A 142,597-nucleotide genomic window follows, 5' to 3' on the forward strand; every position below is an offset into this window, starting at 1 on the left:
TACCGGTAGATGGCTCATAGTCCAGCAGGAGCGTCTAGCGACTCATACGCATACAAGACCAGCGCAGGTATATGGGAAAGACAGAGAGTCTTTTTTTTATAACATAAAAAAAAGTTTAAATTTTTATAACTTTTTGTATATTTGCTCGTCCGGACTGCAAGACGTGAGATGTACAAAAGGAGTTATAAAGGAGTTTCACTTTGACCGCTTTTTGTATTATTTTTATTTATGGGTTCTTCTCGGTCGGTTCCTCTCTTTCCCACCCGCTGATAGATACATAGTATGTACACGTAAGGAATGCATTTTGTATTTCGCGCCATGCGTTCGCCCGCGTGATGTCGTCCGTCATTTTGGCAGTTTCATTTGGAACCGGCCGAGAGAAAATTGGAGGTGGTGGGGGCGGGACATAGCAGCGGCAGCAGAAGCCAAAGTTTTTGTGCAGTCCAGAATTCCGTTGATGGCCGACCGAAAATATTTTTTTGCTGGGCCGAGAGAAGACGGACAACACTTTTTTTTGGTTTGGTGAAGCAACATCCGAAGACGCGAATGTTGCGGCCGATCGGATTGGATATGGCCACCGGTGGCCACAGTCTACTGTTTCCGGTTGATCAGCATTCGTTGTTTGGTCCGGCAAACTTGTTCTCGCCGGCAAACGCTCGCCCTTGATTGAATTAAATGAACGGTAATTAAAGTCTCTTAGACAGTTATTGCCCATCGTATCTAGGTATACTCGACTCCAATTTGAGACTTTTAAAGTTTAGACAGTAAATAATTATAAATTTGTTTTTTCCGACTTTTTTTCAGCACATAAACAGAGTCGGGGAGGGCGCTGACTTTTAACGAGATCAAAATTGATTGCAACTAGGTTGAATATTATAAATAAAGGCCCAAACTCTCTGCAGTCTGCTGAGCTGCTGGGTTTTTACTTTTTCTGCCCTTCCTCCTAGGGCTAACTCAGCAGCAACTCAATTGCGGTAAAGGTAAACCTGTTTGTTATAAGTGGAGGTGACTGACACTGACTGACTGGCCAGCCAAAAAGCCTTTCGAAAATTGAGTGAAGTTTATCCAGTCGAAAAAAAATTTTGATCCGTCGCAAAAGTTCCAACCCAATTATTGACCAGTCTACAGCGGGATTGATCGATGAATTTTTTTTTTTATATACATAAGATCTTTGCTAACGTGAGATTCCTCGATGGGCATGAGTCGTTTTTTTTATTGACGGCGGGAAATTCAAAAAATTCGCTGCTTTTAATTCCATCCAAAAACCCACCCAGACCGCCCAGATAAAGCGAGGCGCCATGCCTGAGGCTCTTCCAGTAGGCGAAAAGTTCCATCGAATGAGCCATGGTAGAAGAGGGGATGGTATGTTCACGTACTAGAATTTTCCCATAAGGCTTTAGGGATCACATAGGTTTAGATTACTATGTATGCTATGCGAATTATGTATGAATTATCGATGAATTCGAATCATATTTATCTCGGGTCTTCAAAGTATCTTGGAAGAACTAATGGAACGAAAAACATTCAGGCTTTTATTGATACAATCATCTTGTCATCTTGTCTTAAACAAATGAAAAGAAAATGTAGTTATATGGCTTTCTAAATATCAACAAGATTGTAAAGAATTAGCCATAAATCCCATAACCAGAGCCTGCATATCGCGCTAATACATGTAATGATAATGTTATTCAATACACTTTATCTAAAATATCAATGTTTGTTAAAAATATTCACGAGTTAATAACTACAATATATATTTATCCTGGGTGTCACGCGCGGCCACCTGGCCGTTATGTGGCGATCAGATATTAGATTGAGCGAGAGATTGAGATTTCTTTAAGCCGGGCGTATTATTATTATTAGAGGGTGTGTTACTCGTCTTAAGGCGAGTGTTACCCGTATATTACAGTCAAAAGCATAGAAATAACGAATACATCACTGGACTAGAGATGGGAAAGGGAGTATAAAATAAACGCACGATATGAACGGGTGGTAATGTATGGCGATTTATGAAGATATAGGAAGAGAGAGAAGATAGAATGCTATGAAGGGGGTAGAATGATGTAGAAAGGCCTCGAGCGACTAAAAAACATCTGACTGGTACAGCCGGGCGTATAGGCCAGCAGCAGCGCATTATCACTGTGTTTTTTTATAGACGCCGCTAGCCAACAAATATGATTAAATTGACAAATGAACACTGTTGCAGTATTAATTGCGCTACGTGTCATGTTAAAATAGCAAATATCGATTGCGTCACTTGGATGCACGTAAACGTCGACGTTGGGAATGTTCACACAGGAATTTATCTAGTATACTGCTTTTTAATTTCAGACATGAGTCTGTTACAGTAAGATCAACTGAATAACTTCCGATACGAAATTGTATTGCATTATCACTTAATGGCGTTAAAAATAAATGTTACTCAATCACGCAACTAAAAATTAACAAATTATATTAACAGGGATACATAGTTAGCTTTATATATAATTAAAAAACTGTTATCAGAGTGAAATGAAAAAATAAAATAAAATTTAAGTGATAAGTTGTTATAGAATTAATTAGTATACGCATGATCCTTTCGGAGAGCGAATTATTATTCGCTGCGAAGGAAAAGATAGTTTTTTTTTTGTTTTTTTTTCTATTTTTGTTCTGAAATCATAGCGTGTTTAAACAAGCTCACATTTTTTCAAATCGAAAATCTGAATGTGAATGTACAGTTACTTTAAAAGACGAATTGAAATCGTATTAATTGATCAAAACGGTATTTTTCTCTCTAACACTCACGACTCGTCCCTTCTAAATTGTAAACGGCTTTTTGGAAGGATGCAGATAAATAATATGAATGAATCTGAATATTTAAAAAAATTTAAAAAATTTAAAAAAATTTAAAAAATTTAAAAAAATTAAAAAAATTTAAAAAAATTTAAAAAATTTAAAAAAATTTAAAAAATTTAAAAAAATTTAAAAAATTTACAATATTGAAGTATTAATTGCGTATCGTGTCAATTTTGAATAACAAAAATCGAGTGTGTCGTTTAGATGAAAACAACGTCTGCAGTAAATATTACTGAGATTTATAATAATTTACGTTAGTATGACTATACAAACAATGAACAATATTAAAGATCCAATTGCGCGCGATGTATCATTTTCGATTCATTGACAGCGGCATGCGGACATGTCAATCATATCAGAATATTCAATTGTGTGAACTACATTGAGTTACGCCTGATGAGTCGATTAATGTGTATTGATAGTCAGTTAGTTCAAAAGCCAACTATATTTTTAAATGATAAAAATGAGAAGATACAAGATAGCCAGTGTAGCTATTCTTAAGTGTTACCTTTTAATAGAATTTATTTTTATACAAAACTGAGTTTCTGTTTACGGAAAATCTTTTCTACCGGATTACATTTTATTCTCTCTCCTTCAAATAATCTAGAGGAAAGATCTTAATCAAGACATCACAGAACTTCCGTATTGTTACATCAGGGTGTTTTCATAGCTCGTCTAAAAGCAAATTCCAGTTCATTGTTTCTCTTATAACTTCAGTAGTTTGAATTGACTGACATTGCTTTATTCTATTAAGATTTAATTATATCATTTCAAGAATGAAGTGACTCAGGACTAATTTGGTTTGACATATGATAACCATGCCTAAATTGAGATTTAGGAGTCAAAAGACAATAGGAAAGATGCATAGAAGTTTAAATGTATTTTGTAAGATGAAGCGATTTAACAAAAATTGCAATCTCATCGAAGTAAACGCAGAGCAGCCTGACGTATTGGAGTAAGAAGAGTATCTACGGACTCTTACGACTCTATGGCCAGACAATATCTTTGGCATTTGAAACAACGCCTCACTTCCCGATTAAGATTGACCTCTACGATGCGGTTGGAAGTGTCAAAAATAAAGGCTCTTCCCTTTCGCAACGCATTGTCTCTGATAAGTTTAGACTGGAAAAATATTTTTACTTGGCCGATATGGGAATTTGGTATAGTGTCAATAGCTTTCAGAATTTGGATTTTTTTTAAGGTGGGTTACGATATTCAAATTCGGCTTGGAGATCATTAAGGTTGGAGACATCGACAAAGAGGGCCACAGCTAGGTAAAAAATATCCAGTTGGATAACGGATTTGAAAAGACGAGAGCTTTCAGATTGCTTTTTGAGTACAGAGGTCACCATGCTCAAATCCGTGGGCTCGGGAAAAGTGATTTAGATGTTGATATCTCTTTCCCTTACCCGTTGAGGAATAAGGCAACTTGATTTTACGTCTTAAATTCTCACAATGGTGGCTACATTGAGAGGTTCAGTTGGCTTTTCTCCATCAGCGAAGCTTGCAACCAGAACCGAGCTGGCTCTCTCCTTTACTGTAGATGCATAAGACGGTTTAGTGTCATTTTGGCGGCTCAAGATAGTGTCAACATTTTTAGCAAATTTAACGTGTATATCATTAGTTTCTGTTTTCTTAGCTTCAACACCACATTCTAATAAATTGACAGATAAGGGAATGCTGCAGTTTGACAGTAGCTTCCAGGGCACTTATTAGGTAGGAGACACATCTTTTCAGTTTACAAGCAAGTTCGTCATTACCTAGGAAGTCTAAATTGTCCAAAGGTTGATCAGCAAGGAAGTTGGTGATGTGCTCCAGCTTCCCTTTTTTGACGACGGAGTTTGTTCTATGTTGGATGGTGTACCTGGAATTCTTGAGTCCTGATTCCTCTTAGTCCCATTTGTTGCTGGTGGAGGAAAGGGCAGGGTGGCTGGCCGCTGGGCTTGCTTTGGCTTGCGTCTGGCTTGCTTGCTTGGAACAGCCTTTATTATTTTCTGAGAATGTTGCTTGCGAAAGCAGGCTTTAGATCAGAATAGTTGGCCCGAGTCGTTCGGATTAGGTGAGAAATATATGGTGCATTCTTCACAGGATTTCGACGCTTGTTTTTCTTTTTCGGTGGCAACCGGCGAGGCGGCGCCACCTCCAAATCCACCCATGACTCTTCAGGAGGAGACTCACAAAGCTGTGAAGCATGCTGCCGAAACTTTTAGGAATAAGCATCAGAGAGCTTTACTTGGCAGTGCTTCAAACTCTAATTAATTTGACTAAGGTAAGGATTGGTTACACTTTAATAAATAAACAATAAAATAATGTGTTGCATTATTGTTTTTAATGGTCCATGGTGTGCAAGAGAATCAGCTTGTGCACCATTCCCAAATTTAATAACTGAAATAACTAACCAAGAAAATGTCGGTGTCCATTCTTCAAGGATCACTTCTTCCTCAAAAGGATCATTTTACGAAAAATGCTGAACTTCTGAAATTAAATTTCGTCGCCAGGTACAAAAAAGGTCTTGAATTCAAATTAGATTTATTGTGACTATATTTTTTCTTCGTATAGATTGTGGCCTGTGCTAACCATTGGAAAGAAGGACTAGAAGAAATGTCTGGTAAAGTTTTGAAAACTCCTAAGTTTTTACATCTTCGTATATGGAAGCTGCTATTTATGGAGGAACACGATATTTTCCGGGGAACCCATGAAAAAATGGACCTGCGATCTGTTGGAAATTGTCTAATCAAAACTATTTAGTCAGACCTTATCTTTTGTCGCTGATCTGCCAATCCTTATCTTTTGTGTCGTGTAGAACTGTTTGTCTTTCCCTGGTTAAATACAAAAGTAAAAGCAATTTGTTAAGTTTAGTCAATTTTCATGGAATGGGGGGACTAGTCAGATAAGGTCTAATTACGACGAGATAAGGATAGCAATTTGTGATCCAAATAACGTCGTTTTGGTGACGGCAATGAGCCGTCCGCGTTCGGATGTCGTATGGACAAATATTTGATGACGTCCAAAGGCTGTTCAAATTACGACGTCGTAAGGAGTGACATTAGGATGTGTGACGCGTCTGTGCTATTATCGTCGTATTGGACGTCCGACTCAGACGAGTCGTATCTGTTCCGTCCACCCTATGGATGGAGGTGTGCTACCAGGGTGCATTGCACACGTGAAAAAGAGTCAACACTTGAATATTACGAATACTTAAGTGTTTTTTTAACATAACCTCAAAGTTCGAGTCAATGTTCTGTTCGAGACGTGGTTTTTTGTTTTTGTGTATAGAAGATTCTTCAACCAGAGACACAGAGTACTAGAAAAAAAACAGTTAGTAATAATTAAAAAAAAACTATTATTTTTAATTACAACACACAACCCATCTCACCGATTGGCCAATTGGCACCAAGATGAATTTCCCCCTAATTTTGTTTCGGCAATTTGATCGCTATAATTTTGTCAGCAAAACCTCAATCAATTACCAGCCTTTGCATAAATCGCTTGGAATTTCGTCGTTAACAGTGCGATTCTTTTGACAGGAGTGAAGAAGAATTGCTAACTTCTAAAACATAATTACATAGATTTAATTGTGTTTAACATTACGAAATCAGTCAAGTTACCAATATTAAATGTCGTCCTCTTCTCATGTAAAGTAAAGATGTTTACAAATTTCGTAACGGTGAGGCAATAGTTTGGACAGGTACTGATGGTATCCCTGACCCATTCGACCAGTTAAAAAACCAACACTCTGATTGAAACTTTCTACATTACAATTGCATTTTAGAAATTGTAATGTAGCACAACACATTTTTAGTAACAGTAATACTTTTGGAAATGCAGTTGTCATAGAAAACGAGTCCATCTTCTTCACATATTTTTGTCCTCTCTCCAAGATAATGAGACAGCATTGAATTGCAACAAAAAGCAATTACTATGATTACTTGGAAACAATAACCATAGTAATTTAATACAACCATCACGTTGCAAAAACAGGTGATCGGAAAATTGATAGAATAGCACGCATGACGCCAGGGCACCATCCCGTCCGGCTCTTCCGCACTCCTGATAGTATTCACTGATTAAGCTTGGCATAGTAAAATGAAACACGAACCATACGCCTTGAAAACAGAAATTCTTTTTTTCAGAATTGATAATTAAATTTAAACGAGGATATGATTACTAGGTTTGTTCACACCAATTAAAAATGCGTCATCTGTGAATAAACAACCGGAAACGTAATTCACAACAAGCAAATTTACAAAATGTTTCAATTTTTAAAATTAGGGATTTAAATTTAAAAAAACAATACCTTGCATAGACCCGCCATTAAATTTCGCTGAGTAGAATTTCTCTCGCTATTGGGTTGACCAGCATGATATGGTGCCGGTGAGAAACCAAATTTTGGAGAAGGATTATAGCTTCAATTGCTACTTCATATTTTCCAAATTTCTTCTGATCAATTGGGAAAATAGATACGCTGACCAATGAAATGTAACGATCAAAGGTGCTGTTCAACACTTCGTATCCCTGTTTTTTCAATACGCGGAAATTATGGCAATTACTTAAAAAACAAAAAAAAACAAAAAAAACAATTATCACTTCTGCTGATGAACAATCACTCTCTTCCAAATTTTCCAACCATGAATATATTGACTCATGCAGATCCAAAGAGCAATGAACAGCACTAGGAGTATAAAAAACAATTGTTTGAGCCATCATCTTATTTCAATTAGACACCACAAATGGAAATAACCCTAAAATAACACTAACTGATATGTGTACTTGCGATAAAACACGATAATCGGTATGATTATCCATTCCTTGCACTTTTTTTAATACATGTAAAAAATATTTAATGAAAAGTAAATACGAAAAGAAATAATAGAAAAATAAAATTGTTGTCCAAGATGACTCCTATCCCCCAATCCATACAGTGAAAGCCTTCTTCCCATACTTATGCGAATCGCTATTCACCATCGGAACATACCACACCGCTCTTGAATACCTCGATAGTAAATGTGAATCGTCAAGCCGCCTAACAAGATGGGCTGTCTACTTTCAACAGTTCGACATTAAGGTCAAATACTGGCCCGGAAAACTGAATCTAATGTTGATGCGTTTAACTGCATTCCGGTCTACCTGATTGTGTCTAATAATCGCAATTTACGAATGGATAATCGCTAAAACCCAAGAAAGTTTCTGCCAAATATTAATGGTAGAACAAAATAAGCCAAAGAAATTCGACCAGGAAGACAAATTTCAAATCCTACCCAAAAGCCTTCTGTCCTCTTCAGGAGGAAGGATAGTAGTAGTTGCGAAACTACACAAGGTAATCCTGATAAGTTTTAACAGCCATGAATTAGCATCTCATCAAGGTATTGAAAAGATTGTAGCAAAGAAACGTGGCAAAGAATTTTGGCCAAAAATAGCAAAGGATGTTCGGATTCAAATAATAAATTGCCTGATATGTGCTAAAAAAAGTTTCCGGGACCTGAAAAACTCCTCTCCAACCATTCCTCATTGCAGAATACATCTGGCAATGAATGGCTCGAGATACTCAGGGCCCGTATGTTTCGGCAGTCAAAAGGGTAATACCCATATCTATTGGTCATAAAACGTAATCTTAACGCAAAACGTAACTCGCTAAGCGATCACATTACCGCTGAAAAGCACAAAAGCCCAATCATGGGAAAATTTACCAACCTGTGTTGAACGAATAAGGTATTCCTTCTGAAATCTTAACTGACGAAGGTTCCAACTTCATGTCAAACGCAAACAACTAAGAATCAAACAAGTCCGTACAACAATTTTCATCCACAATGTTAAGGAGCAGTTAAACGTGAAAATCAAACCATCATTGATATGGTTACTTCTCGTGTATTCAACAATCCCAGAAAACAAAGCCTGAAGAGAATTCCTTCAGCATTGGACCAAAAGCAAACCAAAATCTTCTGGATATCAAAACAGTGATTAATCACCTGTTAGTTCAACGTAAAGAAGTAACATTTCTTCTTGCAGCTCGCTTATTCGATGAATAAACCGTCAAAAAGTTTACCGTGGTTAAAGCGAATCACACAAAGCAAAGGAAATCTGGTAAGGCACTCTATAAAACCCGTTTCAGTAAAGAAATTTGCATTTACTATATTAAAATAGATACTAAAAACGCCGTTGTAGACGACTCTGCAATTGCTGCTTCCCTTCGCAATCTTCATATTAGTGAACTAGCAAGTTACCTCAAAGAAACTGATTTGGAGGTTTCACCATAAAGCCTTACAGTTCATCTCATATCGTATCAGGAGCATGCACTTAAATGGATGTTGTGGTGCGAATCGAGCGTTCACGCTGCTGGTAACCCGTTACCATTAATTGTTTTAATTACTTTAAATTAAACGTTCTTCACATTTTCTCTGATATGGGATACTGTCAGATGACGTGGGTTTGAGGAAAACTCGGTCTATGATAGCATTGATCGTACGTTAAAAATAAATGTCGAGTTGAATCAATTTTCTGGTGTAATAACTTTGGTTTTCTGTCCTAAAGTTGTCGTAGGTAAGCGAAAACGAGTCATCCGCTATACGATTTTCTTTCACCAGGGTTTAGCATGAATTATAAATATTAGCCTCCAATGATGTGCGTACCGTAACATCTCACTTCATTCATCACGTGGAATACCTTGTTTAAAATTTTAAATTCAATGGAAAACTGAAGAATGGCTGTCGGTATTACGTGTGTTGGTAATCCGCGACAGGAAAAGTGGACATAAACGAATTTTTGGAACTTAAGAAATGTTACATTCAATCTGATAGCCTCGCACAAGGTTAGAAATAATCGTTTAAGTTTCTCTGTGTTTAAATCAAATTGATTTTTATAAAATTTTTCTGTATTTATTCCTTCCGATAAACATCGTTCTATGTGAAATATTTTCGGATGCAAATTCTGAACAAGGTAAGGCTGTAACCAGTTCGTCAGTTTTTTTTGCAATTAAAATTTGATCGAATCGTTTTAGACGAGGGTCACAAGATCTGAAATCATAAAACAGAAACAGCGGAAGCTATTTTCAAGCTCGAGGCTTTCTGCCTATGGATTCTCAGTGGAACACCGATTCAGAATGCTGAGGAAATGGATCTATTTTCCCTGTTTCAATTTCTTGGACCGCTGTTGCAGTCACTCCCAACAGTATTTGTGAAAATCCAGAAGGGTCCAAGAATGGTGAAGAAAATGATCCGTTGAACACGGAGGAACTGGAGACAATTGAACAATTGAAACAGGTAAAAACGATTAATAATAATAATTCATCATGGTAATAAATTTAAACGTGTTATAGGAAATCGCCGAGCTCAAGGCCGTCATTGACCAACTTCAGCGATCCCAAACCGCATTGATGTATATTATATATTGTTATAAACGATTATATTATATTATGTTTTTTATATAGGGCCCTAAACAATTGGAGGACATTACTTTAGAAAATAATCGCCTGTAAGCGGTAATTATTTTTTAAATAAAATGTCGTTTTTAAGAAATGTTATATTTTTCTTGTTTAGTAAATTGTAAATCTGAAAGGAAAAATAGAAATTCTTGAGAAAGAGAAGCAAGATAGAGAACCCTCACCCCCTATTGATTTTTTTAACAACAAATAAAATTTTTAAACTTTTTCATTTAGGAAATCGTAAGCAAATACGAGAACAAAGTCGATTGGATTGAAGTCGCGCAAGAGATATATAACGGTCGCACAGCCTTTGACTGTTTCCTGAATTACCAAAAGAAACTGACATAAATTGATATAAATTGGAAAGAAATGCGAAAAACATTTCCATAGAAAACTGATGACCAGATTTACGCGTACGTGTGAATTTCCATTTATTCACGTTATGCCCATGATGATTAATCGTAAAAATTTCATTATTAGGCACTTTTGTTATTTGATGAACTCGTTGGATCGAAGCCCGTTTTTTGCTCATCAACCTGCTGCTTCTTTCTTGAACAAGCTTCCAAAGTCCAAAATGCTCTATGACCCTGAAGAATAGAACAAGAAAGAAAAATACTCCTTCAAGACTAAAAATCTACACTTGAGAGGCCAGCGAGTCCAACGGAACGAGAGTGGACTAGAGAAAATTCTGAGATCCTACATGGCTGGAATTGCGGCGGCTGAAGTTGATACTAAATCGACGCGTACGAAATCCCCACCGAGGTAAAAATAATGCTAATTTTTAATGTATTTTAATTGTCCAATTAATCATTTCCCTTACATAGAAAACGAAAATCGAAAGGGACGAGGAAAGCGTACACGCCACCGTTGAAACGTGCCAATGACTCCAGGAGTCCATTGAACTGATCAATCTTTTATTGTAAACCAACTTACAGGTGGCGCGTGGCGGTGCGAATCTCAACGAGAGAGAAAAGGCTTCTTTTTTTTCCCCTGTCTCTAAATTTTCCCTTCGTCTTTAGCATGGCCTACTCTATGGTTAAGGCCTGTAGACTTGTAGCCACTGCCATGAAGGCGAGAGGCGTGGCCAAATTCCCTAGCCCTGTCCCTGTGAGAGCCAATCAGGCGAAAAATGGAGGGTACAACTTCGCCATCTCTGGTTTTTATCAATCATCTCATAGATTTAGGCGTGGTGATCCTAAACGGGCGTTGGGTCACCACAGGCCCAAATTTGCAGCAGTACGTCAACAGCCTGGATATGGGGAGAAGGGGCTACTAAAACGTGCATAATGCACGTTGTGCAGTTGAAAAATATCTTGGCCGCAGACATTTTTATTCTTCTGAAACTGGAGATGCAGGCAGATACACCTGGAGCCTGCAGTATCCAACACACGGAAGAGGCAAAATGATTATAAAATTATAAAAAAAAATTTCTTAATTTTTTTAATTTTTTTAGAGAAAATGTGCGTCAGCGTTACGGCAATAACCAAAGATGAAGCTAAGAACTTGGCGTTCTACAAATTTGCCAAAAAGCTGTTCTTCGCTGGCAAAATACCATCAGCTCGCCGTTAAATTTGTTTTTCAAAAAATCTAAACTGTTTGAAAAACCAGAGCTATAGACTAATAATCTTTAGCAATTTTTATCTATACAACAATCTATACAACAATTTTTGCAGTCAACATATGGCGCCCACGAGTTTGCGCGCATATACCCATTGTTGTGTCCACAAAAGTTTTTAATGAGAAAATATAATTAGAATAACATGTACATTTTCAAATCAGTAAAATACGAGAAACCTGATTCAATTATGAGAAACCTATTTTTTATTTGAAGTTAAAAGTTTTGTGGAGATCGGAGAAAAACTTCGAGAGAAAATTGACAACTACACACCTCACGATAAAAGTAAAGGCCAGGCTCTGGTAGCTCCAGATAGTAGGAAACACCCCAGTCTTAGCAATTTAAAAAAAAAGTATTCAACTGAGGAAAACACTACAAAACAAACGTGTCGATAAATTTGACCCTTCATGAAATTCACGTCTGCTTTTGGCCTCGTTCTAATGACATGCTGCATTCATTAGGGGGCCCTAATCCACCTATTCTTCTTTATCGTCTTTTTCTTTTTCCTAGTGTGTTTCCCCCTTTCTTTTTGTACGTCAATATGGCCGAAGCTGTTGCTGAACGGCGGTTGATTGATGCCATCCTGAAAGATGAAATGGTAATTCAATTTTATCATTTTGCGTGCAGAAAAGAGTACGAAAGGAAAGGCAGAAGAGAAAGGGGAAGAAAGGGGTCGGTCTCTTTTTCTCACTCTCCCTTTGACTTATGGACAAAGTCAATGCTTTTTAGGTTAAGGTTACTCCAATCTTGAAATTTTGGAAAATTTAGCTATATCCAAGATAGACAACCTCGAACCATTCTTATTTTAAAATTCATTTTTAGGTACGTTGTGGCATCTTAAATAAGTCCGGTGAGGAATTTGATACTGTATTTCCATACGATATCGACGAAAAAAAAAATGGGGGAACACCAACTTCTCGAACATGAGTAAACGGTCCCTTAAGGTTAAATTTCAGCAAATACTAATGTATTTTATTTTTACTTTTCACCCCCAGATCCTATCAGTGCACCAATGCCGTTGTGTGGTGCTATGGACACGGTGATAGAAAAGATAATATGGGGCGCCATTCAAACAGTATAAAAAAACATCAGCAACCTTCTAATCCTACTCCTGATCCTACTGCTCGGGCTCTTCGCGACGTGAAAAAGGTAGTGATGTGACGTAAGTGGATTCTCGAAACGGTAAAGTTATCTGTTAAGTTAACGGAAAAAGAGCTGCAAAAAAAGCTAAATTGGAGCTCAACAATCAAACCGACTATGAGAAAACATCATTAAAGTATGTATGTGAACGCGGTGACCGTGTTTCTGGTAAAATTGTTGTTAATAGTGACGTAAAAAGTACTCATGAGAAAGTAAAACAGGATTTATCCTTAGTTGTAGGAAACGACAATTCATATAATGTTGGAAGAGAAGCTATTGCCCAGTGGGACCGGCATGGTAATAGGTCTGACCACGAAGACTGCCAGAACGGCTATGGCAATGCCATTACGACTATGGCTAATGTTACTATTGTACAGTAGTACTAATGCTTCAAAACAACAATGAGATTAAAATTTTTACTTACGCCACAGATACAGATAAAGACCACTGTTTATGTTAAGTTTTTTATTGAAATCGCCATCTAACGGAAGAAAAGAAAGTCCCAATGAAAACAACAACAACAAATTTAAAAAAGCGAGAGCCGTTCCTGCATTTTCAAAAGCCACCACTCAACTATCTAGAGTGAAATTAATAACAATTTTTGTGTCTATACAAATCTTAAGTTGAATCAATATATAAATATTATTTTTGGATCACTATATAGGCTATTTTAACACAAAGTATAGCTTAGTTGTAGAAAAGCGATCGTCTAAAGCTTAACAAGGCTATTAATTTTACACTATAGCAAGGCTGACTGAACTTAAGAAAACTCACCTTATTTATGTTAATAAAGCTAAAGGTCACTATCAAAAGCCATGCTAGAAACTCGGTAACGTTTCCTTTCATTGAATCAGAGCAAATTTAACTTGCCTCCTTGAAGCTTACACTATTATTTGAGCCTACCCTCTGAAGGTTGCGTTAAGCTTCGACCTAGCTCACCATAGGGAACGGGAAACCAGAAACTAATCGATTTTAGAATGGTGATTTATACAATAATACTGTCGGAAATTGAACAAAAGGATTCAAGAAAATGTTGGTGTTGGATTTTTACTGTTTCGGTTCTGGCTTGGGATAATGCTTTGTTTGCTTGTAATTTTTTTTCCTGGGTTGCGATTTGTTCTTCAAAACTGGCAATTTCTCTGATTTTACTATTCGGTGGTCTACAAATTGCTGGTTTTTGTCTTTTTGAGTTTTTATTGTCAGATTTCCAGATTGGCTACAATTGATTATGTAGATAGTGGGGACGGAAGAGGCAGAGATTTACTAAACGGGATGGGAAGATGTTGTTTTAGTTAGAGTGGAACTACTTATACGACATAGTGGATCAGAAAAAGTTGTGGGTGGACTACTATAGTCAAGGTCAGTTTCAGAGTATGAATCAGGGGTCTCGAATAGTTCGTCTCCAGGTTGGATGTCTATGAGGAATATGGATACATGTATCCATACATTCTGAATCTGGTATCTAGATTCAGAATTAAGAGGAAGAGTAGGTTCATCTATTTCCATCAGTTGGTTGTGAGTAATAACGGAGCACGAGCTAAAGGTATACTTGCAGATTTGAAGGATCTGTCGTAGTGTAACGATGGTTTGAGTCACTTTTGTCGACGGTCATTATGGGAAAATTTTAACTGTAACTGAAGGTGTAACTCAGGGGGGATTCGGTCCAATGGGCGCAAGTCAACTGCAATATATATGTCTGCCTATCTTTTTTCAACAAATAGCATCCCAGAAGTTCTATTTGATGAGCTGCTGATTACACAAATAAATGAAATAGAATTTGATGGCACTTCAACAATGGAAGGTTGTGAAATATGTGGAGTATTATTTATAATCCTTGTCCATTATTAGATGTCAAAGAAGAACAACTGGAATTACCGCTCTGTTGTATAACAAATGAGAGTCACCATAACCCACAACTTCTTATACGTTTATACATCATAATTTGAAAAAATTCTTGCAACTTTTGATTTATTAGCGCAATTGACAAAATTATAATAATGAAAATGTTTGGATGTGTATGATGATATGTTGTACAAATCTCAATTTCATAACTTGTGGGGAAATGTTGGTGAGGGCTGTTCAAGTTGCCAACCTTGCAAGTTATGTACTACTTTTTCCTGGCAATTACACCAAGTGTTTTGGAACAAAATTGTTCATTAAATGAAGATCTATCAGGATTAATTACTGCTTTGGGATTAAAAACCATTTGAACTGGAATGATTGATTGCAGGCGACACTAAACGTCATCAATACTGGCATGCGCATTGGATAATGACGTATTTTGAGATTGACTCGGGGCTACTATCGTGACTTCAACACGATAGTAATCCCCCCTCCAGATTTCATGGGGGGGACATCTAAGGGGGGCTGGAGGATACAATCAAGGGGGGACTCATATCTGGGGGGACATTATCTCGGGGTGGCTACTATCCGGGGTGAGATGGGGGATAGAGTAGGGAGGTCTCAGATCGACATGCCAGCTAACATTTAACGTCCTTTTAACCATACTAACCTATTAATACATAAAATGTTATACTGTGATGAAATCGAGGAATTGAATGGCCTAACATTAGATGTTAAGTATCAACTCTGCTGTGTGGAACAAATAAATAAAAAGTATTCGACTACATTTTAGATTTGTTACTACAGAGAAACTTCTAGAAATTTGAAGTCTGGTTTCTATTTGAAGCTTGTTCCCCCAGAAAAGCCTTATAACACCAAATAAAAGTTCAAATTTTTGGCTTTAAATTCTCTTATGTTTCAACAAAAGAATTGCAGGGAAGCACTTTTGCAATTGCTATGTGCTAATTTACCTTTTCTAGGAAATTGAAAATCAACCAATAACTTATACCTTTGCCGGAGTTTCTAAGATAACACTTTCTGAAACGATGTGAGACGATAGCACTAGAGCACGAACAAAACTGTGTCCCCTGTTTATTTGTTACTGTTATTGTTATTATTATTTGTTATTTGTTACGACCATGCCACAACGATTCAATTCGCCATGTGTAAATTGTCTGCTAGAAAGTGTTAATTAAATGGCGCCAATCTGGAATTTAGTTTTAAGTAAGTGGTTGTCACATCACTCAGAATTTTGTTTTATGCAAAGCCACTTTTTTTTAATTTTTAATCTAAGCAACATTATTTATAAGCTACAGAAAAAAAAATGATAAATTACTTTTACTTGCCAACCATTTACGAATGATGCAACAGGCCGAAGCAAATCAAATATCTGGCAATGCTGTTCAATTTCCGAAAACACTGATAGTGTAGTGCAACTTTTCAATGGCGGCATCACTTTTCATATTTTCTCAATCTCAAGCCACTCTGGAAATGTCGAAGGTAATAGACAAGACTAAATGTCATGAATGACATAACAAGTAAACAAATATTTTATCTTGTGAGTTCTGTAGGGATTTGAGTGAAAATCGAGTTTGATACGTTTTTTTTCACCAATTTCTGTCAATACTTTGAAACATCTATCACTCCAATGTCCTCGTTATTTTGATGAAATTGCAAGTATCAGTGGCTGTAAGTTTTATTTACTCATTAATTTTTTGTTTGTTCTAAATCATTACAACTTCCTATCTCCTATTAGTGCTACCTGAGATGCCATTGCTGGTGCCCCTGGCTTCCACACAAGCCAGTCGTTCATTACTTTTCCATCCAAGAGTCGCTGAGGAAGCTCACAGACTCCTGTCTACTCATGATGATGCCTTTGCAGCTCAACTTCAACATAAAATCGACACGAAGACTCCCAAGTCCATTCCTTGATAACTTCCTGAGCGTGGTCCCCTGCAAATGTAATTGTCCACACTTTGCCGTTGTATCACACACATGGAATCGTTAATGCTCTTCTATGCCCGTTATATGTCGGGGCCAGGTATCCAATGTTCGAAATATTTAATGTGGTAGTTATTTATTTAACACATTATTTATGTGGTTGTTCAGGTTCTGATACGCTACGGCGAACAACATCTTCAAAATGTTTATTGAAGAATGACAAACTCCTGGCGGAGCTGAAAAGCTGGTACGATACTCGCCATCAGTTTTATTTTCTCCTGATGCCCATCAAAATCGAACAACATTCATTCGAGCCTGCGATTATACGATGTGCTGAGTGACGAAGAAATCGAAACAATCAAGGAATTAGCCAAACCACTGGTAACTATAAATTTGAAAGAAAAAGTATTGCTTTGTTCTAAAAATGACGTCATGTGTGTAAATGCAGTTGGCTCGATCGATGGTGCAAGGGAAACTTGGCGTGGGGTACGAAGTTTCAAATGTTAGGACCTCGAAAACGGCTTGGCTTCCAGAGGGTTTACACCCCTTACCAAATCATCTTTCCCTTCTTTGCAAATTGGACTAATCACTGGCTTGAAAACCGATCCTATTCGCGACGAAGCAGAACTCCTTCAGGTTTGAATCGAAATCAAATTTTTATTGGTAGCCTACTGATAGTATATCTCACGCTCATTCCCTTTTTTATTATTTTGTTTTTAATTACTGACGACTAGGTTGCTAATTACGGGATTGGTGGACATTACTCACCTCATCATGACTATCTAATGAAAGACAAAGCGGATTTCGAGGTAATACAAATTTGTTTGATTTTATTTCGGTAGTGATGCGCCAGTAGCAAGTTTATTTTTTAAATTTAATTTTCTCCTCGATTATCCCCTCCAAGGATTAAAAATTACTAATATTTCTAATTAAGTAGCAAAACCAACCTCAGAGATGGGCCAATTTAAACTCAAATTTAGTGTACCATAACATTTCCTAACGATATTTTTAGTGACTGTGTCAATAAATTGATAAGTGACAATGTCTTCATCCAGAATGGCATCAATTATTAGACGTTGAATTAGTGACTTAACATTGCATTGTTTCCAATCTGTTGGGTGAAAAAATAACAATAAAAAAAACGAAATTAAATTATGCTCTGAAAGTTACCATTACAAAAGAGTTTCTTCTTTTTTTCCAAAGTGAACATTTCCAACAGTTTATTAATCGTGAATATTTCGTATGGGTTGTTTGAGATAACTTTCCTAATCCATTCAACCTCTTGTAGAACAAAAACCTTTGTTTCAACTTTCTATATTGCAAATGCATGAAATCAAATGTAATATAACGTAAACAAAACAAATTAGTGACTTACTTTAGCAGTATATTTATCGCATAAAACGAGACCATCTCTTTCGCATGAAATATGCTACTCGCCAAGGTGATTTGCAATCAACGCATTGCGGCAATCAAAACTGTTCTCGCAAAAGCTCAACATTTCCTTGAGTTCTCTCGCCTCGGCATCCCTAGTTTCTTGTATCTTTTTCCCCCCAAAAAAACTAATTATTCATTACTATGACAAGTTTAATATAATAATCACAGTAAACAACCATCAATTAAATGTTGTAAATAACAATGATCAGAAAATTGATACAAAAGGACAAAAGAAGCAATGGAACCGTCCCGACCAGCTCTGCCGCACTCCTGGTAGAATGAACTAATTGAGCTTGGCATTGTTAAATGAAAGATGAATTTGACATCTTGAAAACATAAAACAGATTAGTTAAGAGAAAATAATTACATTTAAAGTAAAATATAATTACTAGGTTTGTTTACGCCCATGCCAAAAGCGTTAGTAGCACAGATGATCTGTGAATAATAAAATAAGTAAAAGATGAATTATTAAAAAAGTAATGTTATAAATCAAAACTGATTTTTAACATTTAAAAAATAAAATTTTAAGAATCACCTGGCAAAGTCCCAAAATCCAATTTCCCTGAAAAGATTCTCTTTGCCCATCAGTCATACCAGTATGATATGAAGCGGCGGTAAATCCTGCATTGACAAGGTGACGGGCAAGTGATTCGCATTCAAATCGGGAAGAACAGTAAACAATTCCGCAATCAGACATGTGACTATCCGCAATCATTTCAGTATCAATTTGGAAGTTGTTGACTGAATTTGACTTTTTAATCAATTCTATTTTTAAGTTAATTCTAACACAACTAGTGGTGGACCTAGTTAAAAATAGCAATTTAAGATAAAAAATTACTATTTCAAAAATTAGTAATATTTACGTGTAAGGATCTTGTAGCGATAGGGATTTACAAATCTTTGTTTGTGTTTAAAGGTTGGCTGTGCCGGTTAGAGCCATTATGGGCACTTTTGGAAAACATTTTCTTAGCACCCCAAGCATTCCGTATTCCACACTAAAAAGAAATTTTAATTAACGATATCAATAATTAAAATTTTAATTCTCACCGAAATTCTGTCCCCCATAAAGAAATACAATTTGCTTCCTCTACCACTAACTGCAACAAATATCCTTTCCGGAAAAGAACAATAAAAAGTTTTCGAAGCTTATATCGGTCACCAACTTCATTTAATGCTTTGCCTAACTTTTCAGGAGTAAAAAAAAAATTTCATATCTTGAAAAAAATTATAATTTTTAATACTAAAATTATAATTTTAAAATAAACTTTACATAATACTATACCAGAAGGATGTTGTGTCAAAGACGTGAAAAATTCGGGAGCATTTGCATCGTTTTCAACGCAACAAAAACTGACATTAATCTAAAACAAGATTTCAGCAAATTAAACAAGTAATTAAAATGATGATTCATTTGAATTACCCATTTACTCTTTAAATGGTTGACTTGATCAAACATCACATATTTCAATGGAAAAACAACAACAGTTATTCCACGCTCAACCAATCCAGGAAGAAGAAAACAAGCTGATTTGCCAGAGCAAGTTGGCATAATGATCTCCAGAAAAGTCTATACGGCTTGAAACAAGCTTTTCGCAAATAAAATGAGAAATTGGACGCCTTCCTGACCAAATTTGGTCTTATCCCTTATAATGCAGATTCATGTGTAAATTATCTTCGACAGAGTGGCAAAATCACCTTGCCATCTAGTGTACCATGTTTTGGTGGCTAGCAGCAACAAACGTAACTTTGTTTTCAACCAAAAAAATTTCTGTGGTCTGTTAATAACAAGAGACCACAAAGAAACTATTTACACCTTTCTCAACCAAATTATATCATGGCGTATAATGGAGAATTCGTTCACTGTTTATTGCAGCTGGCGCCAAATCTTATAAAAACGCCAGAAATTATTGATAAAGGAAAAGTTTCAATTATCATCCTCTAATACCGGTTAGGTCTTCGCCATCCTTATCTTTAGAAATTTAAATAGTACTCTTATATACGTATATAAGTACTATAGTATCCACAACTACAGCTAAAAGATACAAGACTAGAACGGCAACAAATTGACAAACCAAGATGAGGCACTTCACTTTTCTGGAATTTCTTCAAAATCCTTCGTTGTTATCAATGAAAAATTTTGATTAAAAAAAGATTTTCTTTGTTAGAAGGGAGAGAATGAAAGAAAGATTTTTTTACTAACATTCGTAGTTTTCTCCCGAGGCTTCTTCTAACCGTTGGAAACAATAAATGAGTAAAGTCGTATATAATTATAATTAACTTTTTTAGTTTCCTCTAATCTACTATCTCCCTGTAGCATATTATGACAATATAAAATGTAACATTCTTTGTACTAAGAAAGTAAATTAAATAAGGCAGAAGAAGAGGCATTGCTGTAACAGCTGCCGCCCTTCAGTATCTGGAACCGATCGTCGAAGAAATTAAAAGTAAGTAAAAAATTGTTTGACGAAATCGTCACATTGAGAGTTATACTTTATAAACGTAAAATAGAAATGGATATGGGAAACCAAAAAATTTAAATTTCTGACGAAAACAAACTCTCCCTCATCAATTGGAATGTAATTGATCGAAAAGGGTTCGTTTAAAAAATACCATTTATGGGGGGTCCCTTCGCAACTGGTGAAAGTGCTGCATCGACCCAAGATTCGAAATGGAAGAAATGAAAAATTTTTTTTTATAAAATCACTGAGGAATCCAGCCACCTCAGGGAGGATGATGTTTTCCACTGTGTAACATCCCAAATGGTGGAAAGTATGAAGATGAACAAAAGTGAAACTAGGTTACTTACAATTTATTGTTTTGTTTTGGCATTGTGGGGCACATTCTTAAAATTGTCATAGGGAAAAAGTTAAAAATAAATTATTTATTCCGTTAACACACCGGTCGCAGTAGAGTAACGTTTTGCGAAGGCATTCCTGACGGATGGATTTGTAAACACCATAAAAGGAACCAGCAAGATTATCAGGGATATTACGTATGTAGAGCTGGTAATGCTGGAGAATTCAAAATAGTTCTAATTGGTGGTTAAAGGTATTACTTGAATTTTTGTTGAATGGCAAAATATTTTCTTAAACACACTTGTGTTGAAGATTGGAAAAAAAACTATCTGGTGGTTAAGATAGTGCTTAATCCTAACCTAATATGTCGATGCATTGCTTATATGTTTAGTCTTATTAATTTAATTTTAATTAGGTGAGCGAAGGTTTTAATGTGATCATTGTAACAACTCCACAATATTACTCAAAGCGGCCAGACACAATTTGATATACAATTCGGGTTACCAACTAGTGCTTGCTAACCGGCTACGATCAACTCGTGCTAACATTATGAATTACTCGGAAGAACTGGTCCTTGCTGCTTCAGATCTTTTAAGGCCTGTTATAAAAGGGGTCATCTGCCCTGGACTTATTTTACAGGAGATGGTTAATGTCCCAGATATATCCCTGGCATATCAATGTCTCCCATAGTGAAAGAGGCGTTGATATTAATTTTGAAACAATGCCACCAGGTCAAGATACAATGGTTGGATCATCAATAGTGAATATGTCATATCCAGTAATTGACTTGACCTGTATAAATTCACTCATGATTTTACATTTTACATCTTTGACCCAGATTTTGATCAGAGACTGGATAATGTTTTTCCTAGGGTGGGTGATGATTGTGACAATCTGACTCCTGACCTGGTATTTTAAAGAGATGATTTTTATCTTGTCGTTGAATTCACAACAACCAAGTCTGATGTAATGAGGTTAGAAGAACAAGTTTGTTTGATCAAACGAACTTTCAACCACTAGTGACAAGGATCAATCCAAACCCGATTATCTACATTGTTCTAGTCTGTGGACCTTCTGGGATTTATTCCTATGTTATTCTCAAGCAAGAACGAGTGGATGAACTTTGCTTCAGATTCAAGGTCTCAAGAGAAGTAATTGTTTACATCCAAACTAAACTAGGTCTTGGTGAGAGCCCTCTAACCTCTGAAGCCAACAGACTGCAAAAACAAACAAAATAAGTGCTGAAAAGCATTGGATTCACTTGGGAGAACACTTCTAGAAGATTCCCATATATGACCGAAGACATGTACAATTAATGGCGTGCTGCCCCCATTGATGAAGATTACATTCGCAAGTATATCGAGTTTGCAATGGCTAAGTCCAGAGAGAAATGATTGGAAATCATTTCACAACAGGCTCAAACATAACTATGAAGGAACGACATGACAAAAATCTTAATGAGTGCAAGAATCTCATTCATGAATTTGGAAAAGCAATTCTTCAATGAAGACCTCTATCAGAATCCCCATTCCACAAAATCAATCTGCTGCATTCCATTCTGGATTGTGAAACAAAGCACACCAACAACTGACTTGGCAAGTGAAGCTGGGATGTCAAAATTTGATCCAATTGGTGGTAATGATGCTACATTCCAAGCAATTTTCTCTGCAAACTATTCTGTGGAAATGAAACCAACCTTGTATCCACAATAAGATGATAAAACTCTGATAAATATTGCTTTCGGTCCAGACAACTGCAATAAAAATAAACCGCATAAAATGCCGTACCACAGAGTGTCAGTGATTTTACAACAGAGCCATTTGACTGAGCTGATGAAAATTGGAGTGTTAAAACCAGATGACAACAGCAAGAGAGAAGTTGATGCACACAGAAATGAAACCAAGAAATCATTGCCTCTCAATGTCTTCACCGACGACATTGATCAATCCTGTGAGCTTGTAGTAATATAACAGCCTTGTGGCAGCCTTCAGTAGTAACATCCACAGAGAAACCAGAAGTCATGAAGATGATAAGAAATTCCCTCTCAATTCACGGATCTTCTGTGGGAAATGAATGGATGACTCATGCGGAGGATGTTGGTGTCAAGTTCCTAAGGAGTGGGATCAGGATTTTTTACTGCAATTGCTACTGAGTTGTCCATCAGTCTAGGCAACATTGCAAACATGGAACCATGATCCTGAAAAAGTTGAGACACCATGATGCTTATATGTTTTCTACGATTCCACTAGATATCTGTTTTTCACACTGTTTGTTTATATCAAAGACCTGGTTACCTTTTGGAGTATCAACTGTTTTTAAAGAAACCAAGACCAATGACATCATCTCCTGGATTGCATTCACATCAGTGATGTCATCAAAGCTTGAAAACCTGATCGTGATGTATACCATGACTTCTTACTGGATGGAATTTTATCGAATTTCCTTTTCGACTTCAGTCATTAAAGGATCCAGATATGTACTCAATAATCGCATGAACACTCAAGTTGGACATGATGCCTCAAGGATGATATTCATTTCCATGTTGGTTTTCATGAATGATAAAACTCGGGTTGAAGAAGTGATAACCTTATCAAGATTTGAGTTCATGGAAGGATATTTGTGTCTTACCCATTACTCCCAAAGCCCCAAAAGATGCTTGAAAAGGCACCTTTAATTATCGGGAGCAGACTACAGTCTTGGGATACCAAAAAACTGTTTACTGCCATTGAAACAATTGTTGCGAACAGAGGGTTTGAGCTCATAATACATGGAACTGAAATGAAATGGGGAAATATGTTCAACATGTTCACAATAAGGCATTTGAAAAGTCCTTTTCAATTGACATATCTCTTTTATCTTTGATATCTTTAAGAACAAGAATGAAGCAACAGAGAAGAATGGGACATCTGAGCTATATAAAAAGATATTTGAAATGGAAGAATTAAAGCCCGATAGGAGAGATTATTTAGGAATGAATGATCCTCCAGCGGATGATGTCAGAACCCATGAGTTTTCTCCAAGTTGGATCAAGTATTTTTGCAGAAACTCAATAAAAACTCTGAAGAAGTTACATGGTGCATCAGTGATGTAGCAACTTGAAATTAGCATCTTAGACAACCTTGGCTCCTACACTTTGGAACAACTTAGCACTTTGAAAGCAAGTAGTGCCTTTGAAGAGAGCTGGTACTAGTACAATCCAGAACGGAATTATGGCAGAAAGAAAGCTGCAGAAGCAGTTAGACCTTTAATATAAGGTGATACTTGTACATCGATGTTGGTGGTGATCATTGTTAGCTTCTGAGTTTTATTAAAAGAAACAATAAAGTAAGGTAAGCTTAATCTTACATGGTAGCATCAAGCATGGTAAGCTACCCCCAGCATCTTTTCTACTCAATTTACTTGGCCCTCAGATCCGCAGTAAAGATCTGGCCATCCCTTTTCCCCATAGTGACTTACGCCTAAACAAAAGAACATCCCATGACCTGATCCTGCTCGGTCAAATGCTCCCTGATTACGTCAAAACTGGGGTTTTGATCTGTAAGTTCAGCAAGATCTTCCCTTGCTTATCAGGCATATATCATATAGTATATAGCAGGATTAACTGAAACTTCAAAATAAGTATATTGACACATTTTTAAAATGTTTTGTTTATTAACTTCTTTAATAAAAGAGACAAAGAGCCTTTGAAAGGAGCATATATTTATTCCTCATCAGAGCCCATATGGTGCTCCACTGACTGGATCACCGACGGATTTAGTAAATGCTCGATCAATTGGAGCTGTACCTTCTCTGACGATCCGTTTACCACATCCACGTCTTCATCTTTACGCAGTTCTAAGGGAGGAAGATTTTGAATAGCCGCATTAGGGCCCCATTCTATGTGTTTACCATGACTGAACGAAAAATCCCTGTTTCTGTTGGCAATGAATTTTTACGACCTCCCACATTCGACATCGTCGTGTGTCAACGACTTCTCTAACACAAATTTTACATGAAGATTTCCCTTTTGAATGGAGTTTAGTTGGAGAAGATAGTCCTTGACGAATCGTGGAAAGATATAGCTTACATAATTCCTCCTGTTATTGTCTCGATCAACTGTTGTGATACTGGTAGAATTCGAAGCCATAAAGTTGATTGTGGGCTTTGGAGTAGCACAATTTGATGGCCTGTTATTCAAGAATTGAAAAGGAGTTATTGTGAGTAGGCCTTCGATTCTTTTTCCAACATAATTAACTGGTCTTGCGTTAATGATAGTCTCGGTTTCGATGAGACTCACTTCCAGCTCATCACATTCTAGACAAGCATTACCTTTGGAGCATTAAAAAATATATTTTACGCTTCACATTAGCAATCTCTCCCAGAATCCGGCTCCCAGCAGGATACGAAGCTTGCAGTGAAGATCTAAATGGTTCCTCTTGCCGCAATAAAATCATGATTTGATAGATCTGCTCAAAAAACTTTGAAATGTCGTTTCAAACAACGAAAGGTTTGAGCGTTTTCAGAATACATCATGACGGACATAAATCGTTTAGTCTTAAAACAATAAAAATATATTTAAAAAAACGATTCCTTCGAAATTAACTGCTTGGCAATGGAACGCAACATATTTCTTACATCCCGCCCTCCAATCCAGTTAGATGACTATATAAATGTATCACTCTTCACTACTGTCATCGCCAACTGCAATGAATAAAAGAAAGGATAAAGTGTTTGTGAGACGTGAAGTGTGAGTGAAGACCATGAAAAACTATTGATGAACAATTAAATGAGAATGACAATTAGAGTGAAAATGAGGAACTAGTTAATTTTTAAATTGAAACTTCAGACAATTCAAATGGAAGTATGCATGTTAGTGGTAGTGATCTTGCGAGTCAAGATAAACTGTTTGAGGGAGCACCAGTTGGTTTGGATACTGATGCTAATATAATTCTAATGATTCTGAGCTTGAAGGTGATAATAGTTTTTTGTTTGATGATAACTCAAGCCTGTTTTATTTAGAGCCAGCGAAGAGGTTGCTGATAGTTTGAACGACTTAGACGGCGATTATGATCAGGATGATTGGAATGATTGGGATTTGTATCTTGAAGATGTAGACGAGGGTTTAAGTGTCATCGCTAGGCAGCAATTGTTCCGAAAACGTATTGCCCATTGTGCTGCGGACTCGAACGTCTCTAGGGACAGTGTAAACAAGCTTTCGGCCGTCTTTAGAACTGATCCCTCTCTGTTTTTGCTCTTAAAAAAATTACAAGACACTGTTAGGAACTCCACAGAAAGTGAACACCGTTGAAGTAAGCCCCGGGGGATACTTCAAGTTTAATGTTCTTGATGGTATCACTAGTTCTTCAGACTTGGTCAATGCGTCTTTTGAATCTCGCGACGTCGTTCTCAAAATCAAAATTGGATGTGAAGGAATGCCTTCAAGCAAAAGTACGAATTCCCAATTTTGGCCAATTCTCGGAGTTATTGTAATGGAAGGAGCTAAGCCCTTCAAGATCGGGTTTTATTACGGACCTTCCAAACCTGATGATCCAAATGATTATCTAAGACACTTTCACATCGAGATCACAAACTTAATTGAAAATGGTTTTCAATACAAAGAAAGTATCCTCAAAATCGAAATAGCAGGTTTATGTTGTGACGCGCCTGCCTTAAGTTTGATCAAATTGGTAAAATATGGTGGTGCTTACTACTGTTGCATGAAGTCAGAAACCGAAGGTAAGTATGTTTTTAATGACAGTGGGAGAGGTTGGAGGGTGACATTTCCAATAATTGACGCTTTGAATCGAACGGACGAGTCATTTCGTAATCGCGATCATATTTTTCATCATTTGGGATAATCAATTTTGGAAAGTCTTCTAATCGATATGATAGACTCTTTTTTTATCGATCCAATGCACCTTGTCTTTTTAGGATACGTACATGAAGAAGTTACTCAATATATGGGTAAACGAGAGAAAGGGAATGCGTAGCAAAATATCTTACCAGAAAATTGCTGAAATATCTGCCTTGCCATTGAAAAACTTATTCCCATTGAATTTAGTAGGAAAACCCGAACATTAGATGAACTCTCGCGTTTCAAAGCCACTAAATAACGTTTATTGCTTCTTTATGTTTTGCCTTTTTAGGGATAAAGAATAGGATACCTGAAGAAGTTTACCAACATTTTATGTTGCTTTTCGTTGCCATTCAAATTTTTTGGTATGATCAGAGTGTGCGTAATGAAGGACGGATTACGCCAACAGTCTTTAAACAACTTTTATAATTCAGAGTCCCGGAATCTTTGGGGATGCATTTATTACTTATAATATCCATAATTTGAGTCATTTTTCTGAAAAAATGTCGTCGTTTGGGTGGTCTGGAAACGTTTAGTTGTTTTGTTTTTGAATGCACCTTGGGACGTTAAAATATTTGGTAAAAAAAAGTGCCAAACCTTTAGAGTAGCTACCAGCTAGTAAATAGAATTATGGAAAACCGATCAAACCCACCAGTTGTAACCAATTTTTGCAAAAATAAAGATATGATTAAGCTGATTGGCGAGCACTCAAAAGTACAACCGAGTCCATAAATATCTACCCCCCCCCCCCAAAAAAAAAGGCGCGAAAAATAATAGTACTGCTACAAAATTGGTTGTGCGCTTACTGTCATTCACATGGTTGTAAGCTTAACAAGAAAACAAAGAGATAGAATTTTTTTCGTCACAAAAATAAGTGGTGGGGGTTAGAAAATTAAAAATGGTTGACAATGGTTATTTTGAGACTAAATCCAGTGCAATTGTTTCGAGAATGGCACGTTTCGTGGAGCGCTTTATTGGGCATTTGCCCGAGTTTCATCGAAATACTTATCGTTTAACTCCAGCCATTCGCATTGAAATTATTCGGCTTCATGGAAGTGGAGTCGGAAAGGACACAATTGCTCGACGTTTAAATATCAATCCATAATCGGTTCAACTTTGGATAAAACGATACAACGAAAAGAGAAATTTAGAACCCCAGGTGAATGCAGACGGAAGGCCAAGTTTGACAACAGAAGACGAAAACTTCTTACTTGCTTGTTCAGGTTATTACAACGCGTCATGATTCTTTTATCAAAATTTTAAAAATTGTTTCTTAATATAACAGCGACCATGAAACAATTTTAAAATTCTCTGGATATTGCTGGAAGAGTTGGTCTTGGCAACTTATCAAAAAAATCTATATCAAGACGTCTATCAAATGCAGGAATACACTCTCGTATTGCAGCAATAAAGGATATTCTTTCGGAAGAACATCGAGCTTGCCGACTTCACTTTGAGAGACGATATGTTAATTATCCATTGGAAATTTGGCGCTGGGTGGTTTTCACGGATGAGAAATCGTGATTGTCAGCATCGCACGGCCAAATACGAGTTCGTCGATTACGAAATGAAAGATTTGATAGGGAAAACATTTATTCAATCAAGCGAAGTGGGAGAACGACGGTTAGTGTTTGGGGTGGGATGTGGTTGGGTGGATTTACTCCATTGTATCGTGTTATGAACAACTTGACATCCGCACAATACGTGACAAACGTGTTGGAGGGAGTTTTACTTCCATATGTCGAAGAAGTTTTCCGAACCGGAGAGCCCGTCACGTTCGTGCAAGACAAGTAAAACTATAAAAATTTTACATAATTTATCTATTTATATGATATCTTTATTTCAGTTCGTCGATTCATAACGCAATTCACACTAGAAATTGGTTAGCTCAACACCCAAGGCTAGATGCTCTCGATTGGCCTACGAAAGGGGCAGATATGAACCCAATCGAAAACGTTTGGGGAAACCTTGTCTGCAAACTGACAAAATCGAGGACTCCTGAAGGAATGCCTTTTCACGCCCGGGACTCAAATAATGCAAATCAGTTATTTGATTAGGTTAGCTATGAATAGGGAAAATTGATGACTGATGAAGCGTATCGTCAAAATCTGATTGAAAGTATGCCTACTCGTCTTCAAATGGTTATCGATGCGCAAGGTGGATGAACTAAATTCTGATTAAAAGTTCCCCTTATTCATGTCTGCCAAATGCCATAATATTAAGTTATAATTTACTTGACTTCATTATTTTTTAGTTTTTTAAACCTTTTGTAAATAATATGCTTATCACCCATCCTTTCCACTTATTTTGCGCTGAAAGAAGGCATTTCTAGATGACAGTAAGTACTCTTGTTTCCTGGTATTCATAGGTTGCAATATGACAAAGCTTTTTTTTTTAAATTACAATTAAGTTTCAGAAGTTCGAATAACTGTGTTGTCATCAACGATGACACTGTTATATTGGTTCACCCATTACCACTTCCCTCATAATGCGTTTCGCAATGTCGGCTAGGTCACTTCCACCGAGCTTTGAAAAATCATTGACCTTCAGTTTGAGAGAGAAAAAAATATTTTAGCGCAAGCAGAAAATGAGAAATAAATAGTGGGACTTAATAATGGTGGGAATATTATATGGTAACTGATGCTGCTGTTTGAATTAAAATAAGAATTACCGAGATTTTATCAACGGTCCTATATATGTCGTCAATACGCTTCTTGGACGATCCTCTAGATTCTGAGCTATCTGCAAATATTTTCGCTGTAAAAGTCTTGACGGGTTACTGAGGCGTCATAACAGAGTCAGCTTTGAATATTTTTAGAGGGGGGGGGGCTGACGTCCCGCAATTACGAAAGATCCCTGTTGGAAGGCTGGTGAACGAATGTACAATAATTTTCATCTCTGTGATTACGCTATTAAGTTGTTTACTTTTGTTGAACTCGTAGATGGTTTAAATTTAGGGATGACTTTTTTATCACAAATGTGCTGTGTGGAAAATTCCTTTTTCGCTTGAGAATCAACCTCGCGTATGCTTTTACCTGTAAACACGTATTGTTTATAAAAATGCATGCCCCATAAATACGAGAAGACGCTTGTTTTTCTTTTTTCGGTGGCAACCGGCGAGGCGACGCCACCTCCAAATCCACCCATGATTCTTCAGGAGGAGACTCACAAAGCTGTGAAGCATGCTGCCGAAACTTTTAGGAATAAGCATCAGAGAGCTTTACTTGGCAGTGCTTCAAACTCTAATTAATTTGACTAAGGTAAGGATTGGTTACACTTTAATAACTAAAAAATAAAAAAATGTGTTGCATTATTGTTTTTAAAGGTCAATGGTGTACAAGAGAATCAGCTTGTGCACCATTCCAAAATTTAATAACTGAAATAACCAACCAAGAAAATGTCGATGTCCGTTCTTCTAGGATCACTACTTCCTCAAAAGGATCATTTTACGAAAAATGATGAACATGTGAAATTAAATTTCGTCGACAGGTACAAAAAAGGTCTTGAATTCAAATTAGATTTATTGTGACTATATTTTTTCTTCGTATAGATTTTGGTCTGTCCTAACCATTAGACAGAAGGACAAGAAGAAATTTCTGGTAAAGTTTTGAAAACTCCTAAGTGTTTACGTCTTCGTGTATGAAAGCTGTTATTTATAGAGAAACACGATTTTTTCCGGGGAACCCATGAAAAAATGGACCTGCAATCTGCTGGAAATTGTCTAATCAAAACTATTTAGTCAGACCTTATCTTTTGTCGCTGATCTGCCAATTCTTATCTTTTGTGTCGTGTAGATCTGTTTGTAATATGAATGTGTTGAAGAATTGCTAACTTCTAAAACACAATTACATAGATTTAGTTGTGTTTTACATTACGAAAATCAGTCAAGTTACCAATATTAAATGTCGCCCTCTTTTCATGTAAAGTAAAGATTTTTACAAATTTCGTAACGGTGAGGCAATAGTTTGGACACGTAAAAATGGTATCCCTGACCCATTCGACCAGTTCAAAAACCAACACTCTGATTGAAACTTTCTACATTACAATTGTATTTTAGAAATTGTAATGTAGCACAACACATTTTTAAGTAACAGTAATACTTTGGCAATGCAGTCGTCACAGCAAACGAGTCCATCTTCTTCTCATATTTTTGTCCTCTCTCCAAGATAATGAGGCAGCATTGAATTGCGACAAAAAGTAATTACTATGATTACTTTGAAACAATAATTACATTACGACGAGGATATGATTACTATGTTTGTTCACACCAATTCAAAATGCGTCATCTGTGAATAAACAACCGGAAACGTTACTCACAACAAAGCAAATTTACAAAATGTTTCAATTTTTAACATAAGGGATTTAAATTTAAAAAAACAATACCTTGCATAGACCCACCATTCGATTTGGCTGAGTAGAATTTCTCTCGCTATCGGGTAGACCAGCATGATATGGTGCCGGGGAGAAACCAAATTTGGAGAAGGATTATAGCTTCAATTGCTTCTTCATCTTTTCCAAATTTCTTCTGATCAATTGGGAAAATAGATACGCTGACCAATGAAATGTAACGATCAAGGGTGCTGTTCAACACTTCGTATTCCTGTTATTGCAATACGCGAAAATCATGGCAATAACTTTAAAAAACAAAAAAAGCAATTGTCACTTTTGCTGATGAACAATCACTCGCTTCCAAAGTTTCCAACCATGAATATATTGACTCATACAGATTAACAGAGCAATGAACAGCACTAAGAGTATAAAAAACAATTGTTTGAGCCATCATCTTATTTCAATTAGACACCACAAATGAAAATAACCCTAAAATAACATTTACTGATAGGTGTACTTGTGATGAAACATTAGAATCGGTATAATTATTCATTTCTTGCACTTCTTTTAATACATGTAAAAAATATTTGATGAAAAGTAAATACGAAAAGAAAAAATCGAAAAATAAAATTGTTTTCCAAGATTACTCCTATCCCCCAATATCCTTCTTCCCATACTTATGCGATTCGCTATTCACCATCGTAACAGACCACATCACTCTTGAATACCTCGTTAGTAAACATGAATCGACAAGCCGCCTAACAAGATGGGCTATCTACTTTCAACAGTTCGACATGGAGATCAAATACTGGCACAGAAAACTGAATCTAATGCTGATGCGTTTAACCGCATACCGGTATACCTGATTGTGTCTAATAATCGCAATTGACGAATGGATAATCGCTCAACACAAAGAAAGTTTCTGCCAAATATTAATGGTAGAACAAAATAAGCCAAAGAAATTCGACCAGGAAGACAAATTTCAAATCCTACCCAAAAGCCTTCTGGCCTCTCCAGGAGGAAGGATAGTAGTACTTGCGAAACTATGCAAGGTAATCCTGGTAACTTTTCACAGCCATGAATTAGCAGCTCATCAAGGTATTGAAAAGACTGTAGAAAACATGCGTGGTAAACATGCGTAATTTTGGCCAAAATTAGCAAAAGATGTTCGGATTCAAATAATAAATTGCCTGATATGTGCTAAAAGGAAAGTTTCCGGGACCTGAAAAACTCCTCTCCAACCATTCCTCATTGCAGAATACAACTGGCAATGAATGGCGCGAGATACTCAGGGCCCCGTATGTTTCAGCAGTCAAAAGGGTAATACCCATATCTATTGGTCATAAAACGTAATCTTAACGCAATACGTAACTCGCTAATCGATCGCATTCCCACTGAAAAGCACAACAGCCCAATCATGGGAAAATTTACCAACATGTGTTGAACAAATAAGGTATTCCTTCTGAAATCCTAACTGACGAAGGTTCCAACTTCATGTCAAACGCAAACAACTCGGAATCAAACAACTCCGTACAACAATTTTTTTCATCCACAATGGCAGGGTCGAACAGTGAACATCAAACCATCATTGATATGGTTACTTTACCCCAGAGAACAAAGCGTGAAGAGAATTCTTTCAGCATTGGACCAGAAGCAAACCAAAATCTTCTGGATTTCACAACATTGATTAATCGCCTGTAAGTTCAACGTAAAGAAGTAACATTTCTTCTTGAAGCTCGCGTATTCGTGGAATCAACCGTCAAAAATTTAACTGTGGTTACAGCGAATCACACAAAGCAAAAGAAACTCTGGTAAGGCACTCTATAAAACCCGTTTCAGTAAAGAAAATTTGCATTTTATTATATGAAAATAGATACTAAAAACGCCGTTGTAGACGACTCTGCAATTTCTGATTCCCTTTGCAACCTTCATATAGTGAACTAGCAAGTTGCCTCAAAGAAACTGATTTGGAGGTTTAACCATAAAGCCTTACAGTTCATATCATATCGCATCAGGAGCATGCATTCAATGGATGTTGTGGTGCGAATCGAGCGTTCACACTGCTGGTAACCCGTTACCATTTATTGTTTTAATTACATTAAATTAAACGTTAATCATATTTTCAGTCAGATGGGATACTGTCAGATGACGTGGGTTTGGGGAAAATGCGGTCAATGATAGCATTGATCGTACGTTAAAAATAAATGTCGAGTTGAATCAATTTTCTGGTGTAATAGCTTTAATTTTCTGTCCTAAAATTTTCGTAGCGAAAGCGAGTCATCCGCTATACGATTTTCTTTAAACATGGTTTAGCATGAATTGATTGATCATTTTTTTTCGAATATGTATTTTTATGAGTCAGGTGCCTTATTATGTTGTATTGATTTTGAATATGTATTTTCCCAAGCGATTGTATCCCATATTGTCTAGTGGTTCGGATACCTGGCTCTCACCCAGGAGGCCCGGGTTCAATTCCCGGTATGGGAAAAGAGGAATGTACAATTTTGCAAGTTTTGGCCATTTTTGTCAAATACATCTGGCAAACAGTTTCTGCGTTTCCAGAACTATTTCAATCGGCTTGACTTACATACATACGAGCCAAAATCTTTCTAGTACATTGGATATACTAAGTACATCAGCATGTTTCCATCGAGACTCCTTCAGAAAATGGTTTCTTTGCAAGAAATATCGCCAAGGAACAAGATTCCTTCGGTAATATCCTTCGGTAATTTTTTTAAACGTTAAAGAGACAGAAAATAAAGGTTATGGTAGATTAATACATACTATGACGTTTGAAAAATTCTGTTTCCCTTTATTCTCTTTCATAATTGATTCTTTATCTTTATAACTAATTGACTAATAATCTGTTAATATTATGAGTGGTGCGACTTAGGTGTGGCGGAGGCTTCGCCCCGCCACCCCACGTCGCACTTCATGTTTAGATTAAGTTTTAGCAACATTTATTACTATAGTAACATGGAATTGGAAAAATTATTAGTTACATATAAACTATAAAGAAATGGATGTGGTGTTATAGCAGTTAGATTAAACCACCGCTGAAAAAATCTTAATTCAGGCATATAACCTAAGTGATTTATGATCGGTTCCGAAATCGATACCGATGGTAGCGTCGCTAGCGATATTACCATAGCTTTACTTCGTCTTTCGTTACATTGTTTGGTGTACACACCAACCGGACCACGCTTTCCCTTAGACATTATGTCTATGTTAGTCTAATGGTTAGCAACCCGAGCCGCTACTCGTATGGTTCGGGGTTAGAATCTCGATCAAGTCATTTAGGAAATTCAAATTTGTAACTTTTGAAAAATTACACTTATAAAACTTTCGGAGGTAAATGGAAGTGGAAGATCGGTGGTAACTCTTCACGACCGCCAAAAGATCTTGATGACCGTAGAGAGGACAAGGGAAGAAGAGAGAGATGACCCAGAGCTTCAAAATGAGTATGATCAAAAATTTTTAAAATGTTCCTCAACTTCTTGGTTGATGACTAACTGTTAAAAAAAAAGGGGAATAGAAATTTTACTTGATCAAAAAATTTATTAAAATCAAGATCATCATTTATTAAAAACAGTAAACAAAAAGAGGAAATAATAAGAACAATAAAGACGAAATCGAACAAGAACAATAAAAATAAAATCAAATATCATCAAAATATCAATATCATATCATGAAAACTTGTCTTGCTAAGGAAGATTCAAACTTTTTTTCTTTTTGTTTACACTGCTGAGCACTCACTGCACTGACAGTTGGAAGGTTAAGCAAACAAAGCGAATTCACTAACTAGGATTCGGCAACCAGCTAGGTAACAAATACGCAAATTAAATTTTTAAAACAGTAATTAAAACAAATGAAAAAATCGTTCCGCAATGTATCAAATTTTGACAGAATTATGTACAAAATTTGGTGACGATTGGTCATTCAGGGAAGAAACGTATAAAGGAACACTAAATGGACATTAAACCTTCTGAATTTCACTACTAGCTACTACTACCCTACCCCCTATACCCCACACCCTATATTGTTAAGGACCTTCGTATATAAATATACATCAGGGATAAGAAATTACATCTATGTCAATTATTCATGTGTGAACGAAAAGAAATGAACAACTATATTTTACCTAAAGAGTAACATTTGTGTAGATTAGCTAAGAAATAGCTATAATAGCTAGACTGCGATGGCCGTGAATTGAACTCGGGTCAATTGCTTGGAAGTCAACTATGCTAACCACTATACTACAATGGCTTGACGATACATAGCGTCATCATTTTCGTATTGTCACATCTTTTTAAATTACAGAAAATCGACCAGTATTACCACTTGATGACCTTGTTTCGTGGTACATTAAGCATTCTCTATCACTATATCAAAGCAATCTCTCTAATTATGTTGCAACGCGATGATCATGTGTATTCAGATAACGATATGTTTGTCAGGAGTGGGATTTGAACCCACGCCTTCATTGAAGACCAGAATACTGCAACTTCTCTTATTGAAGCAAGGATTCCGTCCTTGAGTCTGGCGCCTTAGACCACTCGGCCATCCTGACCACATCAGATCTACCTAAATTCCTTTGCCCTACAAATGTGGCATTAAAATTCTTCTAACTCATTCAAGAGTTCCTTGCCCTAGGCGAATTATACCAGGACAACAATTGTATTACGTTTTATTGCGTTTGAATATGTATTTTTTTCGAATATGTATTTTCTTGAGTCAGGTGCCTTAGACCGCTCGGCCATCCTGACCTCATCAGATCTACCTAAATTCCTTTGCATTACAGATGTGGGATTAAAACTCTTCTAACTCATTCAAGAGTTCCTTGTCCTAGGCTGTTTATACCAGGACAACAATTGTATTATGTTGTATTGATTTGGAATATGTATTTTCCCAAGCGATTTCATTCCATATTGTCTAGTGGTTAGGTTACCTGGCTCTCACCCAGGTGGTCCGCGTTCAATTCCCGGTATGGGAAAAGAAGAACTGGACAATTTTGCAAGTTTTGGCCATTTTTGTCAAATACATCTGTCAAACAGTTTCTGCGTTTCCAGAACTATTGCAATCGGCTTGACTTACATACATACGATTCAAAATCTTTCTAGTACATTGGATATACTAAGTACATCAGCATGTTTCCATCGAGACCCCTTCAGAAAATGGTTTCTTTGCAAGAAATATCGCCAAGGAATAAGAAATTACATCTATGTCAATTATTCATATGTGAACGAAAAAGAGATGAACAACTATATTTTACCTAAAGAGTAACATTTGTGCAAATTGACTTCAATTCCGTAGGTTGACTAGTCTGCTAAGAATTAGCAATAATAGCTAAACTGCGATGGCCGAGAATCGAACTCGGGTCAATTGCTTGGAAGGCAACTATGCTAACCACTATACCACCATCGCTTGACGTAAGTTAGCGTCATCCTTTCCGTATTGTCACATCTTTTTAAATTACAGAAAATCGACCAGTATTACCACTTGATGACCTTGTATCGTGGTACATTAAGCATTCTCTATCACTATATCAAAGCAATCTCTCTAATTATGTTGCAACGCGATGATCACATGTATTCAGATAACGATATGTTTGTCAGGAGTGGGATATGAACCCACGCCTTCATTGAAGACCAGTATACTGCAACTTCTCTTATTGAAGCAAGGATTCCGTCCTTGAGTCTGGCGCCTTAGACCGCTCGGCCATCCTGACCACATCAGATCTACCTAAATTCCCTTGCTATACAGATGTGGCATTAAAATTCTTCTAACTCATTCAAGAGTTCCTTGCCCTAGGCGATTTATACCAGGACAACAATTGTATTACGTTCTATTGCCTTTGAATATGTATTTTTTTCGAATATGTATTTTCTTGAGTCAGGTGCCTTAGACCGCTCGGCCATCCTGACCTCATCAGATCTACCTAAATTCCTTTGCATTACAGATGTGGGATTAAAACTCTTCTAACTCATTCAAGAGTTCCTTGTCCTAGGATGTTTATACCAGGAAACAATTGTATTATGTTGTATTGATTTGGAATATGTATTTTCCCAAAGGATTTCATCTCATATTGTCTAGTGGTTAGGATACCTGGCTCTCACCCAGGAGGCCCGGGTTCATTTCCCGGTATGGGAAAAGAGGAACCGTACAATTTTGCAAGTTTTGGCCATTTTTGTCAAATACATCTGGCAAACAGTTTCTGCGATTCCAGAACTATTGCAATCGGCTTGACTTACATACATACGAGCCAAAATCTTTCTAGTACATTAGATATACTAAGTACATCAGCATGTTTCCATCGAGACCCCTTCAGAAAATGGTTTCTTTGCAAGAAATATCGCCAAGGAATAAGAAATTACATCTATGTCAATTATTCATATGTGAACGAAAAAGAGATGAACAACTATATTTTACCAAAAGAGTAACATTTGTGTAAATTGACTTCAATTCCGTAGGTTGACTAGTCTGCTAAGAATTAGCAATAATAGCTAAACTGCGATGGCCGAGAATCGAACTCGAGTCAATTGCTTGGAAGGCAACTATCCTAACCACTATACCACCATCGCTTGACGTAAGTTAGCGTCATCCTTTCCGTATTGTCACATCTTTTTAAATTACAGAAAATCGACCAGTATTACCACTTGATGACCTTGTATCGTGGTACATTAAGCATTCTCTATCACTATATCAAAGCAATCTCTCTAATTATGTTGCAACGCGATGATCATGTGTATTCAGATAACGATATGTTTGTCAGGAGTGGGATTTGAACCCACGCCTTCATTGAAGACCAGAATACTGCAACTTCTCTTATTGAAGCAAGGATTCCGTCCTTGAGTCTGGCGCCTTAGACCGCTCGGCCATCCTGACCACATCAGATCTACCTAAATTCCTTTGCCCTACAAATGTGGCATTAAAATTCTTCTAACTCATTCAAGAGTTCCTTGCCCTAGGCGAATTATACCAGGACAACAATTGTATTACGTTTTATTGCGTTTGAATATGTATTTTTTTCGAATATGTATTTTCTTGAGTCAGGTGCCTTAGACCGCTCGGCCATCCTGACCTCATCAGATCTACCTAAAATCCTTTGCATTACAGATGTGGGATTAAAACTCTTCTAACTCATTCAAGAGTTCCTTGTCCTAGGCTGTTTATACCAGGACAACAATTGTATTATGTTGTATTGATTTGGAATATGTATTTTCCCAAAGGATTTCATCTCATATTGTCTAGTGGTTAGGATACCTGGCTCTCACCCAGGAGGCCCGGGTTCATTTCCCGGTATGGGAAAAGAGGAACCGTACAATTTTGCAAGTTTTGGCCATTTTTGTCAAATACATCTGGCAAACAGTTTCTGCGATTCCAGAACTATTGCAATCGGCTTGACTTACATACATACGAGCCAAAATCTTTCTAGTACATTGGATATACTAAGTACATCAGCATGTTTCCATCGAGACCCCTTCAGAAAATGGTTTCTTTGCAAGAAATATCGCCAAGGAATAAGAAATTACATCTATGTCAATTATTCATATGTGAACGAAAAAGAGATGAACAACTATATTTTACCTAAAGAGTAACATTTGTGTAAATTGACTTCAATTCCGTAGGTTGACTAGTCTGCTAAGAATTAGCAATAATACCTAAACTGCGATGGCCGAGAATCGAACTCGGGTCAATTGCTTGGAAGGCAACTATGCTAACCACTATACCACCATCGCTTGACGTAAGTTAGCGTCATCCTTTCCGTATTGTCACATCTTTTTAAATTACAGAAAATCGACCAGTATTACCACTTGATGACCTTGTATCGTGGTACATTAAGCATTCTCTATCACTATATCAAAGCAATCTCTCTAATTATGTTGCAACGCGATGATCATGTGTATTCAAATAACGATATGTTTGTCAGGAGTGGGATTTGAACCCACGCCTTCATTGAAGACCAGAATACTGCAACTTCTCTTATTGAAGCAAGGATACCGTCCTTGAGTCTGGCGCCTTAGACCGCTCGGCCATCCTGACCACATCAGATCTACCTAAATTCCTTTGCCCTACAAATGTGGCATTAAAATTCTTCTAACTCATTCAAGAGTTCCTTGTCCTAGGCTGTTTATACCAGGACAACAATTGTATTATGTTGTATTGATTTGGAATATGTATTTTCCCAAGCGATTTCATTCCATATTGTCTAGTGGTTAGGTTACCTGGCTCTCACCCAGGTGGTCCGCGTTCAATTCCCGGTATGGGAAAAGAAGAACTGGACAATTTTGCAAGTTTTGGCCATTTTTGTCAAATACATCTGTCAAACAGTTTCTGCGTTTCCAGAACTATTGCAATCGGCTTGACTTACATACATACGATTCAAAATCTTTCTAGTACATTGGATATACTAAGTACATCAGCATGTTTCCATCGAGACTCCTTCAGAAAATGGTTTCTTTGCAAGAAATATCGCCAAGGAATAAGAAATTACATCTATGTCAATTATTCATATGTGAACGAAAAAGAAATGAACAACTATATTTTACCTAAAGAGTAACATTTGTGTAAATTGACTTCAATTCCGTTGGTTGACTAGTCTGCTAAGAAATAGCAATAATAGTTAAACTGCGATGGCCGAGAATCGAACTCGGGTCAATTGCTTGGAAGGCAACTATGCTAACCACTATACCACCATCGCTTGACGTAAGTTAGCGTCATCATTTTCGTATTGTCACATCTTTTTAAATTACAGAAAATCGACCAGTATTACCACTTGATGACCTTGTATCGTGGTACATTAAGCATTCTCTATCACTATATCAAAGGAATCTCTCTAATTATGTTGCAACGCGATGATCACATGTATTCAGATAACGATATGTTTGTCAGGAGTGGGATATGAACCCACGCCCTCAATGAAGACCAGAATACTGCCACTTCTCTTATTGAAGCAAGGATTCCGTCCTTGAGTCTGGCGCCTTAGACCGCTCGGCCATCCTGACCACATCAGATCTACCTAAATTCCCTTGCTCTACAGATGTGGCATTAAAATTCTTCTAACTCATTCAAGAGTTCCTTGCCCTAGGCGATTTATACCAGGACAACAATTGTATTACGTTCTATTGCCTTTGAATATGTATTTTTTTCGAATATGTATTTTCTTGAGTCAGGTGCCTTAGACCGCTCGGCCATCCTGACCTCATCAGATCTACCTAAATTCCTTTGCATTACAGATGTGGGATTAAAACTCTTCTAACTCATTCAAGAGTTCCTTGTCCTAGGATGTTTATACCAGGAAACAATTGTATTATGTTGTATTGATTTGGAATATGTATTTTCCCAAAGGATTTCATCTCATATTGTCTAGCGGTTAGGATACCTGGCTCTCACCCAGGAGGCCCGGGTTCATTTCCCGGTATGGGAAAAGAGGAACCGTACAATTTTGCAAGTTTTGGCCATTTTTGTCAAATACATCTGGCAAACAGTTTCTGCGATTCCAGAACTATTGCAATCGGCTTGACTTACATACATACGAGCCAAAATCTTTCTAGTACATTGGATATACTAAGTACATCAGCATGTTTCCATCGAGACCCCTTCAGAAAATGGTTTCTTTGCAAGAAATATCGCCAAGGAATAAGAAATTACATCTATGTCAATTATTCATATGTGAACGAAAAAGAGATGAACAACTATATTTTACCTAAAGAGTAACATTTGTGTAAATTGACTTCAATTCCGTAGGTTGACTAGTCTGCTAAGAATTAGCAATAATAGCTAAACTGCGATGGCCGAGAATCGAACTCGGGTCAATTGCTTGGAAGGCAACTATGCTAACCACTATACCACCATCGCTTGACGTAAGTTAGCGTCATCCTTTCCGTATTGTCACATCTTTTTAAATTACAGAAAACCGACCAGTATTACCACTTGATGACCTTGTATCGTGGTACATTAAGCATTCTCTATCACTATATCAAAGCAATCTCTCTAATTATGTTGCAACGCGATGATCATGTGTATTCAGATAACGATATGTTTGTCAGGAGTGGGATTTGAACCCACGCCTTCATTGAGGACCAGAATACTGTAACTTCTCTTATTGAAGCAAGGATTCCGTCCTTGAGTCTGGCGCCTTAGACCGCTCGGCCATCCTGACCACATCAGATCTACCTAAATTCCTTAGCCCTACAGATGTGGCATTAAAATTCTTCTAACTCATTCAAGAGTTCCTTGCCCTAGGCGATTTATACCAGGACAACAATTGTATTACGTTCTATTGCCTTTGAATATGTATTTTTTTCGAATATGTATTTTCTTGAGTCAGGTGCCTTAGACCGCTCGGCCATCCTGACCTCATCAGATCTACCTAAATTCCTTTGCATTACAGATGTGGGATTAAAACTCTTCTAACTCATTCAAGAGTTCCTTGTCCTAAGCTGTTTATACCAGGACAACAATTGTATTATGTTGTATTTATTTGGAATATGTATTTTCCAAAGGATTTCATCTCATATTGTCTAGTGGTTAGGATAACTGGCTCTCACCCAGGTGGTCCGCGGTCAATTCCCGGTATGGGAAAAGAAGAACTGGACAATTTTGCAAGTTTTGGCCATTTTTGTCAAATACATCTGGCAAACAGTTTCTGCGTTTCTAGAACTATTGCAATCGGCTTGACTTACATACATACGAGCCAAAATCTTTCTAGTACATTAGATATACTAAGTACATCAGCATGTTTCCATCGAGACTCCTTCAGAAAATGGTTTCTTTGCAAGATATATCGCCAAGGAATAAGAAATTTCATCTATGTCAATTATTCATGTGTGAACGAAAAAGAAATGAACAACTATATTTTACCTAAAGAGTAACAATTGTGTAAATTGACTTCAATTTCGTAGGTTGACTAGTCTGCTAAGAATTAGCAATAATAGCTAAACTGCGATGGCCGAGAATCGAACTCGGGTCAATTGCTTGGAAGGCAACTATGCTAACCACTATACCACCATCGCTTGACGTAAGTTAGCGTCATCCTTTCCGTATTGTCACATCTTTTTAAATTACAGAAAATCGACCAGTATTACCACTTGATGACCTTGTATCGTGGTACATTAAGCATTCTCTATCACTATATCAAAGCAATCTCTCTAATTATGTTGCAACGCGATGATCATGTGTATTCAGATAACGATATGTTTGTCAGGAGTGGGATTTGAACCCACGCCTTCATTGAAGACCAGAATACTGCAACTTCTCTTATTGAAGCAAGGATACCGTCCTTGAGTCTGGCGCCTTAGACCGCTCGGCCATCCTGACCACATCAGATCTACCTAAATTCCTTTGCCCTACAAATGTGGCATTAAAATTCTTCTAACTCATTCAAGAGTTCCTTGCCCTAGGCGAATTATACCAGGACAACAATTGTATTACGTTCTATTGCGTTTGAATATGTATTTTTTTCGAATATGTATTTTCTTGAGTCAGGTGCCTTAGACCGCTCGGCCATCCTGACCTCATCAGATCTACCTAAATTCCTTTGCATTACAGATGTGGGATTAAAACTCTTCTTACTCATTCAAGAGTTCCTTGTCCTAGGCTGTTTATACCAGGACAACAATTGTATTATGTTGTATTGATTTGGAATATGTATTTTCCCAAAGGATTTCATCTCATATTGTCTAGTGGTTAGGATACCTGGCTCTCACCCAGGAGGCCCGGGTTCATTTCCCGGTATGGGAAAAGAGGAACCGTACAATTTTGCAAGTTTTGGCCATTTTTGTCAAATACATCTGGCAAACAGTTTCTGCGATTCCAGAACTATTGCAATCGGCTTGACTTACATACATACGAGCCAAAATCTTTCTAGTACATTGGATATACTAAGTACATCAGCATGTTTCCATCGAGACTCCTTCAGAAAATGGTTTCTTTGCAAGAAATATCGCCAAGGAATAAGAAATTACATCTATGTCAATTATTCATATGTGAACGAAAAAGAGATGAACAACTATATTTTACCAAAAGAGCAACATTTGTGTAAATTGACTTCAATTCCGTTGGTTGACTAGTCTGCTAAGAAATAGCAATAATAGTTAAACTGCGATGGCCGAGAATCGAACTCGGGTCAATTGCTTGGAAGGCAATTATGCTAACCACTATACCACCATCGATTGACGTAAGTTAGCGTCATCATTTTCGTATTGTCACATCTTTTTAAATTACAGAAAATCGACCAGTATTACCACTTGATGACCTTGTATCGTGGTACATTAAGCATTCTCTATCACTATATCAAAGCAATCTCTCTAATTATGTTGCAACGCGATGATCATGTGTATTCAGATAACGATATGTTTGTCAGGAGTGGGATATGAACCCACGCCTTCATTGAAGACCAGTATACTGCAACTTCTCTTATTGAAGCAAGGATTCCGTCCTTGAGTCTGGCGCCTTAGACCGCTCGGCCATCCTGACCACATCAGATCTACCTAAATTCCCTTGCTCTACAGATGTGGCATTAAAATTCTTCTAACTCATTCAAGAGTTCCTTGCCCTAGGCGATTTATACCAGGACAACAATTGTATTACGTTCTATTGCCTTTGAATATGTATTTTTTTTCGAATATGTATTTTCTTGAGTCAGGTGCCTTAGACCGCTCGGCCATCCTGACCTCATCAGATCTACCTAAATTCCTTTGCATTACAGATGTGGGATTAAAACTCTTCTAACTCATTCAAGAGTTCCTTGTCCTAGGCTGTTTATACCAGGACAACATTTGTATTATGTTGTATTGATTTGGAATATGTATTTTCCCAAAGGATTTCATCTCATATTGTCTAGTGGTTAGGATACCTGGCTCTCACCCAGGAGGCCCGGGTTCATTTCCCGTTATGGGAAAAAAGGAACCGTACAATTTTGCAAGTTTTGGCCATTTTTGTCAAATACATCTGGCAAACAGTTTCTGCGATTCCAGAACTATTGCAATCGGCTTGACTTACATACATACGAGCCAAAATCTTTCTAGTACATTGGATATACTAAGTATATCAGCATGTTTCCATCAAGACCCATTCAGAAAATGGTTTCTTTGCAAGAAATATCGCCAAGGAATAAGAAATTACATCTATGTCAATTATTCATATGTGAACGAAAAAGAGATGAACAACTATATTTTACCTAAAGAGTAACATTTGTGTAAATTGACTTCAATTCCGTAGGTTGACTAGTCTGCTAAGAATTAGCAATAATAGCTAAACTGCGATGGCCGAGAATCGAACTCGGGTCAATTGCTTGGAAGGCAACTATGCTAACCACTATACCACCATCGCTTGACGTAAGTTAGCGTCATCCTTTCAGTATTGTCACATCTTTTTAAATTACAGAAAATCGACCAGTATTACCACTTGATGACCTTGTATCGTGGTACATTAAGCATTCTCTATCACTATATCAAAGCAATCTCTCTAATTATGTTGCAACGCGATGATCATGTGTATTCAGATAACGATATGTTTGTCAGGAGTGGGATTTGAACCCACGCCTTCATTGAAGACCAGAATACTGCAACTTCTCTTATTGAAGCAAGGATTCCGTCCTTGAGTCTGGCGCCTTAGACCGCTCGGCCATCCTGACCACATCAGATCTACCTAAATTCCTTAGCCCTACAGATGTGGCATTAAAATTCTTCTAACTCATTCAAGAGTTCCTTGCCCTAGGCGATTTATACCAGGACAACAATTGTATTACGTTCTATTGCCTTTGAATATGTATTTTTTTCGAATATGTATTTTCTTGAGTCAGGTGCCTTAGACCGCTCGGCCATCCTGACCTCATCAGATCTACCTAAATTCCTTTGCATTACAGATGTGGGATTAAAACTCTTCTAACTCATTCAAGAGTTCCTTGTCCTAGGCTGTTTATACCAGGACAACAATTGTATTATGTTGTATTGATTTGGAATATGTATTTTCCCAAAGGATTTCATCTCATATTGTCTAGTGGTTAGGATAACTGGCTCTCACCCAGGTGGTCCGCGGTCAATTCCCGGTATGGGAAAAGAAGAACTGGACAATTTTGCAAGTTTTGGCCATTTTTGTCAAATACATCTGTCAAACAGTTTCTGCGTTTCTAGAACTATTGCAATCGGCTTGACTTACATACATACGAGCCAAAATCTTTCTAGTACATTAGATATACTAAGTACATCAGCATGTTTCCATCGAGACTCCTTCAGAAAATGGTTTCTTTGCAAGAAATATCGCCAAGGAATAAGAAATTACATCTATGTCAATTATTCATATGTGAACGAAAAAGAGATGAACAACTATATTTTACCAAAAGAGTAACATTTGTGTAAATTGACTTCAATTCCGTTGGTTGACTAGTCTGCTAAGAAATAGCAATAATAGTTAAACTGCGATGGCCGAGAATCGAACTCGGGTCAATTGCTTGGAAGGCAACTATGCTAACCACTATACCACCATCGCTTGACGTAAGTTAGCGTCATCATTTTCGTATTGTCACATCTTTTTAAATTACAGAAAATCGACCAGTATTACCACTTGATGACCTTGTATCGTGGTACATTAAGCATTCTCTATCACTATATCAAAGCAATCTCTCTAATTATGTTGCAACGCGATGATCATGTGTATTCAGATAACGATATTTTTGTCAGGAGTGGGATATGAACCCACGCCTTCATTGAAGACCAGTATACTGCAACTTCTCTTATTGAAGCAAGGATTCCGTCCTTGAGTCAGGTGCCTTAGACCGCTCGGCCATCCTGACCTCATCAGATCTACCTAAATTCCTTTGCATTACAGATGTGGGATTAAAACTCTTCTAAATCATTCAAGAGTTCCTTGTCCTAGGCTGTTTATACCAGGACAACAATTGTATTATGTTGTATTGATTTGGAATATGTATTTTCCCAAGCGATTTCATTCCATATTGTCTAGTTGTTAGGTTACCTGGGTCTCACCCAGGTGGTCCGCGTTCAATTCCCGGTATGGGAAAAGAAGAACTGGACAATTTTGCAAGTTTTGGCCATTTTTGTCAAATACATCTGTCAAACAGTTTCTGCGTTTCCAGAACTATTGCAATCGGCTTGACTTACATACATACGATTCAAAATCTTTCTAGTACATTGGATATACTAAGTACATCAGCATGTTTCCATCGAGACTCCTTCAGAAAATGGTTTCTTTGCAAGAAATATCGCCAAGGAATAAGAAATTACATCTATGTCAATTATTCATATGTGAACGAAAAAGAAATGAACAACTATATTTTACCTAAAGAGTAACATTTGTGTAAATTGACTTCAATTCCGTTGGTTGACTAGTCTGCTAAGAAATAGCAATAATAGTTAAACTGCGATGGCCGAGAATCGAACTCGGGTCAATTGCTTGGAAGGCAACTATGCTAACCACTATACCACCATCGCTTGACGTAAGTTAGCGTCATCATTTTCGTATTGTCACATCTTTTTAAATTACAGAAAATCGACCAGTATTACCACTTGATGACCTTGTATCGTGGTACATTAAGCATTCTCTATCACTATATCAAAGCAATCTCTCTAATTATGTTGCAACGCGATGATCATGTGTATTCAGATAACGATATGTTTGTCAGGAGTGGGATATGAACCCACGCCTTCATTGAAGACCAGTATACTGCAACTTCTCTTATTGAAGCAAGGATTCCGTCCTTGAGTCTGGCGCCTTAGACCGCTCGGCCATCCTGACCACATCAGATCTACCTAAATTCCCTTGCTCTACAGATGTGGCATTAAAATTCTTCTAACTCATTCAAGAGTTCCTTGCCCTAGGCGATTTATACCAGGACAACAATTGTATTACGTTCTATTGCCTTTGAATATGTATTTTTTTCGAATATGTATTTTCTTGAGTCAGGTGCCTTAGACCGCTCGGCCATCCTGACCTCATCAGATCTACCTAAATTCCTTTGCATTACAGATGTGGGATTAAAACTCTTCTAACTCATTCAAGAGTTCCTTGTCCTAGGCTGTTTATACCAGGAAACAATTGTATTATGTTGTATTGATTTGGAATATGTATTTTCCCAAAGGATTTCATCTCATATTGTCTAGTGGTTAGGATACCTGGCTCTCACCCAGGAGGCCCTGGTTCATTCCCCGGTATGGGAAAAGAGGAACCGTACAATTTTGCAAGTTTTGGCCATTTTTGTCAAATACATCTGGCAAACAGTTTCTGCGATTCCAGAACTATTGCAATCGGCTTGACTTACATACATACGAGCCAAAATCTTTCTAGTACATTGGATATACTAAGTACATCAGCATGTTTCCATCGAGACCCCTTCAGAAAATGGTTTCTTTGCAAGAAATATCGCCAAGGAATAAGAAATTACATCTATGTCAATTATTCATATGTGAACGAAAAAGAGATGAACAACTATATTTTACCAAAAGAGTAACATTTGTGTAAATTGACTTCAATTCCGTAGGTTGACTAGTCTGCTAAGAATTAGCAATAATAGCTAAACTGCGATGGCCGAGAATCGAACTCGAGTCAATTGCTTGGAAGGCAACTATGCTAACCACTATACCACCATCGCTTGACGTAAGTTAGCGTCATCCTTTCCGTATTGTCACATCTTTTTAAATTACAGAAAATCGACCAGTATTACCACTTGATGACCTTGTATCGTGGTACATTAAGCATTCTCTATCACTATATCAAAGCAATCTCTCTAATTATGTTGCAACGCGATGATCATGTGTATTCAGATAACGATATGTTTGTCAGGAGTGGGATTTGAACCCACGCCTTCATTGAAGACCAGAATACTGCAACTTCTCTTATTGAAGCAAGGATTCCGTCCTTGAGTCTGGCGCCTTAGACCGCTCGGCCATCCTGACCACATCAGATCTACCTAAATTCCTTTGCCCTACAAATGTGGCATTAAAATTCTTCTAACTCATTCAAGAGTTCCTTGCCCTAGGCGAATTATACCAGGACAACAATTGTATTACGTTCTATTGCGTTTGAATATGTATTTTTTTCGAATATGTATTTTCTTGAGTCAGGTGCCTTAGACCGCTCGGCCATCCTGACCTCATCAGATCTACCTAAATTCCTTTGCATTACAGATGTGGGATTAAAACTCTTCTAACTCATTCAAGAGTTCCTTGTCCTAGGCTGTTTATACCAGGACAACATTTGTATTATGTTGTATTGATTTGGAATATGTATTTTCCCAAAGGATTTCATCTCATATTGTCTAGTGGTTAGGATACCTGGCTCTCACCCAGGAGGCCCGGGTTCATTTCCCGGTATGGGAAAAGAGGGACCGTACAATTTTGCAAGTTTTGGCCATTTTTGTCAAATACATCTGGCAAACAGTTTCTGCGATTCCAGAACTATTGCAATCGGCTTGACTTACATACATACGAGCCAAAATCTTTCTAGTACATTGGATATACTAAGTACATCAGCATGTTTCCATCAAGACCACTTCAGAAAATGGTTTCTTTGCAAGAAATATCGCCAAGGAATAAGAAATTACATCTATGTCAATTATTCATATGTGAACGAAAAAGAGATGAACAACTATATTTTACCTAAAGAGTAACATTTGTGTAAATTGACTTCAATTCCGTAGGTTGACTAATCTGCTAAGAATTAGCAATAATAGCTAAACTGCGATGGCCGAGAATCGAACTCGGGCCAATTGCTTGGAAGGCAACTATGCTAACCACTATACCACCATCGCTTGACGTAAGTTAGCGTCATCCTTTCCGTATTGTCACATCTTTTTAAATTACAGAAAATCGACCAGTATTACCACTTGATGACCTTGTATCGTGGTACATTAAGCATTCTCTATCACTATATCAAAGCAATCTCTCTAATTATGTTGCAACGCGATGATCATGTGTATTCAATAACGATATGTTTGTCAGGAGTGGGATTTGAACCCACGCCTTCATTGAAGACCAGAATACTGCAACTTCTCTTATTGAAGCAAGGATTCCGTCCTTGAGTCTGGCGCCTTAGACCGCTCGGCCATCCTGACCACATCAGATCTACCTAAATTCCTTTGACCTACAAATGTGGCATTAAAATTCTTCTAACTCATTCAAGAGTTCCTTGCCCTAGGCGAATTATACCAGGACAACAATTGTATTACGTTCTATTGCGTTTGAATATGTATTTTTTTCGAATATGTATTTTCTTGAGTCAGGTGCCTTAGACCGCTCGGCCATCCTGACCTCATCAGATCTACCTAAATTCCTTTGCATTACAGATGTGGGATTAAAACTCTTCTAACTCATTCAAGAGTTCCTTGTCCTAGGCTGTTTATACCAGGACAACAATTGTATTATGTTGTATTGGTTTGGAATATGTATTTTCCCAAGGGATTTCATTCCATATTGTCTAGTGGTTAGGATACCTGGCTCTCACCCAGGTGGTCCGCGTTCAATTCCCGGTATGGGAAAAGAGGAACCGTAAAATTTTGCAAGTTTTGGCCATTTTTGTCAAATACATCTGTTAAACAGTTTCTGCGTTTCTAGAACTATTGCAATCGGCTTGACTTACATACATACGAGCCAAAATCTTTCTAGTACATTGGATATACTAAGTACATCAGCATGTTTCCATCGAGACTCCTTCAGAAAATGGTTTCTTTGCAAGATATATCGCCAAGGAATAAGAAATTTCATCTATGTCAATTATTCATGTGTGAACGAAAAAGAAATGAACAACTATATTTTACCTAAAGAGTAACAATTATGTAAATTGACTTCAATTCCGTAGGTTGACTAGTCTGCTAAGAATAAGCAATAATAGCTAAACTGCGATGGCCGAGAATCGAACTCGGGTCAATTGCTTGGAAGGCAACTATGCTAACCACTATACCACCATCGCTTGACGTAAGTTAGCGTCATCATTATCGTATTGTCACATCTTTTTAAATTACAGAAAATCGACCAGTATTACCACTTGATGACCTTGTATCGTGGTACATTAAGCATTCTCTATCACTATATCAAAGCAATCTCTCTAATTATGTTGCAACGCGATGATCATGTGTATTCAGATAACGATATGTTTGTCAGGAGTGGGATTTGAACCCACGCCTTCATTGAAGACCAGAATACTGCAACTTCTCTTATTGAAGCAAGGATTCGAATCTTTGAGTCTGGCGCCTTAGACCGCTCGGCCATCCTGACCACATCAGATCTACCTAAATTCCTTTGCCCTACAGATGTGGCATTAAAATTCTTCTAACTCATTCAAGAGTTCCTTGCCCTAGGCGATTTATACCAGGACAACAATTGTATTACGTTCTATTGCGTTTGAATATGTATTTTTTTAATATGTATTTTCTTGAGTCAGGTGCCTTAGACCGCTCGGCCATCCTGACCTCATCAGATCTACCTAAATTCCTTTGCATTACAGATGTGGGATTAAAACTCTTCTAACTCATTCAAGAGTTCCTTGTCCTAGGCTGTTTACACCAGGACAACAATTGTAATATGTTGTATTGATTTGGAATATGTATTTTCCAAAGCGATTTCTCCCCATATTATCTAGTGGTTAAGATACCTGGCTCTCACCCAGGAGGCCCAGGTTTAATTCCCGGTATGGGAAAGGAGGAATGTAAAATTTTGCAAGTTTTGGCCATTTTTGTCAAATACATCTGGCAAACAGTTTCTGCGTTTCCAGAACTATTGCAATCGGCTTGACTTACATACATACGAGCCAAAATCTTTCTAGTACATTGGATATACTAATTACATCAGCATGTTTCCATCGAGAATCATTTAGAAAATGGTTTCTTTGCAAGAAATATCGCCAAGGAATAAGAAATTACATCTATGTCAATTATTCATATGTGAACGAAAAAGGGATGAACAACTATATTTTACCTAAAGAGTAACATTTGTGTAAATTGAATTCAATTCCGTAGGTTGACTAGTCTGCTAAGAATTAGCAATAATAGCTAAACTGCGATGGCCGAGAATCGAACTCGGGTCAATTGCTTGGAAGGCAACTATGCTAACCACTACACCACCATCGCTTGAAGTAAGTTAGCGTCATCATTTTCGTAATGTCACATCTTTTTAAATTACAGAAAATCGACCAGTATTACCACTTGATGACCTTGTATCGTGGTACATTAAGCATTCTCTATCACTATATCAAAGCAATCTCTCTAATTATGTTGCAACGCGATGATCATGTGTATTCAGATAACGATATGTTTGTCAGGAGTGGGATTTGAACCCACGCCTTCATTGAAGACCAGAATACTGCAACTTCTCTTATTGAAGCAAGGATTCGAATCTTTGAGTCTGGCGCCTTAGACCGCTCGGCCATCCTGACCACATCAGATCTACCTAAATTCCTTTGCCCTACAGATGTGGCATTAAAATTCTTCTAACTCATTCAAGAGTTCCTTGCCCTAGGCGATTTATACCAGGACAACAATTGTATTACGTTCTATTGCGTTTGAATATGTATTTTTTTAATATGTATTTTCTTGAGTCAGGTGCCTTAGACCGCTCGGCCATCCTGACCTCATCAGATCTACCTAAATTCCTTTGCATTACAGATGTGGGATTAAAACTCTTCTAACTCATTCAAGAGTTCCTTGTCCTAGGCTGTTTACACCAGGACAACAATTGTAATATGTTGTATTGATTTGGAATATGTATTTTCCAAAGCGATTTCTCCCCATATTATCTAGTGGTTAAGATACCTGGCTCTCACCCAGGAGGCCCAGGTTTAATTCCCGGTATGGGAAAGGAGGAATGTAAAATTTTGCAAGTTTTGGCCATTTTTGTCAAATACATCTGGCAAACAGTTTCTGCGTTTCCAGAACTATTGCAATCGGCTTGACTTACATACATACGAGCCAAAATCTTTCTAGTACATTGGATATACTAATTACATCAGCATGTTTCCATCGAGAATCATTTAGAAAATGGTTTCTTTGCAAGAAATATCGCCAAGGAATAAGAAATTACATCTATGTCAATTATTCATATGTGAACGAAAAAGGGATGAACAACTATATTTTACCTAAAGAGTAACATTTGTGTAAATTGAATTCAATTCCGTAGGTTGACTAGTCTGCTAAGAATTAGCAATAATAGCGATGGCCGAGAATCGAACTCGGGTCAATTGCTTGGAAGGCAACTATGCTAACCACTACACCACCATCGCTTGAAGTAAGTTAGCGTCATCATTTTCGTAATGTCACATCTTTTTAAATTACAGAAAATCGACCAGTATTACCACTTGATGACCTTGTATCGTGGTACATTAAGCATTCTCTATCACTATATCAAAGCAATCTCTCTAATTATGTTGCAACGCGATGATCATGTGTATTCAGATAACGATATGTTTGTCAGGAGTGGGATTTGAACCCACGCCTTCATTGGAGACCAGTATACTGCAACTTCTCTTATTGAAGCAAGGATTCCGTCCTTGAGTCTGGCGCCTTAGACCGCTCGGCCATCCTGACCACATCAGATCTACCTGAATTCCTTTGCCCTACAGATGTGGCATTAAAATTCTTCTAACTCATTCAAGATTTCCTTGCCCTAGGCGATTTATACCAGGACAACAATTGTATTACGTTCTATTGCGTTTGAATATGTATTTTTTTCGAATATGTATTATCTTGAGTCAGGTGCCTTAGACCGCTCGGCCATCCTGACCTCATCAGATCTACCTAAATTCCTTTGCATTACAGATGTGGGATTAAAACTCTTCTAACTCATTCAAGAGTTCCTTGTCCTAGGCTGTTTACACCAGGACAACAATTGTATTATGTTGTATTGATTTGGAATATGTATTTTCCCAAAGGATTTCATCTCATATTGTCTAGTGGTTAGGATACCTGGCTCTCACCAAGGAGGCCTGGGTTCAATTCCCGGTATTGGAAAAGAGGAACTGTACAATTTGGCAAGTTTTGGCCATTTTTGTCAAATACATCTGTCAAACAGTTTCTGCGTTTCTAGAACTATTGCAATCGGCTTGACTTACATACATACGAGCCAAAATCTTTCTAGTACATTGGATATACTAAGTACATCAGCATGTTTTCATCGAGACCCCTTCAGAAAATGGTTTCTTTGCAAGAAATATCGCCAAGGAATAAGAAATTACATCTATGTCAATTATTCATGTGTGAACGAAAAAGAAATGAACAACTATATTTTACCTAAAGAGTAACAATTATGTAAATTGACTTCAATTCCGTAGGTTGACTAGTCTGCTAAGAATAAGCAATAATAGCTAAACTGCGATGGCCGAGAATCGAACTCGGGTCAATTGCTTGGAAGGCAACTATGCTAACCACTATACCACCATCGCTTGACGTAAGTTAGCGTCATCATTATCGTATTGTCACATCTTTTTAAATTACAGAAAATCGACCAGTATTACCACTTGATGACCTTGTATCGTGGTACATTAAGCATTCTCTATCACTATATCAAAGCAATCTCTCTAATTATGTTGCAACGCGATGATCATGTGTATTCAGATAACGATATGTTTGTCAGGAGTGGGATTTGAACCCACGCCTTCATTGAAGACCAGAATACTGCAACTTCTCTTATTGAAGCAAGGATTCGAATCTTTGAGTCTGGCGCCTTAGACCGCTCGGCCATCCTGACCACATCAGATCTACCTAAATTCCTTTGCCCTACAGATGTGGCATTAAAATTCTTCTAACTCATTCAAGAGTTCCTTGCCCTAGGCGATTTATACCAGGACAACAATTGTATTACGTTCTATTGCGTTTGAATATGTATTTTTTTAATATGTATTTTCTTGAGTCAGGTGCCTTAGACCGCTCGGCCATCCTGACCTCATCAGATCTACCTAAATTCCTTTGCATTACAGATGTGGGATTAAAACTCTTCTAACTCATTCAAGAGTTCCTTGTCCTAGGCTGTTTACACCAGGACAACAATTGTAATATGTTGTATTGATTTGGAATATGTATTTTCCAAAGCGATTTCTCCCCATATTATCTAGTGGTTAAGATACCTGGCTCTCACCCAGGAGGCCCAGGTTTAATTCCCGGTATGGGAAAGGAGGAATGTAAAATTTTGCAAGTTTTGGCCATTTTTGTCAAATACATCTGGCAAACAGTTTCTGCGTTTCCAGAACTATTGCAATCGGCTTGACTTACATACATACGAGCCAAAATCTTTCTAGTACATTGGATATACTAATTACATCAGCATGTTTCCATCGAGAATCATTTAGAAAATGGTTTCTTTGCAAGAAATATCGCCAAGGAATAAGAAATTACATCTATGTCAATTATTCATATGTGAACGAAAAAGAGATGAACAACTATATTTTACCTAAATAGTAACATTTGTGTAAATTGAATTCAATTCCGTAGGTTGACTAGTCTGCTAAGAATTAGCAATAATAGCTAAACTGCGATGGCCGAGAATCGAACTCGGGTCAATTGCTTGGAAGGCAACTATGCTAACCACTATACCACCATCGCTTGAAGTAAGTTAGCGTCATCATTTTCGTAATGTCACATCTTTTTAAATTACAGAAAATCGACCAGTATTACCACTTGATGACCTTGTATCGTGGTACATTAAGCATTCTCTATCACTATATCAAAGCAATCTCTCTAATTATGTTGCAACGCGATGATCATGTGTATTCAGATAACGATATGTTTGTCAGGAGTGGGATTTGAACCCACGCCTTCATTGAAGACCAGTATACTGCAACTTCTCTTATTGAAGCAAGGATTCCGTCCTTGAGTCTGGCGCCTTAGACCGCTCGGCCATCCTGACCACATCAGATCTACCTGAATTCCTTTGCCCTACAGATGTGGCATTAAAATTCTTCTAACTCATTCAAGATTTCCTTGCCCTAGGCGATTTATACCAGGACAACAATTGTATTACGTTCTATTGCGTTTGAATATGTATTTTTTTCGAATATGTATTATCTTGAGTCAGGTGCCTTAGACCGCTCGGCCATCCTGACCTCATCAGATCTACCTAAATTCCTTTGCATTACAGATGTGGGATTAAAACTCTTCTAACTCATTCAAGAGTTCCTTGTCCTAGGCTGTTTACACCAGGACAACAATTGTATTATGTTGTATTGATTTGGAATATGTATTTTCCCAAAGGATTTCATCTCATATTGTCTAGTGGTTAGGATACCTGGCTCTCACCAAGGAGGCCTGGGTTCAATTCCCGGTATTGGAAAAGAGGAACTGTACAATTTGGCAAGTTTTGGCCATTTTTGTCAAATACATCTGTCAAACAGTTTCTGCGTTTCTAGAACTATTGCAATCGGCTTGACTTACATACATACGAGCCAAAATCTTTCTAGTACATTGGATATACTAAGTACATCAGCATGTTTTCATCGAGACTCCTTCAGAAAATGGTTTCTTTGCAAGAAATATCGCCAAGGAATAAGAAATTACATCTATGTCAATTATTCATGTGTGAACGAAAAAGAAATGAACAACTATATTTTACTTAAAGAGTAACATTTGTGTAAATTGACTTCAATTCCGTTGGTTGACTAGTCTGCTAAGAAATAGCAATAATAGTTAAACTGCAATGGCCGAAAATCGAACTCGGGTCAATTGCTTGGAAGGCAACTATGCTAACCACTATACCACCATCGCTTGACGTAAGTTAGCGACATCATTTCCGTATTGTCACATCTTTTAAAATTACAGAAAATCGACCAGTATTGCCACTTGATGACCTTGTATCGTGGTACATTAAGCATACTCTATCACCATATCAAAGCAATCTCTCTTATTATGTTGCAACGCGATGATCATGTGTATTCAGATAACGATATGTTTGTCAGGAGTGGGATTTGAACCCACGCCTTCATTGAAGACCAGAATACTGCAACTTCTCTTATTGAAGCAAGGATTCCGTCCTTGAGTCTAACGCCTTAGACCGCTCGGCCATCCTGACCACATCAGATCTACCTAAATTCCTTTGCCCTACATATGTGGCATTAAAATTCTTCTAACTCATTCAAGAGTTCCTTGCCCTAGGCGATTTATACCAGGACAACAATTGTATTACGTTCTATTGCGTTTGAATATGTATTTTTTTCGAATATGTATTTTCTTGAGTCAGGTGCCTTAGACCGCTCGGCCATCCTGACCTCATCAGATCTACCTAAATTCCTTTGCATTACAGATGTGGGATTAAAACTCTTCTAACTCATTCAAGAGTTCCTTGTCCTAGGCTGTTTATACCAGGAAACAATTGTATTATGTTGTATCGATTTGGAATATGTATTTTCCCAAAGGATTTCATCTCATATTGTCTAATGGTTAGGATACCTGGCTCTCACCCAGGAGGCCCGGGTTCATTCCCCGGTATGGGAAAAGAGGAACCGTACAATTTTGCAAGTTTTGGCCATTTTTGTCAAATACATCTGGCAAACAGTTTCTGCGTTTCCAGAACTATTGCAATCGGCTTGACTTACATACATACGAGCCAAAATCTTTCTAGTACATTGGATATACTAAGTACATCAGCATGTTTCCATCGAGAGCAAAATTGTCCAGTTTTTCTTTTCCCATACCGCGAATTGAACCCGCCCTCCTGGGTGAGAGCCAGGTATCCTAACCACTAGACAATATGGAATGAAATCGCTTGGGAAAATACATATTCCAAATCAATACAACATAATTTGGCCATTTTTGTCAAATACATCTGTCAAACAGTTTCTGCGTTTCTAGAACTATTGCAATCGGCTTGACTTACATACATACGAGCCAAAATCTTTCTAGTACATTGGATATACTAAGTACATCAGCATGTTTCCATCGAGACTCCTTCAGAAAATGGTTTCTTTGCAAGAAATATCGCCAAGGAATAAGAAATTTCATCTATGTCAATTATTCATGTGTGAACGAAAAAGAAATGAACAACTATATTTTACCTAAAGAGTTACATTTGTGTAAATTGACTTCAATTCCGTAGGTTGACTAGTCTGCTAAGAATTAGCAATAATAGCTAAACTGCGATGGCCGAGAATCGAACTCGGGTCAATTGCTTGGAAGGCAACTATGCTAACCACTATGCCACCATCGCTTGACGTAAGTTAGCGTCATCATTTCCCTATTGTCACGTCTTTTTAAATTACAGAAAATCGACCAGTATTACCATTTGATGACCTTGTATCGTGGTACATTAAGCATTCTCTATCACTATATCAAAGCAATCTCTCTAATTATGTTGCAACGCGATGATCATGTGTATTCAGATAACGATATGTTTGTCAGGAGTGGGATTTGAACCCACGCCTTCATTGAAGACCAGAATACTGCAACTTCTCTTATTGAAGCAAGGATTCCGTCCTTGAGTCTGGCGCCCTAGACCGCTCGGCCATCCTGACCACATCAGATCTACCTAAATTCCTTTGCCCTACAGATGTGGCATTAAAATTCTTCTAACTCATTCAAGAGTTCCTTGCCCTAGGCGAATTATACCAGGACAACAATTGTATTACGTTCTATTGCGTTTGAATATGTATTTTTTTCGAATATGTATTTTCTTGAGTCAGGTGCCTTAGACCGCTCGGCCATCCTGACCTCATCAGATCTACCTAAATTCCTTTGCATTACAGATGTGGGATTAAAACTCTTCTAACTCATTCAAGAGTTCCTTGTCCTAGGCTGTTTATACCAGGAAACAATTGTATTATGTTGTATTGATTTGGAATATGTATTTTCCCAAAGGATTTCATCTCATATTGTCTAGTGGTTAGGATACCTGGCTCTCACCAAGGAGGCCCGGGTTCAATTCCCGGTATTGGTAAAGAGGAACTGTACAACTTGGCAAGTTTTGGCCATTTTTGTCAAATACATCTGTCAAACAGTTTCTGCGTTTCTAGAACTATTGCAATCGGCTTGACTTACATACATACGAGCCAAAATCTTTCTAGTACATTGGATATACTAAGTACATCAGCATGTTTCCATCGAGACTCCTTCAGAAAATGGTTTCTTTGCAAGAAATATCGCCAAGGAATAAGAAATTTCATCTATGTCAATTATTCATGTGTGAATGAAAAAGAAATGAACAACTATATTTTACCTAAAGAGTAACATTTGTGTAAATTGACTTCAATTCCGTAGGTTGACTAGTCTGCTAAGAATTAGCAATAATAGCTAAACTGCGATGGCCGATAATCGAACTCGGGTCAATTGCTTGGAAGGCAACTATGCTAACCACTATACCACCATCGCTTGACGTAAGTTAGCGTCATCATTTCCGTATTGTCACGTCTTTTTAAATTACAAAAAATCGACCAGTATTACCACTTGATGACCTTGTATCGTGGTACATTAAGCATTCTCTATCACTATATCAAAGCAATCTCTCTAATTATGTTGCAACGCGATGATCATGTGTATTCAGATAACGATATGTTTGTCAGGAGTGGGATTTGAACCCACGCCTTCATTGAAGACCAGAATACTGCAACTTCTCTTATTGAAGCAAGGATTCCGTCCTTGAGTCTGGCGCCTTAGACCGCTCGGCCATCCTGACCACATCAGATCTACCTAAATTCCTTTGCCCTACAGATGTGGCATTAAAATTCTTCTAACTCATTCAAGAGTTCCTTGCCCTAGGCGAATTATACCAGGACAACAATTGTATTACGTTGTATTGCGTTTGAATATGTATTTTTTTCGAATATGTATTTTCTTGAGTCAGGTGCCTTAGACCGCTCGGCCATCCTGACCTCATCAGATCTACCTAAATTCCTTTGCATTACAGATGTGGGATTAAAACTCTTCTAACTCATTCAAGAGTTCCTTGTCCTAGGCTGTTTATACCAGGACAACAATTGTATTATGTTGTATTGATTTGGAATATGTATTTTCCCAAGCGATTTCATTCCATATTGTCTAGTGGTTAGGATACCTGGCTCTCACCCAGGAGGGCGGGTTCAATTCCCGGTATGGGAAAAGAAGAACTGGACAATTTTGCAAGTTTTGGCCATTTTTGTCAAATACATCTGTCAAACAGTTTCTGCGTTTCTAGAACTATTGCAATCGGCTTGACTTACATACATACGAGCCAAAATCTTTCTAGTACATTGGATATACTAAGTACATCAGCATGTTTCCATCGAGACTCCTTCAGAAAATGGTTTCTTTGCAAGAAATATCGCCAAGGAATAAGAAATTTCATCTATGTCAATTATTCATGTGTGAACGAAAAAGAAATGAACAACTATATTTTACCTAAAGAGTAACATTTGTGTAAATTGACTTCAATTCCGTAGGTTGACTAGTCTGCTAAGAATTAGCAATAATAGCTAAACTGCGATGGCCGAGAATCGAACTCGGGTCAATTGCTTGGATGGCAACTATGCTAACCACTATACCACCATCGCTTGACGTAAGTTAGCGACATCATTTCCGTATTGTCACATCTTTAAAAATTACAGAAAATCGACCAGTATTGCCACTTGATGACCTTGTATCGTGGTACATTAAGCATTCTCTATCACTATATCAAAGCAATCTCTCTAATTATGTTGCAACGCGATGATCATGTGTATTCAGATAACGATATGTTTGTCAGGAGTGGGATTTGAACCCACGCCTTCATTGAAGACCAGAATACTGCAACTTCTCTTATTGAAGCAAGGATTCCGTCCTTGAGTCTGGCGCCTTAGACCGCTCGGCCATCCTGACCATATCAGATCTACCTAAATTCCTTTGCCCTACAGATGTGGCATTAAAATTCTTCTAACTCATTCAAGAGTTCCTTGCCCTAGGCGAATTATACCAGGACAACAATTGTATTACGTTGTATTGCGTTTGAATATGTATTTTTTTCGAATATGTATTTTCTTGAGTCAGGTGCCTTAGACCGCTCGGCCAACCTGACCTCATCAGATCTACCTAAATTCCTTTGCATTACAGATGTGGGATTAAAACTCTTCTAACTCATTCAAGAGTTCCTTGTCCTAGGCTGTTTATACCAGGAAACAATTGTATTATGTTGTATTGATTTGGAATATGTATTTTCCCAATGGGTTTCATCTCATATTGTCTAGTGGTTAGGATACCTGGCTCTCACCAAGGAGGCCCGGGTTCAATTCCCGGTATTGGAAAAGAGGAACTGTACAATTTGGCAAGTTTTGGCCATTTTTGTCAAATACATCTGTCAAACAGTTTCTGCGTTTCTAGAACTATTGCAATCGGCTTGACTTACATACATACGAGCCAAAATCTTTCTAGTACATTGGATATACTAAGTACATCAGCATGTTTCCATCAAGACTCCTTCAGAAAATGGTTTCTTTGCAAGAAATATCGCCAAGGAATAAGAAATTACATCTATGTCAATTATTCATGTGTGAACGAAAAAGAAATGAACAACTATATTTTACCTAAAGAGTAACATTTGTGTAAATTGACTTCAATTCCGTTGGTTGACTAGTCTGCTAAGAAATAGCAATAATAGCTAAACTGCAATGGCCGAAAATCGAACTCGGGTCAATTGCTTGGAAGGCAACTATGCTAACCACTATACCACCATCGCTTGACGTAAGTTAGCGACATCATTTCCGTATTGTCACATCTTTAAAAATTACAGAAAATCGACCAGTATTGCCACTTGATGACCTTGTATCGTGGTACATTAAGCATTCTCTATCACTATATCAAAGCAATCTCTCTAATTATGTTGCAACGCGATGATCATGTGTATTCAGATAACGATATGTTTGTCAGGAGTGGGATTTGAACCCACGCCTTCATTGAAGACCAGAATACTGCAACTTCTCTTATTGAAGCAAGGATTCCGTCCTTGAGTCTGGCGCCTTAGACCGCTCGGCCATCCTGACCATATCAGATCTACCTAAATTCCTTTGCCCTACAGATGTGGCATTAAAATTCTTCTAACTCATTCAAGAGTTCCTTGCCCTAGGCGAATTATACCAGGACAACAATTGTATTACGTTGTATTGCGTTTGAATATGTATTTTTTTCGAATATGTATTTTCTTGAGTCAGGTGCCTTAGACCGCTCGGCCAACCTGACCTCATCAGATCTACCTAAATTCCTTTGCATTACAGATGTGGGATTAAAACTCTTCTAACTCATTCAAGAGTTCCTTGTCCTAGGCTGTTTATACCAGGAAACAATTGTATTATGTTGTATTGATTTGGAATATGTATTTTCCCAATGGATTTCATCTCATATTGTCTAGTGGTTAGGATACCTGGCTCTCACCAAGGAGGCCCGGGTTCAATTCCCGGTATTGGAAAAGAGGAACTGTACAATTTGGCAAGTTTTGGCCATTTTTGTCAAATACATCTGTCAAACAGTTTCTGCGTTTCTAGAACTATTGCAATCGGCTTGACTTACATACATACGAGCCAAAATCTTTCTAGTACATTGGATATACTAAGTACATCAGCATGTTTCCATCAAGACTCCTTCAGAAAATGGTTTCTTTGCAAGAAATATCGCCAAGGAATAAGAAATTACATCTATGTCAATTATTCATGTGTGAACGAAAAAGAAATGAACAACTATATTTTACCTAAAGAGTAACATTTGTGTAAATTGACTTCAATTCCGTTGGTTGACTAGTCTGCTAAGAAATAGCAATAATAGCTAAACTGCAATGGCCGAAAATCGAACTCGGGTCAATTGCTTGGAAGGCAACTATGCTAACCACTATACCACCATCGCTTGACGTAAGTTAGCGACATCATTTCCGTATTGTCACATCTTTTAAAATTACAGAAAATCGACCAGTATTGCCACTTGATGACCTTGTATCGTGGTACATTAAGCATTCTCTATCACTATATGAAAGCAATCTCTCTAATTATGTTGCAACGCGATGATCATGTGTATTCAGATAACGATATGTTTGTCAGAAGTTGGATTTGAACCCACGCCTTCACTGAAGACCAGCATACTGCAACTTCTCTTATTGAAGCAAGGATTCCGTCCTTGAGTCTGGCGCCTTAGACCGCTCGGCCATCCTGACCACATCAGATCTACCTAAATTCCTTTGCCCTACAGATGTGGCATTAAAATTCTTCTAACTCATTCAAGAGTTCCTTGCCCTAGGCGAATTATACCAGGACAACAATTGTATTACGTTGTATTGCGTTTGAATATGTATTTTTTTCGAATATGTATTTTCTTGAGTCAGGTGCCTTAGACCGCTCGGCCATCCTGACCTCATCAGATCTACCTAAATTCCTTTGCATTACAGATGTGGGATTAAAACTCTTCTAACTCATTCAAGAGTTCCTTGTCCTAGGCTGTTTATACCAGGACAACAATTGTATTATGTTGTATTGATTTGGAATATGTATTTTCCCAAGCGATTTCATTCCATATTGTCTAGTGGTTAGGATACCTGGCTCTCACCCAGGAGGGCGGGTTCAATTCCCGGTATGGGAAAAGAAGAACTGGACAATTTTGCAAGTTTTGGCCATTTTTGTCAAATACATCTGTCAAACAGTTTCTGCGTTTCTAGAACTATTGCAATCGGCTTGACTTACATACATACGAGCCAAAATCTTTCTAGTACATTGGATATACTAAGTACATCAGCATGTTTCCATCGAGACTCCTTCAGAAAATGGTTTCTTTGCAAGAAATATCGCCAAGGAATAAGAAATTTCATCTATGTCAATTATTCATGTGTGAACGAAAAAGAAATGAACAACTATATTTTACCTAAAGAGTAACATTTGTGTAAATTGACTTCAATTCCGTAGGTTGACTAGTCTGCTAAGAATTAGCAATAATAGCTAAACTGCGATGGCCGAGAATCGAACTCGGGTCAATTGCTTGGATGGCAACTATGCTAACCACTATACCACCATCGCTTGACGTAAGTTAGCGACATCATTTCCGTATTGTCACATCTTTAAAAATTACAGAAAATCGACCAGTATTGCCACTTGATGACCTTGTATCGTGGTACATTAAGCATTCTCTATCACTATATCAAAGCAATCTCTCTAATTATGTTGCAACGCGATGATCATGTGTATTCAGATAACGATATGTTTGTCAGGAGTGGGATTTGAACCCACGCCTTCATTGAAGACCAGAATACTGCAACTTCTCTTATTGAAGCAAGGATTCCGTCCTTGAGTCTGGCGCCTTAGACCGCTCGGCCATCCTGACCATATCAGATCTACCTAAATTCCTTTGCCCTACAGATGTGGCATTAAAATTCTTCTAACTCATTCAAGAGTTCCTTGCCCTAGGCGAATTATACCAGGACAACAATTGTATTACGTTCTATTGCGTTTGAATATGTATTTTTTTCGAATATGTATTTTCTTGAGTCAGGTGCCTTAGACCGCTCGGCCATCCTGACCTCATCAGATCTACCTAAATTCCTTTGCATTACAGATGTGGGATTAAAACTCTTCTAACTCATTCAAGAGTTCCTTGTCCTAGGCTGTTTATACCAGGAAACAATTGTATTATGTTGTATTGATTTGGAATATGTATTTTCCCAATGGATTTCATCTCATATTGTCTAGTGGTTAGGATACCTGGCTCTCACCAAGGAGGCCCGGGTTCAATTCCCGGTATTGTAAAAGAGGAACTGTACAATTTGGCAAGTTTTGGCCATTTTTGTCAAATACATCTGTCAAACAGTTTCTGCGTTTCTAGAACTATTGCAATCGGCTTGACTTACATACATACGAGCCAAAATCTTTCTAGTACATTGGATATACTAAGTACATCAGCATGTTTCCATCAAGACTCCTTCAGAAAATGGTTTCTTTGCAAGAAATATCGCCAAGGAATAAGAAATTACATCTATGTCAATTATTCATGTGTGAACGAAAAAGAAATGAACAACTATATTTTACCTAAAGAGTAACATTTGTGTAAATTGACTTCAATTCCGTTGGTTGACTAGTCTGCTAAGAAATAGCAATAATAGCTAAACTGCAATGGCCGAAAATCGAACTCGGGTCAATTGCTTGGAAGGCAACTATGCTAACCACTATACCACCATCGCTTGACGTAAGTTAGCGACATCATTTCCGTATTGTCACATCTTTTAAAATTACAGAAAATCGACCAGTATTGCCACTTGATGACCTTGTATCGTGGTACATTAAGCATTCTCTATCACTATATCAAAGCAATCTCTCTAATTATGTTGCAACGCGATGATCATGTGTATTCAGATAACGATATGTTTGTTAGGAGTGGGATTTGAACCCACGCCTTCACTGAAGACCAGCATACTGCAACTTCTCTTATTGAACCAAGGATTCCGTCCTTAAGTCTGGCGCCTTAGACCGCTCGGCCATCCTGACCACATCAGATCTACCTAAATTCCTTTGCCCTACAGATGTGGCATTAAAATTCTTCTAACTCATTCAAGAGTTCCTTGCCCTAGGCGAATTATACCAGGACAACAATTGTATTACGTTCTATTGCGTTTGAATATGTATTTTTTTCGAATATGTATTTTCTTGAGTCAGGTTCCTTAGACCGCTCGGCCATCCTGACCTCATCAGATCTACCTAAATTCCTTTGCATTACAGATGTGGGATTAAAACTCTTCTAACTCATTCAAGAGTTCCTTGTCCTAGGCATTTTATACCAGGACAACAATTGTATTATGTTGTATTGATTTGGAATATGTATTTTCCCAAGCGATTTCATTCCATATTGTCTAGTGGTTAGGATACCTGGCTCTCACCCAGGAGGGCGGGTTCAATTCCCGGTATGGGAAAAGAAGAACTGGACAATTTTGCAAGTTTTGGCCATTTTTGTCAAATACATCTGTCAAACAGTTTCTGCGTTTCTAGAACTATTGCAATCGGCTTGACTTACATACATACGAGCCAAAATCTTTCTAGTACATTGGATATACTAAGTACATCAGCATGTTTCCATCGAGACTCCTTCAGAAAATGGTTTCTTTGCAAGAAATATCGCCAAGGAATAAGAAATTTCATCTATGTCAATTATTCATGTGTGAACGAAAAAGAAATGAACAACTATATTTTACCTAAAGAGTTACATTTGTGTAAATTGACTTCAATTCCGTAGGTTGACTAGTCTGCTAAGAATTAGCAATAATAGCTAAACTGCGATGGCCGAGAATCGAACTCGGGTCAATTGCTTGGAAGGCAACTATGCTAACCACTATACCACCATCGCTTGACTTAAGTTAGCGACATCATTTCCGTATTGTCACATCTTTACAAATTACAGAAAATCGACCAGTATTGCCACTTGATGACCTTGTATCGTGGTACATTAAGCATTCTCTATCACTATATCAAAGCAATCTCTCTAATTATGTTGCAACGCGATGATCATGTGTATTCAGATAACGATATGTTTGTCAGGAGTGGGATTTGAACCCACGCCTTCATTGAAGACCAGAATACTGCAACTTCTCTTATTGAAGCAAGGATTCCGTCCTTGAGTCTGGCGCCTTAGACCGCTCGGCCATCCTGACCACATCAGATCTACCTAAATTCCTTTGCCCTACAGATGTGGCATTAAAATTCTTCTAACTCATTCAAGAGTTCCTTGCCCTAGGCGAATTATACCAGGACAACAATTGTATTACGTTCTATTGCGTTTGAATATGTATTTTTTTCGAATATGTATTTTCTTGAGTCAGGTGCCTTAGACCGCTCGGCCATCCTGACCTCATCAGATCTACCTAAATTCCTTTGCATTACAGATGTGGGATTAAAACTCTTCTAACTCATTCAAGAGTTCCTTGTCCTAGGCTGTTTATACCAGGACAACAATTGTATTATGTTGTATTGATTTGGAATATGTATTTTCCCAAAGGATTTCATCCCATATTGTCTAGTGGTTAGGATACCTGGCTCTCACCCAGGAGGCCCGGGTTCATTCCCCGGTATGGGAAAAGAGGAACCGTACAATTTTGCAAGTTTTGGCCATTTTTGTCAAATACATCTGGCAAACAGTTTCTGCGTTTCCAGAACTATTGCAATCGGCTTGACTTACATACATACGAGCCAAAATCTTTCTAGTACATTGGATATACTAAGTACATCAGCATGTTTCCATCGAGACCCCTTCAGAAAATGGTTTCTTTGCAAGAAATATCTTCAAGGAATAAGAAATTACATCTATGTCAATTATTCATATGTGAACGAAAAAGAAATGAACAACTATTTTTTACCTAAAGAGTAACATTTCTGTAAATTGACTTCAATTCCGTAGGTTGACTAGTCTGCTAAGAATTAGCAATAATAGCTAAACTGCGATGGCCGAGAAGCGAACTCGGGTCAATTGCTTGGAAGGCAACTATGCTAACCACTATACCACCATCGCTTGACGTAAATTAGCGTCATCCTTTCCGTATTGTCACGTCTTTTTAAATTACAAAAAATCGACCAGTATTACCACTTGATGACCTTGTATCGTGGTACATTAAGCATTCTCTATCACTATATCAAAGCAATCTCTCTAATTATGTTGCAACGCGATGATCATGTGTATTCAGATAACGATATGTTTGTCAGGAGTGGGATTTGAACCCACGCCTTCATTGAAGACCAGAATACTGCAACTTCTCTTATTGAAGCAAGGATTCCGTCCTTGAGTCTGGCGCCTTAGACCGCTCGGCCATCCTGACCATATCAGATCTACCTAAATTCCTTTGCCCTACAGATGTGGCATTAAAATTCTTCTAACTCATTCAAGAGTTCCTTGTCCTAGGCGAATTATACCAGGACAACAATTGTATTACGTTCTATTGCGTTTGAATATGTATTTTTTTCGAATATGTATTTTCTTGAGTCAGGTGCCTTAGACCGCTCGGCCATCCTGACCTCATCAGATCTACCTAAATTCCTTTGCATTACAGATGTGGGATTAAAACTCTTCTAACTCATTCAAGAGTTCCTTGTCCTAGGCTGTTTATACCAGGAAACAATTGTATTATGTTGTATTGATTTGGAATATGTATTTTCCCAATGGATTTCATCTCATATTGTCTAGTGGTTAGGATACCTGGCTCTCACCAAGGAGGCCCGGGTTCAATTCCCGGTATTGGAAAAGAGGAACTGTATAATTTGGCAAGTTTTGGCCATTTTTGTCAAATACATCTGTCAAACAGTTTCTGCGTTTCTAGAACTATTGCAATCGGCTTGACTTACATACATACGAGCCAAAATCTTTCTAGTACATTGGATATACTAAGTACATCAGCATGTTTCCATCAAGACTCCTTCAGAAAATGGTTTCTTTGCAAGAAATATCGCCAAGGAATAAGAAATTACATCTATGTCAATTATTCATGTGTGAACGAAAAAGAAATGAACAACTATATTTTACTTAAAGAGTAACATTTGTGTAAATTGACTTCAATTCCGTTGGTTGACTAGTCTGCTAAGAAATAGCAATAATAGCTAAACTGCAATGGCCGAAAATCGAACTCGGGTCAATTGCTTGGAAGGCAACTATGCTAACCACTATACCACCATCGCTTGACGTAAGTTAGCGACATTATTTCCGTATTGTCACATCTTTTAAAATTACAGAAAATCGACCAGTATTGCCACTTGATGACCTTGTATCGTGGTACATTAAGCATTCTCTATCACTATATCAAAGCAATCTCTCTAATTATGTTGCAACGCGATGATCATGTGTATTCAGATAACGATATGTTTGTCAGGAGTGGGATTTGAACCCACGCCTTCACTGAAGACCAGCATACTGCAACTTCTCTTATTGAAGCAAGGATTCCGTCCTTAAGTCTGGCGCCTTAGACCGCTCGGCCATCCTGACCACATCAGATCTACCTAAATTCCTTTGCCCTACAGATGTGGCATTAAAATTCTTCTAACTCATTCAAGAGTTCCTTGCCCTAGGCGAATTATACCAGGACAACAATTGTATTACGTTCTATTGCGTTTGAATATGTATTTTTTTCGAATATGTATTTTCTTGAGTCAGGTTCCTTAGACCGCTCGGCCATCCTGACCTCATCAGATCTACCTAAATTCCTTTGCATTACAGATGTGGGATTAAAACTCTTCTAACTCATTCAAGAGTTCCTTGTCCTAGGCTGTTTATACCAGGACAACAATTGTATTATGTTGTATTGATTTGGAATATGTATTTTCCCAAGCGATTTCATTCCATATTGTCTAGTGGTTAGGATACCTGGCTCTCACCCAGGAGGGCGGGTTCAATTCCCGGTATGGGAAAAGAAGAACTGGACAATTTTGCAAGTTTTGGCCATTTTTGTCAAATACATCTGTCAAACAGTTTCTGCGTTTCTAGAACTATTGCAATCGGCTTGACTTACATACATACGAGCCAAAATCTTTCTAGTACATTGGATATACTAAGTACATCAGCATGTTTCCATCGAGACTCCTTCAGAAAATGGTTTCTTTGCAAGAAATATCGCCAAGGAATAAGAAATTTCATCTATGTCAATTATTCATGTGTGAACGAAAAAGAAATGAACAACTATATTTTACCTAAAGAGTAACATTTGTGTAAATTGACTTCAATTCCGTAGGTTGACTAGTCTGCTAAGAATTAGCAATAATAGCTAAACTGCGATGGCCGAGAATCGAACTCGGGTCAATTGCTTGGAAGGCAACTATGCTAACCACTATACCACCATCGCTTGACATAGTTAGCGACATCATTTCCGTATTGTCACATCTTTAAAAATTACAGAAAATCGACCAGTATTGCCACTTGATGACCTTGTATCGTGGTACATTAAGCATTCTCTATCACTATATCAAAGCAATCTCTCTAATTATGTTGCAACGCGATGATCATGTGTATTCAGATAACGATATGTTTGTCAGGAGTGGGATTTGAACCCACGCCTTCATTGAAGACCAGAATACTGCATCTTCCCTTATTGAAGCAAGGATTCCGTCCTTGAGTCTGGCGCCTTAGACCGCTCGGCCATACTGACCACATCAGATCTACCTAAATTCCTTTGCCCTACAGATGTGGCATTAAAATTCTTCTAACTCATTCAAGAGTTCCTTGCCCTAGGCGAATTATACCAGGACAACAATTGTATTACGTTCTATTGCGTTTGAATATGTATTTTTTTCGAATATGTATTTTCTTGAGTCAGGTGCCTTAGACCGCTCGGCCATCCTGACCTCATCAGATCTACCTAAATTCCTTTGCATTACAGATGTGGCATTAAAACTCTTCTAACTCATTCAAGAGTTCCTTGTCCTAGGCTGTTTATACCAGGACAACAATTGTATTATGTTGTATTGATTTGGAATATGTATTTTCCCAAAGGATTTCATCCCATATTGTCTAGTGGTTAGGATACCTGGCTCTCACCCAGGAGGCCCGGGTTCAATTCCCGGTATTGGAAAAGAGGAATGTATAATTTTGCAAGTTTTGGCCATTTTTGTCAAAAACATCTGGCAAACAGTTTCTGCGTTTCCAGAACTATTGCAATCGGCTTGACTTACATACATACGAGCCAAAATCTTTCTAGTACATTGGATATACTAAGTACATCAGCATGTTTCCATCGAGACTCCTTCAGAAAATGGTTTCTTTGCAAGAAATATCACCAAGGAATAAGAAATTACATCTATGTCAATTATTCATATGTGAACGAAAAAGAAATGAACAACTATATTTTAACTAAAGAGTAACATTTGTGTAAATTGACTTCAATTCCGTAGGTTGACTAGTCGTCTAAGAAATAGCAATAATAGCTAAACTGCGATGGCCGAGAATCGAACTCGGGTCATTTGCTTAGAAGGAAACTATGCTAACCACTATACCACCATCGCTTGTCGTAAGTTAGCGTAATCATTTCCGTATTGTCACATCTTTTTAAATTACAGAAAATCGACCAGTATTACCACTTGATGACCTTGTATCGTGGTACATTAAGCATTCTCTATCACTATATCAAAGCAATCTCTCTAATTATGTTGCAACGCGATGATCATGTGTATTCAGATAACGATATGTTTGTCAGGAGTGGGATTTGAACCCACGCCTTCATTGAAGACCAGAATACTGCAACTTCTCTTATTGAAGCAAGGATTCCGTCCTTGAGTCTGGCGCCTTAGACCGCTCGGCCATCCTGACCACATCAGATCTACCTAAATTCCTTTGCCCTACAGATGTGGCATTAAAATTCTTCCAACTCATTCAAGAGTTCCTTGCCCTAGGCGAATTATACCAGGACAACAATTGTATTACGTTCTATTGCGTTTGAATATGTATTTTTTTCGAATATGTATTTTCTTGAGTCAGGTGCCTTAGACCGCTCGGCCATCCTGACCTCATCAGATCTACCTAAATTCCTTTGCATTACAGATGTGGGATTAAAACTCTTCTAACTCATTCAAGAGTTCCTTGTCCTAGGCTGTTTATACCAGGACAACAATTGTATTATGTTGTATTGATTTGGAATATGTATTTTCCCAAGCGATTTCATTCCATATTGTCTAGTGGTTAGGATACCTGGCTCTCACCCAGGAGGGCGGGTTCAATTCCCGGTATGGGAAAAGAAGAACTGGACAATTTTGCAAGTTTTGGCCATTTTTGTCAAATACATCTGTCAAACAGTTTCTGCGTTTCTAGAACTATTGCAATCGGCTTGACTTACATACATACGAGCCAAAATCTTTCTAGTACATTGGATATACTAAGTACATCAGCATGTTTCCATCGAGACTCCTTCAGAAAATGGTTTCTTTGCAAGAAATATCGCCAAGGAATAAGAAATTTCATCTATGTCAATTATTCATGTATGAACGAAAAAGAAATGAACAACTATATTTTACCTAAAGAGTAACATTTGTGTAAATTGACTTCAATTCCGTAGGTTGACTAGTCTGCTAAGAATTAGCAATAATAGCTAAACTGCGATGGCCGAGAATCGAACTCGGGTCAATTGCTTGGAAGGCAACTATGCTAACCCCTATACCAACATCGCTTGACGTTACTCAGCGACATCATTTCCGTATTGTCACATCTTTTTGAATTACAGAAAATTAACCAGTATTACCACTTGATGACATTGTATCGTGGTACATTAAGCATTCTATATCACTATATCAAAGCAATCTCTCTAATTATGTTGCAACGCGATGATCATGTGTATTCAGATAACGATATGTTTGTCAGGAGTGGGATTTGAACCCACGCCTTCATTGAAGACCAAAATACTACAACTTCTCTTATTGAAGCAAGGATTCCGTCCGTGAGACTGTCGCCTTAGACCACTCGGCCATCCTGACCACATCAGATCTACCTAAATACCTTTGCCCTACAGATGCTGCATTAAAATTATTCTAACTCATTCAAGAGTTCCTTGTCCTAGGCTGTTTATACCAGGACAACAATTGTATTATGTTGTATTGATTTGGAATATGTATTTTCCCAAGCGATTTCATCCCTTTTTGTCTAGTGGTTAGGATACCTGGCTCTCACCCAGGAGGCCCGGGTTCAATTCCCGGTATGGGAAAAGAGGAATGTAAAATTTTGCAAGTTTTTGCCATTTTTGTCAAATACGTCTGGAAAACAGTTTCTGCGTTTCCAGAACTATTGCAATCGGCTTGACTTACATACATACGAGCCAAAAACTTTCTAGTTCATTGGATAAACTAAGTACATCAGCATTTTTCCATGGAGACTCCTTCAGAAAATGGTTTCTTTGCAAGAAATATCGCCAAGGAATAAGAAATTACATCTATGTCAATCACAAATGTGCTGTGTGGAAAATTCCTTTTTCGCTTTAGAATCAACCTCGCGTATGCTTTTACCTGTAAACACGTATTGTTTATAAAAATGCATGCCCCATAAATACGAGAAGACGCTTGTTTTTCTTTTTTTGGTGGCAACCGGCGAGGCGGCGCCACCTCCAAATCCACCCATGACTCTTCAGGAGGAGACTCACAAAGCTGTGAAGCATGCTGCCGAAACTTTTAGGAATAAGCATCAGAGAGCTTTACTTGGCAGTTCTTCAAACTCTAATTAATTTGACTAAGGTAAGGATTGGTTACACTTTAATAACTAAAAAATAAAAAAATGTGTTGCATTATTGTTTTTAAATGTCAATGGTGTACAAGAGAATCAGCTTTTGCACCATTCCAAAATTTAATAACTGAAATAACCAACCAAGAAAATGTCGATGTCCGTTCTTCTAGGATCACTACTTCCTCAAAAGGATCATTTTACGAAAAATGCTGAACATGTGAAATTAAATTTCGTCGACAGGTACAAAAAAGGTCTTGAATTCAAATTAGATTTATTGTGACTATATTTTTTCTTCGTATAGATTTTGGTCTGTCCTAACCATTAGACAGAAGGACTAGAAGAAATTTCTGGTAAAGTTTTGAAAACTCCTAAGTGTTTACGTCTTCGTGTATGAAAGCTGTTATTTATAGAGAAACACGATTTTTTCCGGGGAACCCATGAAAAAATGGACCTGCAATCTGTTGGAAATTGTCTAATCAAAACTATTTAGTCAGACCTTATCTTTTGTCGCTGATCTGCCAATTCTTATCTTTTGTGTCGTGTAGATCTGTTTGTATGAATGTGTTGAAGAATTGCTAACTTCTAAAACACAATTACATAGATTTAGTTGTGTTTTACATTACGAAAATCAGTCAAGTTACCAATATTAAATGTCGCCCTCTTTTCATGTAAAGTAAAGATTTTTACAAATTTCGTAACGGTGAGGCAATAGTTTGGACACGTACAAATGGTATCCCTGACCCATTCGACCAGTTCAAAAACCAACACTCTGATTGAAACTTTCTACATTACAATTGTATTTTAGAAATTGTAATGTAGCACAACACATTTTTAAGTAACAGTAATACTTTGGCAATGCAGTCGTCACAGCAAACGAGTCCATCTTCTTCACATATTTTTGTCCTCTCTCCAAGATAATGAGACAGCATTGAATTGCGACAAAAAGTAATTACTATGATTACTTTGAAACAATAATTACATTACGACGAGGATATGATTACTATGTTTGTTCACACCAATTCAAAATGCGTCATCTGTGAATAAACAACCGGAAACGTTACTCACAACAAAGCAAATTTACAAAATGTTTCAATTTTTAACATAAGGGATTTAAATTTTAAAAAACAATACCTTGCATAGACCCACCATTCGATTTGGCTGAGTAGAATTTCTCTCGCTATCGGGTAGACCAGCATGATATGGTGCCGGGGAGAAACCAAATTTGGAGAAGGATTATAGCTTCAATTGCTTCTTCATCTTTTCCAAATTTCTTCTGATCAATTGGGAAAATAGATACGCTGACCAATGAAATGTAACGATCAAGGGTGCTGTTTAACACTTCGTATTCCTGTTATTGCAATACGCGAAAATCATGGCAATAACTTTAAAAAACAAAAAAAGCAATTGTCACTTTTGCTGATGAACAATCACTCGCTTCCAAAGTTTCCAACCATGAATATATTGACTCATACAGATTAAAAGAGCAATGAACAGCACTAAGAGTATAAAAAACAATTGTTTGAGCCATCATCTTATTTCAATTAGACACCACAAATGAAAATAACCCTAAAATAACATTTACTGATAGGTGTACTTGTGATGAAACATTAGAATCGGTATAATTATTCATTTCTTGCACTTCTTTTAATACATGTAAAAAATATTTGATGAAAAGTAAATACGAAAAGAAAAAATCAAAAAATAAAATTGTTTTCCAAGATTACTCCTATCCCCCAATATCCTTCTTCCCATACTTATGCGATTCGCTATTCACCATCGTAACAGACCCAATCACTCTTGAATACCTCGTTAGTAAACATGAATCGACAAGCCGCCTAACAAGATGGGCTATCTACTTTCAACAGTTCGACATGGAGATCAAATACTGGCCCGGAAAACTGAATCTAATGCTGATGCGTTTAACCGCATACCGGTATACCTGATTGTGTCTAATAATCGCAATTGACGAATGGATAATCGCTCAACACAAAGAAAGTTTCTGCCAAATATTAATGGTAGAAAAAAATAAGCCAAAGAAATTCGACCAGGAAGACAAATTTCAAATCCTACCCAAAAGCCTTCTGGCCTCTCCAGGAGGAAGGATAGTAGTACTTGCGAAACTATGCAAGGTAATCCTGGTAACTTTTCACAGCCATGAATTAGCAGCTCATCAAGGTATTGAAAAGACTGTAGAAAACATGCGTGGTAAATAATTTTGGCCAAAATTAGCAAAAGATGTTCGGATTCAAATAATAAATTGCCTGATATGTGCTAAAAGGAAAGTTTCCGGGACCTGAAAAACTCCTCTCCAACCATTCCTCATTGCAGAATACAACTGGCAATGAATGACGCGAGATACTCAGGGCCCCGTATGTTTCAGCAGTCAAAAGGGTAATACCCATATCTATTGGTCATAAAACGTAATCTTAACGCAATACGTAACTCGCTAATCGATCGCATTCCCACTGAAAAGCACAACAGCCCAATCATGGGAAAATTTACCAACATGTGTTGAACGAATAAGGTATTCCTTCTGAAATCCTAACTGACGAAGGTTCCAACTTCATGTCAAACGCAAAAAACTCGGAATCAAACAACTCCGTACAACAATTTTTTTCATCCACAATGGCAGGGTCGAACAGTGAACATCAAACAATCATTGATATGGTTACTTTACCCCAGAGAACAAAGCGTGAAGAGAATTCTTTCAGCATTGGACCAGAAGCAAACCAAAATCTTCTGGATTTCACAACATTGATTAATCGTCTGTAAGTTCAACGTAAAGAAGTAACATTTCTTCTTGAAGCTCGCGTATTCGTGGAATCAACCGTAAAAAATTTAACCGTGGTTACAGCGAATCACACAAAGCAAAAGAAACTCTGGTAAGGCACTCTATAAAACCCGTTTCAGTAAAGAAAATTTGCATTTTATTATATGAAAATAGATACTAAAAACGCCGTTGTAGACGACTCTGCAATTTCTGATTCCCTTTGCAACCTTCATATAGTGAACTAGCAAGTTGCCTCAAAGAAACTGATTCGGAGGTTTAACCATAAAGCCTTACAGTTCATATCATATCGCATCAGGAGCATGCATTCAATGGATGTTGTAGTAAAATCAAGCGTTCACACTGCTGGTAACCCGTTACCATTTATTGTTTTAATTACATTAAATTAAACGTTAATCATATTTTCTGTCAGATGGGATACTGTCAGATGACGTGGGTTTCGGGAAAATGCGGTCTATGATAGCATTGATCGTACGTTAAAAATAAATGCCGAGTTGAATCAATTTTCTGGTGTAATAGCTTTAATTTTCTGTCCTAAAATTGTCGTAGCGAAAGCGAGTCATCCGCTATACGATTTTCTTTAAACATGTTTTAGCATGAATTGATTGATCATTTTTTTTTTAAATATGTATTTTCTTGAGCCTGGTGCCTTAGACCGCTCGGCCATCCTCACCTCATCAGATCTACCTAAATTCCTTTGCATTACAGATGTGGGATTAAAACTCTTCTAACTCATTCAAGAGTTCCTTGTCCTAGAATGTTTATACCAGGACAACAATTGTATTATGTTGTATTGCTTACTAATATTTATTTTCCCAAGCGATTTCATCCCATATTGTCTAGTGGTTAGGATACCTGGCTCTCACCCAGGTGGTCCGCGTTCAATTCCCGGTATGGGAAAAGAAGAACTGGACAATTTTGCAAGTTTTGGCAATTTTTGTCAAATACATCTGGCAAACAGTTTCTGCGTTTCCAGAACTATTGCAATCGGCTTGACTTACATACATACGAGACAAAATCTTTCTAGTACATTGGATATACTAAGTACATCGACATGTTTCCATCGAGACTCCTTCAGAAAATGGTTTCTTTGCAAGAAGTATCGCCAAGGAATAAGAAATTACATCTATGTCAATTATTCATGTGTGAACGAAAAAGAAATGAACAACTATATTTTACCTAAAGAGTAACATTTGTGTAAATTGACTTCAATTCCGTAGGTTGACTAGTCTGCTAAGAAATAGCAATAAGAGCTAAACTGCGATGGCTGAGAATCGAACTCGGTTCATTTGTTTGGAAGGCAACTATGCTACCCACTATACCAAGATCGCCTGACGTAAGTTAGCGTCATCATTTCCGTATTGTCACATCTTTTTAAATTAAAGTAAATCGACCAGTATTACCACTTGATGACCTTGTATCTTGGTACATTAAGCATTCTCTATCACTATATCAAAGCAATCTCTCTAATTATGTTGCAACGCGATGATCATGTGTATTCAGATAACGATATGTTTGTCAGGAGTGGGATTTGAACAGACGCCTTCATTGAAGACCAGAATACTTCAACTTCTCTTATTGAAGCAAGGATTCTGTCCTTGAGTCTGGCGCCTTAGACCGCTCGGCCATCCTGACCTCATCAGATCTACCTAAATTCCTTTGCCCTACAGATGTAGCATTAAAATTCTTCTAACTCATTCAAGAGTTCCTCGCCCTAGTCGATTTATACCAGGACAACAATTGTATTACGTTCTATTGCGTTTGAATATGTATTTTTTTTAATATGTATTTTCTTTAGTCAGGTGCCTTAGACCGCTCGGCCTTCATCAGATCTACCTAAATTCCTTTGCATTACAGATGTGGGATTAAAACTCTTCTAACTCATTCAAGAGTTCCTTGTCCTAGGCTGTTTATACCAGGACAACAATTGTATTATGTTGTATTGCTTACTAATATTTATTTTCCCAAGCGATTTCATCCCATATTGTCTAGTGGTTAGGATACCTGGCTCTCACCCAGGTGGTCCGCGTTCAATTCCCGGTATGGGAAAAGAAGAACTGGACAATTTTGCAAGTTTTGGCAATTTTTGTCAAATACATCTGGCAAACAGTTTCTGCGTTTCCAGAACTATTGCAATCGGCTTGACTTACATACATACGAGACAAAATCTTTCTAGTACATTGGATATACTAAGTACATCGACATGTTTCCATCGAGACTCCTTCAGAAAATGGTTTCTTTGCAAGAAGTATCGCCAAGGAATAAGAAATTACATCTATGTCAATTATTCATGTGTGAACGAAAAAGAAATGAACAACTATATTTTACCTAAAGAGTAACATTTGTGTAAATTGACTTCAATTCCGTAGGTTGACTAGTCTGCTAAGAAATAGCAATAAGAGCTAAACTGCGATGGCTGAGAATCGAACTCGGTTCATTTGTTTGGAAGGCAACTATGCTACCCACTATACCAAGATCGCCTGACGTAAGTTAGCGTCATCATTTCCGTATTGTCACATCTTTTTAAATTAAAGTAAATCGACCAGTATTACCACTTGATGACCTTGTATCTTGGTACATTAAGCATTCTCTATCACTATATCAAAGCAATCTCTCTAATTATGTTGCAACGCGATGATCATGTGTATTCAGATAACGATATGTTTGTCAGGAGTGGGATTTGAACAGACGCCTTCATTGAAGACCAGAATACTTCAACTTCTCTTATTGAAGCAAGGATTCTGTCCTTGAGTCTGGCGCCTTAGACCGCTCGGCCATCCTGACCTCATCAGATCTACCTAAATTCCTTTGCCCTACAGATGTAGCATTAAAATTCTTCTAACTCATTCAAGAGTTCCTCGCCCTAGTCGATTTATACCAGGACAACAATTGTATTACGTTCTATTGCGTTTGAATATGTATTTTTTTTAATATGTATTTTCTTTAGTCAGGTGCCTTAGACCGCTCGGCCTTCATCAGATCTACCTAAATTCCTTTGCATTACAGATGTGGGATTAAAACTCTTCTAACTCATTCAAGAGTTCCTTGTCCTAGGCTGTTTATACCAGGACAACAATTGTATTATGTTGTATTGATTTGGAATATGTATTTTCCCAATGGATTTCATCCCATATTGTCTAGTGGTTAGGATACCTGGCTCTCACCCAGGAGGCCCGGGTTCAAATCCCGGTATGGGAAAAGAGGAATGTAAAATTTTTCAAGTTTTGGCCATTTTTGTCAAAAAAATCTGTCAAACAGTTTCTGCGTTTCCAGAACTATTGCAATCGGCTTGACTTACATACATACGAGCCAAAATCTTTCTAGTACAGTATCTTTCAAAAAAATCCGAAAACGATTTTTTTTCAAATAGCCTAATTTAATGTTAATTATTTTTTTTTAACTTCCAACATTTTACATAATGTGTAGAATTGATTACTTTACAAAGTTCATGTTTTAAAATTAAGCATAAAATACAAAAATATTTTTAAAAAATAAAAAAAGTGACGGAAGCATTCGGATTTATATGAAAGATACTGTACATTGGATATACTAAGTACATCAGCATGTTTCCATCGAGACCCCTTCAGAAAATGGTTTCTTTGCAAGAAATATCGCCAAGGAATAAGAAATTACATCTATGTCAATTATTCATATGTGAACGAAAAAGAAATGAACAACCATATTTTACCTAAAGAGTAACATTTGTGTAAATTGACTTCAATTCCGTAGGTTGACTAGTCTGCTAAGAATAAGCAATAATAGCTAAACTGCGATGGCCGAGTATCGAACTCGGGTCAATTGCTTGGAAGGCAACTATGCTAACCACTATACACCATCGCTTGACGTAAGTTAGCGTTATTATTTCCGTATTGTTACATCTTTTTAAATTACAGAAAATCGACCAGTATTACCACTTGATGACCTTGTATCGTGGTACATTAAGCATTCTCTATCACTATATCAAAGCAATCTCTCTAATTATGTTGCAACGCGATGATCATGTGTATTCAGATAACGATATGTTTGTCAGGAGAGGGATTTGAACCCACGCCTTCATTGAAGACCAGAATACTGCAACTTCTCTTATTGAAGCAAGGATTCCGTCCTTGAGTCTGGCGCCTTAGACCGCTCGGCCATCCTGACCACATCAGATCTACCTAAATTCCTTTGCCCTACAGATGTGGCATTAAAATTCTTCTAACTCATTCAAGAGTTCCTTGCCCTAGGCGAATTATACCAGGACAACAATTGTATTACGTTCTATTGCGTTTGAATATGTATTTTTTTCGAATATGTATTTTCTTGAGTCAGGTGCCTTAGACCGCTCGGCCATCCTGACCTCATCAGATCTACCTAAATTCCTTTGCATTACAGATGTGGGATTAAAACTCTTCTAACTCATTCAAGAGTTCCTTGTCCTAGGCTGTTAATACCAGGACAACAATTGTATTATGTTGTATTGATTTGGAATATGTATTTTCCCAAAGGATTTCATCCCATATTGTCTAGTGGTTAGGATACCTGGCTCTCACCCAGGAGGCCCGGGTTCAATTCCCGGTATGGGAAAAGAGGAATGTATAATTTTGCAAGTTTTGGCCATTTTTGTCAAATACATCTGGCAAACAGTTTCTGCGTTTCCAGAACTATTGCAATCGGCTTGACTTACATACATACGAGCCAAAATCTTTCTAGTACATTGGATATACTAAGTACATCAGCATGTTTCCATCGAGACTCCTTCAGAAAATGGTTTCTTTGCAAGAAATATCACCAAGGAATAAGAAATTACATCTATGTCAATTATTCATATGTGAACGAAAAAGAAATGAACAACTATATTTTAACTAAAGAGTAACATTTGTGTAAATTGACTTCAATTCCGTAGGTTGACTAGTCTGCTAAGAATAAGCAATAATAGCTAAACTGCGATGGCCGAGTATCGAACTCGGGTCAATTGCTTGGAAGGCAACTATGCTAACCACTATACCACCATCGCTTGTCGTAAGTTAGCGTCATCATTTCCGTATTGTCACATCTTTTTAAATTACAGAAAATCGACCAGTATTACCACTTGATGACCTTGTATCGTGGTACATTAAGCATTTCTCTATCACTATATAAAAGCAATCTCTCTAATTATGTTGCAACGCGATGATCATGTGTATTCAGATAACGATATGTTTGGCAGGAGTGGGATTTGAACCCACGCCTTCATTGAAGACCAGAATACTGCATCTTCTCTTATTGAAGCAAGGATTCCGTCCTTGAGTCTGGCGCCTTAGACCGCTCGGCCATCCTGACCACATCAGATCTACCTAAATTCCTTTGCCCTACAGATGTGGCATTAAAATTCTTCTAACTCATTCAAGAGTTCCTTGCCCTAGGCGAATTATACCAGGACAACAATTGTATTACGTTCTATTGCGTTTGAATATGTATTTTTTTCGAATATGTATTTTCTTGAGTCAGGTGCCTTAGACCACTCGGCCATCCTGACCACATCAAATCTACCTAAATACCTTTGCCCTACAGATGTGGCATTAAAATTATTCTAACTCATTCAAGAGTTCCTTGTCCTAGGCTGTTTATACCAGGACAACAATTGTATTATGTTGTATTGATTTGGAATATGTATTTTCCCAAGCGATTTCATCCATTTTTGTCTAGTGGTTAGGATACCTGGCTCTCACCCAGGAGGCCCGGGTTCAATTCCCAGTATGGGAAAAGAGGAAGGTAAAATTTTGCAAGTTTTTGCCATTTTTGTCAAATACGTCTGGAAAACAGTTTCTGCGTTTCCAGAACTATTGCAATCGGCTTGACTTACATACATACGAGCCAAAATCTTTCTAGTTCATTGGATAAACTAAGTACATCAGCATTTTTCCATGGAGACTCCTTCAGAAAATGGTTTCTTTGCAAGAAATATCGCCAAGGAATAAGAAATTACATCTATGTCAATCACAAATGTGCTGTGTGGAAAATTCCTTTTTCGCTTGAGAATCAACCTCGCGTATGCTTTTACCTGTAAACACGTATTGTTTATAAAAATGCATGCCCCATAAATACGAGAAGACGCTTGTTTTTCTTTTTTCGGTGGCAACCGGCGAGGCGGCGCCACCTCCAAATCCACCCATGACTGTTCAGGAGGAGACTCACAAAGCTGTGAAGCATGCTGCCGAAACTTTTAGGAATAAGCATCAGAGAGCTTTACTTGGCAGTGCTTCAAACTCTAATTAATTTGACTAAGGTAAGGATTGGTTACACTTTAATAACTAAAAAATAAAAAAATGTGTTGCATTATTGTTTTTAAATGTCAATGGTGTACAAGAGAATCAGCTTTTGCACCATTCCAAAATTTAATAACTGAAATAACCAACCAAGAAAATGTCGATGTCCGTTCTTCTAGGATCACTACTTCCTCAAAAGGATCATTTTACGAAAAATGCTGAACATGTGAAATTAAATTTCATCGACAGGTACAAAAAAGGTCTTGAATTCAAATTAGATTTATTGTGACTATATTTTTTCTTCGTATAGATTTTGGTCTGTCCTAACCATTAGACAGAAGGACTAGAAGAAATTTCTGGTAAAGTTTTGAAAACTCCTAAGTGTTTACGTCTTCGTGTATGAAAGCTGTTATTTATAGAGAAACACGATTTTTTCCGGGGAACCCATGAAAAAATGGACCTGCAATCTGCTGGAAATTGTCTAATCAAAATTATTTAGTCAGACCTTATCTTTTGTCGCTGATCTGCCAATTCTTATCTTTTGTGTCGTGTAGATCTGTTTGTATGAATGTGTTGAAGAATTGCTAACTTCTAAAACACAATTACATAGATTTAGTTGTGTTTTACATTACGAAAATCAGTCAAGTTACCAATATTAAATGTCGCCCTCTTTTCATGTAAAGTAAAGATTTTTACAAATTTCGTAACGGTGAGGCAATAGTTTGGACACGTACAAATGGTATCCCTGACCCATTCGACCAGTTCAAAAACCAACACTCTGATTGAAACTTTCTACATTACAATTGTATTTTAGAAATTTTAATGTAGCACAACACATTTTTAAGTAACAGTAATACTTTGGCAATGCAGTCGTCACAGCAAACGAGTCCATCTTCTTCACATATTTTTGTCCTCTCTCCAAGATAATGAGACAGCATTGAATTGCGACAAAAAGTAATTACTATGATTACTTTGAAACAATAATTACATTACGACGAGGATATGATTACTATGTTTGTTCACACCAATTCAAAATGCGTCATCTGTGAATAAACAACCGGAAACGTTACTCACAACAAAGCAAATTTACAAAATGTTTCAATTTTTAACATAAGGGATTTAAATTTAAAAAAAACAATACCTTGCATAGACCCACCATTCGATTTGGCTGAGTAGAATTTCTCTCGCTATCGGGTAGACCAGCATGATATGGTGCCGGGGAGAAACCAAATTTGGAGAAGGATTATAGCTTCAATTGCTTCTTCATCTTTTCCAAATTTCTTCTGATCAATTGGGAAAATAGATACGCTGACCAATGAAATGTAACGATCAAGGGTGCTGTTCAACACTTCGTATTCCTGTTATTGCAATACGCGAAAATCATGGCAATAACTTTAAAAAACAAAAAAAGCAATTGTCACTTTTGCTGATGAACAATCACTCGCTTCCAAAGTTTCCAACCATGAATATATTGACTCATACAGATTAAAAGAGCAATGAACAGCACTAAGAGTATAAAAAACAATTGTTTGAGCCATCATCTTATTTCAATTAGACACCAAATGAAAATAACCCTAAAATAACATTTACTGATAGGTGTACTTGTGATGAAACATTAGAATCGGTATAATTATTCATTTCTTGCACTTCTTTTAATACATGTAAAAAATATTTGATGAAAAGTAAAGACGAAAAGAAAAAATCAAAAAATAAAATTGTTTTCCAAGATTACTCCTATCCCCCAATATCCTTCTTCCCATACTTATGCGATTCGCTATTCACCATCGTAACAGACCCAATCACTCTTGAATACCTCGTTAGTAAACATGAATCGACAAGCCGCCTAACAAGATGGGCTATCTACTTTCAACAGTTCGACATGGAGATCAAATACTGGCCCGGAAAACTGAATCTAATGCTGATGCGTTTAACCGCATACCGGTATACCTGATTGTGTCTAATAATCGCAATTGACGAATGGATAATCGCTCAACACAAAGAAAGTTTCTGCCAAATATTAATGGTAGAAAAAAATAAGCCAAAGAAATTCGACCAGGAAGACAAATTTCAAATCCTACCCAAAAGCCTTCTGGCCTCTCCAGGAGGAAGGATAGTAGTACTTGCGAAACTATGCAAGGTAATCCTGGTAACTTTTCACAGCCATGAATTAGCAGCTCATCAAGGTATTGAAAAGACTGTAGAAAACATGCGTGGTAAATAATTTTGGCCAAAATTAGCAAAAGATGTTCGGATTCAAATAATAAATTGCCTGATATGTGCTAAAAGGAAAGTTTCCGGGACCTGAAAAACTCCTCTACAACCATTCCTCATTGCAGAATACAACTGGCAATGAATGACGCGAGATACTCAGGGCCCCGTATGTTTCAGCAGTCAAAAGGGTAATACCCATATCTATTGGTCATAAAACGTAATCTTAACGCAATACGTAACTCGCTAATCGATCGCATTCCCACTGAAAAGCACAACAGCCCAATCATGGGAAAATTTACCAACATGTGTTGAACGAATAAGGTATTCCTTCTGAAATCCTAACTGACGAAGGTTCCAACTTCATGTCAAACGCAAACAACTCGGAATCAAACAACTCCGTACAACAATTTTTTTCATCCACAATGGCAGGGTCGAACAGTGAACATCAAACAATCATTGATATGGTTACTTTACCCCAGAGAACAAAGCGTGAAGAGAATTCTTTCAGCATTGGACCAGAAGCAAACCAAAATCTTCTGGATTTCACAACATTGATTAATCGTCTGTAAGTTCAACGTAAAGAAGTAACATTTCTTCTTGAAGCTCGCGTATTCGTGGAATCAACCGTAAAAAATTTAACCGTGGTTACAGCGAATCACACAAAGCAAAAGAAACTCTGGTAAGGCACTCTATAAAACCCGTCTCAGTAAAGAAAATTTGCATTTTATTATATGAAAATAGATACTAAAAACGCCGTTGTAGACGACTCTGCAATTTCTGATTCCCTTTGCAACCTTCATATAGTGAACTAGCAAGTTGCCTCAAAGAAACTGATTTGGAGGTTTAACCATAAAGCCTTACAGTTCATATCATATCGCATCAGGAGCATGCATTCAATGGATGTTGTAGTAAAATCAAGCGTTCACACTGCTGGTAACCCGTTACCATTTATTGTTTTAATTACATTAAATTAAACGTTAATCATATTTTCTGTCAGATGGGATACTGTCAGATGACGTGGGTTTGGGGAAAATGCGGTCTATGATAGCACTGATCGTACGTTAAAAATAAATGCCGAGTTGAATCAATTTTCTGGTGTAATAGCTTTAATTTTCTGTCCTAAAATTGTCGTAGCGAAAGCGAGTCATCCGCTATACGATTTTCTTTAAACATGGTTTAGCATGAATTGATTGATCATTTTTTTTAAATATGTATTTTCTTGAGCCTGGTGCCTTAGACCGCTCGGCCATCCTGACCTCATCAGATCTACCTAAATTCCTTTGCATTACAGATGTGGGATTAAAACTCTTCTAACTCATTCAAGAGTTCCTTGTCCTAGAATGTTTATACCAGGACAACAATTGTATTATGTTGTATTGCTTACTAATATTTATTTTCCCAAGCGATTTCATCCCATATTGTCTAGTGGTTAGGATACCTGGCTCTCACCCAGGTGGTCCGCGTTCAATTCCCGGTATGGGAAAAGAAGAACTAGACAATTTTGCAAGTTTTGGCAATTTTTGTCAAATACATCTGGCAAACAGTTTCTGCGTTTCCAGAACTATTGCAATCGGCTTGACTTACATACATACGAGACAAAATCTTTCTAGTACATTGGATATACTAAGTACATCGACATGTTTCCATCGAGACTCCTTCAGAAAATGGTTTCTTTGCAAGAAATATCGCCAAGGAATAAGAAATTACATCTATGTCAATTATTCATGTGTGAACGAAAAAGAAATGAACAACTATATTTTACCTAAAGAGTAACATTTGTGTAAATTGACTTCAATTCCGTAGGTTGACTAGTCTGCTAAGAAATAGCAATAAGAGCTAAACTGCGATGGCTGAGAATTGAACTCGGGTCATTTGTTTGGAAGGCAACTATGCTAACCACTATACCACGATCGCCTGACGTAAGTTAGCGGCATCATTTCCGTATTGTCACATCTTTTTAAATTAAAGTAAATCGACCAGTATTACCACTTGATGACCTTGTATCTTGGTACATTAAGCATTCTCTATCACTATATCAAAGCAATCTCTCTAATTATGTTGCAACGCGATGATCATGTGTATTCAGATAATGAAATGTTTGTCAGGAGTGGGATTTGAACAGACGCCTTCATTGAAGACCAGAATACTTCAACTTTCTTATTGAAGCAAGGATTCTGTCTTTGAGTCTGGCGCCTTAGACCGCTCGGCCATCCTGAACTCATCAGATCTACCTAAATTCCTTTGCCCTACAGATGTAGCATTAAAATTCTTCTAACTCATTCAAGAGTTCCTCGCCCTAGGCGATTTATACCAGGACAACAATTTTATTACGTTCTATTGCGTTTGAATATGTATTTTTTTCGAATATGTATTTTCTTGAGTCAGGTGCCTTAGACCGCTCGGCCATCCTGACCTCATCAGATCTACCTAAATTCCTTTGCATTACAGATGTGGGATTAAAACTCTTCTAACTCATTCAAGAGTTCCTTGTCCTAGGCTGTTTATACCAGGACAACAATTGTATTATGTTGTATTGATTTGGAATATGTATTTTCCCAAAGGATTTCATCCCATATTGTCTAGTGGTTAGGATACCTGGCTCTCACCCAGGAGGCCCAGGTTCAATTCCCGGTATGGGAAAAGAAGAACTGTACAATTTTGCAAGTTTTGGCTATTTTTGTCAAATACATCTGGCAAACAGTTTCTGCGTTTCCAGAACTATTGCAATCGGCTTGACTTACATACATACGAGCCAAAATCTTTCTAGTACATTGGATATACTAAGTACATCAGCATGTTTCCATCGAGACTCCTTTAGAAAATGGTTTCTTTGCAAGAAATATCGCCAAGGAATAAGAAATTACATCTATGTCAATTATTCATGTGTGAACGAAAAAGAAATGAACAACTATATTTTACCTAAAGAGTAACATTTGTGTAAATTGACTTCAATTCCGTAGGTTGACTAGTCTGCTAAGAAATAGCAATAAGAGCTAAACTGCGATGGCTGAGAATTGAACTCGGGTCATTTGTTTGGAAGGCAACTATGCTAACCACTATACCACGATCGCCTTACGTAAGTTAGCGGCATCATTTCCGTATTGTCACATCTTTTTAAATTAAAGTAAATCGACCAGTATTACCACTTGATGACCTTGTATCTTGGTACATTAAGCATTCTCTATCACTATATCAAAGCAATCTCTCTAATTATGTTGCAACGCGATGATCATGTGTATTCAGATAATGAAATGTTTGTCAGGAGTGGGATTTGAACAGACGCCTTCATTGAAGACCAGAATACTTCAACTTCTCTTATTGAAGCAAGGATTCTGTCTTTGAGTCTGGCGCCTTAGACCGCTCGGCCATCCTGAACTCATCAGATCTACCTAAATTCCTTTGCCCTACAGATGTAGCATTAAAATTCTTCTAACTCATTCAAGAGTTCCTCGCCCTAGGCGATTTATACCAGGACAACAATTTTATTACGTTCTATTGCGTTTGAATATGTATTTTTTTCGAATATGTATTTTCTTGAGTCAGGTGCCTTAGACCGCTCGGCCATCCTGACCTCATCAGATCTACCTAAATTCCTTTGCATTACAGATGTGGGATTAAAACTCTTCTAACTCATTCAAGAGTTCCTTGTCCTAGGCTGTTTATACCAGGACAACAATTGTATTATGTTGTATTGATTTGGAATATGTATTTTCCCAAAGGATTTCATCCCATATTGTCTAGTGGTTAGGATACCTGGCTCTCACCCAGGAGGCCCGGGTTCAATTCCCGGTATGGGAAAAGAGGAACTGTACAATTTTGCAAGTTTTGGCTATTTTTGTCAAATACATCTGGCAAACAGTTTCTGCGTTTCCAGAACTATTGCAATCGGCTTGACTTACATACATACGAGCCAAAATCTTTCTAGTACATTGGATATACTAAGTACATCAGCATGTTTCCATCGAGACTCCTTTAGAAAATGGTTTCTTTGCAAGAAATATCGCCAAGGAATAAGAAATTACATCTATGTCAATTATTCATGTGTGAACGAAAAAGAAATGAACAACTATATTTTACCTAAAGAGTAACATTTGTGTAAATTGACTTCAATTCCGTTGGTTGACTAGTCTGCTAAGAAATAGCAATAATAGTTAAACTGCGATGGCCGAGAATCGAACTCGGGTCAATTGCTTGGAAGGCAACTATGCTAACCATTATACCACCATCGCTTAACGTGAGTTAGCGACATCATTTGCGTATTGTCACATCTTTTAAAATTACAAAAAATCGACCAGTATTACCACTTGATGACCTTGTATCGTGGTACATTAAGCATTCTCTATCACTATATCAAAGCAATCTCTCTAATTATGTTGCAACGCGATGATTATGTGTATTCAGATAACGATATGTTTGTCAGGAGTGGGATTTGAACCCACGCCTTCATTGAAAACCAGAATACTGCAACTTCTCTTATTAAAGCAAGGATTCCGTCCTTGAGTCTGGCGCCTTAGACCGCTCGGCCATCCTGACCACATCAGATCTACCTAAATTCCTTTGCCCTACAGATGTGGCATTAAAATTCTTCAAACTCATTCAAGAGTTCCTTGCCCTAGGCGATTGATACCAGGACAACAATTGTATTACGTTCTATTGCGTTTGAATATGTATTTTTTTTAATATGTATTTTCTTTAGTCAGGTGCCTTTGACCGCTCGGCCTTCATCAGATCTACCTATATTCCTTTGCATTACAGATGTGGGATTAAAACTCTTCTAACTCATTCAAGAGTTCCTTGTCCTAGGCTGTTTATACCAGGACAACAATTGTATTATGTTGTATTGATTTGGAATATGTATTTTCCCAAGCGATTTCATCCCATATTGTCTAGTGGTTAGGATACCTGGCTCTCACCCAGGAGGCCCGGGTTCAATTCCCGGTATGGGAAAAGAGGAATGTAAAATTTTTCAAGTTTTGGCCATTTTTGTCAAATACATCTGTCAAACAGTTTCTGCGTTTCCAGAACTATTGCAATCGGCTTGACTTACATACATACGAGCCAAAATCTTTCTAGTACATTGGATATACTAAGTACATTAGCATGTTTCCATCGAGACTCCTTCAGAAAATGGTTTCTTTGCAAGAAATATCGCCAAGGAATAAGAAATTACATCTATGTCAATTATTCATGTGTGAACGAAAAAAAAATGAACAACTATATTTTACCTAAAGAGTAACATTTGTGTAAATTGACTTCAATTCCGTTGGTTGACTAATCTGCTAAGAAATAGCAATAATAGTTAAACTGCGATGGCCGAGAAACGAACTCGGGTCAATTGCTTGGAAGGCAACTATGCTAACCACTATACCACCATCGCTTGACGTAAGTTAGCGTCATCATTTTCGTATTGTCAAATCTTTTTAAATTACAGAAAATCGACCAGTATTACCACTTGATGACCTTGTATCGTGGTACATTAAGCATTCTCTATCACTATATCAAAGCAATCTCTCTAATTATGTTGCAACGCGATGATCATGTGTATTCAGATAACGATATGTTTGTCAGGAGTGGGATTTGAACCCATGCCTTCATTGAAGACCAGAATACTGCAACTTCTCTTATTGAAGCAAGGATTCCGTCCTTGAGTCTGGCGCCTCAGACCGCTCGGCCATCCTGACCACATCAGATCTACCTAAATTCCTTTGCCCTACAGATGTGGCATTAAAATTCTTCTAACTCATTCAAGAGTTCCTTGCCCTAGGCGAATTATACCAGGACAAAAATTGTATTACGTTCTATTGCGTTTGAATATGTATTTTTTTCGAATATGTATTTTCTTGAGTCAGGTGCCTTAGACCGCTCGGCCATCCTGACCTCATCAGATCTACCTAAATTCCTTTGCATTACAGATGTGGGATTAAAACTCTTCTAACTCATTCAAGAGTTCCTTGTCCTAGGCTGTTTATACCAGGAAACAATTGTATTATGTTGTATTGATTTGGAATATGTATTTTCCAAAGGATTTCATCTCATATTGTCTAGTGGTAAGGATACCTGGCTCTCATCCAGGAGGCCCGGGTTCAATTCCCGGTATGGGAAAAAAGGAACTGTACAATTTGGCAACTTTTGGCCATATTTGTCAAATACATCTGGCAAACAGATTCTGCGTTTCCAAAACTATTGCAATCGGCTTGACTTACATACATACGGGCCAAAATCTTTCTAGTACATTGGATATACTAAGTACAGTATGGTCCAAAAAAATCCGAACAACCTAAAAGCCACCTATCAGTCATGCGGGAACTATGTTATGCTTTTTGGTCCTAATTTTGGGGGCTAAGAACAAAGCGAAAGGTGGGAATAAGGAAAAAGGAGTAATAGGCTCATTTAGCCACCGGTCATGCCTTTCCCCCCAAAAAAATTATGAATGAAACCAGACAGGCTGTCTGGAATTTCCTTTGCGGGTAAAAACGAATAACCGCATTGCAATAGCCTTAGGCTTTATGCCCTAGGCTCACCGTCAATATTTTGACAAGTGACAAGAAAAGGAAAAAGCTGTCCCAATCCTGCACCATGAAGCGGGAAAAATTCAAAGTTATCGTAATGTTGCTTTGAATCACGTTTATCATGCAAGTCAATTTTGACCGAATGTCGTGACGTCAATGAAATCATTTCATTGGCGATTATTAATCATTTCCTATTTTTTTTCCTATCCCATCATTTAATTAAAGAAGTAATGAAAAACGACAATTTGATTGTCAATTTAACGAGAATTCATTTTTTAGAAATGCCGAGATCTGAACTCGGGACCTCAGGGGTCGGAGATAACTACCGTAACCACTAGACCAACACAGATTGAGTTATACAGTTTTATTTACAAAATAAAAACAAAACAAGAATTTCAATATTTAGTATAATGCCCTTCAGCCTGACAACAGAAGTCTAAACGAGAGACCATTGAATCAGACAATCTTTCCCAGTATCTCAGTCCCAGTCTAGTGGATACGGGGGTTTTCTTCTACCCCTAAAGTCTCGAGTTCAAATCTCGGCATCTCTAAAAAATGAAATCTCGTTTAATTGACAATCAAATTGTCGTTTTTCATTACTTCTTTAATTAAATGATGTGATAGGAAAAAAATAGGAAATGATTAATAATCGCCAATGAAATGATTTCATTGACATCACGACATTCGGTCAAAATTGACTTGCAAGAAACGTGATTCAAAGCAACATTACGATAACTTTGAATTTTTCCCGCTTTATGGTGCAGGATTTGGACAGCTTTTTCCTTTTCTTGTTACTTGTCGAAATATTGACGGTGAGCCTAGGGCCTAAGGCCTAAGGCTATTGCAATGCGGTTATTCGTTTTTACCCGCAAAGGAAATTTCAGACAGCCTGTCTGGTTTCATTCATGATTTTTTTTGGGGGGAAAGGCATGACCGGTGGCTAAATGAGCCTATTACTCCTTTTTCCTTCTTCCCACCTTTCGCTTTGTTCTTAGCCCCCAAAATTAGGACCAAAAGTGAAACATAGTTTCCCGCAATGTGGGTAGGTGGCTTTCAAAATAAAATCGGTGTTCGGATTTTTTTGGACCATACTGTACATCAGCATGTTTCCATCGAGACTCCTTCAGAAAATGGTTTCTTTGCAAGAAATATCGCCAAGGAACAAGATTCCTTCGGTAATATCCTTCGGTAATTTTTTTAAACGTTAAAGAGACAGAAAATAAAGGTTATGGTAGATTAATACATACTATAACGTTTGAAAAATTCTGTTTCCCTTTATTCTCTTTCATAATTTATTCTTTATCTTTATAACTAATTGACTAATAATCTGTTAATATTATGAGTGGTGCGACTTAGGTGTGGCGGAGGCTTCGCCCCGCCACCCCACGTCGCACTTCATGTTTAGATTAAGTTTTAGCAATATTTATTACTATAGTAACATGGAATTGGAAAAATTATTAGTTACATATAAACTATAAAGAAATGGATGTGGTGTTATAGCAGTTAGATTAAACCACCGCTGAAAAAATCTTAATTCAGGCATATAACCTAAGTGATTTATGATCGGTTCCGAAATCGATACCGATGGTAGCGTCGCTAGCGATATTACCATAGATTTACTTCGTCTTTCGTTACATTGTTTGGTGTACACACCAACCGGACCACGCTTTCCCTTAGACATTATGTCTATGTTAGTCTAATGGTTAGCAACCCGAGCCGCTACTCGTATGGTTCGGGGTTAGAATCTCGATCAAGTCATTTAGGAAATTCAAATTTGTAACTTTTGAAAAATTACACTTATAAAACTTTCGGAGGTAAATGGAAGTGGAAGATCGGTGGTAACTCTTCACGACCGCCAAAAGATCTTGATGACCGTAGAGAGGACAAGGGAAGAAGAGAGAGATGACCCAGAGCTTCAAAATGAGTATGATCAAACATTTTTAAAATGTTCCTCAACTTCTTGGTTGATGACTAACTGTTAAAAAAAAGGGGAATAGAAATTTTACTTGATCAAAAAATTTATTAAAATCAAGATCATCATTTATTAAAAACAGTAAACAAAAAGAGGAAATAATAAGAACAATAAAGACGAAATCGAACAAGAACAATAAAAATAAAATCAAATATCATCAAAATATCAATATCATATCATGAAAACTTGTCTTGCTAAGGAAGATTCAAACTTTTTTTCTTTTTGTTTACACTGCTGAGCACTCACTGCACTGACAGTTGGAAGGTTAAGCAAACAAAGCGAATTCACTAACTAGGATTCGGCAACCAGCTAGGTAACAAATACGCAAATTAAATTTTTAAAACAGTAATTAAAACAAATGAAAAAATCGTTCCGCAATGTATCAAATTTTGACAGAATTATGTACAAAATTTGGTGACGATTGGTCATTCAGGGAAGAAACGTATAAAGGAACACTAAATGGACATTAAACCCTCTGAATTTCACTACTAGCTACTACTACCCTACCCCCTATACCCAACACCCTATATTGTTAAGGACCTTCGTATATAAATATACCTCAGGGATAAGAAATTACATCTATGTCAATTATTCATGTGTGAACGAAAAAGAAATGAACAACTATATTTTACCTAAAGAGTAACATTTGTGTAGATTAGCTAAGAAATAGCTAAAATAGCTAAACTGCGATGGCCGTGAATTGAACTCGGGTCAATTGCTTGGAAGTCAACTATGCTAACCACTATACTACAATGGCTTGACGTTACTTAGCGTCATCATTTCCGTATTGTCACATCTTTTTGAATTACAGAAAATTGACCAGTATTACCACTTGATGACATTGTATCGTGGTACATTAAGCATTCTCTATCACTATATCAAAGCAATCTCTCTAATTATTTTGCAACGCGATGATCATGTGTATTCAGAAAATGATATGTTTGTCAGGAGTGGGATTTGAACCCACGCCTTCATTGAAGACCAAAATACTACAACTTCTCTTATTGAAGCAAGGATTCCGTCCGTGAGACTGGCGCCTTAGACCACTCGGCCATCCTGACCATATCACATCTACCTAAATTCCTTTGCCCTACAGATGTGGCATTAAAATTCTTCTAACTCATTCAAGAGTTCCTTGCCCTAGGCGATTTATACCAGGACAACAATTGTATTACGTTCTATTGCGTTTTAATATGTATTTTTTCTTAATATGTATTTTCTTGAGTCTGGTGCCTAAGACCGCTCGGCCATCCTGACCTCATCAGATCTACCTAAATTCCTTTGCATTACAGATGTGGGATTAAAACTCTTCTAACTCATTCAAGAGTTCCTTGTCCTAGGCTGTTTATACCAGGACAACAATTGTATTATGTTGTATTGCATTGGAATATGTATTTTCCCAAAGGATTTCATCCTTTACTGTCTAGTGGTTAGGATCCCTGGCTCTCACCCAGGAGGCCCGGGTTCAATTCCCGGTATGGGAAAAGAGGAATGTAACATTTTGCAAGTTTTGGCCATTTTTGTCAAATATGTCTGGAAAACAGTTTCTGCGTTTCCAGAACTATTGCAATCGGCTTGACTTACATACATACGAGCCAAAATCTATCTAGTAAATTGGATATACTAATTACATCAGCATGTTTCCATCGAGACTCCTTAAGAAAATGGTTTCTTTGCAAGAAATATCGCCAAGGAATAAGAAATTACATCTATGTCAATTATTCATATGTGAACGAAAAAGAAATGAACAACTATATTTTACCTAAAGAGTAACATTTGTGTTAATTGACTTCAATTCCGTAGGTTGACTAGTCTGCTAAGAAATAGCAATAATAGCTAAACTGCGATGGCCGAGAATCGAACTCGGGTCAATTGCTTGGAAGGCAACTATGCTAACCATTATACCACCATCGCTTGACGTAAGTTAGCGACATCATTTGCGTATTGTCACATCTTTTAAAATTACAGAAAATCGACCAGTATTACCACTTGATGACCTTGTATCGTGGTACATTAAGCATTCTCTATCACTATATCAAAGCAATCTCTCTAATTATGTTGCAACGCGATGATTATGTGTATTCAGATAACGATATGTTTGTCAGGAGTGGGATTTGAACCCACGCCTTCATTGAAGACCAGAATACTGCAACTTCTCTTATTGAAGCAAGGATTCCGTCCTTGAGTCTGGCGCCTTAGACCGCTCGGCCATCCTGACCACATCAGATCTACCTAAATTCCTTTGCCTTACAGATGTGGCATTAAAATTCTTCAAACTCATTCAAGAGTTCCTTGCCCTAGGCGATTGATACCAGGACAACAATTGCATTACGTTCTATTGCGTTTGAATATGTATTTTTTTTAATATGTATTTTCTTTAGTCAGGTGCCTTAGACCGCTCGGCCTTCATCAGATCTACCTAAATTCCTTTGCATTAAAGATGTGGGATTAAAACTCTTCTAACTCATTCAAGAGTTCCTTGTCCTAGGCTGTTTATACCAGGACAACAATTGTATTATGTTGTATTGATTTGGAATATGTATTTTTCCAATCGATTTCATCCCATATTGTCTAGTGGTTAGGATACCTGGCTCTCACCCAGGAGGCCCGGGTTCAATTCCCGGTATGGGAAAAGAGGAATGTAAAATTTTGCAAGTTTTGGCCATTTTTGTCAAATACATCTGTCAAACAGTTTCTGCGTTTCCAGAAATATTGCAATCGGCTTGACTTACATACATACGAGCCAAAATCTTTCTAGTACATTGGATATACTAAGTACATTAGCATGTTTCCATCGAGACTCCTTCAGAAAATGGTTTCTTTGCAAGAAATATCGCCAAGGAATAAGAAATTACATCTATGTCAATTATTCATGTGTGAACGAAAAAGAAATGAACAACTATATTTTACCTAAAGAGTAACATTTGTGTAAATTGACTTCAATTCCGTTGGTTGACTAGTCTGCTAAGAAATAGCAATAATAGTTAAACTGCGATGGCCGAGAATCGAACTCGGGTCAATTGCTTGGAAGGCAACTATGCTAACCACTATACCACCATCGCTTGAAGTAAGTTAGCGTCATCATTTTCGTAATGTCACATCTTTTTAAATTACAGAAAATCGACCAGTATTACCAATTGATGACCTTGTATCGTGGTACATTAAGCATTCTCTATCACTATATCAAAGCAATCTCTCTAATTATGTTGCAACGCGATGATCATGTGTATTCAGATAACGATATGTTTGTCAGGAGTGGGATTTGAACCCATGCCTTCATTGAAGACCAGAATACTGCAACTTCTCTTATTGAAGCAAGGATTCCGTCCTTGAGTCTGGCGCCTCAGACCGCTCGGCCATCCTGACCACATCAGATCTACCTAAATTCCTTTGCCCTACAGATATGGCATTAAAATTCTTCTAACTCATTCAAGAGTTCCTTGCCCTAGGCGAATTATACCAGGACAAAAATTGTATTACGTTCTATTGCGTTTGAATATGTATTTTTTTCGAATATGTATTTTCTTGAGTCAGGTGCCTTAGACCGCTCGGCCATCCTGACCTCATCAGATCTACCTAAATTCCTTTATTACAGATGTGGGATTAAAACTCTTCTAACTCATTCAAGAGTTCCTTGTCCTAGGCTGTTTATACCAGGAAACAATTGTATTATGTTGTATTGATTTGGAATATGTATTTTCCAAAGGATTTCATCTCATATTGTCTAGTGGTAAGGACTAGTGGTAAGGATACCTGGCTCTCATCCAGGAGGCCCGGGTTCAATTCCCGGTATGGGAAAAAAGGAACTGTACAATTTGGCAACTTTTGGCCATATTTGTCAAATACATCTGGCAAACAGATTCTGCGTTTCCAAAACTATTGCAATCGGCTTGACTTACATACATACGAGCCAAAATTTTTCTAGTACATTGGATATACTAAGTACATTAGCATGTTTCCATCGAGACTCCTTCAGAAAATGGTTTCTTTGCAAGAAATATCGCCAAGGAATAAGAAATTACATCTATGTCAATTATTCATGTGTGAACGAAAAAGAAATGAACAACTATATTTTACCTAATGAGTAACATTTGTGTAAATTGACTTCAATTCCGTAGGTTGACTAGTCTGCTAAGAATTAGCAATAATAGCTTAACTGCGATGGCCGAGAATCGAACTCGGGTCAATTGCTTGGAAGGCAACTATGCTAACCACTATACCACCATCGCTTGAAGTAAGTTAGCGTCATCATTTTCGTAATGTCACATCTTTTTAAATTACAGAAAATCGACCAGTATTACCACTTGATGACCTTGTATCGTGGTACATTAAGCATTCTCTATCACTATATCAAAGCAATCTCTCTAATTATGTTGCAACGCGATGATCATGTGTATTCAGATAACGATATGTTTGTCAGGAGTGGGATTTGAACCCATGCCTTCATTGAAGACCAGAATACTGCAACTTCTCTTATTGAAGCAAGGATTCCGTCCTTGAGTCTGGCGCCTCAGACCGCTCGGCCATCCTGACCACATCAGATCTACCTAAATTCCTTTGCATTACAGATATGGCATTAAAATTCTTCTAACTCATTCAAGAGTTCCTTGTCCTAGGCTGTTTATACCAGGACAACCATTGTATTATGTTGTATTGATTTGGAATATGTATTCTCCCAAGTGATTTCTCCCCATATTGTCTAGTGGTTAGGATACCTGGCTCTCACCCAGGAGGCCCGGGTTCAACTCCCGGTATGGGTAAAGAGGAATGCACAACTTTGCAAGTTTTGGCCATGTTTGTCAAATACATCTGGCAAACAGTTTCTGCGTTTCCAGAACTATTGCAATCGGCTTGACTTACATACATACGGGCCAAAATCTTTCTAGTACATTGGATATACTAAGTACATCAGCATGTTTCCATCGAGACTCCTTCAGAAAATGGTTTCTTTGCAAGAAATATCGCCAAGGAACAAGATTCCTTCGGTAATATCCTTCGGTAATTTTTTTAAACGTTAAAGAGACAGAAAATAAAGGTTATGGTAGATTAATACATACTTTAACGTTTGAAAAATTCTGTTTCCCTTTATTCTCTTTCATAATTTATTCTTTATCTTTATAACTAATTGACTAATAATCTGTTAATATTATGAGTGGTGCGACTTAGGTGTGGCGGAGGCTTCGCCCCGCCACCCCACGTCGCACTTCATGTTTAGATTAAGTTTTAGCAATATTTATTACTATAGTAACATGGAATTGGAAAAATTATTAGTTACATATAAACTATAAAGAAATGGATGTGGTGTTATAGCAGTTAGATTAAACCACCGCTGAAAAAATCTTAATTCAGGCATATAACCTAAGTGATTTATGATCGGTTCCGAAATCGATACCGATGGTAGCGTCGCTAGCGATATTATCATAGATTTACTTCGTCTTTCGTTACATTGTTTGGTGTACACACCAACCGGACCACGCTTTCCCTTAGACATTATGTCTATGTTAGTCTAATGGTTAGCAACCCGAGCCGCTACTCGTATGGTTCGGGGTTAGAATCTCGATCAAGTCATTTAGGAAATTCAAATTTGTAACTTTTGAAAAATTACACTTATAAAACTTTCGGAGGTAAATGGAAGTGGAAGATCGGTGGTAACTCTTCACGACCGCCAAAAGATCTTGATGACCGTAGAGAGGACAAGGGAAGAAGAGAGAGATGACCCAGAGCTTCAAAATGAGTATGATCAAACATTTTTAAAATGTTCCTCAACTTCTTGGTTGATGACTAACTGTTAAAAAAAAGGGGAATAGAAATTTTACTTGATCAAAAAATTTATTAAAATCAAGATCATCATTTATTAAAAACAGTAAACAAAAAGAGGAAATAATAAGAACAATAAAGACGAAATCGAACAAGAACAATAAAAATAAAATCAAATATCATCAAAATATCAATATCATATCATGAAAACTTGTCTTGCTAAGGAAGATTCAAACTTTTTTTCTTTTTGTTTACACTGCTGAGCACTCACTGCACTGACAGTTGGAAGGTTAAGCAAACAAAGCGAATTCACTAACTAGGATTCGGCAACCAGCTAGGTAACAAATACGCAAATTAAATTTTTAAAACAGTAATTAAAACAAATGAAAAAATCGTTCCGCAATGTATCAAATTTTGACAGAATTATGTACAAAATTTGGTGACGATTGGTCATTCAGGGAAGAAACGTATAAAGGAACACTAAATGGACATTAAACCCTCTGAATTTCACTACTAGCTACTACTACCCTACCCCCTATACCCAACACCCTATATTGTTAAGGACCTTCGTATATAAATATACCTCAGGGATAAGAAATTACATCTATGTCAATTATTCATGTGTGAACGAAAAAGAAATGAACAACTATATTTTACCTAAAGAGTAACATTTGTGTAGATTAGCTAAGAAATAGCTATAATAGCTAAACTGCGATGGCCGTGAATTGAACTCGGGTCAATTGCTTGGAAGTCAACTATGCTAACCACTATACTACAATGGCTTGACGTTACTTAGCGTCATCATTTCCGTATTGTCACATCTTTTTGAATTACAGAAAATTGACCAGTATTACCACTTGATGACATTGTATCGTGGTACATTAAGCATTCTCTATCACTATATCAAAGCAATCTCTCTAATTATTTTGCAACGCGATGATCATGTGTATTCAGAAAATGATATGTTTGTCAGGAGTGGGATTTGAACCCACGCCTTCATTGAAGACCAAAATACTACAACTTCTCTTATTGAAGCAAGGATTCCGTCCGTGAGACTGGCGCCTTAGACCACTCGGCCATCCTGACCACATCAGATCTACCTAAATTCCTTTGCCCTACAGATGTGGCATTAAAATTCTTCTAACTCATTCAAGAGTTCCTTGCCCTAGGCGATTTATACCAGGACAACAATTGTATTACGTTCTATTGCGTTTTAATATGTATTTTTTCTTAATATGTATTTTCTTGAGTCTGGTGCCTAAGACCGCTCGGCCATCCTGACCTCATCAGATCTACCTAAATTCCTTTGCATTACAGATGTGGGATTAAAACTCTTCTAACTCATTCAAGAGTTCCTTGTCCTAGGCTGTTTATACCAGGACAACAATTGTATTATGTTGTATTGCATTGGAATATGTATTTTCCAAAAGGATTTCATCCCTTACTGTCTAGTGGTTAGGATCCCTGGCTCTCACCCAGGAGGCCCGGGTTCAATTCCCGGTATGGGAAAAGAGGAATGTAACATTTTGCAAGTTTTGGCCATTTTTGTCAAATATGTCTGGAAAACAGTTTCTGCGTTTCCAGAACTATTGCAATCGGCTTGACTTACATACATACGAGCCAAAATCTATCTAGTAAATTGGATATACTAATTACATCAGCATGTTTCCATCGAGACTCCTTAAGAAAATGGTTTCTTTGCAAGAAATATCGCCAAGAAATAAGAAATTACATCTATGTCAATTATTCATATGTGAACGAAAAAGAAATGAACAACTATATTTTACCTAAAGAGTAACATTTGTGTTAATTGACTTCAATTCCGTAGGTTGACTAGTCTGCTAAGAAATAGCAATAAAAGCTAAACTGCGATGGCCGAGAATCGAACTCGGGTCAATTGCTTGGAAGGCAACTATGCTAACCACTATACCACCATCGCTTGACGTAAGTTAGCGTCATCATTTCCGGATATTCACATCTTTTTAAATTACAGATAATCGACCAGTATTACCACTTGATGACCTTGTATCGTGGTACATTAAGCATTCTCTATCACTATATCACTCTAATTATGTTGCAACGCGATGATCATGTGTATTCAGATAACGATATGTTTGTCAGGAGTGGGATTTGAACCCACGCCTTCATTGAGGACCAGAATACTGCAACTTTTCTTATTGAAGCAAGTATTCCGTCCTTGAGTCTGGCGCCTTAGACAGCTCGGCCATCCTGACCACATCAGATCTATCTAAATTCCTTTGTCGTACAGATGTGGCATTAAAATTCTTCTAACTCATTCAAGAGTTCCTTGTCCTAGGTTGTTTATACCAGGACAACCATTGTATTATGTTGTATTGATATGGAATATGTATTTTCCCCAGCGATTGCATCCCATATTGTCTAGTGGTTAGGATACCTGGCTCTCACCCAGGAGGCCCGGGTTTAATTCCCGGTATGGGAAAAGAGGAATGTAAAATTTTGCAAGTTTTGGCCATTTTTGTCAAATACATCTGGCAAACAGTTTCTGCGTTTCCAGAACTATTCCAATCGGCTTGACTTACATACATACGAGCCAAAATCTTTCTAGTACATTGGATATACTAAGTACATCAGCATGTTTCCATCGAGACTCCTTCAGAAAATGGTTTCTTTGCAAGAAATATCGCCAAGGAATAAGAAATTACATCTATGTCAATTATTCATGTGTGAACGAAAAAGAAATGAACAACTATATTTTACCTAAAGAGTAACATTTGTGTAAATTGACTTCAATTCCGTATTAAGAAAACTTTTGATTTCGAATCTAGATTGAGGTGTCGCCGTGGCAGTTAAAGCAACTATGCTCACTGATGGAAACGACGATTTCAAAAGGCCCAACTTGAGGTTGTTGCAATCTGCTCAGCCGACGAGCGGATTCGACCAAGCAGATTGTTTACGTTACATGACTAAACGAATACACGACACAAGGGATTCTTAAAAACATATTTATTGGGGACACTACGCGGAACAGGCCAGGTGTTAACCAAAGCCATCCCTCAGACTTGCTTACGAAAGTAAGACTTACTCAACACACATAACCGACAGGTTACTGACGGGAGACGACCGACGAGAGACGACGACTGACTACACATAGTCGCTGGCCAGCTTACAACAGTTACGCCCTCTGACGGTACAACAACACGGTAGGGTTCTCACATACGCACACAGATGGGGTGACGGGACAGATTAGATGGACGCAGACGAGCCGTCTGCAACATTCGGCCCTTCCTGACTCGATTTGACACCAACATACAAGCACACAAACAAAACTATTTACATATGATACATGCCATTTGTCAAATCGAAATCAAGCAACAAAGACAAAAAAAAAAAAAATTGGGACGGACCTTAAAACTAACCTTTCCATTCCCTCATTCAAACCCACCCAAGAAAAATAATAAATGTTCAAAAACAAACTAAACTTTCAGAGCTGGGCGGTGGGTAGGGAAATAGCATGGAACCAACACAACAATAAAAAAAACAAAAACAAAAAACAAAGAAAACACCACAAAGACATACCCCAAAAAAAACATGAATGTTCCAACTCAAACTTTCAACCAACTGAAGAGGAGTTCTGTTCTTCGGGATCTCGGTTTCGTAGGAGGGGGAGCAGCTTTAACTTTGGTTCAATTTTCTTCGGATGAGCAGCAACGCACCAGGATAGAAATCTTGCACCACTCGTTGCCTTAGGTCAACCAGATGTTTCGACTTGATGAGACGTGCAGCTTCTCTGAGCTCGCTGAATTGGGCGAAAAAGATGTTGAACGGCTCTGGACGCTCTTTTGGCCACTGGAACTGGTTCTTCGACGAAGTAAAGGGAAGTCTGCCATGCATGAGCTGAAACGGCGAAATGTTTACGTTACTTTTTCTAACCGTGCTGACATCAAACACTTCTGCAGGCAGGTGATAATCCAAATCGTCGTGGTCCATGTTAATAAACGCTGAAAGAGTTGGTGGAATCGTTCCGTTCGTTCTCTTTACCAATCTGGACGTTTTCGGCTGCTCTGTCATCGCGAACACGTGATGAGCTCCCAACTCATTAACTTTCAAAGGACCGGGACGATCCATTCCGACAGAACGAAACTGGCGATCAGGCGAAGGAATAGCTTTCAGCTATACAGCAGGAGATCCAGGGGTACATGTATAAGACTGACAGTAATTGCAAGGAGACACATATTCTTGTACATTCACACGACAAATTGGCAATCAACACCATACTGACACTACTTGTTTCATCCATAGCCAATATGACTGTAAAGAGGAGTTGTTGTGACGAAATTTCAATTACTTTTCTACTCATACGGACGGGAAAACAAAATAAATTTACGACCCTGGGAAAAATTTATCTTACACAAACTTTACGACCAATTTTAAAATTATTGGAACTTTAACCCGGGATATTTGAATTTACGACGGTGATAATGGGACGCAATTGGCTATCCAAGTTGTGGTTGGAACGCCAATTCAACATTACTCAAGCGTGCCTATTGGCCTTCTACTGTCAAATACACACACTACATGACCGATCTCGGAGCCACTGGGTCCAATACAGGATTCATCAGAGTTTCGAGATAGGACATCAGCCACGCAATTATCTACATTTTTTCTGTGGCAAACTTCAAATTGAAACTCTTGCATAGCCAGGTTCCATCTGGCGAACTTACTACTTACTTCAAACTTCGATTTCCACTCAACGAACAGCAGAGCTGTCACCCAAAAAAAAAAAGAAAAACAAAAATCGACTACCATACACGTCTGTTCTAACAAAGAACACAACTGCACAGCAAATACTAAATACTATTTCATTAACCAAAACAAATGAAATTATTAGACGTTGTTACTCCAAATGACGAAAAAAAGATTCAAGATTAATTAATCATGCTGTAACGAGACGTAGGCTCAAAAAAAAGGAGCAAAAGAAAATGGCGATTTGACGTGGTCCATCTCCAGAAACTTGCATGAAATGGCTCCAAGGACTATTAGAGTTGCCTTTGTCTGCAAACGGGACGGTTACCTTGAAACGGCACTACAGCATCTCCACGTTTTGGCGGCATATAATTAAATCAGAACTACTGGTAGGGCTCACCACACTTACTTACTACGCAATGTTAGTTAAATATTCAACAAAAAAAACAAAAAAAAACAAAAATAAACGAAATAAAGATACAGGTCGTGGTTACCACACACGACAACTGGACGTACTCGACAAAAAAATAATTTGTTATACTTGACCAAAAAAAAAAACAAAAAAATGAAACAATAATAATAATGCTCAATACCAGAGCATAAAAAAGAAACACTAATATTTCTGCTCAATGCCAGAGCAAAAGAATAATTTACTTACTGCTGGAGCAACTGCATAATCAAACGACAAAAGAAGAAACAGAAAATGGCGGCAATCACGCAGATTCCATAAGCCACACAAAAAAAAAGAAAAGATTTTGTTTCAATGCCTCGACGGGCCACGTGGTTTTACGCGCGAAATGTTTAGGGGGGTGGGTGGGGGCGTTTTCCACATGAGAAAAAAAAAGTTGAAGGGGGGGCTGATGACGTGACAAAAAAAAGTTATTACGAATTTACTACTACGAATGGTCAATTTCACGGCCAAAATGCCAGACAAAACAAAAAAAAGACTACGTGACTATCACACGGGCAGTTCTCAAAAAAAAAAAATTTACCCAGAAAAATGAGAACTATTCAATGGCCCGTGCCCGACTTCTGACACCAAATGTTGCAATCTGCTCAGCCGACGAGCGGATTCGACCAAGCAGATTGTTTACGTTACATGACTAAACGAATACACGACACAAGGGATTCTTAAAAACATATTTATTGGGGACACTACGCGGAACAGGCCAGGTGTTAACCAAAGCCATCCCTCAGACTTGCTTACGAAAGTAAGACTTACTCAACACACATAACCGACAGGTTACTGACGGGAGACGACCGACGAGAGACGACGACTGACTACACATAGTCGCTGGCCAGCTTACAACAGTTACGCCCTCTGACGGTACAACAACACGGTAGGGTTCTCACATACGCACACAGATGGGGTGACGGGACAGATTAGATGGACGCAGACGAGCCGTCTGCAACAAGGTAATCGGAACTATTTAAAATGATAAAAAAAATGTATTTGTACACATTCCACAACAAAACAAGTGGCAAACCGAAATTCATGTCCCCACTGAGTAGCACAATGAGCTTCGTCCATCACAAAACGTGCCAGAAACTTCATTTTGAACAACAAAATCAGCATGGACTTTAAAATTTACTAAAAAATAATTTACTCCAAACATCAAAACATCCATTAGCACGAAACAATGTTTTCCAAGGTTAAGAAATATCGGTTTCTTCCACCGTTCCATTTAGGTTTTCAGCGGATATCTAATAAAAAACCAATTTGTTGAAAAAAGAGATATAACAATAAATTACAAAGGAAAGTTACCTAGAGTTCTTCAAATGGAACGCTTGATCAACCATCAACGACATTACAATGGGCAAACAACCACCGTGACATCAGAGTCGATAATGGCTGGTAATTGGAAACACAAGGATTTTCCTTCACCAGTTGGCACAACGACAAGACAATCCTTTTTCGCAAACAGAGCATCTACGACCAAATGCTGTTTTCCCGTCAATTCACTTTTTCCAAACCTTTTAAGATATGAAACATAATGTCAATCGTTGGTGCTGGATCACTGTTACTAAACGTTCCATCAAAACTATCGGTGGCACATTCGCCAAAAATGGTCGAATCACAAAAGTCGGAGAAACACAAAGTGTGCTGCCTTTTAAAGTCAATCAACTCATTGAGTAACGTCACAGCGATATCGTTTTTTTGCAACGATTCACAAACGATTGGACCCAACATTTCGATGTGCCCTACAATCTTTGAATCTAGGCATTTTGCATTCACCAACTAGAATACAAAAACAATTAAACAATGACATTGATACGTGATTAGGAATTTTTACATACCTCAGGACTTTCGTTCACCTGACTAAACTATTCGTAGGTTGCTACTACTTCTTCCAACAGGGTATTCAAAGTTTCATTGTACAAGTAAAAGAGTAAAATTAAAGTGATTCAACAAAGCAATGAAAAAAACTTGCGTTCATCAAATTTTGTGAAGAATTTCCCGAAATGTTATTCAAGGAATTTTTATCAGCAACATTGGTTAAAGAGAAGTCTTCCACTTTTGAAACATTTGTAGACCTTGGAATACGATAGAATGGGTTTAAATCAATTACTTTGTTTCACTACTTTTAAAATTACCTCTTCTTCAGCTTCAGCTTATTGCGAAACGGTTTTCTCCATCTTGGCAGTTAAATTTAACCATTTAGAATGGTACAAAGCAAAAAAATAGTATTTGCAATTCTGTACTAACCAATACCACTAAATAAACTTTGAAAAATTGCTACAGAGAGAACAACTTTAAAATGTTAAAGTGGTAAACTTTCAACGAAATCAAAATCTCTTGGCAGCATTTTTTTGGCCATTATTTTTTATTGCTTGAATAGTAAGAGTGTAGTTACAAAGTTGCTTCCGTAGCAAAAGTTAATTTTTGGTCAGGTATTTCTTTAATTTGTATTGCTCGAAAAGAAGCAGTTTTTCTTGAATTAATTTAGATTTTCAATTTTCAAACTGAGATGAGCAATCAATCGGAAGACGACTTTGAAAGTGGTTCGTGGAGTCTTAATGGTAAAGAACCCTACAACAATTTTTCTCTAGACTGCAATGTATTTTCACTAAAAGAAATTAATCACAACAAGGTTACTACAACAGTTGTGTTACAAACCCAACTTGAATCTTGCACGTTTGCATTGCTAAACGTTTTGTTGATTAGGAAGCAAATAGAATTACCACAAGAAAATAATGGCAAAATATGCAAACCTGAAATCGTACATCTGTTGGAAAATTTTGTGGAAGATGTTTTGGAAACAAACAAACCTAACTATCAAAATTTCGATAACAGTCAATCAATGGTGCAATCGACTATATACTCTTTATTATCTAAGGATGCAAACATTGATCAATAATTATAGTATAACAAATTTTAAGAATTCCATCGAACGGAACTTGATTGACACGTTAGGCATTCCTTTGTGTCAAGCTTGGTTACCAAGAAACCCAGAAACCGCATCACTATAGTGGGGGATTCAAGTTATTTACAGTTACAAGATAATCTGTTTAACCTTAAATATTTTGGTGAAGATGAAGATGTACAGAAAATGAAAGACCTAGAATCGATTTTAAACTACAAAAGTAACCGAAAAGGACTGTTAACAAATAGCGGAACATGGAGAACATGGAGAAGTTGACGTCTTTCTCTCTGATCATCTATTCCGTACAATTTACAAAGTTAGTATTGATCGGTTGTATTTCTTTTTTTATAATCATGTAACGTTCTTTATTTCTTTTCTTGTCAATCTAACTACAAGCAAGGGGACAAAATACTCAAGTTGGTGACTGAGACAAACTATAGGAATTTCAGGGACGTTGTTTGGGAGGTCATGGAAAACTTTGGTATAAGAAGCTATTTTGATGAATCATTTTGAGCAGTAGAAATTGATTTGGTAACAAAACAAATCCATATCGTCTAATACAGGTAATTAGGAATTGTTTGTTAGTAATTTACATTCCAGGTGAAAGCAAAACTAACTGTGGAAGACACTCCGATAGATTTCACATCAACAACCATCATAATTCCAGATGACATTACAACAACTTATCTGAAAGATGAGGTTTTCTGAAAATTAGGGGAGGCATCACAGACAACGCTCGAATTTCACGGAAACTCATTGAAGATAACGGGGACACATCACAACGTTGAACACACCAAAATAATGGTATATGTTATTAATCGCTTACAACCTCAACCCAGTCGTTCCAAATCAGACTTTGAAATTTGTTAGTTCAATATTTTAATCACTTATGATCGTAATTGCATCTATAGTTCATCAATGTTACTTTTATTAGAAATGTAGTTGTTGTAAAAGTTTTTAATTCTCTTTGTATTGCTCGTATCATTGCTTTTTCCTTGGAATAACTATTCTTTAATTTCTATTGCAGTAGCAGTATTTAATTTCATTCTTGCTTTTTCAATTAATTTCATAATACAATTAATTTCATTTAATTTCATTCATTAATTTCAGTGTTGCTCAAATTGCAGCAAGTTATAATATTTCAAACAAAGGTTATCACCGTAGTAGATTTCTAAATTTTTTTAAAATATCATTTGTACTGTTCGTCTTGCAACAGTTTTCCTCATTTAATTGTCAGCTCTCACATGGCAGCAGTTTTATGTGTTATGTCCATTTAACGAATATCAAATTATTTATTGTAGATTCAGCCCAATATGGAAAATAAAACGGCGAAGAGATTGGTAAGCCAGTGGAAGCAATTATACATTTTAATTCACAAACTGCAAGATTTGGAGCGCTTAGAACCTTCCGCAATACGTGCTATGGCGATTTTACCTGTGTGAATTTACTGATATAAAGATTAACAAAAAAATGACTAAACAAATAAAAGAGTTATGGATGGTAATCTATTCTTGCTATCTAGGCCAAATCTAATGTAATTGATAGATGCGTTTTCTTTTTCAGTCTAATGCGTTTTCTATGATATTTTTTATACAGACCATGGACGAAGACGAGCAGGTATGTCGGTACAGTGAGAAAATCAGAAGAAGGCAAATGAAATTGGAAAAACAATCTATGGTTGCCTCGCAAATTTGCAATTTAGACCGAAAAATCACGGCTACTTTTTAAAATCTTTCTGAAGAAGAAAAGTTTTCCATTACAAAACTGTTGACAGGACCAAGAAGAGGGTACCAAGTATTTCCAATGCCCAGCCTGCAACAAGAATTATAAAAACTCAAGTCACTTATTCAGACATGAAAGAAATTGCAGCAACAATGAATTTCAAACAGTTTACCCTTGTGAAAGTTGCATCATCAGAACATTGACTGAACATGGTTTCGAAATTCACAGGGCTAGATTTCACCCAGAAATCCATGTATCAGAAAAGTCAGATTTTCGTAAAATTTATTACAAATTTTGTGTAATTCACCTTCATAATGTTAGTTACTTTTTCACAGGAAAAGAATCTGAGAAAGAGAACCCTATATGAAATTACCAATTGAATTGAGTTAGAGTGTTGTCTTCCAAATTCCGAACGGAATTCGTGCACGTATCGCCTTAAGATGTGATTTCCCAAAGTTTATGGAATATGTAAACAAGGCAGCTAGCCAACAACACATTCCGTTTTCAAGACGTTACATTCATCAACGAATTCCCAATAACCGGATACATTCCTACGAAAATAACAAATCTTTTCAAATTTGTTATTTATCACGTAGGTCCAAAAATTGGGCATACTTCCGTTGTGATACAGAGAAACTCTTTTCAAAATGAAGAATGTGTTGAAAGGAGCATAATCAATGAAACATCCATCCCCCCTTCGAAAAACCTATGGTAACCTAAAATCTCATCAAGTGAAATTACATCGGTTTGTGTGAAATCCGGTAACAAATTTGAAGAGAATGAAGAGCCACCATGTAGCAAAACGCGGAAGACCACAGAGAACGTTAACGGAAAAGTTGTGTTTTGAAGAAGGGCTATGATGAAAAAGTGACCGTTTAGTCGTTTACTACATGCTTAAATTTGCCTCTAAATATGGACACATAAAAAATTTTCTTTTGCAAAGCAACAACCACGGATTCAATGTCTTCGTTTAATGAATTTGAAACCCTGGATGCTGGAAAACTATTGGTTTCTTCTAATTCAAAGCGATCCAAGAAATCCAAGTACAACATAATCACAACAAAGGATCCAATTGTTCTGGTAATCATTTAAAAAAAGTTCCAATGGCAAGTATATGCTTATGTTCATTTTCTACAGAACAAAATTGCAGATTTTTATCATGAATAAAAGAAATACTGTTCGAGTATTTTAAGTAGAAAGAGCAGCATTTGGCAAGAATTCTCGGAAAATTACCGATGTACCAAATTCCCATCTCTTTTTTTATGAGTTCTTTTTTAAAACACAAACATTGAAAACTGTCATCCAAAAATTTTTTTTTTATATTAATCGAAAATGGCGAATCTGTTACAATATATTTCAACGTGGTAATGTCTCACCCTCCTTTGTCCCCAACCTCACCATTTCTACTGCACACCACTTCCATGGTATCTCTTCTCCATTTATCCTAAAATTGCTCTAGCTGCAGCAGTTTTCCTTTGCTTTTTAAAGTTGTTCTCAAAACAGTAGCAGTTGATATTCTGTGTCTCTTGTCGTATCTTCCCATCTCAATCCAAACAACAAATTCCATTAGAATGATGCCAGTTAATATACAAGATATTCTACAGTCTTGCAATGGAAAAATTTACGTCAAAGACATTGAAACGAATCTAGTACAATGTTTCCATGTATATAATTTTTTTTGTAATACTAATTTCCTTTGTATTTATTTTATGTAATTCAGATCACATTTGTTGGTACAATAGAAAAAAATAAACCAAAAGTTAATTGTATATCCCACATGGTTAGAGAAGATACGGGCGAGATCGAGGTTTTACTTTGGATTAACGTTGTAACAGCAGTAAATTAATGTATACAAGATATTGATTTCCCGATTAATTTTGTAACTCTTTCATTTCGTTTTTACAAAGAATGACACAGAAAAATACCGAATAAAATTTCGAAAAGGTAATATAAGGTAAAATTTGGTAAAGTGCTGCAATTTTAATACTTTCTGTTAAATTTGTTTTCGATTGCTGAAAGAATTTTTTCCGCTGTAATCTTTCTATTTTTACTTATTACAATTATTTAATTTTCAATTCATTTTTTACAATTATTTTTAATAATTAGCATTTCTCTGTTTTTTATATGTATTACATTATATGTTTTTTTTTTCAACCAGATGTTTTATACCAGCAATTAAAGATGTTAGTGAAAGTAATCCACATTCACGATTTCGTTCGCGGACGGCAATTTCCACACATCACTTTCTATGGGGAGGTGCAGGAGCAGCCGATGCAACTACAATCTGATTGTGCAAAATTTATTTTTTCTGGGTTAATTGCCACGTACGACCGTAGCAACCATAGGCGTCAATGGAGTGACGACGAGGCGATGTATTTTTTTACAGAAGAATGTGAAAAACTGCGGTTGGAATTGTGTTTTTACAGAGGGTTATGGCACACAAAATGTTGTACGTTTGCATGATCATAAAGATCAGTCACTCGCCAGTCTAATGGTTGCCAAAAAATTGGCTGTTGCTACGGAGTACTTGTTTCCAGAAAAATTTGAGGACGAGAAATCGTCCCATTGCTGGGGGAATACGACTCAAACCCATCTCAACATTCTTCCCGCTGGCTTCAATATTGGTGCCAGCCATGCTGCAAATCCAAGGTCCATGTTCCCATGTTCCTGTCATTTTTAACATTTGTATAATTTCTATTATTATAATATTTGTTTATCAAAATATTTGTTAACCAAAATGTCGAGAAATAACGACTCTGTTTCTATCTTGTATTGAAGAAAGAATACAGTTTGAAAAAGTAGTAACAGGAGTAAATAATTAAGAGGGAGAGAGAAACTGAGAGAGCGCAAAGGGCTGCGTTGGCTAAATTGAAAGAAATTATGTCTTCATTGACCACCCTGCGCAGGTTTGACTTTGAAGTTCCAGTGGTGTTGTCGGTGGACGCTTTACCAACAGGAATTGGTGCGGCCCTCCTTCAAGACGGCAAGCCTGTGGTTTATTCGTCAACGTCGCTTACCCCGACTCAACAACGCTACTGCTAAATCGAGAAGGAGCTACTGGCAGTGAAGTTCGGTCTGCTACGGTTCCGGCAATATGTGTATGGTCGGCAGGCGATGGTGGAGTCTGATCACAAGCCGTTGGTTGGGCTTTTGGATAAGCCAGTGGCTGATTGTTCTCCTCGGATCCAACGTATGCGACTCCAGCTCCAACGTTTTGATTTCAGGTTGGTCTACAAACCTGGGAAGGAGCTATTTATTGCAGATACTCTGAGTAGAGCTCATCTGCCAGCCCTGTTTGCTGATAAAGTCACGAAGGCATGCCAGGAGCAAGTACATACAGTCCTGGATCACATTATTCTTCTGCGTGATACTCGGTCCCGCTATGCTAAGGCCACTGCGGACGATCCGGCGCTGCAGTTGGTGAAAGAGTTGCTCCTGTCTGGCTGGCCCGAGAAAAAGAGTCATTATCCCATCCCTGCTCGTCCATTCTGGAATGTCCGTCATTCGCTTACTGAAGTGGACGGTATGATTCTATTTGGAAAACTTTTAGTGGTTCCAGTGTCCTTGCCAAGGGAAGCAATGGAAGGCATTCACTTCGGCCATTTGGTAAAGTGAAGAGTGTGAGACGGGCCAAATCGTCTGTTTTCTGGCTTGGCTGTGAAAACCACATCCGCAACATGTTGGCCAGTTGTGCTACCTTCCAGAAAAACCGCCACAAAAATCCGGCCTTGCCCTAATTTCCAGTTCGTCTTCCAATTTCATCCGTTTCAGATGGTCTCCGTGAATATCTTCCAGTTTGCTGGGGTTCATTATTTGCTTCTAGTCGACGAATACAGCACGTGGCCGTGTGTGGCAACAATGTAGTACCTCACGGCGGCTTCTACCATTGAGGCCCTCGGTGGTTTTTTCCCTGACTTTGGGACCCCGGAAGTGCTTCTCTCCGATACTGGAAGACAGTTTGATTGTTTCGAGCTGAATCGTTTTAGTGACAACCGCCAGGTTCAACATGTGACGTCTAGTCCGGAGTTTCCACAGTCAAATGGTCTCGCAGAAAAACACATCCAAACTGTGAAAATGACGACGTTGAAAATGTTGTAGGACGGAAAAACGCTGTGGGAGGGTTGGCCACGATTCGGTCCACTCCAGTGTCGGATCAGTTGCCGTCTCCGTCCGTTGCAGGGCCGTCATCTTCGGGGCTCGTTGCCGTTCTTGCCGGCGGCTCTCACTCCGAGGCTGGTCCCGTCGACGTTTGTCCAGCAGCAGTTACAGCGTCGGCAGGCTGAAGCATCTTCTCATCAAACGCGCAGAGTCAATGTGCACTCTTCGGCTTTGGTGGTCAGGGCTCGTATTGGTTCCAGGTGGTTGCCCGATGTAGTAGAAGCTGTTTGTGTGGAACCTCACTCGTATATGGTTCGCCTCGTCGACGGTAGACGTTTTCGTCACACCAGGTGGGCCATCAATTTGGAATATTTGTCGTCGTCGCTGTCAGCACCAAGTCCAGGTCTGCAATTTCCCTTTTTGTCGGTGGGTGTTCTTCCAAATCGGAACGATTTGCCTGATGGTCCGATTCATTCCGGGCCGGTCCAGCTTCTTCCAGCCTCGCCGCCCGCTACTCCGGTTCCTCCTTTATCAGGCGTTGCAGCCCCTTCGTAAGTCACAGCTGATTCGCTGATTCGGCCGGCTACTCCGGTTTGTCCCTCTTCCCGTCGTGACCCCGGTGTGCTTGGTGCCTTACCAGCAAGCAGCGTCCAGCCGGCTCCCTTGTTTACTCGTTCTGGCAGTATTCGCGTCCGGTAGCTCCGTAGTTTTTTAATTTTGGTTGCCTTTGTCTTATTTCGTCTTGGTCTGTGGTTCATGTCGATGTGACGTGAGTCTCCTTGAAGTTACTTCTTGGCCCCACCCCTAAAGGGATACGAGTGAGGGAGGATGGTCAATACAAGCAGTCTAGACTAGACACTTAAGACTACAACAAAAGGGATAAACAAAATCCAACCAATAATAAAGAGAATTATTGAGATATGGAACTCGAGAAAGCAAAATGAAAAGCTTAATTTTAACCTTAAACGAAATTGTTTAGCGGCTCCAGCCTAAGAGTGGGACGACCGGACTCGGATTGGTTTTGTATTTATAACGAGCTAAACTGGTTCATTAAGAACTGTTTCAGGAATTTCCGGTACCATAATGGTGTTTTCAACTGGATCAGACTGACCAACACTTCTATTTCCATCACTAACGTAAGAGTTGGTTTTATCAGTACCACCGTCACTTTCACTATCGGATTCTAGAAGTGATGCACTGGGGACAAATACGTCACATTCTTCTTCAAATGTTTCATGAAATGCAGATCTAACACTATTAGCTTCTGTCTGTGGTTTTTGTGATGACTCAGTTGAAGATGAAATGTCATCAAGCTCTTGATACTGTCTTTTGCGGGCGATTGGCTTTTTATAAGGCTGAACAATTCGCCCAGGGCCAGTGGGATCTGTTGGCATGAAACGCTTTGCCACTTCTCGATGCCATTCACCCCTCTGTAAATCAACAGTTTTTCTCGACAGCGTCCAACGTATATTTGTCCAAGATGGTGACGAGAGCTTGATGGTAAAAAACGAGACGGAAATGAAGGAGGCCCAGTAGATACAAACGGCATTTTCTCATCGCCCATTCTACAACCACCAATTCTAACTCCGCTATGGCGTATCTAGACTCGGTGTCGGTCACCAGCGGGAGTTGGGGTCCACAAGCTTCCATGTCGATCCGCGTCACTGCCCAGGTGGCACACAGACTATGTTTCAGACCTGTAACAGGGTTGTTTTATCGGCCTGTTTTGGGTCGGTAATGAGCGCATATAAGTTAGCTGTTACAGCCTTGTAATACAGACTATGTAAAACATGTCTGTTACAGATATGTTTTTCAAATTATAACTGAGAAATAAATAAGCTGGTCTGAGGTTTGAACCATCGACCTCAGAATCTACATTCCAGTTCGCTATCCACTACACCATGCTTGTAAATTCAAAGATGTATAATATCATGAATACCGTTCATGTTCTAGTTAAATTGATATTTTGACTTAGGATTTCTTTCTAAAACTGCTGATTATTATTCTAAGTCGCATAGTTTAGTATTATAACAATTATTTTAGAAAAATGTAAATATATATTAGTAAATATAAATAAGCCATGTAGTTCAGGTTTGTTCCAGCTCTGTGAATCAGTTTCTTGAAATTAAGAAAATTCCAAATGTATCTCAATATAGCCCTTTGAATCTTGGAATAACTGTAGTTAACCCATAATAAAAGGAAGAATGCTAGTATTATGCCGATTTGAGATTATGCAATGATAACTTTAAAAAATTATTTACATGGCTGTTTACAATACAAAACCAGACTTTGATCAAAGTAACCATACCTGGGGTACAGACTCAGAACAGATGATTACTGACTTATGTCTTACAAGGGAAATACAGACCCGTACCAGACCTGGAGTACAGACACAGAACATAAAAATATTGTACTTGGTAATACAGAGTAAAAACATGCATGTAACATACCTGTAATACAGAAGAAAAACAGAATGTCTTTCTACAGAGTAAAAACAGACTAGTGACAAACATGGGAAACAGAGCTAAATCAGAAACAATTTTCTCAAGTAAAAAACAGATCCGGAACATATATGTAGTACAGTTTAAAACCAGAATTATGTATTACAGAAAGATAACAGATCTGTCCCAGATCTGTAAAACAAACTATTACCAAATCCTGTAAAACATAGGAATTCAAGACACATTTTCTGTAAAACATAGCTGTAACAAACCTCATACGGATCTGTTTCACAAGAATGTGAAACAGATTTGTTACAGGAGTCTGTAACAGCTCTGTGTGCTACCTGGGTGGAGCAGAGCATAACCCATCCCATGCTTGCGAGAGGCATCCACTTGGAGGGACGTTTTTAGATCCGGATCGAAGTTAGCCAGGATAGGGCGCTGTCAGTGCGGCTTTGACTGCCGTGAACGCGATTTCATGGTCTTCGGTCCAGTTGAATGCGTTGCAGGTAGGGGAGACCGGGGCTAGTTGGCCCAGGGGTAGGTCGCTCTTTTCTTATTTATTTAATGAAAATTGAAATTGAGCTAATTTCAGGATAGCCATATTGTGTAGTTTGATAATTAGAATGTTTTTACTTAAGTACTGTATGCCTGCTGTAAAAAATATAGATTTTATGGGGGGAAAACGAATTTTTGACTAACTTCTAATTTTTTTTCCGCTATTAATTTTTCTCCCACGTTTTGGGTAATTAACTAGTATATATGATCTTTTGCAGGCAGAAAGCTTATTGTCTGGGCTAAACTTTGTGCATTTTGGTTTTCTATTTAAAGGAACATAACTATTTCATTTTTAAATATGAAGCCGAATATCTACCATGGGGTAAGTCGGCCATTTATTTTTGGGGCAAGTTGCCAACATATCCTCTCCGACTTAAGACAAGGCTTTGTCTGAAACTTTTTCATGTAACAGACAAAGACATGTCTTAAGTTTTCCTTATTTTTATTACATTGCCTCCTTATATTTGTTATACATTTATTTTATCTCTTTTCAATTCACAGCATAAACGTCCAAACGTTTATATTCCCTTTCATAATTTTATAAAAAAAATTATGTTTTAATGGTATGGGTGACATAAAAAATTTCAGACAAAGACATGTCTTAAGTTTTCCTTATTTTTATTACATTGCCTCCTTATATTTGTTATACATTTATTTTATCCCTTTTCAATTCACAGCATAAACGTCCAAACGTTTATATTCCCTTTCATAATTTTCTAAAATTTTTCTGTTTTAATGGTATGGGTGACATAAAAAATTTCAGACAAAGACATGTCTTAAGTTTTCCTTATTTTTATTACATTGCCTCCTTATATTTGTTATACATTTATTTTATCCGTTTTCAATTCACAGCATAAACGTCCAAACGTTTATATTCCCTTTCATAATTTTCTAAAAAAATTTCTGTTACAATGGTATGGGTTACATAAAAAATTTCAGACACAGCCTTATCTTAAGTCGCAGAGCATGTTGAGGGTTGCACATTTTGAGAATTTTTTTTCTTTTTATCTTAGCATTTCTTTAAAAAACTTAAACCTTAGCGTAAAGCAATTATCAAGTTTACTTCAAGATTTGAAAAAAACATTTTATGAAGATTCTTCCCATTTTCATTGTTGGAGCTTGGATACGTTGCTTAAAAAGTCGGTAAATTTTTAATGTGTAGATATTCACACATGGCCTCCGGCGGTAAATTTGCAGGGTAGAGGTTGTTTTATATTGACTCCGGCGGTAAATTTGCAGGATAGAGGATATTAACGCTTTGCCTCCTGCGGTAAATTAGTAGTGTAGAATTTTTCACGCATTGCTTCCGGCTGTTTTTTTTCAATATGTATATTCTTTAATTTTACTGTTTATTTTTGTGTAAAATTTTTTTTTTTCGCGAAATTTTGACTTGTCTGAGTCATGGCTAAAAAAAGCATCCGTAAAAAAAATTTATCCTTATAAAATGTAAGACTATAACTGAAATTGAACCATAAATCTCTTTATTATCAAGCCAGTGCTATAACCATTATGCTATTTCAGATTTAAATTTAATTATTTAACAAATATATATTAGTTTTGCGTCAACGCCGTGTTTTTTGCGTGAAAAATTTTCTATCACGATATATCGTCGGGACCGCACCTTGGCTGCGCGTACCCATCCCCTGAAACGCCGTTATTCACGATAAACGATGTAAGCGGGAGTGGGCTTGAACCACCATACTTGACATCTTATAGTCAGAGCCATAGCCACTACACCGTCAGCTGCTAAGATTGTGTAACCTTTGCTAGATTCAATTAGCCTCCGGCGGTAAATTTGTAGGGTAGAGATGTTCACGCATTGCCTGACATAGGATATTCACGCACGATTTAATTAAACGGACGCGACAACGAATACGATTGCGGTCACGGGGCAGACGAGTAGCGCACGATCGTTCATTATTTTAGTGCTTATTGCGGGTCCGTCCGTTATTTTAGCGCTAAGCGAAATCCGTCATCTGTTTTAAGCGGCTCGCACAGCAATAAACAGTTTTGTTGAATATTTTGTGCTAGATCTAGCACTAATCTAAGCGTGCATGGCGATAATGATTGCATTTTGTTTAACTTTTGTGAATTGCGCTAAACGAAGCGCAATTAAGTTCATTGATAGCATTTACGAAACGAGGAGAACCAGCTAAAATAAATATTTTCAGCGAAAAATCGATAAGTCAAATATTTCGTGCTAGATCTAGCGCTATGTAAGCGCGCTTGTCGAAAATGATTTAATTGAGATTAACGCACGCGCGATGCGCTAAATTCTGTGCAATACATTTCACATATAATTTACGAAACGCTTAGCGCCACTTAACGCACATCGCATTTAAGTAAAATGAACGGGCGCACTTCTCGTAAATTTTGGCTTGAAATTAATGGTGCTAAATTTTGCGCATCTTGCAGACGCATACACATAGGCTAAAAATGCTCCTGTAATTTGATCTATTGGCCTGTATAGAAATGTACAGTCACGCGCATGTCTATTTTTAGCGATTATTGCGGGCCGGTTCGCCATTTTAGCGCTAAGTACCGCTTGTCTACTGTTTTGGGCGGCTCGCTCTAAACAAATAATTAATTTAATAATATCGCGCTAGATCTATGGCACTACTAAGCGCGCATTGCGCTAACTTTTTTCTTCTTCATAACTTACGCGCGATTAAACAAATTGTGTGCGCTACTTAACGCGCATCACACTAAACGAGCTCTCTCATCAATTTTCATATGAAATTTATCCCGCTAATATTTTAACCATAAAATTCACTTGCTGGCGACGACACGTACACAGATTAGTCCGATTATGGGTTTCACGACGGTCGATCTGTCCCGGTTGATCGGCTACCCGTCGTTGACGGCTTTTCTTTACGGCCGAGAGACCTCGCTACTCAATAAATAAAACAAATTATAATTTAAAACCAAAATTTGCGAGAAGCTACTTAAATGCGATGTGCGTTAGCCTTAAGTAGCGCAGAATATTTAATTTAGCGCTTGCGCGTTTCGCTAATAAAATAATGAAAATAACCGCGCTAAATTTTGCTTATCGTGCACAAGTTTATCACAAGTAAATGACAAGCGCAATGCGAGCTTACATCGCGCTAGATCCAGTCTATAGATCTAGCGCAAAATATTTGACTAATCTATATTTCGCGCTAAATATTTTTTTTCCTGGATATCCGGGTTTCGTAAATTATATAATGAACTTGATAGCGCTACGTCTAGCGCATCCCGCAAAAGTTAAGCACAAATAAATCATTAGCGCCATGAGCGCTTAGAAAGATAGCCCTAATTCTTGCTCGAAATAATTGACTTCGTTATTTTTCGTGCAGTGAGCCGCCAAGAACGGGATGGGCGACGATTACGCTTAAATAACGGACGGGTGCGTGTGCTACTCGTCTGACCGCTGTCGCCACAATCGTTTTCCTTTTCTCGCCTGTTAAATAAATTTTAGTGCGATGCGCGTTAGGTAGCGCAATAACATATTTATTTAATCGCTTTCGCGTTTCGTAATAAATCTGACGAAATGAATTTTCGATAAAGTATAGGCCTAGCGCATCCGGCATCACGTGATATAGTGAAGCGCAAGTAAATTATTAGAAGCCTACTACGCGTTTAAAAGTGTATGCTGTTATTTCCGCTTTGCCAGCAGCCTGAAATAGCGGACAGGCGACATAGCGCTAGATCTAGCACGAATTATTTGACTTTTTTAGCGCTAATGTCCGTTTCTGAGCGAAGAACCACCTGTCTATACTGTTTTAGGCGGCTCACTCTGCGCAAATAATTAATTCAAAAATATCGTGCTAGATCTAGCTCATAAGCGCGCATTGCACTAATGATCTGGATAACTTGCTTGCGATAAGCTAAATAGCGCACGATAAATATCATCATAAAATTTAAGAAACGAGCAAGTGCTAAAAATAATATTTTACCCTTAAATTCCGTGCTGGCCAGACTAGTGAGACTACCGCTTGCTTGCAACGACACACATGTGGTTCATGTAGTCGCAAAGGGGCAGTACTGCAATCCCGGAATTAAACGGCGAAATATTACCGCAATAAATTTCAGCCCAAACTTTGCGGGATGTGCTTCCGTTGTATTTACTTTAATTCGATGCGCGTTAAGTAGCTATATGAATTAATTTTTTTAATAGAATTGAATTTTTTCTTTAATATTATGATAAAATTCATGGCAAAGAATAATAAATAACAATAAATAGCAAATTGTGCGTAAGTTAATCGCAACGTATCCAAGCTCCAACAATGAAAATGGGAAGAATTTTCAAAAAATGTTTTTTCAAATCTTGAAGTAAACTTGATAATTGCTTTACGCTAAGGTTTAAGTTTTTTAAAGAAATGCTAAGATAAAAAGAAAAAAAAATTCTCAAAATGTGCAACCCTCAACATATGCTCTGCGACTTAAGATAAGGCTGTGTCTGAAATTTTTTATGTCACCCATACCATTAAAACAGAAATTTTTTTAGAAAATTATGAAAGGGAATATAAACGTTTGGACGTTTATGCTGTGAATTGAAAAGGAATAAAATAAATGTATAGCAAATATAAGGAGGCAATGTAATAAAAATAAGGAAAACTTAAGACATGTCTTTGTCTGTTACATGAAAAAGTTTCAGACAAAGCCTTGTCTTAAGTTGGAGAGGACATGTTGCAAGTTGCCTCATTTACTTAGCATTGTCTGCTAGCTGGGGCAAGTTGACCCATTATTTTCGTCAGCTTTTACTTTTCTCTTGACGGCAAACTTTCCCCTGGTAGCGGTGGCGATTTTCCCTAAAAGCAAAGTGATAAACCACTCAATACTACTATATATTTAAAACTTTTACGTATTTTTTTTACGCTAAATTTTAGCCAAGATAATAAGCTTTAATTTAAAAAAAAAAATTAACTATTCTAGTGAAAATTACGCAATGCAGGCCCGGGTGTGTAAAAAAATGGCCATCTAGCCCAGGTCTCCCCTACTCAATAGAGGACGCAAAGGGTCCTTAGCTGCGGCCACCTCCTTGGAAAATCCAGCCATTTGCTCAACGAGCCCCATGAACGAGTGGAGCTCGTTGATGTTCGTTGGACGCATGAAGTCCGAAATAGCCCGCAATTTATCAGGATCTACAGCGACACCGCCCTGCTGGATTTGGAAACCCACCCATTGAACTTGTGGCTGGGCAAACTGAAATTTCTTGATGTTAAAGGTGATGCTTGCGTTTTGGGCCACCAATAGGACGGAACAGACGGCCATCACATGTGCTGGAAAGGAGGAGTTGAAGCGAAGGAGGTTGTCCACGACGCGAATACAAACATTCTGAAATTGGCATCAATGTCAAAAGTGCATACAGCAAAATTCGGAAAGTGTTTAATTGATGTTGCCTAATCGTCCTAATTTTCAAGTTCATCGTGCAACTTTGGGCAATAAGCAACGGAAACATAAAATTTTTTATTTTTACATAAATGTGCTTTTTACCGCAGCTCCCTGAAGTGACAGTGTTGTTACACACTCACCAGGTGACAGGAATTGTCGTCAGGCTGGAATTCAAGACAACGACAGGGAGCTGCGGTAAAACGCAATTTTATGACGAATTAAAAAAATTAACCTGCAAAATTTGAAGAAAGAAGAAAGTAGTCTGCTGCTCTGTTTCCAGATTTGAAAAAAATACTTGTTTTTGTTGCTATTTAAAAATTCAATTTTGCTAAAACTATACACAATTAAGTCTTAATTCATGCATAAGTTTGTTTATTAAGAATAGACATGCACCTATTAGTAACAAGAGAAAAAACATTTTTATGTTTTTTTTTGTTAACTTTTGAAAAAAATTTTAACATTTTCTCGACTACCGAAAACTTTGGGACGTGTAAGTTTGATTAAAACATGTGATTATCGCATAAATTTTGCATAACTTTATTCTCCTGCCCGACTTACGCCAGAGAGCCTAAACTTATGCCTTAAAGTTATCAGAAAACAAAAATATCGCTCTTAGAAAAGTGCAGAAACCTCAGTTTCACACTCACAAATACAATTATAGTACTTAGACTTAACATTATACGATGAGTGGTGTAATTTATTTTCCCAACTATTGATCTTCTCCTCCCACATCGCTTTCCCTTTTCCGCAACCTCAGCTTCCCACCAATCTATAATTAATATCTTCGACTCTGCAGAGTCAGACCCATCACTCACCTCATTATTGCCCATACATATTCTTATTACCCTCCTGTCAAACCTTTCGGGGTACCTTTTCCCCTGATCCAATTTCCCTCAATCACCGTGCAATTTGGAACCATCTCCAAATTGCACCGACTATGCTACTGGTATATAGGAAGAGTGCGATGCGATTTTTTCCAATCTAGGAAAACACAGGCCAGGTAACGTTGTTTTGTGTGTCAATTCTGGTTGTCACGGTTGGTATTTCTTTGTTGCTAACTGAGGATTTTTTTAGACATAAAACTGCTGTATGTCACCCCGGAACGGCTTGTCAATGCATTGGAGGACAACACTGGCGTCAATAAGTTGAGAAAAATGTTGGTGTCGCTGCACAAGAGGAATTTATTGGCACGGTTTGTGGTTGACGAAGCTCACTGCGTTCCTGAATGGGGACACGAATTTCGGTAGCATTTTCCTGTTGGTTGATTTGCGTGGAATTAATTAGGTCTTTTTATTGGTTTGCATCTAAAATAGAGCCCATTACCTCAAGTTGGGTCTTTTGAGGACGCTATTTCCTACAGTATGCATAGTTGCTTTGACTGCCACCGCGACTTTGGCTACAAGAGAAGAGATTAAGTCTCTGCTCAAGCTACATGAGCCGTGCGAGTAAGTTGTACTTTTTTTTCAAGGTGAGCAATTTTTTTTAGAGATTTGCCAACGTTTTGATTAGAAAAAGAATTTCGTTCGTTGCTTAGACGGGACTTTTTTGTGGCATGAATCGAGGGCTTGTAATGCCTATTCGGCAACGAGTGATAGTTGCGATTGTGATTTACTTCTTTTCTGTTGGATTTCATTGATAGTTTTTAAAGTAGTGCCCATGTCAACTTGAAATTGTTTGGCAAGTGCCATTTCCCCGCATGTCGTTCTTGGTTTTTTTGCCGGTACTGCATTTGGTTATACTTGCGGTACCGCATGTTTGCCATTGGTATTCTTTTCTCCTGGTTTTACTTGTAAGTGTTCTTTGGTTCTTTGTTGGCAGTGTTGGTAGTTTAAGTTTTTTCCGTACGTTATTCGTTTACAATAACTGGTTTTTGTGTGTGCCACAGAGTTATTGCCTCTTGTAAGCGTGGCAATTTAAAGTTTACAGTCGTCCGCAAGACTACCAAGGACGGTGCAATAGCAGATATCGCCAGACGTTTAAAAAAAGAATTTGCCCAGCAATCTGGTATTGTTTACTGTTTTTCCAAGAGCGATTGTGAGCTGCTCACAAAGAGACTTGGTAATCAGGGCATCTTTGCCGAGCACCATCATTCCGAATTGACGTATGCAGAAAAACTCAGAGCGTACTCCAACTGGATGTCTGGAGTAACTTTGGTTTGTATTGCAATCGGTGGTTGTTGAAACACCGTCGTCAGTGTCTTAATGTTTTGTTTGTTTTTTTTTTTCAGGTCATGTGCGCTACTTTATCTTTTGGTATGGGCATCGACAAGAAAGGTATGATTTAGTTGTGTTGAAATGTTGTGGCTCTTGATCGTTGACGTTTCTGTTGCGTTTCATTGGTCACAGACGTCCGATTCGTGATGCATCTAACGATGCCAAAGTCAATTGAAGGATATTATCAAGAGTGCGGTCGGGCTGGACGTGACAGCAATGTGGCCCATTGCATCTTGTACTACAGATATTACAATAGTTATCACATTCGAAACATGGTTGAAAGTATGAATCGTTTATTGGCAATGTTTTATCATTGTTCTAATTTACAAATTATGGTTGTCTTTACGGTTGTTTAGAAGGTTTACGTAATGCAATTGGAACATTTCCTGAAACTGAAAGTTTGAAAGAAATGATGATGTATTGCGAAAATACGTCGTCTTGCCGAATGTATTTAATATTGCAATATTTTGGAGAGAGTTTCCATGAATATGCTTGCGATCGAAGAGCTGTGTGTGACAATTGCCGCCGAAGCGTAAGTTGGTTTTTTTCCGTTTTCGTCTGAACACTTATGATGCTGAATGCGTGGGTTTTTTTCCAATTTTTTGTTGTAGCACCGTGTGGTTCACGATGACGATACCACTATTTGTCGGGCTGTAGTTGATTTACTAGGCAAACCGATAATGCAGTTGAAAGGCGTCAACATCAGTTTGCTTGTAGACGTTTTGAGAGGTAGCAAAGCCCAAGCAAACAGGGATAGTGGTAAAGAATGGTAAATTATAACGTTGTTTTTTTTTGTAACTGAAGACAGTGTAATTTTTTTTTAATAGTTTTTGTCTTCCTGTCACGTCTATGGTTAACTGGAGAAATGGTCGCAACCCGAAGTTGGATGCTTTGTGCGATTCATGAGTCTGCGCAATTATTTTACTGATGAACTTGTAATTGGGTCACAGGGCTCTGAAAGCGTCTCTTTACAACCGGGTTGGAAATTAATCGACGCCAAGGTTTGTTTATGAAATTGCGTGTATTTCATTTTAATTTTTCTTGTATTGATAAATGTTTGTTTCATTTTTTAGGTCTTGTTCCCAAGATCTTGTGACACTGCAGCCGGTGCGTCGCTATCGCCACCATATTATTCATCCGTTTGCGAACCAATGGACGTCGATGAAGATTGCTCTGATGACGATTTTGTAAGCGCCAGTGTTATTGAGAATCGCCCCAAGAAACGACGGGTGCAGCAGTAGTTTTTTATAATTATTTTATGAGAGTCATTTTTTTTAACTCTCGGTTTGTCGGTTTTTTTGGAAGATTTTTTATGTTTACTTTGCAAAAAAATTTTTTACGTTAAGAGTCGAAACAGTTTTTCAACCTGCGCAGCTGACAAAATTGTAAAATTTTCAAGAATACTAATATACATTATTAATTTTTGATTGTTGATTAATTTTCACGCTGCGTGGTGGATTGTATGTGGAAGCGTTGATTTTTGCACGTTCGGTAATGCAGCTGAGAGACGGAGGGGAATAGTTGAAGCCGACAGATGATTCAGATGCTATGGTCAAGGCGACAGGTATGTAGATTGTACGGTGAACCAGGCATGTCGACAATGTTACTCTGAGTTGGTATTTCACGTTTCAAAGAACGTGGAAATGATGATCATGATTTTGTATTTTCAGGTACCAAACATGGAATCCGAGCCAACTACGTCTGATCGACTGGACAAGATTTGGAACTAGAATTGAAGGGTGTAGAAGAAATAATCATCGAATCGCTTATGTTGGCAAATTCCAGCCATGACAATCGCATCCCAACGTAAACACTTGGCTTGCAGCGCTGGAAACAGACCATGGATCTTCGTTTTTCGGGTAAGTTGTTTTTTTTTACTGCAAATTCCTGTTTTCGAATACATGTTTTTTTTCTGTTGGGTGAACCACTGCTGCCAAAGACGCCTCACGTCTACGACCAATCTTCCGCTTCCAGTAAAGTTTTTGGCTCAATGCAAGAGCTAGCGGGTGGAGCAGAGTTTAAAACTTTTCTAGAAGAGTACCAACGGCGCTGCGTAGATGGGGACGTTCACGATTTGGAGATTGCAGTTTGAAAACACCTTAAAACTTCAATCGCTTTTCGTCATACGTAGAATGTGTAGTGCTGCCAACAAAGGGATGTACATTGGAGGTTTATTTGATGTAGCTGTAGATTTATGGAAACCATCACCCATCCAAGATAATCAACAGTTTATTGATTTGTGTTGGGTTATTGTTGAGGAGGGTATGGGTTACCAAACGTTTTAAGAAGAACTGTTGGAAATTCTGACTGCAACATTTGTGAACATTGCGTCTTTTTTTGCAAGTCATGTTTTGATTTAGCAGAAGGTGAAAATTTCCCAGTTGTATATTTAAACTTCTTCCCCATGGCAACCCAAGTTATGGGTTTTTTCCCCAAATTTTTCCCAAATGCACAAGAAATGTCTGATTTTTATTTTCCATCACTTCAGAACGACCATGACAATGAAGAACTATTGGATCTAGAAAGATGTTCAAATGTTGCAGAGCTTGTGATGCATTTCCTTGTTGTTTTGAAAACCATTTCCCCTATGCTGCCCATCCAACACAGCCACACTTTGAAGAGTATCTACTCGGAATTCATCCGCTTGTGGTTTCCAACCCGAACAACAAGCGTGCTACATGTGGCAGTACAGGATCCCTTTAACAATGAGACGGTCAAGCTTATCCTAGAACTCGAAACCGACCCTAACGCCATCGACCAGCAGAACGGACGCACTCCGCTTCACCTTTTGGCCGGAAACGACAACATTAATCGGGAACTTGACGCGTCCATGTTCAAGACTCTGGTGGACGCAAATACAGATCTTGACATGAACGCAAATGATGGTAAAACTGTTCTCGCTGTCTTTGAGCGAAATGTGAAAAGAGTCACCGACGGGGTTAAGTCAATCAGCCCATATCTTCACCCGGTATCACGCACCGTTTTCCCATTGTCTTGCTACTGTGCACGAGTTAGCGGTCGGAAGGGAATTCGGTACGACGAAGATAGGCTTTCTCTTCATCTCCAAGAATGTGTGTCTCGTCATTGCGCTGCACAGGGTAATTATAAAGTGTAATTTAATTTGTGTAGATTCTAATCATGTTCATCGTTTTAATAGATTTGATGGATATCTCTTGAAGGAACGACAAAACAAAAAGTTTTCCCACCTATGCTTGACATTATTTTTGATTGACTTTCTCGATTTTATTTTTCAATTTCTTTTCCCCTCTTTTGTTTAGGTATTGTTTTTGGCTTCGCTTTGCCATGTCCTTTTCACCAAGCAATGTGTTACAGTTTTCTTGATTTTCTCCCTGTTAATACAGTAATAGAGACACTTGATTTGACTAGTTTATTCTCGCAGAATGTAGGACGTCTAACAACAGGTTTTTTTTTTTTTTAATTTTTGACTGGTAAAATTTAAACCAACTCATTCCACTTGCTGGGTCTCATAGAAAAATCATTTATGCAATAAGAATTGGCGGATGGAATAAACTTCCTTTGAGACTGTGTTTTCAAAACTTTCAATTGACCATTACTTTCTCATTCTGGAAAACAATCAGAAAATCTTTTATAGTCATTTACTGTAAGTAATGGTCTTGCCATTTTGATTTTGCTGATTAGATTGTATTAAAATCTTCTACATTTTTGAAAAATGACGCGCAGAATGTTTTTTTTTAAATAAAAACAAACATGAAATTTCTGAAATGTCTATTGGTTTACTATTTTATGTTACGTTTAAGAGTGGTGGTTTGAAAATGGGCGCCCAATCGTCATTCGTTTTATTTGTTGTCTTGTCTTGCCCGGAAGTGAAGTAGAGTCGAAATTTTTGTCCAATCCCTTTTCACGTGTCGAAAGTTCCAGGTGGCGCTTTTCTTGCCCCTTACAAAGCGACTTTTTCTATTATTTTATATCACCCTACTATAATTCGAGGTGAAAGGCATTATGCCCACATATTCGCCAGTCTTGCCGCAGTAGCCATTTTTGATGGACAACTCCGACGTTTGTCCGTTTCTCTAATTCTATTCGTTTGTTTGTGTTGCCTCGTGCAGAACTTGATTGTTTCTTTTTCGAGAGTGTGACTCGGTTTGAATCGTCGACGCCATTGACGACAGCAAATTTTTTTTTAATTTGATGGCTATTGCGCTGCCCGACAATGTGCCATTCGGTTGGCTGGTGTGGAACTCGCCGCAACATTCCACTCCAATTCCTTTGAGGTGAGTTTTTGGTCTTACGCATGTTGTCTGATAATTTTAGGAGATTGTTGAATTCGATTTGTCTGTTGTAAATGACAATTTATTTGTGTGTGTGTGTGTGGTTGTGTGTGTGTGTGTGTGTGTGTGTGTGTGGGCATGATGGCTAACGTGTTTTTTTTTAATTGGTTGTTCTTGAATCACATGTAATAGGCAGGTCGAGAGTGTTCCATTGGTCAAGATTGGAAGTAGTTATTCGTGTGACGTGACTGTGCCATATGAGATTGCTGAATACAGTTTGAAAAAGTAGTAACAGGAGCAGATCATTAAGAGGGAGAGAGAAACTGAGAGAGAGAGCAGTGCAACCTGCCGTGATGCGGGCAAGCAACTTCTGACAAGAGAGGGCGAGAGAGCGAAAACCTGCAACCTACTCTCGGCGTAGCCAAGGGAAATTTTTTCGTACAACGCCATCTAGCGGTCAAATATAGAACTACATTCAAAAATTCCCTTTTCTTGCTCCAAAACAAGGAAATTTTCTTCGCTTATTCGTCGGTAGGTGGTTTAATCGTAATTTTTAAAGCAGATGAAATTGGAAATGAATAGAAATAAATATCGTATGATTAGCTATGGAATTTTGGTTGTCAAAGCAGGGAAAAGAACACAATGGCACGCCGAAAGTGCCACAAAAAAAAAATGCCACCGCCATCTAGCGGTCAAATTAGGAAACTACCCCTAAAATTTTTTTTTCTCACAAGAACACTACTCACAATTCACTCTGCTGGTTATTTCACATTTCCTTGACGTTTCTCGTACAAAATCCTTATATAAATGTAGTGAAATGGCTAAGCAGATTACCCGGGCTGAGTTACAACATCTTGTAGGTTGGTAAATAATGTTGCAAAATCTTTTCATTACGAAAAAGAATCCATAGAACGGGGTCATCTTGGACAAAATTTTTATTTTTCAATTATTTCTTTTTGTATTTACTTTTAATGAAATATTTTTTATATGCATTAAAAAGTATTCTCTTGTCTACCTACCCTATTTTTTATTTATTTTTCCGTTTAAAAATAAAGGAGTTGCAACGGTTTTTACAAAGTCAAATTTTGTACCTTCGCGAAAAAACGTGGGGTCAAACTGGACAGGCTATGTATGGGATTGGACAGTGCTAGTTAAAGGTACAATGATCAATGAAAAAAATTTAAAAAAAATATTTTCGAATTCTCCGTCCATTCTTTAGTCATCCACTCTAAAATGGATAAAGTCGTGTAAAAAACTTAAAAGTTATGAGTGTTTCTGTAAAGAGGGGGATAGATTGGACATTTTCCGGAAATTTGGGCCCTAAGGCTTTTAAGCTCCTCCCACTGCTATAGTTAGCATTGTCCAAATACAGCCCTAAAACTGCTGTCCAATCTGACCCAACCCTACACTTTTTTGTATTTTGCTTATATCTTTTAATTTACTTCACATTAAAATGTAATTTTTACGGTAAACATAAAAGAATGAATGCCATAGTTATATCTATGATTTGTTTATTAAGGTATCACGTTTTTATGTTATTTTTTTTGCTATTGAAATGGAAAAAAATTACATCAAACGCCCCTATTATATTTAATTTGGGATAACATCCAAAATAATCACGCGATCTCAATAAAAAGTTTATCCGTGATGTAAAACACTAAATTCTACATAAAATATTAAAAAATTAAATTTTATCTTCTGAACTGAAGGAATAATTACATTTGTCCAATATGACCCGTGTCCATCATGACCCCGTTCTCCCCTATATTTGACGTTTTTTTAAATGTCAGAAATAGGATATGGCACTGCACAAACTTGTATCATTTGATATCACACTACATACTTTATTCTTTGTTTATTCTTTGTAAAAATGATCGGTCGTCAGGTTGCACCAGATAACGAGCAGTAAAAAACATTATCCATTGTTTTGATAGACTTAATTCGAGCAGTAAAGAGAAATTATTCATCGGTTTTATCCGCTAAAAGATCTTCCAAATCTTTTCCTCCATCAGGATCTTTAATTCCATCCAATTGCGAATCTTTTTCTTTTTCATCTCTAATCCTAGTGTAATTTTTCTTAGCACCTTCTGGGTGAAAAGCATCGTCTTCCCTAATTAACACTTCGTTAACATGTAATTTTTACGATTTTATTTTGAATATATTATACCTTAGATGTGAGGCCGCATGCTATCTACTGTCACACGCAAGAATGGTTTCTCCGCAATCGTAGCATTTCACTGTTTTAATTTCTATGGGCTCCGCCGGAAGAAGTAGATCGTGGTGGGGTATAATAAAAATGTCTCCCGTAGCTACGATGGCGCTCTTTAAATTAAATTTGGAATCAATGACACGTAAAGAAATGTTGCTTAATTGTAAAACGGAAAGGTAAGATATAGAAGAAGTAGATTTTTCCCTCCTCCTCCTCCTTTTCGGCGTTACTCGTTCCCTGCGAGATTTACTGAAAGAGTCATCTGCATGGGTCTGGGAGGAGCCGCAAAGGGCTGCGTTGGCTAAATTGAAAGAAATTATGTCTTCATTGCCCACCCTGCGCAGGTTTGACTTTGAAGTTCCAGTGGTGTTGTCGGTGGACGCTTTACCAACAGGAATTGGTGCGGCCCTCCTTCAAGACGGCCAGCCTGTGGCTTATTCGTCAAGGTCGCTTACCCCGACTCAACAAAGCTTCTGCTAAATCGAGAAGGAGCTGCTGGCAGTAAAGTTCGGTCTGCTACGGTTCCGGCAATATGTGTATGGTCGGCAGGCGATGGTGGAGTCTGATCACAAGCCGTTGGTTGGGCTTTTGGATAAGCAAGTGACTGATTGTTCTCCTCGGATCCAACGTATGCGACTCCAGCTCCAACGTTTTGATTTCAGGTTGGTCTACAAACCTGGGAAGGAGCTATTTATTGCAGATACTCTGAGTAGAGCTCATCTGCCAGCCCTGTTTGCTGATAAAGTCTTGGAGGCATGCCAGGAGCAAGTACATACAGTCCTGGATCACATTATTCCAGGACAGACAATAAGGCTGTTGATACTCCAGGTTTTTTTTTCGAGGGGATCGAGTAGGATCTTTGATAGAACGTAAAATCGAGAGGTATCAGAGATTAGAGACTCAACCCAAGATGCCAATGAACCACTAACTATATTCAAACTGACTAATAACAATAGCCCTAGACTCATCAAACAAACAAAGAAGTTTCATCGGAATCATCAGAAAGACGCTCAGCGGAATTTGAGCAGCAGCAGCAGCAGCACGGGAATTATTGAGTGGGAGACCATCAAATTGCCTGCTTTATACCGAGGTGAGTTGCATATTAGTTACGTGGATTTCACCAGTGATACTTCTATTATATAGTTCAAACCCCCCGGGGGGTTCATTTGAATTATCCAAGCGGGGGGGGGGGGCACAAAGAAAAGGATGCGTATCGAGAAACTGTTTAAGCTCAATTCCTATACATGAATGACAACAGCCGCTTTAATACCTCTCATTTCAAACTGAATAATTATTAATAGCCCACTCAAATTCTTACGGTCGATCAATATGTATAGTAGCGCAGTAGTACCTTCTAATATAATCGTTCCGTTCCTGTTAAGAATTATAGTAATCCATTTCAAGTTGATGCCGAAATTATTTGTTGTATAACCTCGTGTATAATGTGGAGGTCACCACTGCTGTCCGTGTAATCAGCCAACGTAAATAAAGAGCGGCCGACTAATAGAAATAATGTTGGTAGCTACTAGCAGTCGTCATCATGTGGAGAGTATAAGACAGTGATTACACATGTCTGCCGGGCTCACTACTACTAAAAACATGATGGAGGGAAAGTTGCTTCGGTAGAATAGAAGAAAAAAGTAGCCGGACTTTTGTGAACCGCATTTTGTTTATGGCCTTTTCCTCCTCTGTTGTATAGTCCGCGTGTCTAAGATCTGAGGAGATAATATATGGCCAATAAGATGTAATGCTGTGGAAGACGCCGTTTGCCGCTCAATATTTCATATCCGCGATTCAATTGCTGAAGAAGAAAAAAAAACGCCAAAAAAGATGATGCCGTGCGCATTCAACACTACTAAAGCTGTGCGCCGTATAACAACGGAGCATCGCGAGTCGAGGCTTTTGACAATCATTTGAATTCAGTGAATCTTTTTTTGTTGAGCTGCTGCTTTTTTTATCGAGTCGCGGTGTGTCGACTTTGACTCGTCCTGCGTTCACTTGCCAGCCGAGATAATTCCATCTCTTTCTCCTCCTGAATATAGATCCACACTTTAAAACTGTATAAGTATGTATATCTATAAATCGAGTGCAGTACTACCTATATATAGGGTGCATAAGAAAAGAGGAAGCCCCGTGTTGTATAAAGTTCCAAAAACCTCTTGGGGCCTATAGAGACAGAAAGAACAGTCTCTATAAAGATATATCTGTATTTTCTGTCAAATATCGTTTTTCTTTTTCTTTTCTTTATTTTTCCTCTTGCGCATCGATCGATCGTTTGTCTCCACCGCGCTCAAATACCAGCATCAACCGAAAGCGTATTATAGGATACAGTTGGGCTATTTTGCGATTTCTCTATTTCACTTGTGCGCTGCTGTTGTGTCTTTTTATTTTGTTGGTTTAAGCGAAGCTTCCGCGTTGTCTCCCAGAACGACATCCCATATCCAAATAGATTCCTGATGAGCCGGTATATAGAATGTATATACACGCCCTTCAGCACTTGGATTTCTCCCCGCTTCCATTTGCGTGAAAATCAATTTCAAAATTCACGCGTGAACGGAAAGTGAAATCCTTGCTCGGGAATGGGATATTATATAGCTGGATTCAACCCGTGGAAAGGAGAACAACCATTCTTCAAATGTTAATCGCAGCAGAGTAATGTAAGTAGAGGTCCTGAATGTAGTCGCTCAATGATACGGAGAAATAGGAACCAGCTCGGTTACGGTGGAAAAGCACCGGAAACAATGTAATAATACAAGAGGACAGTGTTCTGTGAACCCCTCATGAATATAGAGGCCAGAGGACCCAATGTGCATTGGCCAGCAACGTCCGGCATCACTGAATGGAAAAGAAAGAAGGCGAATAGACTTTTCGCTCCCGAACCCTCCCCAACCAGTGCCGCCGTCAATTCAATACCTCGGTGCACTTATGGTATATGTAATATTAGTAGAGTTGGACCAAGATATCGCAAGATATTAGGAGCTGGACAGCATCAGTTGCGGACTGTCGACATGCCGCACACAAAAGGGCCAGGCTGCACAGTTGTTGACACGCCCGCTGCACGCCACCCACAGCACATTTAGGCGAATTGAGTGCGTGTGTGTTCGGATGCTCGAAATAATTGCAAAGAAATGAAGGTACAACAGACGAGTGGATAAGGCTGGCATCAGCAGACACAAACGAATCTGTGTGTCATCGTGATATGACGGACGCTCTGGGGGGGGGGGGGGATATATCGACATTCCAATAACAAAAGGGCCAATATAATAAGAAACAGCACAGGCTTATACGGCGGCAGCACGAAATGGAAGAAGAAAACGACGGGAGCAGAAAAATTCCATTAGGTTGTTGACGTGACGGCGTCAACTCTGACTAACTGTTTATTCTACGGATGAAGAAGAACTGTTTTCTTCTTCCGCCATTCAATGTGGAAGAAGAAGAAAAAGTGTTGAACAAACATTTACTGGCAATCGGATGAAAAGGGGAGTGCACACATCAGCCGATTGTTGATGCTATACAAAGTTATAGATCCATATCTCTCTCTATCCTATACGATGATGCGGATGAGCGGGCGGAAGAAGTGGGTTCCTTAAAATCTCTTCTTCTTATTTCCCCCCCCCCCAACCAACAACGGTAAAAGTCAACACCTATTTAAAGGATATAGATGCTATTGACGCGGACTCGAATGCAGCATCCGCACCGTATAGAGATTATTCAATTTTTACTCGATGTTAATATGACTAATTTGATGGGTGCAATACGCAACTAGACAGGCATTTCCCGTTCGAGAGACTCCACAGCTCACAAACAGTAGAGTAGTGTGTACATACTGATATTATCTCATCTGGACGTGTAACATACACACTAGCGGACGCGTGTTGATTGAATACCCAAAAGGTTTAGACGGATATGGGCACGGACGGATGTGGCCACACCAAGGGCTATTGAAACGTGCTGAAGTAGCATCCAGCCCAGCCAGTAGTAGCCCTCCCCTGGACTCCCTGTGCGATTTCCATCAACTCTCTATACACACACCCAGGACATCATCAACTATTTGCCACGGATCCTTCTTTTTTCTTCCTTTTGGAGATGATTTATGTACATAGAGGGGCCATCATCAGTCCACATCTTTTGCCGTGGTCCCCATCACATACACACAGCCCGCGCCTTGATGCCGGAGCAAGCAAATACATTTGAAATAGTCTTATAATAATATTACAGGAATTCTCTGTGTGTGTGTGTGTGTGATGAGGCCAATCGAATCGTAAATAGTTAGTTATTGCTATTATATGCTCCTAGATATTATATAAGGCCTATATTGACTGATATAGCGTGTGGGCGAGCACAGCGCGCGAGTTTTATTGGAATAAGGTTCGTCGTGTGATGGATCGATGCTGCTGCTGAACTGGGATGTCGAATCAATCGATATCACATGCCTGTCTTCTGCTGCAGCCTCCTCTCCGCTTCTACTATACGACTAAACATCGGGCCGCCTTTTCTTAGATGTATAGGATGTGTGTGAATAGTGTCAGATTGCCAAGTTCTGGTCGTCCTATAAAAGAAGTCATCAGCAGCTAAAGGCACCATCACAGCAGCCGTGCCACTGTGTGTGTGTGTGTATAGGATTGGAGCATCAGTATAGCTCGTTTATTTGGCCGGCTGCTCTTCTTATTCCATCCGATGGAGCAGATTCCTTCACCATTTCCGTTTTGCTTAGACACTTTTATTTTTTTACATGAGAGCATAGCTGCCTTATCAAGTAGGGTGAAAGTATATTGCTAGAAACGGCTAGAAACTGTTTCAAATATCCGACCGGAAATATCTACTCGTCGAATGGCAATAAACATTTTCTTCTTCTTCTTCTTAGCAGCAGCAGATGCAAAGTTCAAGGATGCAGATGACGTACACTGGAGGAGCCCTGATCATGGCTTTGTTGATCCTCCGTTTCCAGCGAGGAATCGCCCAACTGCCTTCATCCATCGGCGGTGGCTGCCCAGTGACGCAATTTCGTTGCGCCAGTTCCGGTCGTTGCGTCAACCTCAACCTCTTTTGTGACGGCCGCAACGACTGCGGCGACAATTCGGACGAAACAGCTCAATGTACACATAAGTCTGACACTTACATATCCAGCCATCTTTATTAACTACTTCAATCAGAAATGAGCCATCGGCAAAAAGAAAAGTTGAGACTCAGTTATTTTCACGCTGCAGTGACCAAACTTGATTGCCTCTGTCTCTTTTCCTCAAGAATCCGGCCGAAGTTTCATGCTGTAACACACGCCGAATAGTTGCCCCGGATTCTCTTTATATTTGGGATCAATTAGAATATACAGTTTTCCATGTTATATAGTAAGTTTCTTTTGGCCTGCGACAAAAGACACTCTGTTGGCTGATGGCCATCACAGATGATGGATTCCGCAAGTCTAAAAGTCTACAAGAATTATTTTGTTTTGTTTTGGCGACGTAGCGCTAATTCCTCAACGTCAAAACATATTACCTAAATGCTTTTGGCTAATACAAATAAGTTATTCGGTATTGTCTTTGGCTGTGTCGAGTGCTTCGCCATGCACCTTTGACAAGAGTCAATAATGGATGTCGGTGTGTGGAACCTTTCAGACCGTGAATCTGGTACTTAATCAAATATAGAAACGACACACACACGTAAAAAGAAGAAAACAGTAAAAGTAGTAAAAAGCGGTAAAAAGAAGACAACAGCTGACAGCAGCACGTCGTGAATAAAACACTGGAAAGATGATAATGGCAGAGCTTCCGGAGAAAATTTGGGTCGAAGAGAAAAGAACAAAATCAATTTATGTGTGTTTTGTTTGACTGTTGGCTACGGAGGCCAACGGGGGGGGGGGGGTGGAACTTGAAAGAAGAACCTTTTGTGCGTCTTTGTTTAAATACAGAAAATGATGAGAGGTGTAATGTATTTTCCCAACTATTGATCTTCTCCTCCCACATCGCTTTCCCTTTTCCGCAACCTAAGCTTCCCACCAATCTATAATTAATATCTTCGACTCTGCAGAGTCATACCCATCACTCACCTCATTATTGCCCATACATATTCTTATTACCCTCCTGTCAAACCTTTCGGGGTACCTTTTCCCCTGATCCAATTTCCCTCAATCACCGTGCAATTTGGAACCATCTCCAAATTGCACTGACTACGCTACTGGTATATAGGAAGAGTGCGATACGATTTTTTCCAATCTAGGAAAACACAGGCCAGGTAACGTTGTTTTGTGTGTCAATTCTGGTTGTCACGGTTGGTATTTCTTTCTTGCTAACTGAGGATTTTTTTTAGACATAAAACTGCTGTATGTCACCCCGGAACGGCTTGTCAATGCATTGGAGGACAACACTGGCGTCAATAAGTTGAGAAAAATGTGGGTGTCGCTGCACAAGAGGAATTTATTGGCACGGTTTGTGGTTGACGAAGCTCACTGCGTTCCTGAATGGGGACACGAATTTCGGTAGCATTTTCCTGTTGGTTGATTTGCGTGGAATTAATTAGGTCTTTTTATTGGTTTGCATCTAAAATAGAGCCCATTACCTCAAGTTGGGTCTTTTGAGGACGCTATTTCCTACAGTATGCATAGTTGCTTTGACTGCCACCGTGACTTTGGCTACAAGAGAGGAGATTAAGTCTCTGCTCAAGCTACATGAGCCGTGCGATAAAATTGTACTTTTTTTCAAGTAAAGCAATTTTTTTAGAGATTTACCAACGTTTTGATTAGAAAAAGAATTTCGTTCGTTGCTTCGACGGGACTTTTTTTGTGGCATGAATCGAGGGCTTGTAATGCCTATTCGGCAACGAGTGATAGTTGCGATTGTGATTTACTTCTTTTCTGTTGGATTTCATTGATAGTTTTTAAAGTAGTGCTTCAACCCATGTCAACTTGAAATTGTTTGGCAAGTGCCATTTCCCCGCATGTCGTTCTTGGTTTTTTTGCCGGTACTGCATTTGGTTATACTTGCGGTACCACATGTTTGCCATTGGTATTCTTTTCTCCGGGTTTTACTTGTAAGTGTTCTTTGGTTCTTTGTTGGCAGTGTTGGTAGTTTAAGTTTTTTCCGTACGTTATTCGTTTACAATAACTGGTTTTTGTTTGTGCCACAGAGTTATTGCCTCTTGTAAGCGTGGCAATTTAAAGTTTACAGTCGTCCGCAAGACTACTAAGGACGGTGCAATAGCAGATATCGCCAGACGTTTAAAAAAAGAATTTGCCCAGCAATCTGGTATGGTTTACTGTTTTTCCAAGAGCGATTGTGAGCTACTCACAAAGAGACTTGGTAATCAGGGCATCTTTGCCGAGCACTATCATTCCGAATTGACGTATGCAGAAAAACTCAGAGCGTACTCCAACTGGATGTCTGGAGTAACTTTGGTTTGTATTGCAATCGGTGGTTGTTTAAACAGCGTCGTCAGTGTCTTAATGTTTTTTTTTCCAGGTCATATGCGCTACTTTATCTTTTGGTATGGGCATCGACAAGAAAGGTATGATGTAGTTGTGTTTAAATGTTGTGGCTCTTGATCGTTGACGTTTCTGTTGCGTTTCATTGGTCACAGACGTCCGATTCGTGATGCATCTAACGATGCCAAAGTCGATTGAAGGATATTATCAAGAGTGCAGTCGGGCTGGACGTGACGGCAATGTGGCCCATTGCATCTTGTACTACAGATATTACGATAGTTATCACATTTGAAACATGGTTGAAAGTATGAATCGTTAATTGGCAATGTTTTATCATTATTCTAATTTACAAATTATGGTTGTCTTTACCGTTGTTTAGAAGGTGAACGTAATGCAATTGGAACATTTCCTGAAACTGAAAGTTTGAAAGAAATGATGATGTATTGCGAAAATACGTCGTCTTGCCTCTTGCCAAATGTATTTAATATTGCAATATTTTGGAGAGAGTTTCCATGAATATGCTTGCGATCGAAGAGCTGTGTGTGACAATTGCCGCCGAAGCGTAAGTTGGGTTTTTTTCCGTTTTCGTCTGAACACTTATGATGCTGAATGCGTGGGTTTTTTTCCAATTTTTTTTTGTAGCACCGTGTGGTTCACGATGACGATACCACTATTTGACGGGCTGTAGTTGATTTACTAGGCAAACCGATTATGCAGTTGAAAGGCGTCAACATCAGTTTGCTTGTAGACGTTTTGAGAGGTAGCAAAGCTCAAGCAAACAGGGATAGTGGTAAAGAATGGTAAATTATAACGTTGTTTTTTTTTAACTGAAGACAGTGTAATTTTTTTTTTAGGTTTGTCTTCCTGTCACGTCTATGGTTAACTGGAGAAATGGTCGCAACCCGAAGTTGGATGCTTTGTGCGATTCATGAGTCTGCGCAATTATTTGACTGATGAACTTGTAATTGGGTTACAGGGCTCTGAAAGCGTCTCTTTACAACCGGGTTGGAAATTAATCGACGCCAAGGTTTGTTTATGAAATTGCGTGTATTTTATTTTAATTTTTCTTGTATTGATAAATGTTTGTTTCATTTTTTAGGTCTTGTTCCCAAGATCTTGTGACACTGCAGCCGGTGCGTCGCTATCGCCACCATATTATTCATCCGATTGCGAACCAATGGACGTCGATGAAGATTGCTCTGATGACGATTTTGTAAGCGCCAGTGTTATTGCGAATCGCCCCAAGAAACGACGGGTGCAGCAGTAGTTTTTTATAATTATTTTATGAGAGTCATTTTTTTAACTCTCGGTTTGTCGGTTTTTTTGGAAGATTTTTTATGTTTACTTTGCAAAAAAATTTTTTACGTTAAGAGTCGAAACAGTTTTTCAACCTGCGCAGCTGACAAAATTGTAAAATTTTCAAGAATACTAATATACATTATTAATTTTTGATTGTTGATTAATTTTCACGCTGCGTGGTGGATTGTATGTGGAAGCGTTGATTTTTGCACGTTCGGTAATGCAGCCGAGAGACGGAGGGGAATAGTTGAAGCCGACAGATGATTCAGATGCTATGGTCAAGGCGACAGGTATGTAGATTGTACGGTGAACCAGGCATGTCGACAATGTTACTCTGAGTTGGTATTTCACGTTTCAAAGAACGTGGAAATGATGATCATGATTTTGTATTTTCAGGTACCAAACATGGAATCCGAGCCAACTACGTCTGATCGACTGGACAAGATTTGGAACTAGAATTGAAGGGTGTAGAAGAAATAATCATCGAATCGCTTATGTTGGCAAATTCCAGCCATGACAATCGCATCCCAACGTAAACACTTGGCTTGCAGCGCTGGAAACAGGCCATGGATCTTCGTTTTTCGGGTAAGTTGCTTTGTTTTACTGCAAATTCCTGTTTTCGAATACATGTTTTTTTTCTGTTGGGTGAACCACTGCTGCCAAAGACGCCTCACGTCTACGACCAATCTTCCGCTTCCAGTAAAGTTTTTGGCTCAATGCAAGAGCTAGCGGGTGGAGCAGAGTTTAAAACTTTTCTAGAAGAGTACCAACGGCGCTGCGTAGATGGGGACGTTCACGATTTGGAGATTGCAGTTTGAAAACACCTTAAAACTTCAATCGCTTTTCGTCATACGTAGAATGTGTAGTGCTGCCAACAAAGGGATGTACATTGGAGGTTTATTTGATGTAGCTGTAGATTTATGGAAACCATCACCCATCCAAGATAATCAACAGTTTATTGATTTGTGTTGGGTTATTGTTGAGGAGGGTATGGGTTACCAAACGTTTTAAGAAGAACTGTTGGAAATTCTGACTGCAACATTTGTGAACATTGCGTCTTTTTTTGCAAGTCATGTTTTGATTTAGCAGAAGGTGAAAATTTCCCAGTTGTATATTTAAACTTCTTCCCCATGGCAACCCAAGTTATGGGTTTTTTTCCCCAAATTTTTCCCAAATGCACAGGAAATGTCTGATTTTTATTTTCCATCACTTCAGAACGACCATGACAATGAAGAACTATTGGATCTAGAAAGATGTTCAAATGTTGCAGAGCTTGTGATGCATTTCCTTGTTGTTTTGAAAACCATTTCCCCTATGCTGCCCATCCAACACAGCCACACTTTGAAGAGTATCTACTCGGAATTCATCCGCTTGTGGTTTCCAACCCGAACAACAAGCGTGCTACATGTGGCAGTACAGGATCCCTTTAACAATGAGACGGTCAAGCTTATCCTAGAACTCGAAACCGACCCTAACGCCATCGACCAGCAGAACGGACGCACTCCGCTTCACCTTTTGGCCGGAAACGACAACATTAATCGGGAACTTGACGTGTCTATGTTCAAGACTCTGGTGGACGCAAATACAGATCTTGACATGAACGCAAATGATGGTAAAACTGTTCTCGCTGTCTTTGAGCGAAATGTGAAAAGAGTCACCGACGGGGTTAAGTCAATCAGCCCATATCTTCACCCGGTATCACGCACCGTTTTCCCATTGTCTTGCTACTGTGCACGAGTTAGCGGTCGGAAGGGAATTCGGTACAACGAAGATAGGCTTTCTCTTCATCTCCAAGAATGTGTGTCTCGTCATTGCGCTGCACAGGGTAATTATAAAGTGTAAGTTAATTTGTGTAGGATTGTTGAAGGAACGACAAAAACAAACGTGTGTGTGTGTGTGTGGGCATGATGACTAACGTGTTTTTTTTTAATTGGTTGATTATTGAATCACATATAATAGGCAGGTCGAGGGTGTTTCATTGGTCAAATTGGAAGCAGTTATTCGTGTGACGTGACTGTGCCGTATGAGATTGCTGAATACAGTTTGAAAAAGTAGTAACAGGAGCAGATCATTAAGAGGGAGAGAGAAACTGAGAGAGAGAGCAGTGCAACCTGCCGTGATGCGGGCAAGCGACTTCTGACAAGAGAGGGCGAGAGAGCGAAAACCTGCGACCTACTCTCAGCGGAGCCAAGGGAAATTTTTTCGTACAACGCCATCTAGCGGTCAAATATAGAACTACATGCAAAAATTCCCTTTTCTTGCTCCAAAACGCGGAAATTTTCTTCGCTTATTCTTCGGTAGGTGGTTTAATCGTAATTTTTAAAGCAGATGAAATTGGAAATGAATAGAAATAAATATCGTATGATTAGCTATGGAATTTTGGTTGTCAAAGCAGGGAAAAGAACACAATGGCACGCCGAAAGTGCCACAAAAAAAAAAAAATGCCACCGCCATCTAGCGGTCAAATTAGGAAACTACCCCTAAAATTTTTTTTTCTCACAAGAACACTACTCACAATTCACTCTGCTGGTTATTTCACATTTCCTTGACGTTTCCCGTACAAAATCCTTATATAAATGAAGTGAAATGGTTAAGCAGATTACCCGGGCTGAGTTACAACATCTTGTAGGTTGGTAAATAATGTTGCAAAATCTTTTCATTACGAAAAAGAATCCATAGAACGGGGTCATCTTGGACAAAATTTTTATTTTTCAATTATTTCTTTCTGTATTTACTTTTGATGAAATATTTTTTATATGCATTGTAAAGTATCCTCTTGTCTACCTACCCTATTTTTTATTTATTTTTCCGTTTAAAAATAAAGGAGTTGTAACGGTTTTTACAAAGTCAAATTTTGTACCTTCGCGAAAAAACGTGGGGTCAAACTGGACAGGCTATGTATGGGATTGGACAGTGCTAGTTAAAGGTACAATGATCAATGACAAAAATTTAAAAAAAAATATTTTCGAATTCTCCGTCCATTTTTTAGTCATCCACGCTAAAATGGATAAAGTCGTGTAAAAAACTTAAAAGTTATGAGTGTTTCTGTAAAGAGGGGGATAGATTGGACATTTTCCGGAAATTTGGGCCCTAAGGCTACTAAGCTCCTCCCACTGCTATATTTAGTATTGTCCAAATACACCCCTAAAACTGCTGTCCAATCTGACCCAACCCTACACTTTTTTGTATTTTGCTTATATCTTTTAATTTACTTCACATTAAAATGTAATTTTTACGTAAACATAAAAGAATGAATGCCATAGTTATATCTATAATTTGTTTATTAAGGTATCACGTTTTTATGTTATTTTTTTTGCAATTGAAATGGAAAACAATTACATCAAACGCCCCTATTATATCTAATTTGGGATAACATCCAAAATATTCACGCGATCTCAATAAAAAGTTTATCCGTGATGTAAAACACTAAATTCTACATAAAAAATTAAAAAATTAAATTTTATCTTCTGAACTGAGGGAATAATTACATTTGTCCAATATGACCCGTGTCCATCATGACCCCGTTCTCCCCTATATTTGACGTTTTTTTTAATGTCAGAAATAGGATATGGCACTGCACAAACTTGTATCATTTGATATCACACTACCTGCTTTATTCTTTGTTTATTCTTTGTAAAAATTATCGGTCGTCAGGTTGCACCAGATAACGAGCAGTAAAAATCATTATCCATTGTTTTGATAGACTTAATCCGAGCAGTAAAGAGAAATTATTCGTCGGTTTCGAAAGATCTTCCAAATCTTTTCCTCCATCAGGATCTTTAATTCCATCCAATTGCGAATCTTTTTCTTTTTCACCTCTAATCCTAGTGTAATTTTTCTTAGCACCTTCTGGATGAAAAGCATCGTCTTCCCTAATTAACACTTCGTTAACATGTAATTTTTACGATTTTATTTTGAATATATTATACCTTAGATGAGAGACCGCATGCTCTCTACTGTCACACGCAAGAATGGTTTCTCCGCAATCGTAGCATTTCACTGTTTTAATTTCTATGGGCTCCGCCGGAAGAAGTAGATCGTGGTGGGGTATAATAAAAATGTCTCTCGCAGCTACGATGGCGCTCTTTTTAATTAAATTTGGAATCAAAGACACGCAAAGAAATGTGGCTTAATTGTAAAACGGAAAGGTAAGATATAGAAGAAGTAGATTTTTTCCCCCTCCTCCTCCTTTTCGACTACCCTGCTCCTTTCGGCGAGCTCCGGAAGCGTTTCCCAGTAGTTCTCCCCCTTCACGACCGCCCCTACCGCCAAGTAAGGTAAAGCTTCCGGAGCTCGCCGAAAGGAGCAGGATAGTCGAAAAGGAGGGGGAAAAAGTCGACTGCTGGACTTTACACAGAGTGGCCCATCTCCTTATCTCTGAATTTACGGAAATTTCGTCAAATCTCTAGAGGTGACGAATGATTGCACTGTGCTTGGAGTCAAAATAATTAACGTCATGATTTCAAAGATTTAACTGAAGCATTGCTTTACTTGGTGGTATCGGCAGTATGGTTCAAAACGTGAATGGGGGAAAACTACTGGCAAATGCTTCCGGAGCTCGCCGAAAGGAGCAGCGCAGTCGAATTCGTCTTCTAGGGAGGGGGAGGGGAAAAATGTCGACTGCTTGACTTAACAAAGGGTAAGCCATCTCCTTATCTCTCCCATACTTAATTTTATTCTAATACAGTAAATATTAATTTATTTGTTACATAAATTTATTTCGTTTTTAGATTTGAAATCAAGTTTATCCTCAGAAAAGTATATTTTAATGATCATAAGTCATTAGACAGATATTCTTGTTCTTCACTAGAAGAATATGAAGTTCAGTGGTAGAATTTTCAGTTTCTTCCTCAAAAGTTTCAAATGCCAATTCTGTGTCATAGTTTGAATCAGTAACACGTGTGAAATTAGAAAAATCGTCGTTACAATTAAAATTAAATATTTCGAGAGACAGGCTTTTTCCTCTTCTTTGGAATATGCTGGTTGTTTCAATGATGAACGTTTCTCAGTTAGAAATCGAACGTAGTTGATCATTTTGTTCTTGGTCAGAATAACTTCCTCGTTCGCTCTTTGCAAGAGCATCCAACAATAATCAACAACGTGATATTTATCGGCATAGGAAACTGTAAAAATAATTAATTTAATTATTGTACGAATAAATTATGCTTATCATACGATTACGTGTTGGAAACTGAGTATCGTTTTCATTTATAGCTGCTT

The 142,597-nt window shown here is 38.0% G+C and overlaps 2 protein-coding genes, 1 long non-coding RNA gene and 50 other non-coding genes across 53 annotated transcripts; 9 read left to right on the plus strand and 44 right to left on the minus strand.

The window, feature by feature from the left end:
- Window positions 1-16,279: 16,279 nt before the first annotated feature.
- LOC124190002 lies at window positions 16,280-18,216 on the plus strand. The gene is made up of 6 exons (XR_006872761.1): window positions 16,280-16,349; window positions 16,421-16,538; window positions 16,606-16,890; window positions 16,959-17,171; window positions 17,239-17,426; window positions 17,525-18,216. It is a non-coding gene; the product is annotated as an uncharacterized LOC124190002 (long non-coding RNA).
- A 17,416-nt stretch (window positions 18,217-35,632) lies between these two features.
- Trnal-caa lies at window positions 35,633-35,751 on the minus strand. Its single transcript has 2 exons — window positions 35,714-35,751; window positions 35,633-35,677 (listed from the first exon to the last, which is right to left on the minus strand). It is a non-coding gene; the product is annotated as a tRNA-Leu (tRNA).
- Window positions 35,752-36,533: 782 nt separating this feature from the next.
- On the minus strand, window positions 36,534-36,605 carry Trnag-ucc. The gene has a single exon. It is a non-coding gene; the product is annotated as a tRNA-Gly (tRNA).
- A 1,342-nt stretch (window positions 36,606-37,947) lies between these two features.
- Window positions 37,948-38,066, minus strand: Trnal-caa. Its single transcript has 2 exons — window positions 38,029-38,066; window positions 37,948-37,992 (listed from the first exon to the last, which is right to left on the minus strand). It is a non-coding gene; the product is annotated as a tRNA-Leu (tRNA).
- Window positions 38,067-38,848: 782 nt separating this feature from the next.
- On the minus strand, window positions 38,849-38,920 carry Trnag-ucc. Its single transcript has one exon. It is a non-coding gene; the product is annotated as a tRNA-Gly (tRNA).
- A 185-nt stretch (window positions 38,921-39,105) lies between these two features.
- Window positions 39,106-39,224, minus strand: Trnal-caa. Its single transcript has 2 exons — window positions 39,187-39,224; window positions 39,106-39,150 (listed from the first exon to the last, which is right to left on the minus strand). It is a non-coding gene; the product is annotated as a tRNA-Leu (tRNA).
- Window positions 39,225-39,810: 586 nt separating this feature from the next.
- Window positions 39,811-39,882, minus strand: Trnag-ucc. Its single transcript has one exon. It is a non-coding gene; the product is annotated as a tRNA-Gly (tRNA).
- Window positions 39,883-40,967: 1,085 nt separating this feature from the next.
- Trnag-ucc lies at window positions 40,968-41,039 on the minus strand. The gene has a single exon. It is a non-coding gene; the product is annotated as a tRNA-Gly (tRNA).
- A 1,085-nt stretch (window positions 41,040-42,124) lies between these two features.
- Window positions 42,125-42,196, minus strand: Trnag-ucc. Its single transcript has one exon. It is a non-coding gene; the product is annotated as a tRNA-Gly (tRNA).
- A 185-nt stretch (window positions 42,197-42,381) lies between these two features.
- Window positions 42,382-42,500, minus strand: Trnal-caa. Its single transcript has 2 exons — window positions 42,463-42,500; window positions 42,382-42,426 (listed from the first exon to the last, which is right to left on the minus strand). It is a non-coding gene; the product is annotated as a tRNA-Leu (tRNA).
- Window positions 42,501-44,441: 1,941 nt separating this feature from the next.
- On the minus strand, window positions 44,442-44,513 carry Trnag-ucc. The gene has a single exon. It is a non-coding gene; the product is annotated as a tRNA-Gly (tRNA).
- A 185-nt stretch (window positions 44,514-44,698) lies between these two features.
- Trnal-caa lies at window positions 44,699-44,817 on the minus strand. The gene is made up of 2 exons: window positions 44,780-44,817; window positions 44,699-44,743 (listed from the first exon to the last, which is right to left on the minus strand). It is a non-coding gene; the product is annotated as a tRNA-Leu (tRNA).
- Window positions 44,818-45,599: 782 nt separating this feature from the next.
- On the minus strand, window positions 45,600-45,671 carry Trnag-ucc. The gene has a single exon. It is a non-coding gene; the product is annotated as a tRNA-Gly (tRNA).
- An 890-nt stretch (window positions 45,672-46,561) lies between these two features.
- Window positions 46,562-46,633, minus strand: Trnag-ucc. Its single transcript has one exon. It is a non-coding gene; the product is annotated as a tRNA-Gly (tRNA).
- A 1,342-nt stretch (window positions 46,634-47,975) lies between these two features.
- Window positions 47,976-48,094, minus strand: Trnal-caa. The gene is made up of 2 exons: window positions 48,057-48,094; window positions 47,976-48,020 (listed from the first exon to the last, which is right to left on the minus strand). It is a non-coding gene; the product is annotated as a tRNA-Leu (tRNA).
- A 782-nt stretch (window positions 48,095-48,876) lies between these two features.
- Trnag-ucc lies at window positions 48,877-48,948 on the minus strand. Its single transcript has one exon. It is a non-coding gene; the product is annotated as a tRNA-Gly (tRNA).
- A 184-nt stretch (window positions 48,949-49,132) lies between these two features.
- Window positions 49,133-49,251, minus strand: Trnal-caa. Its single transcript has 2 exons — window positions 49,214-49,251; window positions 49,133-49,177 (listed from the first exon to the last, which is right to left on the minus strand). It is a non-coding gene; the product is annotated as a tRNA-Leu (tRNA).
- Window positions 49,252-50,033: 782 nt separating this feature from the next.
- Window positions 50,034-50,105, minus strand: Trnag-ucc. Its single transcript has one exon. It is a non-coding gene; the product is annotated as a tRNA-Gly (tRNA).
- Window positions 50,106-50,290: 185 nt separating this feature from the next.
- Trnal-caa lies at window positions 50,291-50,410 on the minus strand. Its single transcript has 2 exons — window positions 50,373-50,410; window positions 50,291-50,335 (listed from the first exon to the last, which is right to left on the minus strand). It is a non-coding gene; the product is annotated as a tRNA-Leu (tRNA).
- A 779-nt stretch (window positions 50,411-51,189) lies between these two features.
- Trnag-ucc lies at window positions 51,190-51,261 on the minus strand. The gene has a single exon. It is a non-coding gene; the product is annotated as a tRNA-Gly (tRNA).
- Window positions 51,262-51,446: 185 nt separating this feature from the next.
- Window positions 51,447-51,566, minus strand: Trnal-caa. The gene is made up of 2 exons: window positions 51,529-51,566; window positions 51,447-51,491 (listed from the first exon to the last, which is right to left on the minus strand). It is a non-coding gene; the product is annotated as a tRNA-Leu (tRNA).
- A 771-nt stretch (window positions 51,567-52,337) lies between these two features.
- Window positions 52,338-52,409, minus strand: Trnag-ucc. The gene has a single exon. It is a non-coding gene; the product is annotated as a tRNA-Gly (tRNA).
- A 1,086-nt stretch (window positions 52,410-53,495) lies between these two features.
- Trnag-ucc lies at window positions 53,496-53,567 on the minus strand. The gene has a single exon. It is a non-coding gene; the product is annotated as a tRNA-Gly (tRNA).
- A 185-nt stretch (window positions 53,568-53,752) lies between these two features.
- On the minus strand, window positions 53,753-53,872 carry Trnal-caa. The gene is made up of 2 exons: window positions 53,835-53,872; window positions 53,753-53,797 (listed from the first exon to the last, which is right to left on the minus strand). It is a non-coding gene; the product is annotated as a tRNA-Leu (tRNA).
- Window positions 53,873-54,651: 779 nt separating this feature from the next.
- Window positions 54,652-54,723, minus strand: Trnag-ucc. The gene has a single exon. It is a non-coding gene; the product is annotated as a tRNA-Gly (tRNA).
- Window positions 54,724-58,661: 3,938 nt separating this feature from the next.
- Trnal-caa lies at window positions 58,662-58,780 on the minus strand. Its single transcript has 2 exons — window positions 58,743-58,780; window positions 58,662-58,706 (listed from the first exon to the last, which is right to left on the minus strand). It is a non-coding gene; the product is annotated as a tRNA-Leu (tRNA).
- A 1,038-nt stretch (window positions 58,781-59,818) lies between these two features.
- Trnal-caa lies at window positions 59,819-59,937 on the minus strand. Its single transcript has 2 exons — window positions 59,900-59,937; window positions 59,819-59,863 (listed from the first exon to the last, which is right to left on the minus strand). It is a non-coding gene; the product is annotated as a tRNA-Leu (tRNA).
- A 1,038-nt stretch (window positions 59,938-60,975) lies between these two features.
- Window positions 60,976-61,094, minus strand: Trnal-caa. The gene is made up of 2 exons: window positions 61,057-61,094; window positions 60,976-61,020 (listed from the first exon to the last, which is right to left on the minus strand). It is a non-coding gene; the product is annotated as a tRNA-Leu (tRNA).
- Window positions 61,095-63,289: 2,195 nt separating this feature from the next.
- On the minus strand, window positions 63,290-63,408 carry Trnal-caa. The gene is made up of 2 exons: window positions 63,371-63,408; window positions 63,290-63,334 (listed from the first exon to the last, which is right to left on the minus strand). It is a non-coding gene; the product is annotated as a tRNA-Leu (tRNA).
- A 1,938-nt stretch (window positions 63,409-65,346) lies between these two features.
- On the minus strand, window positions 65,347-65,418 carry Trnag-ucc. The gene has a single exon. It is a non-coding gene; the product is annotated as a tRNA-Gly (tRNA).
- Window positions 65,419-65,603: 185 nt separating this feature from the next.
- Window positions 65,604-65,722, minus strand: Trnal-caa. Its single transcript has 2 exons — window positions 65,685-65,722; window positions 65,604-65,648 (listed from the first exon to the last, which is right to left on the minus strand). It is a non-coding gene; the product is annotated as a tRNA-Leu (tRNA).
- Window positions 65,723-66,761: 1,039 nt separating this feature from the next.
- Window positions 66,762-66,880, minus strand: Trnal-caa. The gene is made up of 2 exons: window positions 66,843-66,880; window positions 66,762-66,806 (listed from the first exon to the last, which is right to left on the minus strand). It is a non-coding gene; the product is annotated as a tRNA-Leu (tRNA).
- A 1,038-nt stretch (window positions 66,881-67,918) lies between these two features.
- Trnal-uaa lies at window positions 67,919-68,037 on the minus strand. The gene is made up of 2 exons: window positions 68,000-68,037; window positions 67,919-67,964 (listed from the first exon to the last, which is right to left on the minus strand). It is a non-coding gene; the product is annotated as a tRNA-Leu (tRNA).
- A 781-nt stretch (window positions 68,038-68,818) lies between these two features.
- Trnag-ucc lies at window positions 68,819-68,890 on the minus strand. Its single transcript has one exon. It is a non-coding gene; the product is annotated as a tRNA-Gly (tRNA).
- Window positions 68,891-70,231: 1,341 nt separating this feature from the next.
- Window positions 70,232-70,350, minus strand: Trnal-caa. Its single transcript has 2 exons — window positions 70,313-70,350; window positions 70,232-70,276 (listed from the first exon to the last, which is right to left on the minus strand). It is a non-coding gene; the product is annotated as a tRNA-Leu (tRNA).
- A 1,038-nt stretch (window positions 70,351-71,388) lies between these two features.
- Window positions 71,389-71,507, minus strand: Trnav-cac. Its single transcript has 2 exons — window positions 71,470-71,507; window positions 71,389-71,433 (listed from the first exon to the last, which is right to left on the minus strand). It is a non-coding gene; the product is annotated as a tRNA-Val (tRNA).
- A 6,653-nt stretch (window positions 71,508-78,160) lies between these two features.
- On the plus strand, window positions 78,161-78,232 carry Trnae-cuc. Its single transcript has one exon. It is a non-coding gene; the product is annotated as a tRNA-Glu (tRNA).
- A 1,296-nt stretch (window positions 78,233-79,528) lies between these two features.
- On the plus strand, window positions 79,529-79,600 carry Trnae-cuc. Its single transcript has one exon. It is a non-coding gene; the product is annotated as a tRNA-Glu (tRNA).
- Window positions 79,601-79,958: 358 nt separating this feature from the next.
- Window positions 79,959-80,030, minus strand: Trnag-ucc. Its single transcript has one exon. It is a non-coding gene; the product is annotated as a tRNA-Gly (tRNA).
- A 7,168-nt stretch (window positions 80,031-87,198) lies between these two features.
- On the plus strand, window positions 87,199-87,270 carry Trnae-cuc. The gene has a single exon. It is a non-coding gene; the product is annotated as a tRNA-Glu (tRNA).
- A 359-nt stretch (window positions 87,271-87,629) lies between these two features.
- Trnag-ucc lies at window positions 87,630-87,701 on the minus strand. Its single transcript has one exon. It is a non-coding gene; the product is annotated as a tRNA-Gly (tRNA).
- A 646-nt stretch (window positions 87,702-88,347) lies between these two features.
- On the plus strand, window positions 88,348-88,419 carry Trnae-cuc. The gene has a single exon. It is a non-coding gene; the product is annotated as a tRNA-Glu (tRNA).
- A 1,083-nt stretch (window positions 88,420-89,502) lies between these two features.
- Trnae-cuc lies at window positions 89,503-89,574 on the plus strand. The gene has a single exon. It is a non-coding gene; the product is annotated as a tRNA-Glu (tRNA).
- A 3,321-nt stretch (window positions 89,575-92,895) lies between these two features.
- On the minus strand, window positions 92,896-93,014 carry Trnav-cac. The gene is made up of 2 exons: window positions 92,977-93,014; window positions 92,896-92,940 (listed from the first exon to the last, which is right to left on the minus strand). It is a non-coding gene; the product is annotated as a tRNA-Val (tRNA).
- A 781-nt stretch (window positions 93,015-93,795) lies between these two features.
- Window positions 93,796-93,867, minus strand: Trnag-ucc. Its single transcript has one exon. It is a non-coding gene; the product is annotated as a tRNA-Gly (tRNA).
- A 185-nt stretch (window positions 93,868-94,052) lies between these two features.
- Trnal-caa lies at window positions 94,053-94,171 on the minus strand. Its single transcript has 2 exons — window positions 94,134-94,171; window positions 94,053-94,097 (listed from the first exon to the last, which is right to left on the minus strand). It is a non-coding gene; the product is annotated as a tRNA-Leu (tRNA).
- A 342-nt stretch (window positions 94,172-94,513) lies between these two features.
- Window positions 94,514-94,585, plus strand: Trnae-cuc. Its single transcript has one exon. It is a non-coding gene; the product is annotated as a tRNA-Glu (tRNA).
- A 358-nt stretch (window positions 94,586-94,943) lies between these two features.
- Trnag-ucc lies at window positions 94,944-95,015 on the minus strand. Its single transcript has one exon. It is a non-coding gene; the product is annotated as a tRNA-Gly (tRNA).
- A 1,095-nt stretch (window positions 95,016-96,110) lies between these two features.
- On the minus strand, window positions 96,111-96,182 carry Trnag-ucc. The gene has a single exon. It is a non-coding gene; the product is annotated as a tRNA-Gly (tRNA).
- Window positions 96,183-98,677: 2,495 nt separating this feature from the next.
- Trnav-cac lies at window positions 98,678-98,796 on the minus strand. Its single transcript has 2 exons — window positions 98,759-98,796; window positions 98,678-98,722 (listed from the first exon to the last, which is right to left on the minus strand). It is a non-coding gene; the product is annotated as a tRNA-Val (tRNA).
- A 781-nt stretch (window positions 98,797-99,577) lies between these two features.
- Trnag-ucc lies at window positions 99,578-99,649 on the minus strand. Its single transcript has one exon. It is a non-coding gene; the product is annotated as a tRNA-Gly (tRNA).
- Window positions 99,650-121,146: 21,497 nt separating this feature from the next.
- Window positions 121,147-122,978, plus strand: LOC124190302 (Bloom syndrome protein homolog). The gene is made up of 7 exons (XM_046582927.1): window positions 121,147-121,235; window positions 121,306-121,437; window positions 121,878-122,145; window positions 122,220-122,265; window positions 122,338-122,487; window positions 122,562-122,737; window positions 122,817-122,978. Exons 1-7 carry the CDS (start codon window positions 121,147-121,149, stop codon window positions 122,976-122,978), a joined length of 1,023 nt encoding a protein of 340 aa, XP_046438883.1.
- A 10,574-nt stretch (window positions 122,979-133,552) lies between these two features.
- LOC124190303 (putative ATP-dependent DNA helicase Q1) lies at window positions 133,553-136,370 on the plus strand. Its single transcript, XM_046582928.1, has 6 exons — window positions 133,553-133,760; window positions 134,968-135,136; window positions 135,207-135,359; window positions 135,784-136,051; window positions 136,116-136,161; window positions 136,234-136,370. Exons 1-6 carry the CDS (start codon window positions 133,553-133,555, stop codon window positions 136,368-136,370), a joined length of 981 nt encoding a protein of 326 aa, XP_046438884.1.
- The last annotated feature ends 6,227 nt before the right edge of the window (window positions 136,371-142,597 follow it).

Source organism: Daphnia pulex, chromosome 3 (genome assembly GCF_021134715.1).
Source record: "Daphnia pulex isolate KAP4 chromosome 3, ASM2113471v1".
NCBI classification, from domain to species: Eukaryota; Metazoa; Arthropoda; class Branchiopoda; order Diplostraca; family Daphniidae; genus Daphnia; species Daphnia pulex.

What these genes read in the sequence shown, in the direction of transcription:
- LOC124190303 (XM_046582928.1), top strand. Translation starts at nt 133,553, where the DNA reads ATGCAGATGACGTACACTGGAGGAGCCCTGATCATGGCTTTGTTGATC. An exon ending in TTCGGACGAAACAGCTCAAT is followed by an intron (nt 133,761 to 134,967) that starts GTACACATAAGT and finishes GATTTTTTTTAG; the next exon opens with ACATAAAACTGCTGTATGTC. An exon ending in GAATGGGGACACGAATTTCG is followed by an intron (nt 135,137 to 135,206) that starts GTAGCATTTTCC and finishes CATCTAAAATAG; the next exon opens with AGCCCATTACCTCAAGTTGG.
- LOC124190302 (XM_046582927.1), top strand. Translation starts at nt 121,147, where the DNA reads ATGTTGGTGTCGCTGCACAAGAGGAATTTATTGGCACGGTTTGTGGTT. An exon ending in GAATGGGGACACGAATTTCG is followed by an intron (nt 121,236 to 121,305) that starts GTAGCATTTTCC and finishes CATCTAAAATAG; the next exon opens with AGCCCATTACCTCAAGTTGG. An exon ending in GTGACAATTGCCGCCGAAGC is followed by an intron (nt 122,738 to 122,816) that starts GTAAGTTGGTTT and finishes TTTTTGTTGTAG; the next exon opens with CACCGTGTGGTTCACGATGA.